This window comes from Mobula hypostoma, chromosome 31 (genome assembly GCF_963921235.1).
Source record: "Mobula hypostoma chromosome 31, sMobHyp1.1, whole genome shotgun sequence".
NCBI classification, from domain to species: Eukaryota; Metazoa; Chordata; class Chondrichthyes; order Myliobatiformes; family Myliobatidae; genus Mobula; species Mobula hypostoma.
Window position 1 is genome coordinate 4,933,021 of NC_086127.1, and position 143,286 is coordinate 5,076,306.

Here is a 143,286-nt window from a genome sequence, read left to right on the forward strand (position 1 = left end):
GTCCTCAGGCATAGTAGGTGGAGACTCGAACCCTCCCATCTTTTGGCCTGCTCCCATTGCCTGTCAACCCCTCCCACTGCAGCAGACTCCCAACGACTGAGGTCAGGGCAAGCAACCTGCTGCTTGGGTGCTGGAGTAAAGATGAGAACCCCTGGGTGTCCACTCACAGACCCTGTCCTACGGCCCCAAGCTGGGGTTCACGGACCCCTCCGTGAAAGGGAGGGGTCCACGTCATTAAAATAAAGGTTGACAACCCACGGTAACGGGGTCTGACGGCGGAGGGAACTTCACCGTCACTGATGTGGAACTGTGTTTAATTACACTGTGTTAATTGCAAATACGGAGGAAGAGCTACAAAGCTTAATTGATATAGTTGTTGAAGAAAGTATAAAATGGGTCTATCTATCAATTGCAAAAAGACAGAATGTATGGTGATATCCAAAAAGAAGGAGAATCCTATCTGCAGGCTGAGGATAAACGGGGAAAACATAAAACAAGTACAGAACTTTTGCTACTTAGGAAGCTGGGTGACATCAGATGGCAGGTGCGACATGGATATCAAAAGAAGAATAGGGATGGCAAAAGACACCTTTATGAGAATGAAGAGTATACTGACCAATACTAAACTAGGCATGACAACCCGCCTCAGAGTACTGAAATGTTACGTTTATCCAGTTATATTATATGGTGCAGAATGTTGGGCAATATCTGGTAACATGAGAAAACGAATTGTAGCAGCAGAGATGTGGCTTTTGAGGAGGATGCAAAGAATATCATGGATGAAACAAATACCTAACGAGGATGTTAATCAGATCATTTGGTATAGGAGTTAGGATGTAATGTTGAAATCGTACAAGGCATTGGTAAGGCCACATTTGGAGTATTGTGTACAGTTCTGGCCACCGAATTATAGAAAAGATGTCAATAAAATTGAGAGAGTACAGAGGAGGTTTACTAAAATGTTGCCTGAATTTCATCTCCTAAGTTACAGAGAAAGGTTGAACAAGTTAGGTCTTTGTTCTTTGGAGCGTAGAAGGTTGAGAGGGGACTTGATAGAGGTGTTTAAAATTATGAGGGGCATTGATAGAGTTGACGTGGATTGGCTTTTTCCATTGAGAATGGGGGAGATTCAAACAAGAGGACATGAGCTGAGAGTTAAAGGGCAAAAGTTTAGGGGTAACATGAGGGGGAAGTTTTTTACTCAGAGAGTGGTAGCTGTGTGGAACGAGCTTCCAGCAGAAGTGGTTGAAGCAGGTTCGATGTTGTCATTTAAAGTTAAATTGGATAGTTATATGAGCAGGAAAGGAATGGAGGGTTATGGACTGAGTGCAGGTCGGTGGGACTTGGTGATAGTAGGAGTTCAGCACGGACTAGAAGGGCTGACATGGCCTGTTTCCGTTCTGTAATTGTTATATGGTTATACGGTGTTATAAACAGAGGAAACACAAAAAGAGAAATAATGTATGAGATCATGAAAAGGCAATGTAACTTCATTGGACATGTGATTAGGAAAGAGGAGTTAGAATGCGTGGGGAAAGATTGAAGGGAAGAAAGCAAGAGGAAGGCAAAGACAAATGATGATGGAGACAGCAGCCAGAGAACTGGAAATGAGTACCAGTGATTTGATCCACTTGACCGGAAACAGGAGTGTGAGGGCCATGGCAGTCAAAGCTCAAACTGGGCTCGGCACCTGATGATGATGAGGAACCCAGCGGGGAGAGGGGAGAGGGGTGAGGGGGGAGGGGTGAGGGGGGAGGGGAGAGGGGGGAGAGGAGAGGGGGGAGAGGGGGGAGGGGGAGAGGGGGAGGGGGAGAGGAGAGGGGGGAGAGGGGGAGAGGGGGAGAGGGGGAGAGGGGGAGAGGGGGGAGAGGGGGGAGAGGGGGAGAGGGGGAGAGGGGGAGAGGGGGAGAGGGGGAGAGGGGGAGAGGGGGAGAGGGGAGAGGGGGAGAGGGGAGAGGGGAGAGGGGAGAGGCGGAAACCCACTCACTCATCCACAGAGAGACGGGGAGCATCAGGAACTTCTCCAAACTTCCAGTAACCCCGCCCCTCCGGCAACAGCCAATGGCTCACCGCCAAGGGTCAGAGAACCCCGCCCACCGCTCCGGCTCCAATCGCTCCACGCCAATGACCAGGGAGACCATTGCTCCAATCCGTAGACATCCGCTCTCCGCCAATGGAAACAGAGCCCGCCCACCGAACCAAAACCAATCACTCTCCGGCTATGATCAGTGCGCCACGCCCACCAGGCCAGGTCCAATGACTCTACGCCAACGGACAGCAAAGCCCGCCCACCAGGACAACACAGGGTGCCGCTCTCCGCCAATGGTCAGGCACCACGCCCGACGAGCAGCGCCAATCTCCGCCAATGGCCAGGAAGCCCGCCCACCGACAGGTAACCAATCACTCTCCGCCAATGGTCAGGGAGCCCCACCCGCTGGGACAGAACCAATGACGCTCCGCCAACGGCCCAAAAACCCGCCTACCGCACGAGCTCCGCCCCGCGAGGACAACTACAGTCACGCCCACCCAGACATAACCAATCACTCTCCGCCGAAAGACAGGGCGCCCCGCCCTCCGAGCTGAAACAGGCCTCCGCTCTACCCCAATGAGCAAGGGGCTGTGCCCAACGATTCACCTCCAATCATGAACCGCCAATGGACAGGCCACCCGCCCACCGAGCCCACCAGCAGCGAGGCTCTCCGCCAATGGACAGACAGCCGGCCCAACGAATCGGAACCCGTCACTCTCCGCTAACCGTCAGGGAGCTCCGCCCACCGGGGAAACAGGCGCTCACCCAACCGCCAACGGTCAGAGAATATCCCGCCCACCGCGCGAGTCTCCACCAATGGCGATCAGTCCGCGCAAGCCCCGACCAATGGCAATCAGTCCGCGCGAGCCTCAACCAATGGCGACCAGTCCGCACGGGCCTCAACCAATGGCGATCAGTCCGCGCGAGCCCCGACCAATGGCGATCAGTGCGGGCGAGCCTCGACCAATGGCGATCAGTCCGCGCGAGCCTCGACCAATGGCGATCAGTCCGCGCGAGCCTCGACCAATGGCGATCAGTCCGCGCGACCCTCGACCAATGGCGATCAGTCCACGCGAGCCTCGACCAATGGCGATCAGTCCGCGCGAGCGATGGTTTAGTGAGGGTCTCGGAGGGAGGGAGAGTGTCTGAGGTGAGGGAGTGTCTGGTGTTTAGTGAGGGTCTCGGGGGAGGGAGAGTGTCTGAGGTGAGGGAGTGTCTGGTATTTAGTGAGGGTCTCGGGGGAGGGAGAGTGTCTGAGGTGAGGGAGTGTCCGGTGTTTAGTGAGGGTCTCGGAGGGAGGGAGAGTGTCTGAGGTGAGGGAGTGTCTGGTGTTTAGTGAGGGTCTCGGGGTTGGGAGAGAGGTCTGAGGTGAGGGAGTGTCTGGAGTTTAGTGAGGGTCTCAGCGAGGAGAGAGGTCTGAGGTGAGGGAGTGTCTGGTATTTAGTAAGGGTCTCGGAGGGAGGGAGAGTGTCTGAGGTGAGGGAGTGTCCGGTGTTTAGTGAGGGTCTCGGGGGAGGTAGAGAGTCTGAGGTGAGGGAGTGTCCGGTGTGTACTGAGGGTCTCGGAGGGAGGGAGAGTGTCTGAGGTGAGGGAGTGTCCGGTGTTTAGTGAGGGTCTCGGGGGAGGTAGAGAGTCTGAGGTGAGGGAGTGTCTGGTGTGTAGTGAGGGTCTCGGAGGGAGGGAGATAGTCTGAGGTGAGGGAGTGTCTGGTGTTTAGTGAGGGTCTCGGGGGAGGGAGATAGTCTGAGGTGAGGGAGTGTCCGGTGTTTAGTGAGGGTCTCGGGGTTGGGAGAGAGGTCTGAGGTGAGGGAGTGTCTGGTGTTTAGTGAGGGTCTCGGGGTTGGGAGAGAGGTCTGAGGTGAGGGAGTGTCTGGTGTTTAGTGAGGGTCTCAGCGTTGGGAGAGAGGTCTGAGGTGAGGGAGTGTCCGGTGTTTAGTGAGGGTCTCGGAGGGAGGGAGAGAGTCTGAGGTGAGGGAGTGTCCGGTGTTTAGTGAGGGTCTCGGATGGAGAGAGTCTGAGGTGAGGGAGTGTCCGGTGTTTAGTGAGGGTCTCAGCGAGGAGAGATGTCTGAGGTGAGGGAGTGTCCGGTGTTTAGTGAGGGTCTCAGCGAGGAGAGAGGTCTGAGGTGAGGGAGTGTCTGGTGTTTAGTGAGGGTCTCAGGGAGGAGAGAGGTCTGAGGTGAGGGAGTGTCCGGTGTGTAGTGAGGGTCTCGGAGGGAGGGAGAGTGTCTGAGGTGAGGGAGTGTCCGGTGTTTAGTGAGGGTCTCGGGGTTGGGAGAGAGTCTGAGGTGAGGGAGTGTCCGGTGTGTAGTGAGGGTCTCGGGGGAGGGAGAGTGTCTGAGGTGAGGGAGTGTCCGGTGTGTAGTGAGGGTCTCGGGGGAGGGAGAGAGTCTGAGGTGAGGGAGTGTCCGGTGTTTAGTGAGGGTCTCGGGGGGATGGAGAGTGTCTGAGGTGAGGGAGTGTCCGGTGTGTAGTGAGGGTCTCGGGGGAGGGAGATAGTCTGAGGTGAGGGAGTGTCCGGTGTGTAGTGAGGGTCTCGGAGGGAGGGAGAGTGTCTGAGGTGAGGGAGTGTCTGGTGTTTAGTGAGGGTCTCGGAGGGAGGGAGAGTGTCTGAGGTGAGGGAGTGTCTGGTGTGTAGTGAGGGTCTCGGGGGAGGGAGAGAGTCTGAGGTGAGGGAGTATCCGGTGTTTAGTGAGGGTCTCGGGGGAGGGAGAGTGTCTGAGGTGAGGGAGTGTCTGGTGTGTAGTGAGGGTCTCGGGGGAGGGAGAGAGTCTGAGGTGAGGGAGTATCCGGTGTTTAGTGAGGGTCTCGGGGGAGGGAGAGAGTCTGAGGTGAGGGAGTGTCTGGTGTTTAGTGAGGGTCTCGGAGGGAGGGAGAGTGTCTGAGGTGAGGGAGTGTCCGGTGTTTAGTGAGGGTCTCGGAGGGAGGGAGAGTGTCTGAGGTGAGGGAGTGTCTGGTGTTTAGTGAGGGTCTCGGAGTGAGGGAGAGTGTCTGAGGTGAGGGAGTGTGTGGTGTTTAGTGAGGGTCTCAGCGAGGAGAGAGGTCTGAGGTGAGGGAGTGTCCGGTGTTTAGTGAGGGTCTCAGAGGGAGGGAAAGAGTCTGAGGTGAGGGAGTGTCCGGTGTTTAGTGAGGGTCTCGGATGGAGAGAGTCTGAGGTGAGGGAGTGTCCGGTGTTTAGTGAGGGTCTCAGCGAGGAGAGAGGTCTGAGGTGAGGGAGTGTCCGGTGTTTAGTGAGGGGCTCAGCGAGGAGAGAGGTCTGAGGTGAGGGAGTGTCTGGTGTTTAGTGAGGGTCTCAGCGAGGAGATAGGTCTGAGGTGAGGGAGTGTCCGGTGTGTAGTGAGGGTCTCGGAGGGAGGGAGAGTGTCTGAGGTGAGGGTGTGTCCGGTGTTTAGTGAGGGTCTCGGGGTTGGTAGAGAGTCTGAGGTGAGGGAGTGTCCGGTGTTTAGTGAGGGTCTCGGGGTTAGGAGAGAGGTCTGAGGTGCGGGAGTGTCTGGTGTTTAGTGAGGGTCTCGGGGGGGAGAGAGGTCTGAGGTGAGGGAGTGTCTGGTGTTTAGTGAGGGTCTCGGGGGAGGGAGAGTGTCTGAGGTGAGGGAGTGTCTGGTGTTTAGTGAGGGTCTCGGGGTTGGGAGAGAGGTCTGAGGTGAGGGAGTGTCCGGTGTTTATTGAGGGTCTCGGAGGGAGGGAGAGTGTCTGAGGTGAGGGAGTGTCTGGTGTTTAGTGAGGGTCTCAGCGAGGAGAGAGGTCTGAGGTGAGGGAGTGTCCGGTGTGTAGTGAGGGTCTCGGAGGAAGGGAGAGAGTCTGAGGTGAGGGAGTGTCCGGTGTGTAGTGAGGGTCTCGGGGGAGGGAGAGAGTCTGAGGTGAGGGAGTGTCCGGTGTGTAGTGAGGGTCTCGGGGGAGGGAGAGAGTCTGAGGTGAGGGAGTGTCCGGTGTTTAGTGAGGGTCTCGGGGGGAGGGAGAGTGTCTGAGGTGAGGGAGTGTCCGGTGTTTAGTGAGGGTCTGGGGGGAGGGAGATAGTCTGAGGTGAGGGAGTGTCCGGTGTGTAGTGAGGGTCTCGGAGGGAGGGAGAGTGTCTGAGGTGAGGGAGTGTCTGGTGTTTAGTGAGGGTCTCGGAGGGAGGGAGAGTGTCTGAGGTGAGGGAGTGTCTGCTGTTTAGTGAGGGTCTCGGAGGGAGGGAGAGTGTCTGAGGTGAGGGAGTGTCCGGTGTTTAGTGAGGGTCTCGGGGGAGGGAGAGAGTCTGAGGTGAGGGAGTATCCGGTGTTTAGTGAGGGTCTCGGGGGAGGGAGAGTGTCTGAGGTGAGGGAGTGTCCGGTGTGTAGTGAGGGTCTTGGGGGAGGGAGAGAGTCTGAGGTGAGGGAGTGTCTGGTGTTTAGTGAGGGTCTCGGAGGGAGGGAGAGTGTCTGAGGTGAGGGAGTGTCCGGTGTTTAGTGAGGGTCTCGGAGGGAGGGAGAGTGTCTGAGGTGAGGGAGTGTCTGGTGTTTAGTGAGGGTCTCGGAGGGAGGGAGAGTGTCTGAGGTGAGGGAGTGTCCGGTGTTTAGTGAGGGTCTCGGTGGAGGGAGAGAATCTGAGGTGAGGGAGTGTCCGGTGTTTAGTGAGGGTCTCGGAGGGAGGGAGAGTGTCTGAGGTGAGGGAGTGTCTGGTGTTTAGTGAGGGTCTCGGAGTGAGGGAGAGTGTCTGAGGTGAGGGAGTGTCTGGTGTTTAGTGATGGTCTCATCGAGGAGAGAGGTCTGAGGTGAGGGAGTGTCCGGTGTTTAGTGAGGGTCTCGGAGGGAGGGAGAGAGTCTGAGGTGAGGGAGTGTCCGGTGTTTAGTGAGGGTCTCGGATGGAGAGAGTCTGAGGTGAGGGAGTGTCCGGTGTTTAGTGAGGGTCTCGGAGGGAGGGAGAGAGTCTGAGGTGAGGGAGTGACTGGTGTTTAGTGAGGGTCTCAGCGAGGAGAGAGGTCTGAGGTGAGGGAGTGTCCGGTGTGTACTGAGGGTCTCGGAGGGAGGGAGAGTGTCTGAGGTGAGGGAGTGTCCGGTGTTTAGTGAGAGTCTCGGGGTTGGGAGAGAGTCTGAGGTGAGGGAGTGTCCGGTGTGTAGTGAGGGTCTCGGGAGAGGGAGAGTGTCTGAGGTGAGGGAGTGTCCGTTGTGTAGTGAGGGTCTCGGGGGAGGGAGAGAGTCTGAGGTGAGGGAGTGTCCGGTGTTTAGTGAGGGTCTCGGGGGGAGGGAGAGTGTCTGAGGTGAGGGAGTGTCCGGTGTTTAGTGAGGGTCTCGGGGGAGGGAGAGAGTCTGAGGTGAGGGAGTGTCCGGTGTTTAGTGAGGGTCTCGGAGGGAGGGAGAGAGTCTGAGGTGAGGGAGTATCCGGTGTTTAGTGAGGGTCTCGGGGGAGGGAGAGTGTCTGAGGTGAGGGAGTGTCCGGTGTGTAGTGAGGGTCTCGGGGGAGGGAGAGAGTCTGAGGTGAGGGAGTGTCTGGTGTTTAGTGAGGGTCTCGGAGGGAGGGAGAGTGTCTGAGGTGAGGGAGTGTCCGGTGTTTAGTGAGGGTCTCGGAGGGAGGGAGAGTGTCTGAGGTTAGGGAGTGTCTGGTGTTTAGTGAGGGTCTCGGAGGGAGGGAGAGTGTCTGAGGTGAGGGAGTGTCCGGTGTTTAGTGAGGGTCTCGGAGGGAGGGAGAGTGTCTGAGGTGAGGGAGTGTCTGGTGTGTAGTGAGGGTCTCGGTAGAGGGAGAGAGTCTGAGGTGAGGGAGTATCCGGTGTTTAGTGAGGGTCTCGGGGGAGGGAGAGTGTCTTAGGTGAGGGAGTGTCCGGTGTGTAGTGAGGGTCTCGGGGGAGGGAGAGAGTCTGAGGTGAGGGAGTGTCTGGTGTTTAGTGAGGGTCTCGGAGGGAGGGAGAGTGTCTGAGGTGAGGGAGTGTCCGGTGTTTAGTGAGGGTCTCGGGGGAGGGAGATAGTCTGAGGTGCGGGAGTGTCTGGTGTTTAGTGAGGGTCTCGGGGTTGGGAGAGAGGTCTGAGGTGAGGGAGTGTCTGGTGTTTAGTGAGGGTCTCGGAGGGAGGGAGAGTGTCTGAGGTGAGGGAGTGTCTGGTGTTTAGTGAGGGTCTCAGCGAGGAGAGAGGTCTGAGGTGAGGGAGTGTCCGGTGCTTATTGAGGGTCTCGGAGGAAGGGAGAGAGTCTGAGGTGAGGGAGTGTCCGGTGTGTAGTGAGGGTCTCGGGGGAGGGAGAGTGTCTGAGGTGAGGGAGTGTCCGGTGTGTAGTGAGGGTCTCGGGGGAGGGAGAGAGTCTGAGGTGAGGGAGTGTCCGGTTTTTAGTGAGGGTCTCGGGGGGGATGCAGAGTGTCTGAGGTGAGGGAGTGTCCGGTGTTTAGTGAGGGTCTCGGGGGAGGGAGATAGTCTGAGGTGAGGGAGTGTCCGGTGTGTAGTGAGGGTCTCGGAGGGAGGGAGAGTGTCTGAGGTGAGGGAGTGTCTGGTGTTTAGTGAGGGTCTCGGAGGGAGGGAGAGTGTCTGAGGTGAGGGAGTGTCTGCTGTTTAGTGAGGGTCTCGGAGGGAGGGAGAGAGTCTGAGGTGAGGGAGTGTCCGGTGTTTAGTGAGGGTCTCGGGGGAGGGAGAGTGTCTGAGGTGAGGGAGTGTCCGGTGTGTAGTGAGGGTCTTGGGGGAGGGAGAGAGTCTGAGGTGAGGGAGTGTCTGGTGTTTAGTGAGGGTCTCGGAGGGAGGGAGAGTGTCTGAGGTGAGGGAGTGTCCGGTGTTTAGTGAGGGTCTCGGTGGAGGGAGAGAATCTGAGGTGAGGGAGTGTCCGGTGTTTAGTGAGGGTCTCGGAGGGAGGGAGAGTGTCTGAGGTGAGGGAGTGTCTGGTGTTTAGTGAGGGTCTCGGAGTGAGGGAGAGTGTCTGAGGTGAGGGAGTGTGTGGTGTTTAGTGAGGGTCTCAGCGAGGAGAGAGGTCTGAGGTGAGGGAGTGTCTGGTGTTTAGTGAGGGTCTCAGAGGGAGGGAAAGAGTCTGAGGTGAGGGAGTGTCCGGTGTTTAGTGAGGGTCTCGGATGGAGAGAGTCTGAGGTGAGGGAGTGTCCGGTGTTTAGTGAGGGTCTCAGCGAGGAGAGAGGTCTGAGGTGAGGGAGTGTCCGGTGTTTAGTGAGGGGCTCAGCGAGGAGAGAGGTCTGAGGTGAGGGAGTGTCTGGTGTTTAGTGAGGGTCTCAGCGAGGAGATAGGTCTGAGGTGAGGGAGTGTCCGGTGTGTAGTGAGGGTCTCGGAGGGAGGGAGAGTGTCTGAGGTGAGGGTGTGTCCGGTGTTTAGTGAGGGTCTCGGGGTTGGTAGAGAGTCTGAGGTGAGGGAGTGTCCGGTGTTTAGTGAGGGTCTCGGGGTTGGGAGAGAGTCTGAGGTGAGGGAGTGTCTGGTGTTTAGTGAGGGTCTCGGAGGGAGGGAGAGTGTCTGAGGTGAGGGAGTGTCTGGTGTTTAGTGAGGGTCTCGGGGTTAGGAGAGAGGTCTGAGGTGCGGGAGTGTCTGGTGTTTAGTGAGGGTCTCGGGGTTGGGAGAGAGGTCTGAGGTGAGGGAGTGTCTGGTGTTTAGTGAGGGTCTCGGAGGGAGGGAGAGTGTCTGAGGTGAGGGAGTGTCTGGTGTTTAGTGAGGGTCTCAGCGAGGAGAGAGGTCTGAGGTGAGGGAGTGTCCGGTGCTTATTGAGGGTCTCGGAGGAAGGGAGAGAGTCTGAGGTGAGGGAGTGTCCGGTGTGTAGTGAGGGTCTCGGGGGAGGGAGAGTGTCTGAGGTGAGGGAGTGTCCGGTGTTTAGTGAGGGTCTCGGGGGAGGGAGATAGTCTGAGGTGCGGGAGTGTCTGGTGTTTAGTGAGGGTCTCGGGGTTGGGAGAGAGGTCTGAGGTGAGGGAGTGTCTGGTGTTTAGTGAGGGTCTCGGAGGGAGGGAGAGTGTCTGAGGTGAGGGAGTGTCTGGTGTTTAGTGAGGGTCTCAGCGAGGAGAGAGGTCTGAGGTGAGGGAGTGTCCGGTGCTTATTGAGGGTCTCGGAGGAAGGGAGAGAGTCTGAGGTGAGGGAGTGTCCGGTGTGTAGTGAGGGTCTCGGGGGAGGGAGAGTGTCTGAGGTGAGGGAGTGTCCGGTGTGTAGTGAGGTCTCGGGGGAGGGAGAGAGTCTGAGGTGAGGGAGTGTCCGGTTTTTAGTGAGGGTCTCGGGGGGGATGGAGAGTGTCTGAGGTGAGGGAGTGTCCGGTGTGTAGTGAGGGTCTCGGGGGAGGGAGATAGTCTGAGGTGAGGGAGTGTCAGGTGTGTAGTGAGGGTCTCGGAGGGAGGGAGAGTGTCTGAGGTGAGGGAGTGTCTGGTGTTTAGTGAGGGTCTCGGAGGGAGGGAGAGTGTCTGAGGTGAGGGAGTGTCTGGTGTTTAGTGAGGGTCTCGGGGGAGGGAGAGAGTCTGAGGTGAGGGAGTGTCCGGTGTTTAGTGAGGGTCTCGGGGGAGGGAGAGTGTCTGAGGTGAGGGAGTGTCCGGTGTGTAGTGAGGGTCTCGGGGGAGGGAGAGAGTCTGAGGTGAGGGAGTGTCTGGTGTTTAGTGAGGGTCTCGGAGGGAGGGAGAGTGTCTGAGGTGAGGGAGTGTCCGGTGTTTAGTGAGGGTCTCGGTGGAGGGAGAGAATCTGAGGTGAGGGAGTGTCCGGTGTTTAGTGAGGGTCTCGGAGGGAGGGAGAGTGTCTGAGGTGAGGGAGTGTCTGGTGTTTAGTGAGGGTCTCGGAGTGAGGGAGAGTGTCTGAGGTGAGGGAGTGTGTGGTGTTTAGTGAGGGTCTCAGCGAGGAGAGAGGTCTGAGGTGAGGGAGTGTCCGGTGTTTAGTGAGGGTCTCGGAGGGAGGGAAAGAGTCTGAGGTGAGGGAGTGTCCGGTGTTTAGTGAGGGTCTCGGATGGAGAGAGTCTGAGGTGAGGGAGTGTCCGGTGTTTAGTGAGGGTCTCAGCGAGGAGAGAGGTCTGAGGTGAGGGAGTGTCCGGTGTTTAGTGAGGGGCTCAGCGAGGAGAGAGGTCTGAGGTGAGGGAGTGTCTGGTGTTTAGTGAGGGTCTCAGCGAGGAGATAGGTCTGAGGTGAGGGAGTGTCCGGTGTGTAGTGAGGGTCTCGGAGGGAGGGAGAGTGTCTGAGGTGAGGGTGTGTCCGGTGTTTAGTGAGGGTCTCGGGGTTGGTAGAGAGTCTGAGGTGAGGGAGTGTCCGGTGTTTAGTCAGGGTCTCGGGGTTGGGAGAGAGTCTGAGGTGAGGGAGTGTCTGGTGTTTAGTGAGGGTCTCGGAGGGAGGGAGAGAGTGTCTGAGGTGAGGGAGTGTCGGTGTTTAGTGAGGGTCTCGGGGGAGGGAGAAGTCTGAGGTGCGGGAGTGTCTGGTGTTTAGTGAGGGTCTCGGGGTTGGGAGAGAGGTCTGAGGTGAGGGAGTGTCTGGTGTTTAGTGAGGGTCTCGGAGGGAGGGAGAGTGTCTGAGGTGAGGGAGTGTCTGGTGTTTAGTGAGGGTCTCAGCGAGGAGAGAGGTCTGAGGTGAGGGAGTGTCCGGTGCTTATTGAGGGTCTCGGAGGTAGGGAGAGAGTCTGAGGTGAGGGAGTGTCCGGTGTGTAGTGAGGGTCTCGGGGGAGGGAGAGTGTCTGAGGTGAGGGAGTGTCCGGTGTGTAGTGAGGGTCTCGGGGGAGGGAGAGAGTCTGAGGTGAGGGAGTGTCCGGTTTTTAGTGAGGGTCTCGGGGGGGATGGAGAGTGTCTGAGGTGAGGGAGTGTCCGGTGTTTAGTGAGGGTCTCGGGGGAGGGAGATAGTCTGAGGTGAGGGAGTGTCCGGTGTGTAGTGAGGGTCTCGGAGGGAGGGAGAGTGTCTGAGGTGAGGGAGTGTCTGGTGTTTAGTGAGGGTCTCGGAGGGAGGGAGAGTGTCTGAGGTGAGGGAGTGTCTGCTGTTTAGTGAGGGTCTCGGAGGGGGAGGGAGAGAGTCTGAGGTGAGGGAGTGTCCGGTGTTTAGTGAGGGTCTCGGGGGAGGGAGAGTGTCTGAGGTGAGGGAGTGTCCGGTGTGTAGTGAGGGTCTTGGGGGAGGGAGAGAGTCTGAGGTGAGGGAGTGTCTGTGTTTAGTGAGGGTCTCGGGGGAGGGAGAGTGTCTGAGGTGAGGGAGTGTCCGGTGTTTAGTGAGGGTCTCGGAGGGAGGGAGAGTGTCTGAGGTGAGGGAGTGTCTGGTGTTTAGTGAGGGTCTCGGAGGGAGGGAGAGTGTCTGAGGTGAGGGAGTGTCTGGTGTTTAGTGAGGGTCTCGGAGGGAGGGAGAGTGTCTGAGGTGAGGGAGTGTCTGGTGTTTAGTGAGGGTCTCGGGGGAGGGAGAGAATCTGAGGTGAGGGAGTGTCCGGTGTTTAGTGAGGGTCTCGGAGGGAGGGAGAGAGTCTGAGGTGAGGGAGTGTCCGGTGTTTAGTGAGGGTCTCGGGGAGGGAGAGAGTCTGAGGTGAGGGAGTGTCCGGTGTTTAGTGAGGGTCTCAGCGAGGAGAGAGGTCTGAGGTGAGGGAGTGTCTGGTGTTTAGTGAGGGTCTCAGGGGAGGGAGAGAGTCTGAGGTGAGGGAGTGTCCGGTGTTTAGTGAGGGTCTCGGAGGGAGGGAGAGTGTCTGAGGTGAGGGAGTGTCCGGTGTTTAGTGAGGGTCTCGGGGGAGGGAGAGAGTCTGAGGTGAGGGAGTGTCCGGTGTGTAGTGAGGGTCTCGGGGGAGGGAGAGTGTCTGAGGTGAGGGAGTGTCCGTTGTGTAGTGAGGGTCTCGGGGGAGGGAGAGAGTCTGAGGTGAGGGAGTGTCCGGTGTTTAGTGAGGGTCTCGGGGGGAGGGAGAGTGTCTGAGGTGAGGGAGTGTCCGGTGTTTAGTGAGGGTCTCGGGGGAGGGAGATAGTCTGAGGTGAGGGAGTGTCCGGTGTTTAGTGAGGGTCTCGGAGGGAGGGAGAGAGTCTGAGGTGAGGGAGTGTCCGGTGTTTAGTGAGGGTCTCGGGGGAGGGAGAGTGTCTGAGGTGAGGGAGTGTCCGGTGTTTAGTGAGGGTCTCGGAGGGAGGGAGAGAGTCTGAGGTGAGGGAGTGTCCGGTGTTTAGTGAGGGTCTCGGAGGGAGGGAGAGTGTCTGAGGTGAGGGAGTGTCCGGTGTTTAGTGAGGGTCTCGGTGGAGGGAGAGAATCTGAGGTGAGGGAGTGTCCGGTGTTTAGTGAGGGTCTCGGAGGGAGGGAGAGTGTCTGAGGTGAGGGAGTGTCTGGTGTTTAGTGAGGGTCTCGGAGTGAGGGAGAGTGTCTGAGGTGAGGGAGTGTGTGGTGTTTAGTGAGGGTCTCAGCGAGGAGAGAGGTCTGAGGTGAGGGAGTGTCCGGTGTTTAGTGAGGGTCTCAGAGGGAGGGAAAGAGTCTGAGGTGAGGGAGTGTCCGGTGTTTAGTGAGGGTCTCGGATGGAGAGAGTCTGAGGTGAGGGAGTGTCCGGTGTTTAGTGAGGGTCTCAGCGAGGAGAGAGGTCTGAGGTGAGGGAGTGTCCGGTGTTTAGTGAGGGGCTCAGCGAGGAGAGAGGTCTGAGGTGAGGGAGTGTCTGGTGTTTAGTGAGGGTCTCAGCGAGGAGATAGGTCTGAGGTGAGGGAGTGTCCGGTGTGTAGTGAGGGTCTCGGAGGGAGGGAGAGTGTCTGAGGTGAGGGTGTGTCCGGTGTTTAGTGAGGGTCTCGGGGTTGGTAGAGAGTCTGAGGTGAGGGAGTGTCCGGTGTTTAGTGAGGGTCTCGGGGTTGGGAGAGAGTCTGAGGTGAGGGAGTGTCTGGTGTTTAGTGAGGGTCTCGGAGGGAGGGAGAGTGTCTGAGGTGAGGGAGTGTCTGGTGTTTAGTGAGGGTCTCGGGGTTAGGAGAGAGGTCTGAGGTGCGGGAGTGTCTGGTGTTTAGTGAGGGTCTCGGGGTTGGGAGAGAGGTCTGAGGTGAGGGAGTGTCTGGTGTTTAGTGAGGGTCTCGGAGGGAGGGAGAGTGTCTGAGGTGAGGGAGTGTCTGGTGTTTAGTGAGGGTCTCAGCGAGGAGAGAGGTCTGAGGTGAGGGAGTGTCCGGTGCTTATTGAGGGTCTCGGAGGAAGGGAGAGAGTCTGAGGTGAGGGAGTGTCCGGTGTGTAGTGAGGGTCTCGGGGGAGGGAGAGTGTCTGAGGTGAGGGAGTGTCCGGTGTTTAGTGAGTGAGGGTCTCGGGAGGAGAGAGTCTGAGGTGAGGGTGTCCGGTGTTATGAGGGTTGGGGAGGGAGAGTGTCTGAGGGAGGGTGTTTAGTGAGGGTCTCGGGGGAGGGAGGTCTGAGGTGCGGGAGTGTCTGGTGAGTGAGGGTCTCGGGGTTGGGAGAGAGGTCTGAGGTGAGGGAGTGTCTGGTGTTTAGTGAGGGTCTCGGAGGGAGGGAGAGTGTCTGAGGTGAGGGAGTGTCTGGTGTTTAGTGAGGGTCTCAGCGAGGAGAGAGGTCTGAGGTGAGGGAGTGTCCGGTGCTTATTGAGGGTCTCGGAGGAAGGGAGAGAGTCTGAGGTGAGGGAGTGTCCGGTGTGTAGTGAGGGTCTCGGGGGAGGGAGAGTGTCTGAGGTGAGGGAGTGTCCGGTGTGTAGTGAGGGTCTCGGGGGAGGGAGAGAGTCTGAGGTGAGGGAGTGTCCGGTTTTTAGTGAGGGTCTCGGGGGGGATGGAGAGTGTCTGAGGTGAGGGAGTGTCCGGTGTTTAGTGAGGGTCTCGGGGGAGGGAGATAGTCTGAGGTGAGGGAGTGTCCGGTGTGTAGTGAGGGTCTCGGAGGGAGGGAGAGTGTCTGAGGTGAGGGAGTGTCTGGTGTTTAGTGAGGGTCTCGGAGGGAGGGAGAGTGTCTGAGGTGAGGGAGTGTCTGCTGTTTAGTGAGGGTCTCGGAGGGAGGGAGAGAGTCTGAGGTGAGGGAGTGTCCGGTGTTTAGTGAGGGTCTCGGGGGAGGGAGAGTGTCTGAGGTGAGGGAGTGTCCGGTGTGTAGTGAGGGTCTTGGGGGAGGGAGAGAGTCTGAGGTGAGGGAGTGTCTGGTGTTTAGTGAGGGTCTCGGAGGGAGGGAGAGTGTCTGAGGTGAGGGAGTGTCCGGTGTTTAGTGAGGGTCTCGGTGGAGGGAGAGAATCTGAGGTGAGGGAGTGTCCGGTGTTTAGTGAGGGTCTCGGAGGGAGGGAGAGTGTCTGAGGTGAGGGAGTGTCTGGTGTTTAGTGAGGGTCTCGGAGTGAGGGAGAGTGTCTGAGGTGAGGGAGTGTGTGGTGTTTAGTGAGGGTCTCAGCGAGGTGAGAGGTCTGAGGTGAGGGAGTGTCCGGTGTTTAGTGAGGGTCTCAGAGGGAGGGAAAGAGTCTGAGGTGAGGGAGTGTCCGGTGTTTAGTGAGGGTCTCGGATGGAGAGAGTCTGAGGTGAGGGAGTGTCCGGTGTTTAGTGAGGGTCTCAGCGAGGAGAGAGGTCTGAGGTGAGGGAGTGTCCGGTGTTTAGTGAGGGGCTCAGCGAGGAGAGAGGTCTGAGGTGAGGGAGTGTCTGGTGTTTAGTGAGGGTCTCAGCGAGGAGATAGGTCTGAGGTGAGGGAGTGTCCGGTGTGTAGTGAGGGTCTCGGAGGGAGGGAGAGTGTCTGAGGTGAGGGTGTGTCCGGTGTTTAGTGAGGGTCTCGGGGTTGGTAGAGAGTCTGAGGTGAGGGAGTGTCCGGTGTTTAGTGAGGGTCTCGGGGTTGGGAGAGAGTCTGAGGTGAGGGAGTGTCTGGTGTTTAGTGAGGGTCTCGGAGGGAGGGAGAGTGTCTGAGGTGAGGGAGTGTCTGGTGTTTAGTGAGGGTCTCGGGGTTAGGAGAGAGGTCTGAGGTGCGGGAGTGTCTGGTGTTTAGTGAGGGTCTCGGGGTTGGGAGAGAGGTCTGAGGTGAGGGAGTGTCTGGTGTTTAGTGAGGGTCTCGGAGGGAGGGAGAGTGTCTGAGGTGAGGGAGTGTCTGGTGTTTAGTGAGGGTCTCAGCGAGGAGAGAGGTCTGAGGTGAGGGAGTGTCCGGTGCTTATTGAGGGTCTCGGAGGAAGGGAGAGAGTCTGAGGTGAGGGAGTGTCCGGTGTGTAGTGAGGGTCTCGGGGGAGGGAGAGTGTCTGAGGTGAGGGAGTGTCCGGTGTGTAGTGAGGGTCTCGGGGGAGGGAGAGAGTCTGAGGTGAGGGAGTGTCCGGTTTTTAGTGAGGGTCTCGGGGGGGATGGAGAGTGTCTGAGGTGAGGGAGTGTCCGGTGTTTAGTGAGGGTCTCGGGGGAGGGAGATAGTCTGAGGTGAGGGAGTGTCCGGTGTGTAGTGAGGGTCTCGGAGGGAGGGAGAGTGTCTGAGGTGAGGGAGTGTCTGGTGTTTAGTGAGGGTCTCGGAGGGAGGGAGAGTGTCTGAGGTGAGGGAGTGTCTGCTGTTTAGTGAGGGTCTCGGAGGGAGGGAGAGAGTCTGAGGTGAGGGAGTGTCCGGTGTTTAGTGAGGGTCTCGGGGGAGGGAGAGTGTCTGAGGTGAGGGAGTGTCCGGTGTGTAGTGAGGGTCTTGGGGGAGGGAGAGAGTCTGAGGTGAGGGAGTGTCTGGTGTTTAGTGAGGGTCTCGGAGGGAGGGAGAGTGTCTGAGGTGAGGGAGTGTCCGGTGTTTAGTGAGGGTCTCGGAGGGAGGGAGAGTGTCTGAGGTGAGGGAGTGTCTGGTGTTTAGTGAGGGTCTCGGAGGGAGGGAGAGTGTCTGAGGTGAGGGAGTGTCTGGTGTTTAGTGAGGGTCTCGGAGTGAGGGAGAGTGTCTGAGGTGAGGGAGTGTCTGGTGTTTAGTGATGGTCTCATCGAGGAGAGAGGTCTGAGGTGAGGGAGTGTCCGGTGTTTAGTGAGGGTCTCGGAGGGAGGGAGAGAGTCTGAGGTGAGGGAGTGTCCGGTGTTTAGTGAGGGTCTCGGATGGAGAGAGTATGAGGTGAGGGAGTGTCCGGTGTTTAGTGAGGGTCTCAGCGAGGAGAGAGGTCTGAGGTGAGGGAGTGACTGGTGTTTAGTGAGGGTCTCAGCGAGGAGAGAGGTCTGAGGTGAGGGAGTGTCCGGTGTGTACTGAGGGTCTCGGAGGGAGGGAGAGTGTCTGAGGTGAGGGAGTGTCCGGTGTTTAGTGAGAGTCTCGGGGTTGGGAGAGAGTCTGAGGTGAGGGAGTGTCCGGTGTGTAGTGAGGGTCTCGGGAGAGGGAGAGTGTCTGAGGTGAGGGAGTGTCCGTTGTGTAGTGAGGGTCTCGGGGGAGGGAGAGAGTCTGAGGTGAGGGAGTGTCCGGTGTTTAGTGAGGGTCTCGGGGGGATGGAGAGTGTCTGAGGTGAGGGAGTGTCCGGTGTTTAGTGAGGGTCTCGGGGGAGGGAGATAGTCTGAGGTGAGGGAGTGTCCGGTGTGTAGTGAGGGTCTCGGAGGGAGGGAGAGAGTCTGAGGTGAGGGAGTATCCGGTGTTTAGTGAGGGTCTCGGGGGAGGGAGAGTGTCTGAGGTGAGGGAGTGTCCGGTGTGTAGTGAGGGTCTCGGAGGGAGGGAGAGAGTCTGAGGTGAGGGAGTGTCCGGTGTTTAGTGAGGGTCTCGGAGGGAGGGAGAGAGTCTGAGGTGAGGGAGTGTCTGGTGTTTAGTGAGGGTCTCGGGGGAGGGAGATAGTCTGAGGTGAGGGAGTGTCCGGTGTGTAGTGAGGGTCTCGGAGGGAGGGAGAGAGTCTGAGGTGAGGGAGTATCCGGTGTTTAGTGAGGGTCTCGGGGGAGGGAGAGTGTCTGAGGTGAGGGAGTGTCCGGTGTGTAGTGAGGGTCTCGGAGGGAGGGAGAGAGTCTGAGGTGAGGGAGTGTCCGGTGTTTAGTGAGGGTCTCGGAGGGAGGGAGAGAGTCTGAGGTGAGGGAGTGTCTGGTGTTTAGTGAGGGTCTCGGAGGGAGGGAGAGTGTCTGAGGTGAGGGAGTGTCCGGTGTTTAGTGAGGGTCTCGGGGGAGGGAGAGAGTCTGAGGTGAGGGAGTGTCCGGTGTTTAGTGAGGGTCTCGGGGGAGGGAGAGAGTCTGAGGTGAGGGAGTGTCTGGTGTTTAGTGAGTGTCTCGGAGGGAGGGAGAGTGTCTGAGGTGAGGGAGTGCCGGTGTTTAGTGAGGGTCTCGGAGGGAGGGAGAGTGTCTGAGGTTAGGGAGTGTCTGGTGTTTAGTGAGGGTCTCGGAGCGAGGGAGAGTGTCTGAGGTGAGGGAGTGTCCGGTGTTTAGTGAGGGTCTCGGTGGAGGGAGAGAATCTGAGGTGAGGGTGTGTCCGGTGTTTAATGAGGGTCTCGGAGGGAGGGAGAGTGTCTGAGGTGAGGGAGTGTCTGGTGTTTAGTGAGGGTCTCGGAGTGAGGGAGAGTGTCTGAGGTGAGGGAGTGTCTGGTGTTTAGTGAGGGTCTCAGCGAGGAGAGAGGTCTGAGGTGAGGGAGTGTCCGGTGTTTAGTGCGGGTCTCGGAGGGAGGGAGAGAGTCTGAGGTGAGGAGTGTCCGGTGTTTAGTGAGGGTCTCGGATGGAGAGAGTCTGAGGTGAGGGAGTGTCCGGTGTTTAGTCAGGGTCTCAGCGAGGAGAGAGGTCTGAGGTGAGGGAGTGTCCGGTGTTTAGTGAGGGTCTCAGCGAGGAGAGAGGTCTGAGGTGAGGGAGTGTCTGGTGTTTAGTGAGGGTCTCAGCGAGGAGAGAGGTCTGAGGTGAGGGAGTGTCCGGTGTGTAGTGAGGGTCTCGGAGGGAGGGAGAGTGTGGAATGAGCTTCGCTGTGTCCGACCCTGGGAGTGTGTAATGGGACAGTGTGAGGGGGATTTCACTCTGTGTCTGACCCTGGGAGTGTGTGATGGGACAGTGTGAGGGGGATTTCACTCTGTGTCCGACCCTGGGAGAGTGTGATGGGACAGTGTGAGGGGGATTTCACTCGGTGTCTGACCCTGGGAGTGTGTGATGGGACAGTGTGAGGGGGATTTCACTCGGTGTCTGACCCTGGGAGAGTGTGATGGGACAGTGTGAGGGGGATTTCACTCGGTGTCTGACCCTGGGAGAGTGTGATGGGACAGTGTGGGGGATTTCACTCGGTGTCTGACCCTGGGAGAGTGTGATGGGACAGTGTGCTGCCCTCTCCCGGACGGAGACACCATCTTAATACAATACAAATTGTTTTGGCAGTGGTACTGGGTGAACCAGCAAAAGGTTTCGAGCTTTGAAGCTTGTTCAAAGTCTGTCCGGGTCAGACCTGTGCAGAGGACAGTCTCGCCCCTTCCCCCCAATTCCTCCACACCCCTGCCTAGACTGTCCCAGTACAGCCACGTCGATGCCATGGCTGGGCAAGCTGACCGGCGCCCCTACTTCCCCCGGTGGCTCAAGAAGAGCCTGTCCTGGGCCCAGCGAGTGAGCATGATGCCCAAGAAAGTGGAGCCACTGCTTTTACTGAGGAGTTTGTGAGGATTCGACGTGACGTCTAAAACTCTGACAAACCAGTGAAGGTGTGTCGTGGAGAGAATCTTGACTGACCGCGTCACATCCTTGAACGGAAAATCCGACAAGATGTCGTGGATACGGCCCAGTCCATCACGGGTAAAGCCCTCCCCCGCCACTGAGCACACCTACCTGAAATGCTGTTGTAGGAAAGCAGTAACCGCCACCTCTCAGGTCTTGCTCTCTCCTTGCTGCTGCCATCCAAAAAATGATATAGGGGCCTCGGGGCCCACACCACCAGGGTCAGGAGTAGTTATTACCACTCAGCCATCAAAGGGGATAACTTCACTGGCCCCATCATTGAAATGTTCCCACAATCTGTGGACACCCTTTCAAGGACTCTTCACCTCATGTTCCCCGTACTTACTGCCTATTTATTTATCATTATTCCTTTTTTATTGTATTTGCACAGTTGGTTGTTTTGCACACTGGCTGAAAGCCCAAATTGGTGCGGTCTTTTATTGATTCTATTAGAGATATTATTCTATATGGACATTGAGTATGCCCACAAGAAAATGAATCTTAGGGTTGCATGTGGTGACGTGTATGTGCTTCATAATAATATATTTGCTCTCAACTTTGAAATCCCACACATCCCCCCTGACCATCGGTAATTTTGACTGGTGCCCCACAGAAGGTATCCTATCCAGATGCGTGCGTTTCGGTGATGGAGTTGAGTGAAGATATTCCCTTTGGTTCAAGAGACTGCAACTGTTCCTGAACGACTCAAATCTGTATTCAGATGGCAGTTCTCCGTTTAAACGGGATCCTTTCCCACAACTATTGAAAAACCGGTAGAATTACGGCCATTGGACCCTAAGCGTCTGCGGGCAGGCTTTTCCACCACTTGGCTGGCCTCATCCCACAGGAGGAGGTCTGGCGTTGCATTCTCTCTGGTCGGTCTCTCTGTGTGTTGGCGGCAGCTATCAGACTCTAAATCAGGTTTGTTATTCCTGACATACAGTGCTGTGCCAATGTCCTAGGCACACAAACATATAGCAAGGATGCCTAAGACTTTGGATAGTATGTATTTGTCGATGTGGAGTGGAGAGTGAGTCTGTAAATCTGGCAGGAGCAAAGGACGTTGGGAATGGCGAGGGGTGGCAGAGAAGCGGTTTCCAGGGCTGGGGGTGGCGTGGTTGCAGTCACACCCAGCCCTGAGGCACCAAGCAAGGTCATCTGAATCCAAGCAATTGGCTTAATGAATATTACAGAATTTCTCTCTGGTGGTCCTGGTCCCGCTCCCCTCCTCTTTTCCTAACCATGACTCTCCTCTCCCTGCCCCCTTCCCACTCTCAGTCTACAACAGAGACCCGTATCAGAATCAGGTTTATCGTCACTCACATGTGTCATGAAATGCGTTGTTTTTTTTTGTGGCAGCAGTACAGTGCGATACGTAAAATTACTGCAGTATTCTGCAAAAATCTTAGGCACCCTAGCTCTGTAAATGTGCCTCAGACTTTGGCGCTCACTCCTGCTCCCTGACACTCACAGACCACTGACACACAGCTAGTGTCTTCCACAGTGAAGACAGATGCAAAGTACCCATTGTGTTTATCTGTCATTTCTTTGTCCCACATTACTACCTCACCAGCATCATTTTCCAGTGCTCCAATATCAACTCTTGCCTCCCTTTTACTCTTTATATAACTGGAATAACTTTTAGTATCCTGCTTTATACTATTGGCTAGTCTGCCCTCATATTTCATCTTTTCTGATAGCTTTTTCAGTTGCCTTTTGTTGGATTTTAAAATCTTCCTAATCATCCAACTTCCCACTTACTTTTTATACTTTATATGCCCTTTCCTGGGCTTTTATGCAGCCCTTGACTTCCCTTGTTAGCCTCTGTTGTCTATCCCTGCCATTTGAGAACAACTTCTTCTGTGGAACATATCTATCCTGCACATTGTGAACTATTCCCAGAAACTTTGGCCATCTCTACTCTGCCGTCATCCCTGCCAGTATCCTCCTCCAATCCACCTGGACAAGCTCCTCTCTCAAGCCTCTGTAATTCCCTTTATTCCATTGTGATACTGATAGATGTGACTTTTGCTTCTCCCTCTCAAATTGCAGTATGAATTCAATCATATTATGATCACTGCCTCCTCAGGATTCCTTTACCTCAAGCTCCCCAATAAAATCCGGATTATTACACAACACCCAACCTACGATAGCGTCTCCCCGAGCACAAGCTGCTCTAAAAAACCATCTCGTAGGCATTCGACAAATTCCGTCTCCTGTGATCCGACACCAACCTGATTTTCCCAATCCTCCTTGTATATTGAAGTCCCCCATTAAAATTGTAACATTACCCTTACTGCATGCCCTTTCCAGCTCCTTTTGCAATCTCAACCCCACGTCTTGGCTACTGTTTGGAGGCCTGTATGTGATTCCCATAATGGCTTGTTTACTCTTTCCAGATCAGTGGCATCATTCCCATTGTGGGGGTGGTGACCAAAACTCTTCACAATATTCCACCAGAGTCTTGAAGAGCTGCAGCACAGCGTCTCAAGTTCTATACTCAGTGCCCTGACTGAGGAAGGCGAGCGTGCCAAATATCACCTTCACCAGCCTGTCTATCTGTAATGCCTCTTTCCAAAAAAAACCCCCACGTACTCCAGATTAGAATCAGCTTTGTTATCACTGAACCTATGTACTGTGAGGGTGGCAAAGACCTCTGCACAGTCCTGTATTTCCCGACGTGGAGAGGAGAGAATCTGGACGTTGTAAATCTGGACATTGGGGAAAGGTGAGGGGTGTGGGGCAGGTGGCGGAGAAGGGGTGCAGACACACTCAGCCCGGACACGACAGGCGAGGTCGAGCAATCGGTTTATTGATCATTACAGAATGTCTCTCTGGTGCTTCCTGCTCCTTTTCCCAGCCATGATTCTCTCTCTCCCTAAATCCTTCCCACTCTCAGTCCACAGCAGAAATCCATATCAAAATCAGGCTTATCGTCACTCACATATGTCACGATATGTTTTTCTTGTGGCAGCAGTAGAGTGCAATACATAAAATTACTACAGTACTGTCCAAAGGTCTGGGGCATCCTGGCTATATATATATGTGGAGATTTGATTCTGGGACCCACTTATCCAGGACAGTCCGATATCCACGGATGTCTTTCGTAACAGGTCCATGTCACTGCCCTTTGAACAGGGAGCAGGTCCGAAACTCCATTCTGATGTCTAACTCCACCTCATCCCTGTCCCTAAATCCCAAAGTGACTCCTGACTCCTGTCTCTGTCCCTATCCCTATGAAATGGGGGGAAAAAAAGCCCATGACTACATCTGAGCCGTGACCTCGATGGAGATCAAAGCTTGGTGCCATCTTGTCTGGGATATGGTCCTGATGCCGGCACATGGGACTAATTTAGTTGGGAAAAGGTCTGTCTGGGGGTGGTGGGCAGAAAGTCCCATTTCTCTACAGAGCCCAGTGCACAATGCGGTTTATTTTGTGGATATTTCACAGCTCCTGTGTATCAGATCCGTGTGGCACAGCCCAGTACCCACTCTTTGTTCATACTGTGTCCTCTCCCTCCTTCCCTCGTACCTACTGCCCATGTCAGTTACAAACACAGGAGATTCTGCAGATGCTGAAAATCTGCGGAAAATGCTAGAGAAACTCCCTAATTCTTGCCTTGGGTTTTATTTGACTCCCTAGTCGGTGTGTGCACTCCTGTCCCGATACACAGAGCCCTTTTCCTGTCCTGAGCTGTTGTCGATGTCGTGTCCATTGAGGAAGTTTGGAAAATGAGAACAATAGACTGTTCATTCCAGGCGGCTCCCTCACTTTGCATGTTCTCCCATATCATATAATCAGCCGTCTCACGAACCAGCCCTGTGTTCTTTCACACCAGCAGCCAGTGTGGAAGGCAGTCGGTGCTAAGGCTGACACTTCTCACGGACTGACTCCACAACTGAGGAGGATACAGGTACTTCCATCTCCCTCCATCTCTCATGCAGACTGTAAACCGTGGTTAGGCTCAGATATCTGTCATCTGTGCTGTTAACGTGTGTGTGTGTGTGATTGTGTGTGTGTGTGTGTGTATTCTGCATGGGGACAGTGTTTGGTGCAGAGGACAGATCTGAAGAGGGAATGGGGTGGACAGGATGCAGGGACATTAAAGTAGATGGAGTTTCCGGAAGGAAAGAGGGAGTTCTCACCTACCTGTATAAGGTCCCAGTGAGAGAGAGAGCGAGGGAGATCTCACCCTTTTCTATGTCGGCTCAGTATGTTGAGGGGGGGCAGAGGGAGAGACACACACAGAGGGAGAGAGAATGAGACAGAGGGTCCTACCCTTCTCACTCTGAGATGAGAGAGAGAGAGATAGATAGATCTCTCTCTCTCTCACTCACTCACTCACCTCTGTCTGTCGGCTCCCAGTGAGAGCATGGTGTACCACACCCACTATTGATGGATCCTCAGTTATGCTCCCAGTTTGCAGTCGGGTCCGTACCCCACTGCCTCGTTTTTCTCTGATTTAAGTTATGTTCAGAATCAGGTGTGTTATCACTGACATATGCCGTGAGATTTGTTGTTTTACAGAAGCAGAACAGTGCAATGAATAAAATTTACTGTAGATTATAATAAATATAGAAATATATTTGTGAGAAAATTAAATTATGTTTTTCCCCTTAGCTGGCAAGATGAGGGTCCCGTGGCTTGTTCTGGCTTTTCTGGGTGAGTAATTTACATCAGCAAGGGGATTTTGTGTGCAAGTTGTGTCCAGGCAAGGATAAATTGTGGACAGTGCAGACAGCCCCGGCAACAAGGGCCTTTAAAGAGCATAGCTCCCATTTTGTTTTACAGAATTATAAAAATTTATTCACGCACAAAATACAGACATCCGTGATTTTTGAGATTGTTAACAATTTCAAGTTAAAATATGGTTACTACTTTCTACAAAACATTCAATTCCCTGGAAGGCCCACCATTCCTGGAAATACCCCCTGTACCCATAGTGACCACATTCTCCCTCTTTACAGACACTTCAGCATGAACGTATCTCCAGCAGAGGGACAGGCATTCAGCCTGGGCAGAGCCCTTGACTGCCTGGACCCACGAATGGCCATCTTGGCCAGGTCCAGGAACAAGCCCACCAGTAGATTCTCTGAGCATCCCAACCCCTCCGTACTGGGTGACCATATATCAGGAGCACAGGGCTGAAGTACAACCACAACGTGAGCAGCAGCCCCTTCAGATACTCAAACAGGGGCTGCAACCTCTCACACTTCATATAAACATTGTACCCTGACTCCTCCCGGCCTCACAAAGGACAGGTGAACCGGGTGTCTGTGAAACGGCTCGAAAATCTATTGCACGGCACAGGGGAAAAGTTCACTCAACTTCACTCACCCTGTCATTGAAATGTTCCCACAGCCTATGGACCCACTTTCAAGGACTCTTCATCTCATGATATTGATATTTATTGCTTATTTATTTATCATTATTATTTCTTTTTGTATTTGCACAGTTTGTTGTCTTCTGCACTCTGGTTGAATGGCCTAACTGGTCAGTCTTTCATTGATTCTGTTGTGGTTATTATTCTATAGATTTATTGAATATGCCCACAAGAAAATGAATCTCAGGGTTGTGTATGGTGACATTTCTGTACTTTGATAATAAATTTACTCTGAACTTTGAAATGCACCTTATGCTAAATGTCAATCTTCTGGAATATGTTTTATAATTTGTTAATTTATTTGTGGTAATATTACGTGATGTGTTGTTGTGAGTTATATGTACTGTGTTGTACACCTTTGTCCGGAGGAAGGTTGTGTTGTTTGGCAGGATATGTGTATACGGTTGAATGATGATAACCTTGAACTTGAGAGTCCATTTAATTAGTGACAGTAGATTTTATGTGTTGAGGAACAAGAGCAACAAATCTCTTCACTACAATTAATGAAAAAGAACAGAATAGATCACAGGAAAGTTACTAATCGAAGTTTGGCATGTTGAGGGCAAGTGTTGCTGAGCAGAGAGATCTTGGGATCCAAGTTCAGAACTCCTTGAAAGTGGCTCAGAGTTCAATACGGTGGTTCAGAAGGCTTATGGAATGCTGATTTTGTTAGTCAACGCATTGAGATCAAAAGTCAAGAGGGTGTGTTGTTGCAACTTTATAAAACTCTGATTAAGCCACATCTGGGGTATTGCAGACATTCTGATCACCCCACTATAGGAAGGATGTTGAGGCTTTGGAGAGGGTGCAGAAGGGGTTTACCAGGATGCTGTCTGGTTTAGAGGGCATGTGCTGTCATGAGAGGCTGGATAAACTTGGGTTGTTTTCTCTGGAGCATCAGAGGCTGAAGGGAGATCAGATAGAGGTTTATAACATCTGAGAGGCAGAGATAGAGTGGACAGAGAGTATCTCTTTCCCAGGGTTGAAATGTCATATACCAGCGTGTAGGCACTGAAGGTGAGAGGGGGTAGGTTCAAGAGGGATGTGAGGGGTAAGTTTTTTCCTCAGAGAGTGGTGGATATTTGAATGTGCTGCCTGGTCTGGTGGTAGATGCAAATACATTCGAGGCTTTTAAGAGACGCTTAGATAGGCGCATGGATGTGAGGAAGATGGAGGGATTGGGACATTGTGTAGGTAGGAGGGAAAAGATCAAAATAAGGTTGAAGTAAACTTTATTTTCAGAGATTCATTTTCCTGCGGGCATACTCAGCAAGTCAAAAGAACAGTAACTTGTAACAGGATCAATGAAAGAAAAAGTAGAGTGCAGAAGGCAAAAAACTATGTAAATGCAAATATAAATAAATAGCAATAAATAACAGGAACATGAAATAACAAGATAAAGTCCTTAAAGTGAGATCGTTGGTTGTGGGAACATCTGAAGGGATTAGTGTTTGGGTGTTTCTAATTTGTTTTTTATCTGGTTCAGCACAACATTGTGGGCCGAAGGGCCTGTTTCTGTGCTGTACTGTTCTATGTTCCATGTACTAGAACACAGAATCAGAATCAGGTTCATTATCACTGACAAATGTCATGAATTTTGTTGTTTTGCAGCAGCAGTACAGAGCAATACACAAGTTACAATAACAAATATATAGAAAATAAATATGTAATGCAGAAAGAGAGCAAAAATAGTGAGGTAATGTTTATGTGTTCACTGTCCGTTCAGAAATCTGATGGTGGAGGGGAAGAAGTTGTTCCTGAAATGTTGAGTGTGTGTCTTCAGGCTCCAGTACCTCCTCTCTGATGGTGGTAATGAGAAGAGGGCATGTCCTGGGTAGTGGGGGTCCTGACTGATGGATACTGCCTTTGTTGATTTCTATTGCATATTTGTTGCTTGTCAGTCTTAGTTTGTTGTAGTTTCTCATTGATTCTGTTGTATTTCTTTGTTCCACTGTGAATGCTGGGAAGAAAACGAATCTCAGGGTATTATATAGTAATGTACAAGTACTTTGATAATTTTACTTTGAACTTTAAAGTTTGACGCATCCCCTTTTGAAAGTGTCCTGGATAGTGTGGAGGATGTTGACCACGATGGATCTGGCTGAGTTTACAACTCTCTGCAGCTTTTTCTGATCCTGTGCAGTGGCCCCTCCACACCAGACAGTGATGCACCCAGTCAGAATCCTCTCCACAGTACATCTGTAGAAACTTGCGAGAGTCTTTGGTAATGTACCAAATCTCCTCAAACTCCTAATGAGATATAGCTGCTGGCGTGCCTTCTTCCTGATTGCTTCAATACGCGGGGCCCAGAATACATCTTCAGAGATGTTGACAGCTTCTCTCTGCCCACCACCTCCCAACCCAATCCACATTATTTACATCCATTAATCAATTTGCATTTGTGAAATGTTTCTTTGTGTCTGTGATAATGAAATATCCTTTGTTCTCTCACGAAAAATTAACCAGTGGGATGTCCTATTGGAATTGTAATGGTTGCAACTGCAAGAGACAATTATGTAGAAGATACTGTACAGGAATCAGCCCAGCAACCCCATGACACTGACTGATGGTGCCCAGGGAGAGTTGAACAATAGAATGTCAAGATGGTGTCTGGGGAGTGTTGTACAATAGATGGTCAAGATGGTGTCTGTGGAGTTTGTACAATAGATGGTCAAGATGGTGCCCAGGGAGAGTTGAACAATAGAATGTCAAGATGGTGTCCGTGGAGTGTTGTACAACAGATGGTCAAGATGGTGTCTGTGGAGTGTTGTACAATAGATGGACAAGATGGTGTCCGTGGAGTGTTGTGCAATAGAAGGTCAAGATGGTGTCTGGGGAGTGTTGTACATTCGATGGTCAAGATGGTGTGTGGGGAGTGTTGTACAATAGATGGTCAAGATGGTGTCTGGGGAGTGTTGTACAATGGATGGTCAAGATGGTGTCTGGGGAATGTTGTACAAAAAATCGTCAAGATGGTGTCTGGGGAGTGTTGCACAAAAGATCGTCAAGATGGTGTCTGGGGAGTGTTGTACAATAGATGGTCAAGATGGTGTCTGAGGAATGTTGTACAATAGATGGTCAAGATGGTGTCTGGGGAGTGTTGCACAAAAGATCGTCAAGATGGTGTCTGGGGAGTGTTGTACAATAGATGGTCAAGATGGTGTCTGGGGAATGTTGTACAATAGATGGTCAAGATGGTGTCTGGGGAATGTTGTACAATAGATGGTCAAGATGGTGTCAGGGGAGTGTTGTACAATAGATGGTCAAGATGGTGTCTGGGGATGTTGTACAATAGATGGTCAAGCTGGTGTCAGTGGAGTGTTGTACAATAGATGGTCAAGATGGTGTGTGGGGAGTGTTGTACAATAGATGGTCAAGATTGTGTCTGGGATTGTTGTACAATAGATGGACAAGATGGTGTCTGTGGAGTGTTGTAGAATAGTTGGTGAAGATCGTGTCTGGCAGTGTTGTGCAATAGATGGTTAAGGTGGTTTCTGGGGAGTCTTGTACAATAGATGGTCATGATGGTGCCCGGGGAATGTTGTACAATTGATGGTAAAAATAGTGCCCGGGTAGTTTTGTACCACAGATGTTCATGATGGTATCCAGGGAGTGTTGTACAATAGATGCTCAACATGGTGTCCGGGGAGTGTTGTGTAATTGATGGGCAAGATGGTTTCCGTTGTGTGTTGTACAATAGATGGTCAAGATGGGCCCTGGGGAGTGTTGTACAATAGATGGTCAGGATGGTGTCCAGGGAGTGTTGTACAATAGACGGTCAAGATGGTGCCTGGGGAGTGTTGTACAATAGACGGTCAAGATGGTGTCTGGGGAGTGTTGTACAATAGACGGTCAAGATGGTGTCTGGGGAGTGTTGTACAATAGACGGTCAAGATGGTGTCTGGGGAGTGTTGTACAATCGATGGTCAAGATGGTGTCTGGGGAGTGTTGTACAATAGATGGTCAAGCTGGTCTCTGGGGAGTGTTGTACAATAGATGGTCAAGATGGTGTGTGGGGAGTGTTGTACAATAGATGGTCAAGATGGTGTGTGGGAGTGTTGTACAATAGATGGTCAAGATGGTGTCTGGGGAGTGTTGTACAGTAGACGGTCAAGATGGTGTCTGGGGAGTGTTGTACAATTGATGGTCAAGATGGTGTCTGGGGAGTGTTGTACAATAGACGATCAAGATGGTGTCTGGGGAGTGTTGTGCAATAGATGGTCAAGATGGTGTCTGGGGAGTGTTGTGCAATAGATGGTCAAGATGGTGTCTGGGGAGTGTTGTACAATAGACGATCAAGATGGTGTCTGGGGAGTGTTGTACAATAGATGGTCAAGATGGTGTCTGGGGAGTGTTGTACAGTGGACGGTCAAGATGGTGTCTGGGGAGTGTTGTACAATAGACGATCAAGATGGTGTCTGGGGAGTGTTGTGCAATAGATGGTCAAGATGGTGTCTGGGGAGTGTTGTACAATAGACGATCAAGATGGTGTCTGGGGAGTGTTGTACAATAGATGGTCAAGATGGTGTCTGGGGAGTGTTGTACAGTAGACGGTCAAGATGGTGTTTGGGGAGTGTTGTACAATTGATGGTTAAGATGGTGTCTGGGGAGTGTTGTACAATAGACGATCAAGATGGTGTCTGGGGAGTGTTGTGCAATAGATGGTCAAGATGGTGTCTGGGGAGTGTTGTACAATAGACGATCAAGATGGTGTCTGGGGAGTGTTGTACAATAGAATGTCACGATGGTGTCTGGGGAGTGTTGTACAATAGATGGTCAAGATGGTGCCCAGCTGAGCTCTCCATCAAGATAGTGCCTCAGATTTAGTTGTTTTTAATAAGTACATGTCTGGTTTGGGGGACAGAGTAGGAAGTGAGGAGTCAGCTTGAGTTTAGGTACAGTGATGTGGACGATTAGAATATTGGAATTACTGTGGCAAGGAGAAGTAGAGACAGACTCTGTTTACCCTTCTTGCTGCCTCAGTAAAGCAGCCGGGATAATCAGAGACCCCACCCCGGACATTCTCTCATCTCCCCCTCCCATCGGGCAGTAGATACAAACATCTGAAAGCACGTACCACCAGGCTCAAGGATAGCTTCTACCCCAACTGTCATCAGACTCTTGAACAGACATCTTGTACGATAAGAGGATGCACAGTGGAGAGTATTTCTGACTGGCTGTATCATGGCCTGCTCTGGAAACACCAATGCCCAAGATCAGAAAAGTAGTGGATACAATCCAGTCCATCACAGGAAAAGCCCTCCCCGCCATTAAACACATCTACAAGCAGCATCCATCATCAAGGTCCCCAACGTCCAGTCCATGCTCTCTTCTCACTGCTGCCATCGGGAAGAGCCTTCAGTTCCACACTACCCTTCAAACAATCAGGCTCCTGAACCAGTGTGGATAACTTCAGTTCCTATCTCAGTGTTTCTTAAATGCCACTAATGTATCTGACTCTACCACCACCCTGACAGGGTGTTTCATGCATCCAGCGCTCTCTGTGTAAAAAAAACCTTACCTCTGACACCACCCTATAATTTCCTCCTATCGCCTTAAAGATCATGCCCCTGGTATTAGCCACGTCCACCCTGGGGAAAAAAATGTCTCTGGCTCTTCACTCGATCTATGCCTCTTACTATCTTGTACACCTCCATCAAGTCACCTCTCATCCTCCTTCACTCCAATGATAAAAGCCTAAACTCACTCATTCGATTATCATAAGGCATTAATCCCAGCAGCATCCTGGTAAATCTCCTCCGCGCACACTCTGAAGTTTCTATATCCTTCTTGTAATGAGGTGACCAGAAACACCTCCACAGTCTGCTCTGCCACACTGAAGATTGTAAAGGGGGTCGGGGGGAGAGGAAGAATGATGGAGAATAGAGGGGTAGTGGGGAAAGACTGGAATGGAGGGAAGAACAAAGGGGAGAGGAAGGAGAGTGGAAAGGAGGTGACAGGGGAAAGGAGCAGCGGGTATCTTTGTGGGTGTCCCCAAACATCAAGGACTGCAGCAGTTCAAGAAGTCAGCTCACCACCATCACCACCTTCTCAAGGGCTCCTCAGGTGGGGCAGTTAAACACTGGCTCAGTCTCTGAAACTCACGTCCCTTTGGTGAAAAAGCAAAATTGTTGGTGCCCAGGGGTTGTTGAGGGTGGAAGTGCAGATGGGGGTTGTGGTTGGCAGGGAAAGAGGATGGGGAACGTGAGCTGTACATTAACACTGAACATCGTTCTGTCCCTCAGTCACAGACTCCACACTCGGTGATCCGTGTGTAAACCACACCGTCCTGGGTCAGCCCTGGAGGAGCACGGATTGTTCCCACACTGAGTGTACCGGTGGACAATGGATGGGTGATGGAAATCTTGAAGTGAGATGGTACAGATTTAACAGGTAAAGTGAGGAGGTAATCACTGAGAAACTGGACACAGAAGAGGAATGTAAACAGGGGAACAAGGGGTGTGTGAATGGGAAATGCAGGGAGACCGGGATCATCAGTGACTACACTGAAATGGGGAGTAAATACAGGGAGAGGAGAGATCCCACATTCTCAGGGTAAAGACAAGGGGGAGGTACAACAGAGAGGGAATTCCCAGGATTGGAGGTTGTTGGCCAGAGACAGGGTACAGACAGGGTGAGTGCAATTTCCCATGCCTCTCTGAGTGACTAAACTCCCTCAGATCAGGGACTGACTCTCTGATTGTTGTTTCAGTTCCGGAGGATGGAAGATTCCCGAGTCTGTCGTTCCACAGGGTCGCTGCTCCGGGGAGACCCCAGGCTGGTTAAACGGTAGGGTCAGAGTTTACATCAGTGGGGCTCGGTTATTTACGGAGAGGGTCAGACTGATGATCCAGATCCCTTCAAATATAAACAGAGAACTCAAACTCCCTGAGAGGACTTTCCACAGTCAATCCAGACCACGCTCCGTCCCTCAATCCTTGTGGAACCCAGTGGAGAAGATCCAGCTTCCTGGAGCTTCCCAGGATTTGGGCTGTGGTTCCATGGATTCAGAGCTGGTGAATTCTCTGAATGTTGGTGAAATTTTTTCAAGTGGCCGAGTCTGGGCTTTGTATCTGAACCCAAGGTTGGGAACGTCATGTGGGGCTTCACCAGCTGTCAGTCGTATCAGGGTATTAGTCTGTCAATCACCTGCTGTCAGTCACAATATGAGGGGCATTTTTGTCACCAGACTAAACCCCTGGGACCCCCAGGAACTGGTAGCTGGTCTCTGGGGCCAGGTGCTGCTGTAGAGAGGGTGGGTTGGGGATTGTGAGGGCAGAAGATCATCGCTGACAGAGACCGTGGGTTGTGAACCACTGATTTACAGTGGGTCCTGGTTCACATTCCCCGCTGTACTGTGGGACTGGGTACATTTTACAGTGTTTATAAATCTCATTCCAGATCCCCATCCCAACGTGGGAGAGAGGGAGGTGACCAGGACCGTCTGCTTCACTGTGGGTGAAGACTCCTGTTACTGGAGCCTGGAGATCAAGGTGAAAAACTGCTCCGGTTACTTTGTGTATCGGCTGAAGCCGACACCCCAACATCAGGGTTTAGCTGTGTACTGTACAGGTAGGTCACCAGTGACAAGAGTATGGGGGGTGGTTGGAAAGAGAGAAAGTCCAATGAATCTGACTCTACCACCACTCTGGGCAGGGTATTTTGTGCACCCACCACTCTCTGTATAAAGATCTTAACCTCTGACATCCATACGATACTTCCCTCCAATCACCCAATAATTTTACCCCCTGATAATAGCCACTTCTGCCCTGGGAAAAAGTCTCTGGCTGTTCATTCGATCTCTGCCTCTTACCATCTTGTACACCTCTTATGAAGTCACCTCTCATCCTCCTTCATTCAGAAGAGATTCACTCTCCCTCACTCAACATTCGCTCATATGACTTACTTCCGAATTCAGGCAGCATCCTGGTAAATCTACTCTGCATCATTTCTGAAGTGTCCACATCCTTCCTATAATGAGGTGACTGGAAACCATCATGACTCCCCTCCCTCCCCCCCACCCCCAATGCCTGATCTGTCCTGTCTTCTCTAGGGACCATGTGAAGATTATAAAATGGGGGAGGGAATGGGGAAGAATGAAGGAGAATGGAGAGGTAGGAGGGGAAAGAATGGGATGGACGAAGTGCGAAATGAGAGAGGAGACGACGAGGGAAAGAGACAACAGAGGTAGACCGGAAGTGGGAATGGGAGAATGATCTGTGTGGAGGATGAAGCAAGGGAAGGAGGAATGTTGAGAGGGAGACATATTTTAGTGGCGGGGAAGTTTCTGCCATGACTTGGAAATGCTTTGCTGTTCATTCAGTGTCACTGGGTCAAAACCCTGAAACTCCCGAACATCATTGTGCGTGTCCCCACACATCAAGGATTGCAGCAGTTCAAGATGTCATCTCATCACCACCACCTTCTCGAGGGCAGTTAAACACTGGCTCAGCCTCTGAAACTCATGTCCCTTCGATTGACAAAAAAAATTACTGGTGCCTAGAGGTTGCTGAGGGTGGAAGTGCAGATGGGGGTTGTGGTTGGCAGAGAAAGAGGATGGGGAACGTGAGCTGTACATTAACACTGAACATCTTCTGTCCCTCAGTCACAGACTCCACACTCGGTGATCCGTGTGTAAACCACACCCTCCTGGATCAGCCCTGGAGGAGCCCGAATTGTTCCAACACTGAGTGTACCGGTGGACAATGGATGGGTGATAGAAATCTTGAAGTGGGATGGTACAGATTTAACAGGTAAAGTGAGGAGATAATCACTGAGAAACTGGACACAGAAGGGGAATGTAAACAGGGGAACAAGGGGTGTGTGAATGGGAAATGCAGGGAGACCGGGATCATCAGTGACTATACTGAGATGGGGAGTAAACACAGGGAGAGGGGCGATCCCACATTCTCGGGTAGAGACAAGGGGGGGGGGGGACTTCCGGTAGCGCTCATGGAGTGAAGTCGCGTTCTTGACTCACTCCATTACCTCTGAGTTTTTCTTCTTATGATCAGCTATATTTTAATTAACCATTAAGGTATCAACTTTTACAATACTTTGAAATAAATTGGGCTCTCCGATAATTGGATGCGTTTAAGGTCTGCTATGTCTAAGAATGGAAAAAACGGGAAGGATGGCAAACCTCCGGTTAGACCGAAAGGTACTGATTTCCCTCCGACTGAACCACCGGTGACTTTGAAAGCTATATCAGAGCTAATTCAAAGGGAAATTTCAACCTCTGTTACGGAGCTGATTCGTGCGGAAATTTCAACTAGTTTCCAGAAAGTTGCCAATTCAATCGAGAAGATACAGATATCTATTACGGAACATCGGTCCGCTATATCTGATCTTTAAAAATCCACGCAACAAAGTGAGCTCAAGATGGAGAAAATCGAAGAAACAATTAATGTAATGAAGAAGAAACTCGACTTTCTGACCTTTAAAAACTCTGACTTAGAATCTAGAATGCGACGGCAGAATCTTCGAATGATTGGGGTGCGTGAAGCTGTTGAATCCGATAACCCTATGAAGTATTTTTCTCAACTTTTAAAAGATGCATTTCCTACTGTATTTCCTGACCAACCACCGTTATTGGATCGTGTTCACAGAGTTCCATCATACTCGCCTAGGTCAGATAAACCTAGACATGTCATTTTACGTTTTCATTACTTTCAAGACAAGGAGAAACTGTTTCGATTCGTTCGATCTAAAGGTTTCATTGATTTTTTGGATCTTAAGTTCCGATTCGTGGAGGATTTCAGTAAACCAATTCGGGATCAGCGGGTTCGTTACAGATCTGTGATGTCGAAACTCTACAAGATGGATTTAAAACCAGCGCTGCTTTACCCTGCACGTCTAAGGATTCACACGTTGGATGGAGCCCTCCGTTTTTTTCAATCTCCATCGGATGCCCAGAGTTATCTGGATCAATTTTCACCTTCAACATCTTAATCGTAATATTTTAACTATCTCCGTTGATCGGAGGCTGTGAATTTGTCGGTCTTAATTTTTTTTTGCCCTATTTGGGCAGAAAAGTTTATTTTTGATTACTTAATATGGTTGCTAAACTTTCTTTTTAACTGCGTCATTTCTTTCTTTTTCCCAGGGGATTCTGGGTGGTTATTTCCTCATCGTCATTTTACGTATTTCCTTTGTGGCCTTAAATTTTGTAGTTTTTTTTAAATCTATTTTGTTTTGTAGGTTTTTATAACTAGTTTATGTTAATAATCTCATTTTTTGTTGTTTTGTTTACTCATGGGTCTGGGGTTTATTGCGTTTTTTTTATATTTTCTGGTTTTTATTCTGTTATGTGTTTATTTTAATTGAGTTATCTTTTTTTATTCTTTTACTGTTTTATAATCAGCTGATATTTTTTATATTTATACTTTTTTTTAGGGAGCGTGTACCGGAAGTCATGGGGGTAGTTTTAGTGCTTGCTTCTTTCGGGCTGGTCTGTGTTAGATTTAGCCTTGAGGTCATGGGGTGGGGGGTGGGTGGGAGGGGCTTCACGTTTTAGTTTCTTTCTTCTTGGGCTATATACATTATTGAAGTATTGGTTGTGTTCTTCTTCCCGGTATCTCTTGTATGTTCTGTTCCCTCTCGGGGTTGTGGGTCGAGCCTATCGTCAATCCTCCTTGTTGCGGGTTGACTTTAGGGTTTATGGAGTCTATTATTAATTTTGTCTCCTGGAATACCAATGGTCTTAATCATCCTATTAAAAGGAAAAAAGTTTTTAAAGTGTTCCAGAGACTTAAAGCACAAATTTTATTTTTACAAGAGACCCATGTGCGGAGGGGGGACAGACTACGTTTTTTTAAGTTCTGGAAGGAACAACAGTTTCATTCGAACTCCAATGCTAAGATTCGAGGCGTCTCTATTTTTATAGACTCCTCAGTTACTTTTATACAACATGATATTATTTCTGATCCGAATGGTAGATTTCTATTGGTTAGTGGTTTACTATTTAATAAAAAAGTAGTTTTGGTTAATGTTTATGCTCCTAATATGGACTGTCCGGAATTTTATAATTCATTATTTAATCAGTTCCCGAATTTGAATGAGTTTTCATTGATTTGGGGTGGAGATCTTAATACCTGTTTGTCTCCAGCTTTGGACCGTTCGGCTCCTCTACGGACCTTACCTAATAAATCTGCAACTTTGATTAATTCATTCCTTTCTGATTCTGGGTCGACAGACATTTGGCGTTTTTTGCATGCTCAGGAAAAAGATTTTTCTTTTTTTTCCACATGTTCATCATTCCTATTCAAGAATTGATTATTTCTTTATTGATTCTCGTCTTATTTCCTCAGTGATTAAATGTGATTATGACTCTATAACCATTTCGGATCATGCTCCACTTAAGCTTTCTATTAAAATTCTGGCCAATATACAAAATAATAGACAATGGCGTTTTAATTCGCTGTTGCTTCAGGACTCGGCCTTCGTTAACTTTATGAATGAACAGATTGATCTTTTTTTTACAATTAACTATACAGAGGATATTTCTGTCAACATTCTTCGGGACATTTTTAAAGCTTATATTCGTGGTCAGATTATCTCGTATTCTGCTGCTTTGAGGAAGAAGCTGAAGCGGGAGGAGTTGGTAATTGTGGACAAGATTAAGGAAATTGATAAGAAATATGTTATAGCTCCTTCTGAGGAGTTATATAAACAAAGAACTGAACTTCAAATGGAACACAGTTTATTACTCTCGTCCTCGATTGTAAACCAATTAAAGAAAACAAGAAGTGAATTTTATGTACACAGTGACAAAATTGGCAAACTGTTGGCTAATCAACTGAAGTCTAATTATGCTAAATCTCAAATTAATCAGATTTATAACCAAAATGATCGACTGATACTTGATCATGTGGGGATTAATCAAACCTTCTGTGATTTTTACTCTTCTTTATATCAATCAGAGTCTCCTTGAGATTCTAAATACATGAATGATTTTTTAGATAATTTAGACTTCCCTGAGATTTCACAGGATATGTCTTCTATGTTAGATACTCCCATTACCATGGATGAGATTAAGAATGTTATTTTCTCTATGAATTTGGGGAAAGCTCCTGGCCCTGATGGGTTTACCGTAGAATTTTATAAATGTTTTGCTCCTTCATTAATCCCTTGGCTCTGTAGGGTTTTTGAGGCTTCATTAAAACTTGGTAAACTTCCTGAATCTTTCAATAGAGCGTCAATTTCTCTCATATTAAAGAAGGATAAAGATCCTGCTCAATGTGCATCTTATAGACCAATATCTTTATTAAATGTTGATCCTAAAGTTTTTTCTAAGTTATTAGCAAATAGATTAGAAAAAGTACTTCCTTCTATTATTTCGGAAGACCAAACGGATTTTATTAAAGGTCGTTACTCTTTTTATAATATTCGCACACTGTTAAATATCGTTTATACTCCCTCACAAAATGTTCCTGAGTGTGTTTTCTCTTTAGATGCTGAGAAAGCTTTTGATAGAGTAGAATGGCCTTATTTATTTAAGGTGCTTGAAATGTTTAATTTTAGCTCGAAATTTATATCCTGGATTAAACTGTTATATCATTCTCCTGTGGCCTCGGTCCGTACTAACTCTTTAAGTTCACCTTTTTTCCCTCTTTTTCGAGGTACTCGACAAGGTTGTCCTCTTAGTCCCTTATTATTTGATATTGCATTTGAACCTCTTGCAATTGCCATTCGAGAATCTTCAAATATTACTGGGATAACTCGGGGCTTAAAGTCCCATAAAATATCACTCTATGCTGATGATTTACTTTTATATATTTCTAATCCTCAAAAATCCATCCCGGCTGTTTTAGAGCTATTAGCACAATTTGGTCTTTTTTCAGGTTATAAATTAAATCTTAGTAAGAGTGAACTCTTTCCGATTAATAAACAATTTCCCTTATATTATAAATTTCCATTTAAATTGATTAATAATTATTTTTCATATCTTGGGATTAAAATTACTTGTAAATACAAAGATTTATTTAAGACTAACTTTTTACCATTAATAGACCATATTATTCAACTTTCATCTAAATGGTTTCCTTTATATTTAACTTTGATTGGTCGTATTAATGCAGTTAAGATGTTTTTTTTTGCCAAAATTTTTATATATATTTCAGGCATTACCAATCTTTGTTCCAAAATCTTTTTTTGACAAAGTTGACTCTAAAATTTCTTCATTTATTTGGCAGAATAAAAACCCGAGACTGGGTAAAATACATTTACAGAAAGCTAAGAGAGATGGAGGCTTAGCATTACCTAACTTTAGATTTTATTATTGGGCAATTAATATTCGACATATGAAATTCTGGTTACTTGACCAGGATATACTATCCATTCCTAAATGGGTAGCATTGGAATTACAATCTGTTCAGGGTTTTACACTTGGCTCTATTTTAGGTTCCTCTCTTCCTTTTGATTTGAAACGCCTTAAACAAGTGTCTAACCCGATAGTTAAATATACCTTACGTATTTGGTTTGAATTCAGAAAATTTTTTGATCTTAATCAATTTGGGTTAGCGTTCCTATTTTAGGTAACATATTTTTTCCTCCCTCTTTTACGGATCGTGCTTTTCAAATTTGGAAGACTAAGGGTATTTCACGGTTTTTGGATTTATTTTTAGATGGTTCCCTTATGTCTTTTGAACAATTATCTAATAAATATAATTTATCAAGAATACATTTTTTTAGATATCTACAAGTTAGAAATTTCCTAAGTACTATACTTTCTTCCTTTCCAATGCTTCCTCCTACATACATTTTAGATACTATAATTAATCTTAATCCATGTCAGAAAGGTGCATCGGCTATGATTTATAATATTATTATGAAACTTAGGAAAGCTCCATTTGATAAGATTAGGGTAGATTGGGAACAGGAATTGGGGTTTACCATTTCTGTGGATGACTGGGGGCAGATTTTACAATTAGTCAATACTTCCTCTATCTGTGCTAAACATTCCCTAATTCAATTTAAAGTTGTTCATAGAGCACATATGTCCAAAGATAAGTTAGCGCGCTTTTATTCTCATATTAATCCTTTTTGTGATAGATGTCCGGGGCAGATAGCCTCTTTAACTCATAAGTTTTGGTCTTGCCCTACTTTGGAAACTTTTTGGAGAGACATTTTTAATATTATCTCCAAGGTATTGAATATAGATATCTCTCCTCACCCTATTACTGCTATCTTTGGACTACCTAAAATTTCCAGTAATCTTTCCCATTCAGCCCGTAGAATGATTGCATTTCTTACTTTAATGGCGAAAAGATGTATCTTACAACATTGGAAAGAGTTTACTGCTCCAACTACCTTTTTTTGGTTTTCTCAGACGATATTATGCTTGAATTTGGAGAAAATTAGAAGCAATTTTTATGACTCCTCATTTAAATTTGAACAGACTTGGAGATCTTTTATTCAATATTTTCATTTAATGTAATATATACCCTTCTTGTTTTTTTTTACTGTTTTTAATGGAGGTCGGGATTGAGGACGTGATTTTAAGTTTAACTCTGTTTGGTTTCAAGTTAGCCCATTGCTTTGCTTTGCTTTTAGTTAGTTGCACGGTGGGTTTTTTTTGGGTTTTTTTTTTCCTTTTCTCTATTGATATATATATATAAAATTAGTACACTATTATGTTACCTTGGTATGTTATGTTTAAATTACATTGTTGGTAGTATTTTTTTGTATTAATATCTTCTGTAATTTTATTATATTCTAACAGTGTATTAGTGTCTATATGGCTTACCTTTTTGTATACTTATTCAATAAAAAGATTTAAAAAGAAAGAAAAGAGACAAGGGGGAGGTACAACAGAGAGGGAATTCCCAGGACTGGTGGGTTATTGACCAGAGACAGGGTGAGTGCAATTTCCCATGTCTCTCTGAGTGAATAAACCCCCTCAGATCAGGGACTGACTCTCTGGTTGTTGTTTCAGTTCCGGAGGATGGAAGATTCCCGAGATGGTCGTTCCACAGTATCGCTGCTCTGGGTACTACCCAGGCTGGTTAAATGGTAGGGTCAGAGTTTACATCAGTGGGGTTTGGTTATTTTTGGGGAGGGTCACAATAACAACCTGAATCTCTTCAGAGGGTCCCAGCATGGACACAGAACCCCATCTCCCTGAGAGGTCTCCCCACAGTCACTCAGACTGCTCTACGGTTCTGTATCGTCATGGAGTCCGGTGGAGGAGTGCCAACTTCCTGGAGTTGGGTTACAGAACTGATCTGCCCACTGACCTATGTTCCTTCTAATCTGTGCGCGTGTGCACGCACACACGTTTTTCAACCAGCGCACAAAGGAAATTAATGTGCGCACACAAGGTTAGTTACCTAAAATAATGCAGTAATTAATAATTATACTTATTGAAAATAATCTTTTAGCTAAATGTTTCTGTTAACTTGTTAGTTGGTTTTTCAAATACCACAATGCACGTCACTAATTTACGTCACCTCACCTTTTCTGTTCCAGTTTGTATAGCTGCATCACGGCGGCAGCCCTGTTTTGCGGATAGTGTTCATATCATAAAGTTTATAAAGATCTCTTTCAAATCCTGTAGATAGCTTACTAAGTTTTTATTGAAAAAAATATTGATTCACTATGTCGAATTCAAAAGAAGTGAAGGGTGTGAAGCGCAAAAGAACTGCAAATTTGTTTAAAGTTGAATGGCTTAACGAAATAGTAGAAACTGCTACACCAAAAGCTCATGAGGTCATGAACGTTCGGCTACGAGAAATATTTATGTATGATTCGGAAACTGGAGTTATCTGTTTGTATTGTCGTGATGCGAAAGTTGCTGGAGAATTTGCTAGTGGAAAGAAGTGGGATGATATTTGGAAACTTGACTTTTTGAAGCGTCATTTGGCTGGTAAATCGCATTTGGACGGTGTACAAAAGCCCAGGCAACAGAACCCGTCATTACCCGTTACAGGAGTGGTACGCATGTTACGTTTGAGTGCAGATGAGTTTTATAAATAGTCTTTGTGTTCATTTAGAAGAAAGGTTTCCTGAAGATGAGGTACAAGAATGGTCAGCTTTTGATTTTTCCGCAATTGCAGATTGTGACTTCACATTTGGCGATGAACAAGTTAATGCCTTATGTCTAAAATATCATGATTTTCTAGCTGAAAATACTGTAATAGACAGTTTAATGATTTCAAATTTTCTGTGCAAGAAAAAATTAAATCCAAACTGATTTCAAACTTTGCTCAACTGGTGGCATTTGTACTTCAAAATGAACAGTTTTGTGACCTTGCACAGTTGATGGACATTGGGGAAACATTTCTTGCGTCTAGTGCGGACTGTGAACGAGGTTTTAGCCTAATGAATCAACTCAAAAGCAAGCTGAGAAACCATTTGGCTGAATGTCATTTGGATATGTTAATGAGAATCAAAAGCTATCAATTGGATGGAAGTCCAGATAGAGTTACAAAGAATGGGTAAATGCCAAAGATAGGAGAGGAGAAAAAAATAACTGAGTAACTTAAATATATATATGTATTTTGTTGTTATTCTGTGCAGTTTTATGTCAAATATTTTGTAAACCTACATAAACTGTGCCATGTGTGCATTCGGTGCGCACATACTTTTATCACAGGAAAAAAATCTGCACAACATAAGATTTTTGTGCGCACTGACTACTAAAAATTAGTGGGAACATTGCCACTGACCCCATTCTGGATACGACCCGGAGGAGTTTCAACGACTCCAGACTCATTTCAGTGGTGGGGCAATCTCCAGGGAGTTGGGGGAGTCTGCAGACATCATCGTTCACCAATTAGTGGGATAAATTAATGGTTTCCATGGTAAGGTAGTGGTTAGCGCGTCACTATTACAGCTCAGGGTGTCGGAGTTCAGAGTTCAATTCCAGTGTTATCTGTAAGGAGTCTCTGTCCGTCCTCCCCATAGAATGCATGGGTTTTCCCCGGGTTCTCCGGTTTCCTCCCACAGTCCAAAGACGTACCGGGTGGGTTCATCGGTCATTGTAAATTGTCCCATGATGACGATCGTGTTTTTCGGGATTGTCGAGGGTTGCAGAGGCAGTGTGGCTCAAAGGGTCAGAAGGCCCTACTCCGTGTTTTATTGCCAGATAGATAAATAAATAAATAAAACAGATATAAACTTTTGTTAAAATGTGGAGAAAATGTTGGGAAACAGGAATAATCCAGGAAACTACAGTGTGGAACGAGCTGCCTGAGCAAGTGGTGGATGCCATTTCGATTTCAATGTCTAAGAGAGGTTTAGTTGGTACACAGATGGGAGAGATGGACGGCTATGGTCCGGGTGCAGGTTGATGGGACAAGGCAGTTTAAATGGTTCAGCATGGACTGGATGGGCCGAAGGGCCTGTTTCTGTGCTGTAGCTTTCTGTGACTCTCTGACCAGTAAGTCTCACGTCAGTGGTAGGGAAGGCAGTGGAGAGGATTCTTATGGATGGGACTTATGAGCATTGGGAACACCGTGGGTGAATGAGGGACAGTCAGTGTCTCTTTCTGCAGGGCACCTCCTGACTTATTGACTCACTTGAGTTTGTTGAGGAATTGATAGAGGTGATTGATGAAGGTAGAGCTGTGGATGTTGTCTTCATGGATGTTAGACCATAAGCTCATCAGACAGAGGTACAGAATGAGGCTATTCAGCCCATTGAGTCTGCAACACCATTCCATCATGGCTGATTTACTATCCCTCCCAGTCCCATTACCATGCCTTCTCCCATAACCTTTTGACACCCTCACAAATCAAAAAACCTCTCAACTGTGCTTTACATTTATAAATGATGTGACCTCCACAGCCGTTTGTGATAATGAATTCCACAGATTCACCACCTTCTGGCTAAAGAAATTCTCCTCACCTCTGTTCTAAAGGGAGGTTTTTGTGTTCTGAGGCTGTGCCCTTTGGTCCCAGGCTCCCCCACTATAGGAAACATCCTCTCCATGTCCACTCTATCCAGGCCTTTCAATATTCGATAGGTTTCAATGAGATTCCCCAGACGTTTGACAAGGTCAGTCATGGGAGGCTCATTCAGAAGATTAAGGTGCTGCTGCGGGGAGGGTGGGGTGGAGAGGGAGAGGGCAGCAGCTCAGTGCTGACTGAGGCCGGACCGGACCGTGGGTTGTGAACCACTGATTTACAGTGGGTCCTGATTCACATTCCCCACTGTACTGTGGGACTGGGTACATTTTACAGTGTTTCTAAATCTCATTCCAGGTTCCCATCCCAACGTGGGAGAGGGGGAGGTGACCAGGACCGTCTGCTTCACTGTGGGTGAACGCAGTTCTTACTCCCGACAGATCAAGGTGAAGAACTGCTCCGGTTACTTTGTGTATTGGCTGCGGCCGACACCCTCGAGTAACACTGTGTACTGTACAGGTAGGTCACCGTTCCCCAGTGACACAGCAGTGTGGTAGTTGTGGGGAAATTCTGGGACGTCCTGAGTCACCAACACACACCAGGGGCTGAGTTTTCCAGTCGGCTGCCCTGCCTGTGGTCTGTGATCACCTTTCCCGTATCCCCCTTCACACCTGGGTCAGAATGAAACTGCCCAGTCTGACCTGAGACAGAGATCATAGAACACAGAACAGTACAGCACAGCACAGGCCCTTCGGCCCACAGTGTTGTGCAGACCTACTCTGAGATCAATCTCACCCTTCCCTCCTACATAACCCTCCATGTTTCTGTCATCCATATAGGTTTGTTAAACACCCCGAATGTATCTGTCTGTACCACCACCCCTTGCAGGGTGTTCCACACACCCACCACTCTCTGTGTAAAGAACTTTACCTCTGACATCCCCCGCATACTTTCCTCCAGTCACCTAAAATTACACCCCTGGTATTAGCCACTTCCTCCCTGGGAAAATGTCTCTGGCTGTCTATTCGATCTATGCCTCTTATCATCTTGTACACCTCTATCAAGTCACCTCTCATCTTCTGTCACTCCAGAGAGAAAAGCCCTCACTCACTCAACCTCTCCTCACAAGACATGCTCTCTCATCCAGACACCGTCCTGCTAAATCTATTCTGCACTCTCTCGAAAGCTTCCACATCCTTCCTACAGTGAGGTGACTTGAGATTCCTCCCCCCGCCCCCCAACCCTGGGCTGCCCAGTCACACACAGGGACCACGTGAAGATCACCGGGGAGGAAGAGGGGAAGGGATATTGAGGAGAAAGGAGGGGTAGAAGGGGAATGACTGGAGTGGAGGGATGTGAGAAAGTGGAGAGGAGGGAGATTATATCTATATATTATATCTATTATTTATTACATATCTATTATTACATATCTATATCTATATATATTCTTTCTCTCTCTCCTTTTTCTCCCTCTGTCCCTCTGACTATACCCCTTGCCCATCCTCTGGGCTTCCCCCCCCCTTTTCTTTCTCCCCTAGGCCTCCTGTCCCATGATCCTCTCATATCCCCTTTGCCAATCACCTGTCCAGCTCTTGGCTCCATCCCTCCCCCTCCTGTCTTCTCCTATCATTTTGGATCTCCCCCTCCCCCTCCCACTTTCAAATCTCTTACTAACTCTTCCTTCAGTTAGTCCTGACGAAGGGTCTCGGCCCGAAACATCGACTGTACCTCTTCCTAGAGATGCTGCCTGGCCTGCTGCGTTCACCAGCAACTTTGATGTGTGTTGTTTATTATCAAAGTACTTATTTGTCACCATATACTATCCTGAGATTCATTTTATTGCAGTCTTTTACAGGGAAATAAATAAATAGAGCATAATTTATGAAAAACTATACAAAAATAAAGACTAACAAGCAACCAACGTGAAGATGAAGGCAAATTGTGCAAATAAAATATTAAATAATACTGAGACGATGAGTTGTAGATTCCTTGAAAGTGAGTCTGTCGGTTGTGGAATCAGTTCAGAGTTGATGTGAGTGAAGTTATCCACGCCGGTCAGGAGTCTGATGGTTGTGGGGTGATAAATGTTCCTGAAGCTGGTGGTGTGGGACCTCCTGCTGGAAATATTACCACTGATCAGGGATGAATATAACTAGAGGACATGGATTTATGGTCAGTGGTAAGAGATTCAGGATCAGGTTTATTATCACTAACGTATCTTGTGAAATCTGTTGTTTTTTGACAGCAGTACAGTGTAAGACATAAAAAATGTTCCTGTACGTTCCAATCAAACATAAAATAAATAAATAGGGCAAAAAGAGGAATAGTGAGGTTGTGTTCATGAGTTCATGGATCATTCAGAAATCTGATGGTGGAGGGGAAGAAACTGTTCCTAAAACGTTGAGTTTGTGTCTACAGGCTCCTGTATTCCCCTCCCTGATGGTAGTAATGAGAGGAGGGTGTGTCCTGATTGGCGAGATTCCTTAATGATGGATGCTGCCTTCTTGGGGCATGGTCTTTCAGAGGCGATTCCAGCAGGGAGACTGGACATCAGAGGACACTCAGCACGTCCTGATATGGGAGAGGATGTTGGTGATTGAGCTTCAGAGTACACTAGATGTTAGTGATGTGAGTAAGTGAGTGCTGGCTCTGGGCATCGGGGGCTCTTGGAGTGTTGGTATTGTAGAGCTATTTAGCAGGGACGACAGATCGCAAGGAGGGTTTAACACACTGCGGTGACCCTATTGCTTTGTTGCAGATCCGAAAACTTCCACATGGGAGCAGCCCAAAGTGTCATTGACTGGAGAGCACACCCAGAAACTGTCCTCTGTCCCAGCGGGAGACACATCCTCAGGTACCAAGTCTCAGTCTGTCTGTGTTCATTCAGTCTCTGTCACTCTGTGAGGTTGAACCTCCCGTGGACCAGTTCACCTACTGGACGTACAGTGCATTGTGGGGAGGGGTGTGAATGATGGAGTCAGTGGTTCCTCTCTCCTGTCTGCTGGGTTGGGTTTGGTGAGTCGTGAGGGATGAGGCTCTGTTGGGGGTTGGAGAGAGTGGGATGGGAGGAATGAACAGAGAGGGGTAGAGGGGTGGAGTGACACAGGAGGGAGGGGAGGAGTGATGTTTGTGAGAGGGGAGGATGGTCACAGAGAGGAAGGGAGGAATGACTGTGAGGAGGGCACATCCTGAGTTGGGTTTGGTGAGTCGTGAGGAATGAGACTCTGTTGGGGGTTGACGAGAGTGGGATGGGAGGAATGAACAGAGAGGGGTAGAGGGGTGGAGTGACACAGGAGGGAGGGGAGGAGTGATGTTTGTGAGAGGGGAGGATGGTCACACAGAGGAAGGGAGGAATGACTGTGAGGAGGGCACATCCTGAGTGATGGGCTGGGGGGAATGTCGAATGATGGATGCTGCTTTTGGGGCATCACCTTTTGGAGGTGTCCTGTCTGCTGGGTTGGGTTTGGTGAGTCATGAGGAATGAGGCTCTGTTGGGGGTTGGAGAGAGTGGGATGGGAGGAATGAACAGAGAGGGGTAGAGGGGTGGAGTGACTGAGAGTGACACAGGAGGGAGGGGAGGAGTGATGTTTGTGAGAGGGGAGGATGGTCACACAGAGGAAGGGAGGAATGACTGTGAGGAGGGCACATCCTGAGTGATGGGCTGGGGGGAATGTCGAATGATGGATGCTGCTTTTGGGGCATCACCTTTTGGAGGTGTCCTGGATGTTGGGGAGGCTCGTGCTCATCTTGGCAATGGCTGAATTGACAACTTACTGCAACTTTTTTCGATCCTGCACAGTGGCCCCTCCGTACCAGACAGTGATGCAAACAGTCAGACGGTTGTGTGTTCCCTCGACTTCCCCTTCCTGAAGTCCATAATCATTTCCTTGCTCACATTGATGTTGAGTACAAGGCCATTGCTGCAACACCACTCAGCCAGCTGGTCTGTCTCACTTCTCCACGGCTCCTCATCGCCAACTGAAATTGTGCCGTTGAGTAGTGGTGTCGTCAGCAGATTTACAGATGGCATTGAGCTGTGGCTAGCCACACAGTCGTGGGTGTAGAGAGAGTGGAACAGCGGGCTGAGTACTCATCCACGAGTTGTGCCAGTGTTGATCATCAGCGAGGAGGACATGTTATTATGGATCTGCCCAGACTGTGGTCTCCCAGTGTGAGGAAAACAAGGATCCAGTTGCGCAGCGAGCTACAGATTTTGGAGCTTCTGGATTGTGTTGAATGCTGAGCTGTAGTGAACAAACAGCAGCCTGAGGTAACTATTACCATTGGCTAAGTGATGCGAGGCTGTGTGAAAAGGCAGGGAGATTGCACCTTCCGTAGACATATTGTGACGATAGGTAAATTGCAGCTGGTCCGGATCAGGAGTTGATTCTAGCCATGAGCTATTAAGTATGTGGACAGAAGAAAGTGAGTAAGAACACTCGGAAGAGACGCAAGGAGAGAGAGAGAGAGGTGGTAGGCTTGACTGGGAGGAATGGGGCAAGTGGAAAGAGAGTGATGACTGTGTGAGGAGAGATGGTCAGTGACGTCAGTGAGAGGGACGCTCCAACTGCAGGGAAGGAAGGAGTGACTGACAGGAGAGTGATTCAGATGGAGTGAACGCTGAGAGAGGGATAAGTGACGAGGCAGATTTGAGAGGCAAGGATTGGAGGTGTTAAAGAGGTAGGAGACAAGGGTGTGGGTATTGTAAAGGGCATATTTGACCAGGAATTGAGCCTCCTGTTCCCAGCCACTGACTTCCTCTCTGATTTGATGTAGGACGTATTTACTATTTTACTTCTTGTTACAGGTTCCCAGTTGGACACAATTAAGAAACCGCAGGGATCAGGGATGGGAGAACCTGGTTCAAGGTTAATCACCAACCAAACAGGATCGGCGAGCTCAGGAACAGATTCCCAATCAGACACAACTCAGGAAACCCACAGATCAGCGACAGGAGGCTCTGAGCCAGGTTTGACTACCATCCCAGGGATGTCTATGAGCTCACGTAGAGATTCCATGTTAGACACAACTAGGAAAGCCCAGGGATCAGCAAGAGGAGAATCTGGTCTGGCTTTATCCACCGCCCCAGCAGGGTCTGCGAGCTCGGGTACAGATTCCAAGTCAAACACAACACGGAAATCCCAGAGGTCAGTGACTGCAGAACATAATCCAGATTTGACCAACAGCTCAGAAGTGTCTGTGAGCTCAGATACACAAACCCAGTCAAAGACAATGTGGGAATCCCAGGGATCAGCGACAGGAGAACATGGTCCAGGTTCGACCGCCACCCCAGCAGGGTCTGTGAGCTCTGGTACAGATTCTCAGTCAGACACAACTCGAGAAACCCAGGGATCAGTGACAGTAGAACATAATCCGGATTTGACCAACAGCTCAGAAGTGTCTGTGAGCTCAGATACACAAACCCAGTCAAAGACAATGTGGGAATCCCAGGGATCAGCGACAGGAGAACATGGTCCAGGTTTGACCACCACCCCAGCAGGGTCTGTGAGCTCAGGTACAGATTCCCAGTCAGGCACAACTCGAGAAACCCAGGGATCAGTGACAGCAGAACATAATCCGGTTTTGACCACCACCCCAGCAGGGTCTGTGAGCTCAGGTGCAGATTCCCAGTCAGACACAACTCAGGAAACCCACAGATCAGTGATGGGAGTGTCTGGGCCTGGTTTGACCTCCCCCACAGCAGGGTCTGTGAGCTCAGGAACAGATTCCCAGTCAGACACAACTCAGGAAACCCACAGATCAGCGATGGGAGTGTCTGGGCCTGGTTTGACCTCCCCCACAGCAGGGTCTTTGAGCTCAGGGGCAGATGCCCAGTCAGACTCAACTCTGGAACCACAGGGATCAGTGAGGGGAGAACCTGGTCCTGGTTTGACCACCACCCAAGCCTGGACAGTGAGCTCGGGTACACATTCCCAGTCGGACACAACTAGGGAACTGCAGGAATCGTCAACGGGAGAAAATGATTCAGGTTTGACCACCAACCCAGCAAAGCCGGCGGGCTCAGGTACAGATTCCCAGTCATACAAAACTGTGGAGGCCCAGGGATCAGCAACTGGAGAACCTGTTCTGGGTTTGACTACCCGCCGAGCTGGGTCCGCGGGCTCAGGTACGGATTCACAGTCATACAAAACTGGGCAGGCCCAGGGATCAGCAACCAGAGAACATGGTCCAGGTTCGACCACCAGCCGAGCTGGGTCTGCGGGCTCAGGAACAGATTCACAGTCACATACCACTCGGTTACCCCAAGGATCAGTGAGTGGGGAACTTGGTCCAGGTTTGACTCCCACCACCAAAGCTGAGTCAGCGACATCAGGCTCAGAATCCCAGTCAGACACAACTCGAGAAACCCAGGGATCAGTGACAGTAGAACATAATCCGGATTTGACCAACAGCCCAGAAGTGTCTGTGAGCTCAGATACACAAACCCAGTCAAAGACAATGTGGGAATCCCAAGGATCAGCAACTGGAGAACATGATCCAGGTTTGACCACCACTCCAGCAGGGTCTGTGAGCTCAGGAACAGATTCCCAATCAGACACAACTCAGGAAACCCACAGATCAGCGATGGGAGTGTCTGGGCCTGGTTTGACCTCCCCCACAGCAGGGTCTTTGAGCTCAGGGGCAGATGCCCAGTCAGACTCAACTCTGGAACCACAGGGATCAGTGAGGGGAGAACCTGGTCCTGGTTTGACCACCACCCAAGCCTGGACAGCGAGCTCGGGTACACATTCCCAGTCGGACACAACTAGGGAACTGCAGGAATCGTCAAGGGGAGAAAATGATTCAGGTTTGACCACCAACCCAGCAAAGCCGGCGGGCTCAGGTACAGATTCCCAGTCATACAAAACTGTGGAGGCCCAGGAATCAGCAACTGCAGAACCTGTTCTGGGTTTGACTACCCGCCGAGCTGGGTCCGCGGGCTCAGGTACGGATTCACAGTCATACAAAACTGGGCAGGCCCAGGGATCAGCAACTGCAGAACCTGTTCTGGGTTTGACTACCCGCCGAGCTGGGTCCGCGGGCTCAGGTACGGATTCACAGTCATACAAAACTGGGCAGGTCCAGGGATCAGCAACCAGAGAACATGGTCCAGGTTCGACCACCAGCCGAGCTGGGTCTGCGGGCTCAGGAACAGATTCACAGTCACATACCACTCGGTTACCCCAAGGATCAGTGAGTGGAGAACTTGGTCCAGGTTTGACTCCCACCACCAAAGCTGAGTCAGCGACATCAGGCTCAGAATCCCAGTCAGACACAACTCGAGAAACCCAGGGATCAGCGACAGGAGAACATGGTCCAGGTTTGACCACCACTCCAGCAGGATCTGTGAGCTCAGGTACAGATTCCCAGTCAGGCACAACTCGAGAAACCCAGGGATCAGTGACAGTAGAACATAATCCGGATTTGACCAACAGCTCAGAAGTGTCTGTGAGCTCAGATACACAAACCCAGTCAAAGACAATGTGGGAATCCCAGGGATCAGCGACAGGAGAACATGGTCCAGGTTCGACCACCACCCCAGCAGGGTCTGTGAGCTCAGGTACAGATTCCCAGTCAGACACAACTCGAGAAACCCAGGGATCGGTGACATTAGAACATAATCCGGATTTGACCAACAGCCCAGAAGTGTCTGTGAGCTCAGATACACAAACCCAGTCAAAGAAAATGTGGGAATCCCAGGGATCAGCAACTGGAGAACATGGTCCAGGTTTGACCACCACCCCAGCAGGGTCTGTGAGCTCAGGTGCAGATTCCCAGTCAGACACAACTCAGGAAACCCACAGATCAGCGATGGGAGTGTCTGGGCCTGGTTTGACCTCCCCCACAGCAGGGTCTTTGAGCTCAGGGACAGATGCCCAGTCAGACTCAACTCTGGAACCACAGGGATCAGTGAGGGGAGAACCTGGTCCTGGTTTGACCACCACCCAAGCCTGGAAAGTGAGCTCGGGTACACATTCCCAGTCGGACACAACTAGGGAGCTGCAGGAATCGTCAACGGGAGAAAATGATTCAGGTTTGACCACCAACCCAGCAAAGCCGGCGGGCTCAGGTAGAGATTCCCAGTCATACAAAACTGTGGAGGCCCAGGGATCAGCAACTGGAGAACCTGTTCTGGGTTTGACTACGCGCCGAGCTGGGTCCGCGGGCTCAGGTACGGATTCACAGTCATACAAAACTGGGCAGGCCCAGGGATCAGCAACCAGAGAACATGGTCCAGGTTCGACCACCAGCCGAGCTGGGTCTGCGGGCTCAGGAACAGATCCACAGTCACATACCACTCGGTTACCCCATGGATCAGTGAGTGGAGAACTTGGTCCAGGTTTGACTCCCACCACCAAAGCCGAGTCAGCGACATCAGGCTCAGAATCCCAGTCAGACACAACTCGAGAAACCCAGGGATCAGTGACAGTAGAACATAATCCGGATTTGACCAACAGCCCAGAAGTGTCTGTGAGCTCAGATACACAAACCCAGTCAAAGACAATGTGGGAATCCCAGGGATCAGCGACAGGAGAACATGGTCCAGGTTCGACCACCACCCCAGCAGGGTCTGTGAGCTCAGGTACAGATTCCCAGTCAGACACAACTCGAGAAACCCAGGGATCGGTGACATTAGAACATAATCCGGATTTGACCAACAGCTCAGAAGTGTCTGTGAGCTCAGATACACAAACCCAGTCAAAGACAATGTGGGAATCCCAGGGATCAGCGACTGGAGAACATGGTCCAGGTTTGACCACCACCCCAGCAGGGTCTGTGAGCTCAGGTGCAGATTCCCAGTCAGACACAACTCAGGAAACCCACAGATCAGTGATGGGAGTGTCTGGGCCTGGTTTGACCTCCCCCACAGCAGGGTCTGTGAGCTCAGGAACAGATTCCCAGTCAGACACAACTCAGGAAACCCACAGATCAGCGATGGGAGTGTCTGGGCCTGGTTTGACCTCCCCCACAGCAGGGTCTTTGAGCTCAGGGGCAGATGCCCAGTCAGACTCAACTCTGGAACCACAGGGATCAGTGAGGGGAGAACCTGGTCCTGGTTTGACCACCACCCAAGCCTGGACAGCGAGCTCGGGTACACATTCCCAGTCGGACACAACTAGGGAACTGCAGGAATCGTCAACGGGAGAAAATGATTCAGGTTTGACCACCAACCCAGCAAAGCCGGCGGGCTCAGGTACAGATTCCCAGTCATACAAAACTGTGGAGGCCCAGGGATCAGCAACTGGAGAACCTGTTCTGGGTTTGACTACCCGCCGAGCTGGGTCCGCGGGCTCAGGTACGGATTCACAGTCATACAAAACTGGGCAGGCCCAGGGATCAGCAACCAGAGAACATGGTCCAGGTTCGACCACCAGCCGAGCTGAGTCTGCGGGCTCAGGAACAGATTCACAGTCACATACCACTCGGTTACCCCAAGGATCAGTGAGTGGAGAACTTGGTCCAGGTTTGACTCCCACCACCAAAGCTGAGTCAGCGACATCAGGCTCAGAATCCCAGTCAGACACAACTCGAGAAACCCAGGGATCAGCGACAGGAGAACATGGTCCAGGTTTGACCACCACTCCAGCAGGATCTGTGAGCTCAGGTACAGATTCCCAGTCAGGCACAACTCGAGAAACCCAGGGATCAGTGACAGTAGAACATAATCCGGATTTGACCAACAGCCCAGAAGTGTCTGTGAGCTCAGATACACAAACCCAGTCAAAGACAATGTGGGAATCCCAGGGATCAGCAACTGGAGAATATGATCCAGGTTTGGCCACCACTCCAGCAGGGTCTGTGAACTCAGGAACAGATTCCCAGTCAGACACAACTCAGGAAACCCACAGATCAGCGATGGGAGTGTCTGGGCCTGGTTTGACCTCCCCCACAGCAGGGTCTTTGAGCTCAGGGGCAGATGCCCAGTCAGACTCAACTCTGGAACCACAGGGATCAGTGAGGGGAGAACCTGGTCCTGGTTTGACCACCACCCAAGCCTGGACAGCGAGCTCGGGTACACATTCCCAGTCGGACACAACTAGGGAACTGCAAGAATCGTCAAGGGGAGAAAATGATTCAGGTTTGACCACCAACCCAGCAAAGCCGGCGGGCTCAGGTACAGATTCCCAGTCATACAAAACTGTGGAGGCCCAGGGATCAGCAACTGGAGATCCTGTTCTGGGTTTGACTACCCGCCGAGCTGGGTCCGCGGGCTCAGGTACGGATTCACAGTCATACAAAACTGGGCAGGCCCAGGGATCAGCAACCAGAGAACATGGTCCAGGTTCGACCACCAGCCGAGCTGGGTCTGCGGGCTCAGGAACAGATCCACAGTCACATACCACTCGGTTACCCCATGGATCAGTGAGTGGAGAACTTGGTCCAGGTTTGACTCCCACCACCAAAGCCGAGTCAGCGACATCAGGCTTAGAATCCCAGTCAGACACAACTCGAGAAACCCAGGGATCAGTGACAGTAGAACATAATCCGGATTTGACCAACAGCCCAGAAGTGTCTGTGAGCTCAGATACACAAACCCAGTCAAAGACAATGTGGGAATCCCAGGGATCAGCGACAGGAGAACATGGTCCAGGTTCGACCACCACCCCAGCAGGGTCTGTGAGCTCAGGTACGGATTCCCAGTCAGACACAACTCGAGAAACCCAGGGATCAGTGACAGTAGAACATAATCCGGATTTGACCAACAGCTCAGAAGTGTCTGTGAGTTCAGATACACAAACCCAGTCAAAGACAATACGGGAATCCCAGGGATCAGCAACTGGAGAACATGGTCCAGGTTTGACCACCACCCCAGCAGGGTCTGTGAGCTCAGGAACAGATTCCCAATCAGACACAACTCAGGAAACCCACAGATCAGCGACAGGAGGCTCTGAGCCGGGTTTGACTACCATCCCAGGGATGTCTATGAGCTCACGTAGAGATTCCATGTTAGACTCAACTAGGAAAGCCCAGGGATCAGCAAGAGGAGAATCTGGTCTGGCTTTATCCACCGCCCCAGCAGGGTCTGCGAGCTCGGGTACAGATTCCAAGTCAAACACAACACGGAAATCCCAGAGGTCAGTGACAGCAGAACATAATCCAGATTTGACCAACAGCTCAGAAGTGTCTGTGAGCTCAGATACACAAACCCAGTCAAAGATAATACGGGAATCCCAGGGATCAGCGACAGGAGAAAATGGTCCAGTTTCGACCACCACCCCAGCAGGGTCTGTGAGGTCAGGTACAGATTCACAATCAGACACAACTCGAGAAACCCAGGGATCAGTGACAGTAGAACATAATCCGGATTTGACCAACAGCCCAGAAGTGTCTGTGAGCTCAGATAAACAAACCCAGTCAAAGACAATGTGGGAATCCCAGGGATCAGCGACAGGAGAACATGGTCCAGGTTTGACCACCACCCCAGCAGGGTCTGTGAGCTCAGAAACAGATTCCCAGTCAGACACAACTCAGGAAACCCACAGATCAGCGATGGGAGTGTCTGGGCCTGGTTTGACCTCCCCCACAGCAGGGTCTTTGAGCTCAGGGGCAGATGCCCAGTCAGACTCAACTCTGGAACCACAGGGATCAGTGAGGGGAGAACCTGGTCCTGGTTTGACCACCACCCAAGCCTGGACAGCGAGCTCGGGTACACATTCCCAGTCGGACACAACTAGGGAACTGCAGGAATCGTCAATGGGAGAAAATGATTCAGGTTTGACCACCAACCCAGCAAAGCCGGCGGGCTCAGGTACAGATTCCCAGTCATACAAAACTGTGGAGGCCCAGGGATCAGCAACTGGAGAACCTGTTCTGGGTTTGACTACCCGCCGAGCTGGGTCTGCGGGCTCAGGTACGGATTCACAGTCAGACAAAACTGGGCAGGCCCAGGGATCAGCAACCAGAGAACATGCTCCAGGTTCGACCACCAGCCGAGCTGGGTCTGCGGGCTCAGGAACAGATTCACAGTCACATACCACTCGGTTACCCCAAGGATCAGTGAGTGGAGAACTTGGTCCAGGTTTGACTCCCACCACCAAAGCTGAGTCAACGACATCAGGCTCAGAATCCCAGTCAGACACAACTCGAGAAACCCAGGGATCAGTGACAGTAGAACATAATCCGGATTTGACCAACAGCCCAGAAGTGTCTGTGAGCTCAGATACACAAACCCAGTCAAAGACAATGTGGGAATCCCAGGGATCAGCGACAGGAGAACATGGTCCAGGTTTGACCACCACTCCAGCAGGGTCTGTGAGCTCAGGTACAGATTCCCAGTCAGGCACAACTCGAGAAACCCAGGGATCAGTGACAGTAGAACATAATCCGGATTTGACCAACAGCCCAGAAGTGTCTGTGAGCTCAGATACACAAACCCAGTCAAAGAAAATGTGGGAATCCCAGGGATCAGCAACTGGAGAACATGATCCAGGTTTGACCACCACTCCAGCAGGGTCTGTGAACTCAGGAACAGATTCCCAGTCAGACACAACTCAGGAAACCCACAGATCAGTGATGGGAGTGTCTGGGCCTGGTTTGACCTCCCCCACAGCAGGGTCTTTGAGCTCAGGGGCAGATGCCCAGTCAGACTCAACTCTGGAACCACAGGGATCAGTGAGGGGAGAACCTGGTCCTGGTTTGACCACCACCCAAGCCTGGACAGCGAGCTCGGGTACACATTCCCAGTCGGACACAACTAGGGAACTGCAGGAATCGTCAACGGGAGAAAATGATTCAGGTTTGACCACCAACCCAGCAAAGCCGTCAGGCTCAGGTACAGATTCCCAGTCATACAAAACTGTGGAGGCCCAGGGATCAGCAACTGGAGAACCTGTTCTGGGTTTGACTACCCGCCGAGCTGGGTCCGCGGGCTCAGGTACGGATTCACAGTCATACAAAACTGGGCAGGCCCAAGGATCAGCAACCAGAGAACATGGTCCAGGTTCGACCACCAGCCGAGCTGGGTCTGCGGGCTCAGGAACAGATTCACAGTCACATACCACTCGGTTACCCCATGGATCAGTGAGTGGAGAACTTGGTCCAGGTTTGACTCCCACCACCAAAGCCGAGTCAGCGACATCAGGCTCAGAATCCCAGTCAGACACAACTCGAGAAACCCAGGGATCAGTGACAGTAGAACATAATCCGGATTTGACCAACAGCCCAGTAGTGTCTGTGAGCTCAGATACACAAACCCAGTCAAAGACAATGTGGGAATCCCAGGGATCAGCGACAGGAGAACATGGTCCAGGTTCGACCACCACCCCAGCAGGGTCTGTGAGCTCAGGTACGGATTCCCAGTCAGACACAACTCGAGAAACCCAGGGATCAGTGACAGTAGAACATAATCCGGATTTGACCAACAGCCCAGAAGTGTCTGTGAGCTCAGATACACAAACCCAGTCAAAGACAATGTGGGAATCCCAGGGATCAGCAACTGGAGAACATGGTCCAGGTTTGACCACCACCCCAGCAGAGACTGCGAGGTCAGGTAGAGATTCCCAGTCAGGCACAACTCGGGAAACCCACAGATCAGCGACGGGAGTGTCTGGTCCAGGTTTGACCACCAGCCGAGCTGGGTCTGCAGGCTCACATACAGATGCCCAGTCAGATAGAACTCGGTTACCCCAGGGATCAGTGAGTGGAGTACTAAGTCCAGGTTTGACCACCAGCCGAGCTGGGTCTGCGGGTTCAGGTACAGATTCGCAGTCACATACCACTCGGTTACCCCAGCGATCAGTGAGTGGAGTACTAAGTCCAGGTTTGACACACACAGTTGCTGGGTCTGTGTCTTCTGGTGCCGATTCCCAGTCGGACACAACTCGGAAAGCCCAGGGATCGGTGACAGGAAAGCCTGGTCTGGGTTTGACCACCACCTCTGCGTGGCCTGCGCTCTCAGATACACATTCCCGGACAAACACAACCCAGAAAGACCAGGGATCTGCGTTGGGAGAACCTAGTGTGGGCTTGACCAAAAACCCAGTGGGGTCTGCGGGTTCAGGCACAGTTTCCCAGTCGGACAGGACGAGGGAACCCCAGGGATCAAGGACAGGAGACCCCCGTTCAGTGTTGACCACCAGCCAAGCCGGGTCTTGGATTTCAGCTGCAGATCCCCAGTCGGACACAACTTGGGAACTCCAGGGATCAGTGATGGGAGAACGTGATGCGGGCTTGACTGCCACCCCCACAGTGTCGGCAAACTCAGGTACAGATTCTGTGTCGGACACAAATCGGAGGGCCCACGGAACAGCGACCAAAGAACATCATCTGGATTTGACCAACAGCCCAGAAGGTGTACATAGCCAGTCAGACACATCGCAGGAAGCCCAGCGATCAGTGATGGGAGAGCCTGGTCTGGGTTTGACCACCACCCTAGCAGGGTCTACGAACTCAGGTACGGATCCCCAGTCAGCCTCAGTGATGGGAGAACATGAACGGGGTTTGACCATCACCCCAGCCGGATCTGTGAGGTCAGGTGCAGACTCTCAGTCGGACACAGCTCAGGAAGCGCAGGAATCAGCAGCAGGAGAATCTGGTCTGGGTTTGACTTCCATCATATCAAGGCCTTCAAGTTCAGATACAGATTCCCAGTCGGACACAACTGTGGAAGTCCACGGATCAATGACAGGAGGAACTGGTGTGAGTTTGACTGCCAGCCCAGCAGGGTCTTCGAGCTCAAGTACACATTCCTGGTTGGATACAACTTGGGAACCCCAGGGAGCAACGACGGGAGAGCCTGGTCCGGATTTGACCACCACCCCAGCGAGGTCCGCGAGCTCAGGTATATATTTCCAGTCTGATACAGGTTGGGAAGCCCAGGGATCAGCAATGGGAGAACCTAGTCTGGGATTGAGGACCACCCCAGCAGGGTCGATGATCTCAGGTACGTGTCCCCAGTCAGACACATTTCGAGAACCCCTGGGATCGGTGACGGGTGAAACTGGTTCCAGGATTGTTCACCACCCAACCAGGGTCTGCGAGCTCAGGTATCCGTGGTGGGGGTCATTGAAGGGAATGATCTTTCCTTCCTTCTGTCCTCAATATTTATCTGGGCTTTGACTGAGAGTAGTGACTGGTCACAGACATTCACAAGGGAGAGTTACTGAACAGGGACTGGGTGGTTTTGCTATCTCTTCAGATCAGAGACCTCCTTTTCAAATTGTTGTCCCAGTAGCTACCCATTTCAATTTGACTTCCCATTCCCATTCCAAAACTGCCAAGGCCCCCTCTACTGACATGATTGGAGGGGCAACATCTCATATTCCGTTTGGGTAGCCTCCAAAAAAGATGGCGTGAACGTTGGGTTCTCCAACTTCCTGTAATTTCTCTCCCCTTCCACTTCTCTCTATTTCCATTCCCATCCTGGCTCCCCTCTTCGCCCTTTTCTTCTCCCCACCTGCTCATCACCTCCCTCTATCCCCCTCCTCCATTCCTTTATTCTCTGGTCCACTGTCCTTTCCAATTGGATTAGTCCTTCAGCCCTTCACCTCTTCCACATATCACCTCCCAGCTTCTCAAATCACCCCCTCCCTCACCCACCCACCTTCCCACTCACCTGGCTTCACCTATCTCCTGCCAGCTGTACTCCTCCCCACCTCTTTATTCTGGCTTCTTCCCTCTTCCTTCCCAGTGCTGATGAAGGGTCTCAGCCCAAAACATTCACTATTTATTCCCCTCCAGAGATACAGCCTGACCTGCTGAGTTCTTCCAGCATTTTGTGTGTGTTGCTCTGGATTTTCAGAATATTCATCTTTGTGAGTTATTGTCCCTGTTGTGTTGTTTAATCTCTGCCCCTCTCCCATGTCTCTGTTACTTGGTTCCAGACCTGAAGGTTTCCACAACGGATCAGCTCAATGAATCATCTACAGGACAACCCACCCCATCACCGTCCTCTGTCTCAGCAGGAGACAGATCCACAGGTATGAGATCTTGTGTCCATGGGGGTTTTTCAGTTTCTCACTCTGACATTAAACCTCTTATTGACTGATTCACCTGCTGGATGTGCGTCCTGGTGAGGTGATAGTGATTGTTCAGCTGATCCTTCTCTCCATCTTGCATCAAATTCCACCAACATCCACACTGTCCCTCCAAAGGTGGTGAGTGTTGTTGTGGTGAACAGTCCATGGGGTTGGTTGCAGTAAGAGGACAGTCAGAGATCTGTCGGGGTGGAGATACATCTCCACCAAAGGAGGTGTGAGGAGCTCCTTCCTTCTGTTTCCCTGCTAGTCAAGTGTGGCAACCCTCCTACCCCCCTCCTGCCCCCCACCCCCGGCCGATCAGGGTCACGTGAAGCCATGGAGCAGGTACTGGATGGTCTTATGAGCAGCTGGTGCATATCACATATACTGGTTCTGCAACCACTGACGCCAGGCAGACCATCTCTGAAGAGTATTGATAATGGCTGGAGTCACCCATCATGTAAAGACACTGCGCAGATGAGGGCAATAGCAAACTGCTTCTGTTATGGTCAATCGAGAACAATCATGGTCATCGATAGATCTTGGTCACCCATGTCATACAACACAACACAACGCGTGATGATGACGATGTCAGAGAACAAGGGCTAAGGGGAGTGGTTTGACGGGTGAGGGGATTTAAGTGGTTGAGAAAGATCGTCATAGGGTGAGGGAGGGTGGGAGGTGGAGGAGTGACGGGTGAGTGGGGGGAAGAGGAGTGAGGGATCAGTGGATGGCAGAGTAGTGAGGGATGAGTAGGGGAAGAGGAGTGAGGGATGAGTAGGGGAAGAGGAGTGAGGGGTGAGTGGGGAAGAGGAGTGAGGGGTGAGTGGGGAAGAGGAGTGAGGGATGAGTAGGGGAAGAGGAGTGAGGGGTGAGTGGAGAAGAGTGAGGGATGAGTAGGGGAAGAGGAGTGAGGGATGAGTGGATGGCAGAGGAGTGAGGGGTGAGTGGAGAAGAGTGAGGGATGAGTAGGGGAAGGGGGAAGAGGAGTGAGGGTGAGTGGAGAAGAGGAGTGAGGGATGTGTGGATGACAGAGTAGTGAGGGATGAGTAGGGGAAGAGGAGTGAGGGGTGAGTGGAGAAGAGTGAGGGATGAGTAGGGGAAGAGGAGTGAGGGGTGAGTGGGGAAGAGGAGCGAGGGATGAGTAGGGGAAGAGGAGTGAGGGATGAGTAGGGGAAGAGGAGTGAGGGGTGAGTGGGGAAGAGGAGTGAGGGATGTGTGGATGGCAGAGTAGTGAGGGATGAGTAGGGGAAGAGGAGTGAGGGGTGAGTGGAGAAGAGTGAGGGATGAGTAGGGGAAGAGGAGTGAGGGATGAGTAGGGGAAGAGGAGTGAGGGGTGAGTGGGGAGGAGGAGTGAGGGGTGAGTGAAGAGGAGTGAGGGATGAGTAGGGGAAGAGGAGTGAGGGATGAGTGGATGGCAGAGGAGTGAGGAATGAGTGAAGGGAAGAGAAGTGAAGAATGGCCACTCATTTGAGAGATTGAGTGAAGGGGGTGGTGCGGATTGCCTGGGAGGATTATGTTGTGTCCTGATCCAGTGGTTTGACCAGTTTCACACTGGTAGATTATAGATGTTTCGGTTCGTGATGACCACTCCATGTCTATGCATCTCATTTACCCTCCCTGCCCTGATCTGCTGCTCGTCTGTCCCCACCCATTCTGTTTCTTTCTTTGCAGGTCCCCAGTCGGACACAACTCAGGAACCCCAGGGATCTGTGACAGGAGGACCTGGTCCGGGTTTGTCCACCACCCCAGCAGGGTCTGCAAGCTCAGGTATCCATGGTTGGGTTCACCAAAGGGAATGATTCTCCTCGGTTTCAGTCCTGGAAATTCCTCCTCACTCCCACTGAGGGGAGTCACATGGAGTGACTGAGGTTTGAGAGAGCGAATTGGTGAAGGGACACCGAATGGTTTTGGTTTCTCCCCTCTGTCCCGGCCTGATCACCAGGTTTGGTGTCTCCTCTCCGTCACCCTCCCACGTCTGTGGTCCTTTATTCCGGTTTATTGGAATTCCACAGAGGAACAAGCCAAAGGGTCGTCTGCTGGTGAACTCAGCTGGGAACTGCCCCCTGTCCCAGCAGGAGATACATCCTCAGGTACCAAGACCTTGTTTCTGTGGGGAATGGACAACCTCTCTCATTGGATGTCCTTGTAGCTCGTGTATAATCTCCCCTGTTGGATGTGGTTTCCCCTGGGGTGGGGATCACCGGTGTCAGTGGCTCGTTCCCTGTCTGGACAATTCTCAGTCGTGCATTGAGGTCCCTCTTACGGAGGTGGGGAGGGAATTGTACACTGAGGTGCTGGTGTTGTGGGAGGGCATTGAAAGGAAGATGCTGTACCTTTCAACAACAAGTCACTGTGGGTGTTTGTGTGGGCAGCTTGTGGGTGGTCTGACGGTCGGGAACAAGGGTTGAGAGCTGGGCTTTGTGAAGGGGGAGAGTTAAGTGACTGACTGGTCATGAGTCAGAGGGTTCATCACGAAGGAATGGGGTCTGAGGTTGGAAATGGGTCCAGGAGACTGAGGTCCCACACCCCCAGGTTCAGGAACACCAACCGTCAGGCTCCTAAACCAGTGTGGGTAACTTTACTCACCTCATCTCTGAACTGATTGCACAACCGACACACTCATTTTCATGGACTCCACAACTCATGTTCTCAGCATTATCTGTCTATCTTTGTTTTATTTGCACAGTTTGTCTTCTGTTGCACTGGTTGTTTGTTTTTATGTCACATTTTTCTATTGTACTTTAAGAAAATTTCCTGTGAATGCCTGCAGGAAAATGATTCTCTGGGTAGTATATGGTGACATCTACGTACTCTGATGATAGAGTTACTTTGACTCTGATCAAAATGAAAGTCATATCTGGTCAACCTCAGCAGGGTTAGGGCTGCCAATGGATATTGTGTGGAAATAAGTAGACAGAGATTTCATGAGGCCGTGAGGTTGGGGTTTGCTGTTCATATTGAGGAGAGGGTGTTGAGTAAATAGAGCCCCATCGGGTGAGTTGGTCTGGACACTGAAGGAGAGATGTGCTGAGGTGCCTGTGTTGTGTGGAGCAGAATGAACACTCGGCATCAGCTGGCACGGGCAGGGTCGGGTCATTGGGGGGATGGAGGGTTGAGGCACCAGAGTGATGGGGGTGGAGAGAGGGACAGGATAGGAGAGACCTTAGAAAGAAAGTCAGGGACACTGAGGTGAATGGAGCAGCGCAATGGAGGTGGGAGGCACCAGCTGGAGAGATGGACACAAAAGACCATCAGACACATGAGCAGAAGTAGGCCATTCGGTCCATCGGTTCTGCTCCACCATTCCATCATATTGCATTTACTATCCCTCTCATCTCCCTTCTGCCTTCTCCTGTAACCTTTGACACCTTTACTAACCAAGAACCCAGTGACTTGGCCTCCACAGCCGCCTGTGGCAATAAATTCCATAGATTCGCCACCCTCTGGTAACAAAATTCCTCCTCACTTGTGTTCTAAAGGAACATCCTTCTATCCTGAGGCAGTGCGCACTCTGGTCCTGGACTCCCCCCACTATGGGAAACATTGTCTCCATGTCGACTCCTTACCGATCTTTCAATATTCGATAGGTTTCAATGAGACCTACCCTCATTCTGTAAACTCCAGTGAGTACAGGCCCAGAGACATCAAACACTCCTCATACAATGAGATCCCCCTCATTCTCTTAACTCCAGCGAGTACAGACCCAGAGACATCAAACACTCCTCATACAATGAGATCCCCCTCATTCTCTAAACTCCAGTGAGTACAGGCCCAGAGACATCAAACACTCCTCATACAATGATATCCCCCTCATTCTCTTAACTCCAGCGAGTACAGACCCAGAGACATCAAACACTTCTCATACAATGAGATCCCCCTCATTCTCTTAACTCCAGCGAGTACAGACCCAGAGACATCAAACACTCCTCATACAATGAGATCCCCCTCATTCTCTAAACTCCAGTGAGTACAGGCCCAGAGACATCAAACACTCCTCATACAATGATATCCCCCTCATTCTCTTAACTCCAGCGAGTACAGACCCAGAGACATCAAACACTCCTCATACAATGAGATCCCCCTCATTCTCTAAACTCCAGTGAGTACAGGCCCAGAGACATCAAACACTCCTCATACAATGATATCCCCCTCATTCTCTTAACTCCAGCGAGTACAGACCCAGAGACATCAAACACTTCTCATACAATGAGATCCCCCTCATTCTCTAAACTCCAGTGAGTACAGGCCCAGAGCCATCAAACACTCCTCATACAATGAGATCCCCCTCATTCTTCTGAACTCCAGTGAGTACAGGCCCAGAGACATCAAACTCTCCTCTTACAATGAGATTCCCCCCTCATTCTTCTGAACTCCAGTGAGTACAGGCCCAAAGCTGTCAAACGCTCCTCATACTTTAATCTTTTCAATCCAGGATCATTCTCATGAACCTCCTCTGGACCATCTGCAATGCCAGCAGATCCTTTCTGAGATACGGGTCCGAAAAATGCTCTTGACCACAAAGCCATCTATTCTGTCATCCATATCATTGACATATAATGTGAAAAGGAGTCGTCGCAGCCAAACCAAACCAAAACAAATTGAAAACAGTTGCTGCTGCCGGTGACCCGAGGTATTTGCTATACTTGCATGATGTGCCCTCACTCCAATAATTTTTGCTCCAAAAGTCGAGGATGTGTATTCAATCCTTTATTAGCAATTAGCAAACATGCAGTCTCGAAGCGATGAAACTTAAGCGTACCCAAGTGTAAGCTCAGTGTCATTGAGCATATTGAGCGATCAGCAAAAGATGCGACATTCGCCACTCCCCATCTGCTACAAACTGCAATGAACAAACCATGAAGACAGAACGTATTCCCTTTGCTTTTACCCCATCCCCACTCATGAGACTAGTTACCATAATAAACGCACAACACAGAATACAATGCAGTTCATCATCACCATCATCAGGTGCCGTACCCAGTTAAGCTTTGACCGCCATGGCCCACACACTCCTGTTTTGGGTCAAGTGGAACAATTCATTGGTACTCATTTCCAGTTCTCTGTCTGCTGTCTCCATCATCATTTGTCTTTGTCTTCCTCTTGCTTTCTTCCCTTCAATCTTTCCCCATGCATTCTAATTCCTCTTTCCTGATCACATGTCCAATGAAGTTACGTTGCCTTTTCATGATCTCATACATTATTTCTCTTTTTGTGTTTACTCTGTTCATGACATCCTCGTTAGATATTCGTTTCGTCCATGATATTCTTTGCATCCTCCTCAAAAGCCACATCTCTGCTGCTACAATGTGTTTCCTCGTGTTACTAGATATTGTCCAACATTCTGAGCCATATAACATTACTGGATAAACGTAACATTTCAGTACTCTGAGGCAGGTTGCCATGCCTAGCTTAGTATTGGTCAGTATAGTCTTCATTCTCGTAAAGGTGTCTTTCGTTATCCCTATTCTCTTTCGATGTCCATGTCACACCTGCCATCTGATGTCACCCAGCTTCCTAAGTAGCAAAAGTTCTGTACTTGTTTTATGTCTTCCCCGTTTATTCTTAGCCTGCAGATAGGATTCTCCTTCTTTTTGGATATCACCATACATTCTGTCTATTTGCAATTGATAGACCCATTTTTACACTTTATTCAACAATTATATCAATTAAGTTTTATAGTTCTTCCTCCATACTTGCAATTAATGCAGACAAGCAGTCTCCTCAGGAATGCAAAGCAGGATCGGACGTACACAGGGAACAGAGGAATCTGGGAATACAGATCCATAACTCTTTGAAAGTGGTGCCACAGATAGATAGGGTCGTAAAGTGAACTTTTGGCACATTGGCCTTCAGAAATAAAAGTATTGACTGCTGGTGTTGAGATACTATGCTGGAGTTGTACAAGATGTTGGTGAGGACTAATTTGGAACTTGCATGCAGTTCTGGTAACCTACCTACAGGAAAGATATCAATAAGATTGGAAGAGAGCAGAGAATAGCCAAGATGGGGTGGAGAGGGTGACGGGGAGAGAGGGAGGGAGAGGGTGACGGTGAGAGATGGAGCGGAGAGGGTGACGGGGAGAGACGGAGGGAGAGGGTGACGGGGAGAGACGGGGCGGAGAGGGTGATGGGGAGAGACGGAGGGAGAGGGTGACAGGGAGAGACGGAGGGAGAGGGTGACGGGGAGAGATGGAGGGAGAGGGTGACGGGGAGAGACGGGGCAGAGAGGGTGATGGGGAGAGACGGGGCAGAGAGGGTGACGAGGAGAGACAGGGTGGAGAGGGTGACGGGAAGAGACGAGGTGAGAGGGTGACGGTGAGAGACGGGGCAGAGAGGGTGACGGGGAGAGATGAGGCGGAGAGGGTGACGGGGAGAGACGGGGCGGAGAGGGTGACGGGGAGACACGGAGGGAGAGGGTGACGGTGAGAGACAGAGGGAGAGGGTGATGGGGAGAGACGGGGCGGAGAGGGTGACGGGGAGAGACGGAGGGAGAGGGTGACGGGGAGACACGGAGTGAGAGGGTGACGGGGAGAGACGGGGCGGGAGGGTGACGGGGAGAGACGGAGGGAGAGGGCGACGGTGAGAGATGGAGGGAGAGGGTGACGGGGAGAGGGAGGGAGAGGGTGACGGTGAGAGACGGAGCGGAGAGGGTGACGGGGAGAGACGGGGCGGAGAGGGTAATGGGGAGAGACGGAGGGAGAGGGTGACAGGGAGAGACGGAGGGAGAGGGTGACGGGGAGAGACGGAGGGAGAGGGTTCTGGGGAGAGACGGGGCAGAGAGGGTGATGGGGAGAGACGGGGCGGAGAGGGTGACGGGGAGAGACAGGGTGGAGAGGGTGACGGGGAGAGACGGAGGGAGAGGGTGACGGTGAGAGACGGAGCGGAGAGGGTGACGGGGAGAGACGGAGGGAGAGGGTGACGGGGAGAGACGGGGCGGAGAGGGTAATGGGGAGAGACGGAGGGAGAGGGTGACAGGGAGAGACGGAGGGAGAGGGTGACGGGGAGAGACGGAGGGAGAGGGTTCTGGGGAGAGACGGGGCAGAGAGGGTGATGGGGAGAGACGGGGCGGAGAGGGTGACGGGGAGAGACAGGGTGGAGAGGGTGACGGGGAGAGACGAGGTGAGAGGGTGACGGGGAGAGACGGGGCAGAGAGGGTGACGGGGAGAGACGGAGGGAGAGGGTGACGGTGAGAGACGGAGTGAGAGGGTGACGGGGAGAGACGAGGCGGAGAGGGTGACGGGGAGAGACGGTGCGGAGAGGGTGACGGGGAGAGACGGAGGGAGAGGGTGACGGGGAGACACGGAGTGAGAGGGTGATGGGGAGAGACGGGGCGGGAGGGTGACGGGGAGAGACGGAGGGAGAGGGTGACGGGGAGAGACGGGGCGGAGAGGGTGACGGGGAGAGACGGGGGGAGAGGGTGACGGGGAGAGACGGGGCGGAGAGGGTGACGGGGAGAGACGGGGGGAGAGGGTGACGGTGAGAGACGGAGGGAGAGGGTGACGGGGAGAGACGGAGGGAGAGGGTGACGGGGAGAGACGGGGCGAGAGGGTGACAGGGAGAGACGGAGGGAGAGGGTGACGGGGAGAGACGGAGGGAGAGGGTTCTGGGGAGAGACGGGGCGAGAGGGTGACGGGGAGAGACGGAGGGAGAGGGTGACGGGGAGAGACGGGGCGGAGAGGGTGATGGGGAGAGACGGGGGGAGAGGGTGACGGGGAGAGACGGGGCGGAGAGGGTGACGGGGAGAGACGGGGGGAGAGTGTGACGGCGAGAGATGGAGGGAGAGGGTAACAGGGGGAGACGGCGCGGAGAGGGTGACGAGAGAGATGGAGGGAGAGGGTAACAGGGGGAAACGGGGCGGAGAGGGTGACGGGAGAGGTGGAGGGAGAGAGTAACGGGGGGGAATGGGGCGGAGAGGGTGACGGGGAGAGACGGGGCGGAGAGTGTGACGGTGCGAGATGGAGGGGGTGACCGTGAGAGACGGAGGGAGAGTGTGACGGGGAGAGACGGAGGGGGAGGGAGTGGGTGACAGGCAGTGGGAGAAGGCAACGGCAAGAGATGGGGAGAGTGGAGAGGGTTACGGTGAGAGATGGCGGGAGAGGGTGACGGCGAGAGACTGAGGTAAGGCGGTAGAGACTGAGGGTAGAGGAACAGTTGGAGAGAACAAGGGAAGTGAGAGGTGCAGATGAACCTAGGGCAGAGAGAGGTTAGGAGGTTGAAGGATGAGTGGGTTCGCGAGAATGAGGGAAGAGTGTGGTCATGAGAGACTGGTCGAGGGGGAGGTTGGAAGAGTCTGAAGGGTGAGGAATGTATGGAGAGGCAAAGGGTGTGGGATGTAGGGAGCGACTGAAGGGAGAGGAAATGAGGAGGAGATTGAGCGGAGAGGGTGAGGGAGAGAACGAGGTGCGAGGGAGGGAGACAGGGGAGACGGAGTTAGGAAGAGACCAAAAGGAGAGAGAGGTAGTGTTACACTGAGGGAGATGGAGGTAGTGAGAGACTGAGAGGAGAGAGAGTTAGGGAGACAGTGAGAGCAGAGGGATGTAGGGAGACACTGAGGGGAGTGGGAAGTAGGGAGAGACTGAGGGAAGAAGGAAGTCAGGCAGAGATCGAGTGGAGAGAGAGAGATGGGCGAGGGATTTAGAGAGAGACTGAGGGGACACGGAGGTCAGCAGCGAATTAAGAGCGAGTGAGTTTGGAAGAGAACGAAGGGGGAGCGAGTTCGGCAGAGGCTGAGGGCAGAGGAAGGTAGGTAGAGACAGGTGTGAGGCAATTACAGAGAGCGAGCGGAGAAGGAGATATTGAGAGAGGTAGATAGGAGGAGTCTGTCAGGTGGAGGGAGTTAATGAGAGTGTTAGGGAGGGTTGAAGTGGAGAGGGAAGTCAAGAAAGACAAGGAGAGGAGAAGGTAGGGAGAGACCGAGTGGTGAGGGTGTCATTGAGGGACCAAGGGGAGAGGGGAGAAGAGGTAGGGAGAGAATGAGGGGTTAGGGAGGTGGGGGGAGACAGAGCGGAGGGGGATGTGGGGAGAGATGGAGGTGAGGGGGAGGTAGGGAGACTCTGAGGGGAGAGTGAGTCAAGGTTCAATTTCTTGCAGGCATACTCAATAAATCCAATACCCCTCGGGGAATCAATGAAAGTCTGCCCCTACTGGAGGTGGGGGGGTGTGGGGGGGAGACAACCAGTGTTTAAAAGAACAAACTGAGCAAGTACAAATAGAAAGAAAAATAATAAATAATAATGATCAATAAATTAAATATTGAGAACACGAGATGAAGAGTCCAGGAAAGTGAGTCCGTAGGTTGTGGGATCAGTTCAGTGATGAACAAGTGAAGTTGAGTGAAGTTATCCACACTGGTTCGAGAGCCTGATGGTTGATGGTAATAACTCTTCCTGAACCTGGTGGTGTGGGTGCTGAGTCTCCAGTACCTCTTTCCTGATGGCAGCAGTGAGAAGAGAGCATGGCCTGGGTAGTGTGGGTCCTTGATGATGGATGCTGCTTTCCTGTGACAGAACAGACCGTGTGGATATGGGGAGAGCTTTACCTGTGATGGACAGGGTCAAACCCACTGCTTTGTGAAGGATTTTCTGTTCAAGGACATTAGTGTTTCCTTTCCAGGCAGTGAAGCAGCCAGTCAATATTCTCTCCACCACACTTGTGTAGAAGTTTGTCAAAGTATCAGATGTCATGCTGAATCTTCACTGAATTCTGAGGAAGTTGAGTTGCTGCCCTGCTTTCTTTGTCATTGCACTGATGTGCTGGGCCCAGGTCAGATCCTCTGAAATGATAACACCGAGGAAGTTAAAGTTGCTGACCCTCTCCACCTCTGATCCCTCGATGAAGACTGGCTCATGGATCTCTGGTTTCCTCCTCCTGAAGTCAATGATCAGCTCCTTGGTCTTGCTGACGTGAAGCTCACCCTGTCCTTGGGTAATGGTATGATTGTCACCCTTTTGAAACAGGTGGGAACCTCCGATTCCAGCAGTCAGAGATTGAAGAATTCCTTGAACACTCCCCACAGTTGGTTGGCATAAGTTTTCAGTTTCCTGCCAGCTACATCATCCAGGCCTAATGTCTTATGAGGTTTCACTCTAATGATGTTCTGATGTCGACTTTCAAGTCCGAGGTCACAGGGTCAACACATGTCACAGGGGCAGTTTTATTCTCCCTTTCCAAGCGTGCATAAAAGGTGTTGAGTTCATCTTTTATGATGAACCATTCTTGATGTTAGGTTTTGCCTTGTAGGAAGTGATGGCCTGCAGACCCCGGCAGAGCTGTATAGGTTAAAATGTCATCACCACACTGTGGGCTGAAGGGCCTGTGCTGTGCTGTAGAGTTCGATGTTCCATCTGTCAGAGCCCGACTGAAGGTCGGGAGAGAGAGTGTAAAAGGAGCAGATTCAGGTCGGACCGGTCATTTTCAGCTGTGCAGGTGTGGTCAGTGTCGGTGTTGGAGGCTGAAACTCAGATTGAAATAAAAGGGAGGGATGGTCAAGCGGAGCGGCCATTGTCGGACTGTGCCAGTGAGAGAGTGGGAAGGTTTTGGCTAAACAGGCTTCAGTGTGAACAGCCAGAGGCGCAGATAGGAAGAGGTGAGCATTTTTTTCAGTACACAGTATTTAGGAAGGAGTGGTCTTCCTGTCAGATGTGGGAATTCAGGTTACCTGACTGTTTCCTGATGACTACATCTATGGGAAATGCACCCAACTTCAGCGCCTGACTGACCGGGTCACGGTGCTGGAGTTGGATGGAATTAGGATCATCCGGGAAGCTGAAGATTTTATAGATGAGATATTTGAAGAGGTGGTCACACCCAGAGTACAGGATTCGCACAGTAGATGCACAGTAGTAAGGGGATGAGGAAGTCAGTGCAGAGTTCCCCTGTGACCATTCCCCTCAGCAACAAGTATATCTCTTTGGATCCTGCTGGAGACGACCCATCGGGGCACGGTAGCAGCAGTAGCCAGGCTGGTGGAACTGTGGCGTCACTGAGAGTCAGCAGGAAATAGTAAAGTCAGACAGTGTGGTAGTTGTAGGAGACTCGAAGATTGGGGGACAGAAAGGAGATTCTGTAGCCACAAAAGAGACACCAGGATGGTGTGTAGACTCCTGGGTGTGAGGGTCCGGGATGTATCGGAGTGGCTGCAGGATATTCTCAAGGGAGAGGTGAAGCGCCTTCAATTAACTCCAAAAGACTGAGGTTGGGTAAAATACTGAAAGGCTTTTATTCGCTGTACAATACGACCTCCATGGTGAGTGTCTGCACCCGGACTGAGGGGAAGGGGCAAGGCGAAACACCTTTATACAGAACCTGTGGGAGGAGCCACAGGGCCAGTCAGCAGAGGGGCATGTCCAGACAGTTAACCCAGTTACAACATACATATGGTTTACCACAGAGGGTGAACAGCCAGCGGTCGTGATGCATATTGGCATGAATGACAGAGGCAGAAAAGGGGAAGAGATCCTATGCAGTGAGTATACAGAGTTTGGAAAGATACCTCCAAGTTAGTGACCTCCGGATTATTCCCAGTGCTACAGGCTAGCGCAGGTAGGAATGGGGTGATAACACAGAGGAATGAGTGGCTGGGGAGATGGTGCAGGGGACAGGGTTCCATGTTCTTGGATCATTGGAACCTTTTCTGGGGAAGGGGTGACCTGTACTGGAGGGGAGACATGGCACGGACTAGAAGGGCCGAGATGGCTTGTTTCCGTGCTGTAATTGTTATATAGTTAATATCCTGGCCGGGAGGGTTGCTGATGCTCCTCGGGGGAGTTTCAACTAGTTTTACACGGGGCTGTGAACCGGAGCACCAGATCAATAAGGAAAACATCGGACCAGAAGGTAGATGTTAAGGAAAGTATTGAAAGGCAGAATCAGAATAACAGGTATGATGGATGGGATAGTTTGAAGTGTTTATATTTTAATGCTTGGAGTATTATGGGTGAAGGTGGTGAACTTAGGGCATGGATCAGTACATGGAACTACGATGATGTGGCCGTTACTACAACTTGGTTGAAAGAGGGGCAGGAATGGGTGATTTATATACCAGGCTCAGAACTCAGGAATAGGAAGGGTGCAATCGCACTGATGGGATTGTACTACAGATGCACCCACGCCCCCCCCAGCCAATAGCCAGCGGGACATTGTAGAACAGATGTATAATCAGATTAAGGAAATGTGTAAAAGTAATAAGGTTGTTGTCATGGGGGTTTCAACTTCCCCAATGTAAACTGGGATTTTCTTCATGCAAGGGGGTGAGATGGGGAAAAATTTGTTAACTGTATCCAGGAGGGTTTCTTAAACCAATACATGGATGGTCCATTGAGAGGAGGGACTGTACTGGACCTGGTGTTGGGAAATCAGCCTGGCCAGGTGACTGACCTTTCAGTGGGTGAGCAGATCGGGAACAGTGACCACAACTCTTTAACTGTCAGGATAGCTATGGATAAAGGTAGGTATGGTCCTAGCGGGAGATATTTAAGTTGGAGTAGGGCAGATTATGTGGGGGTTAGGCAGGAACACCTTTTTTTCTGGCAAGTCCACATCAGACACATGGAGGCTGTTTCGAGATTAACTGGACAGAGTACCGGAAAGATATGTACCTGCTAGGAGGGAGGACAGAGGTGGAAAGACAAGAGAAACTTGGATGACCAAAGTGGTCTATTTTTAGCATGTCGCACCAGGCAGTCAGCCATTCTTGTCTGGCGCGTGGTGTCAGGATTGGTCTCCTTTTTGGATTAATTGGGTCACAATGTGAACGTTCCTGACTCAACCCTTTTTTTTTACGAGGCCAAGTGGCTAGCTCAGCGCTCAACCCAGCACGGATGGAAAGTGTGTTCGGGGGTTGGGGGTGGCCCGACTGGAATTCGAACTCGGGAGCCTTCGCTCCGGAGTCCAGCGCTGATGCCATTGTGCCACCAGAGCGGTGATGAATTTGTCAAGAAGAAAAAGGAAAAGTATGTAAAGCTTCTGAAGTCAGGATCAAATGAAGCACATGAGGAGTATAAAGAAACCAGAAAAGAAATAAAGAAGGGAATTCGGAAAGCCAGGAGGGGCAAAGAAAAGTCCTTGGCAAGTAGGATTAAGGTAAATCTCAAGGCATTCTATACATACCTCAAGCAAGAGGATAACTGGTGAGAGGGTGGGAACACTCAAGGATTCTTTGCTTGGATGCAGAGAATGTGAGTGAGGTACTTAACGAGCACTTTGCTTTAGTATTTACCAAGGAAAGGGATGTGGAGGACCAGGAGATCAGTGCTGAATGTATAAATATGTTAGAGCATTTAGAGGTCAAGGATGAAGAAGTGTTGGGCCTCCTGATGGGTATTAATGTGAATAAATCCCTAGGTCCCAATGGGATTTACCCCAGTTTATTGGAGGAGGCAAGAGACGAGATTACTGGGGCCTTGACCAGTATCTTCATGTCGTCTCTTACCACAGGTGAGATCCCAGAGGACTGGTGAGTAATTAATGTTGCACCTCTGTTTCAGAATGAAACAAGGGAAAATCATGGGAACTATAGACTGGTGAGTCTCACTCTCCTGTCATCAGACTCTTGAACGGACATCTTGTACGATAAGAGAATCTGTCCTGGGACCAGTATGAAAGTGTCATTACAAAGAAGGCATGGCAGCTCCTCTACTTTCTGAGAAGTTTGCACAGATTCAGTCTGTCACCTAAAACTTTGACCAACGTCTATAGATGCACAATGGAGAGTATTTCTGACTGGTTGTATCATGGCCTGGTCTGGAAACACTAATATCCAAGATCAGTACACTGGTGGATACAGCCCAGTCCATTACAGGAAAAGCCCTCCCCACCATGAAATGCGTCTACAAGTAGCATCCATCATCAAGGACCCCATCATCCAGTCCATGCTATCTTCTCTTTTCTTCAGGGAGATGGAAAGGAATGGGGAAGAGTGAAGGAGAATGGAATAATAGAAGAGGAAAGATGGATGGAGGGAAGTGGGAAGGGCAAGAGAAGGAGAGTGGAGTGGAGGCGACAGGGGAAGGGGGAGCAGAAAGAGACCGGAGGTTAGGATGGGAGAAGGGTCTGCTGTGTAAGATGAAGATGGGGGACTGAATGGGAGGAGGGATGCTGAAAGGGAGCTTCCTTGGGGAGGAGGGGATAGAAAAGTTTTTAGAAGTTTCTCTCTAAGACAGACAATCCCCTGACTTGGAAATACATTGCTGTTCCTTCAGTGTCACTGGGTCAAAACCCTGGAACTCCCAAACATCATTGTGGGTGTCCCTGCACATCAAGGACTGCAGTAGTTGAAGAAGTCAGCTCATCATCACCACCACCTTCTCAAGGGCACCTCTGGTGGAGATGTTAAACACTGGCTCAGCCTCTGAAACTCACGTCCCATTGATGAATAAAAAATATTATTGGTGCCCAGGGGTTGCTGAGGGTGGAAGTGCAGATGGGGGTTGTGGTTGGCAGAAAAAGAGGATGGGGAACGTGAGCTGTACATTAACACTGAACATCGTTCTGTCCCTCAGTCACAGACTTCACACTCGGTGATCCGTGTGTAACCCACACCGTCCTGGATCAGACCTGGAGGAGCACGAATTGTTCCCTCAATGAGTGTACCGGTGGACAATGGATGGGTGATGGAAATCTTGAAGTGGGATGGTACAGATTTAACAGGTAAAGTGAGGAGATAATCACTGAGAAACTGGACACAGAAGGGGAATGTAAACAGGGGAACAAGGGGTGTGTGAATGGGAAATGCAGGGAGACCGGGATCATCAGTGACTACACTGAGATGGGGAGTAAATACAGGGAGAGGGGAGATCCCACATTCTTGGGGTAGAGACAAGGGGGAGATACAACAGAGAGGGAATTCCCAGGATTGGTGGGTTATTGACCAGAGACAGAGTTCGGACAGGGTGAGTGTAATTTCCCATGTCTCTCTGAGTGAATAAACTCCCTCAGATCAGGGACTGACTCTCTGATTGTTGTTTCAGTTCTGGAGGATGGAAGATTCCCGAGACGGTCGTTCCACAGGGTCGCTGCTCCGGGGAGACCCCAGGCTGGTTAAATGGTAGGGTCAGAGTTTACATCGGTGGGACTCGGTTATTTTTGGAGAGGGTCAGATTGATAACCCAGATCCCTCCGGATACAAACACAGAACTCCCACAGTTACCCAGACTGCACTCCAGCCCTGGTTCCTTGTGGAATCAATTGGAGGAGTTCGAGCTTCCTGGAGTTTCCCAGGAGTTGAGCTGTGGTTCCATGAATTCAGAGCTGGTGAATTCTCTGAATGTCTACAGTGGCTGAGTCTGGGCTTTGCAACTGAACCCAAGGTTGGTAATATCAGGGGTGGGGCTTCACCAGCTGTCATTCACATCAGGAACAGGAACTCACCAGATGTCCTTCACATCAGGAGCGGGACAGCTGCATCTGCCAGACACAGCTGCATGTGCATCTCTTCAGAGGGCTGGAGCATCACTATTACAGCTCAGGGTGTCGGAGTTCAGAGTTCAATTCCAGCGTCACCTGTAAGGAGTCTCTGTCCGACCTCCCCATGGAATGCATTGGTTTTTCCGGGTTCCCCGATTTCCTCCCACAGTCCAAAGTCGTACCGGGTGGGTTCATCGGTTGTAAGTTGTCCCATGATGAGGTTTGGGTTAATCAGTGTTGTCAATGGTTACTGGGGTGGTGTGGCTCTGAGGATCGGAAGGGCCAGCTCCATGCTTTATCACCAAATAGATGGATAAATTAATTAAATTTACTAAACATTCAGTTCAATTATGAAGAAAAAGTCAGGAAATAGGAATAATATTGGAAACTACAGACCAGTGTGTCTCAGGTCAGTGATGGGGAAGATGGTGGAGATGATTCTTCAGGATTTGACTTATGATCATTTGTAAGGTCGTGGGTGAATTAGGGACAATGAACATTTCTTTGTGTAGGGCAAGTCATGATTTACTGACTTGCTTGATCTTTTTGAGGAGTTGACAGAGGTGATTGATGAGGGTAGAACTGTGGATGTTGTCTTCATGGAATTTACACCATGAGCTCATCAGACAGAGGAGCTGAATTAGGCCGTTTGGCCCTTTGAGTCTGCTCAGCCATTCCATCATGGCTGATTTACTACCCCTCTCAACCCCATTCTTATGCCTTCTCCCGTAACCTTTGAGAGCCCCATGAATCAAGAACCAATCAAACTCAGGTTTAAATATACCTAATGATGTGGCCTCCACAGCCGTTTGTGGCTTTGAAATCCACAGATTCACCGCCCTCTGGCTAAAAATATTCCTCCTCATCTTTGTGCTGAAGGAAGGTTCTTGTGTTGTGAGGCTGTGTCCCCTGGTCCTAGACTCTCCCACAATAGGAAACATCCTCTCCATGTCCACTGTCTACGCCTTTCAATATCTGATGTGTTTCAGTGAGAAACCCCAAACGTTTGACAAGGTCCCTCATGGGAGGCTCATTCAGAAGATTAAGGTGCTGCTGTGGGGAGGGTGGGGTGGAGAGGGAGAGGGCAGCAGCTCAGTGCTGACTGAGGCCGGACCGGACCGTGGGTTGTGAACCACTGATTTACAGTGGGTCCTGATTCACAATCCCCGCTGTACTGTGGGACTGGGTACATTTTACAGTGTTTGTAAATCTCATTCCAGGTCCCCATCCCAACGTGGGAGAGGGGGAGGTGACCAGGACCGTCTGCTTCACTGTGGGTGAAGACTCCTGTTACCAGAGCCGGGAGATCAATGTGAAGAACTGCTCTGGTTACTTTGTGTATCGGCTGAAGCCGACACCCAGGCCACGTGCTGTGTACTGTACAGGTAGGTCACCGTTCCCCAGTGACACAGCAGTGTGGTAGTTATGGGGGAAATTCTGGGATGTCCTGGGTCACCAACACACACCACGGGCTGAGTTTTCCAGTCGGCTGCCCTGCCCGTGGTCTGTGATCACCTTTCCTGTATCCCCCTTCACACCTGGGTCAGAATGAAACTGCCCAGTCTGACCTGAGACAGAGACCATAGAACACAGAACAGTACAGCACAGCACAGGCCCTTCGGCCCACAGTGTTGTGCAGACCTACTCTGAGATCAATCTCACCCTTCCCTCCTACATAAATCTCCATGTTTCTGTCATCCATATAGGTTTGTTAAACACCCCGAATGTATCTGTCTGTTCCACCGCTCCTTGCAGGGTGTTCCACACACCCACCACTCTCTGTGTAAAGAACTTAATCTCTGACATCCCACCAATACTTTCCTCCAGTCACCTTAAAATTACACCCCTGGTATTAGCCACTTCCTCCCTGGGAAAAGGTCTCTGGCTGTCTACTTGATCTGTGCCTCTTACCATCTTGTACACCTCCATCTAGTCCCCTCTCATCCTCCTTCACTCCAAAGAGAAAAGCCCTCACTCACTCAACCTCTCTTCATAAGACATGCTCTCTAATCCAGACATTGTCCTGGTAAATCTATCCTGCACTCTCTCTGAATCTTCCACATCCTTCCTACAATGAGGTGACCTGAGACCCCCTCCCCCCCCGGGGCTGCCCTGTCACACACAGGGACCATGTGAAGATCATCGGGGGGAAGAGGGGAGGGACATTGAGGAGAATGGAGGGGGAGGAGGGGAATGACTGGGGTGGAGGGAAGTGGGAAAGTGGAGAGGAGGGAGAGTGGTGGGGAGATAAAGTGGAGTGAGGAGGAGGGAGGAGAAATGAGGACAATAGAAAGAGATTGTAGGTGGGGATGGGAGAGTTGTCTGGGGTACAAGAGCGGTATGAGAGGGGAGGAGAAGTGTTGAGAAGGGGCAGCAGACAGTCATGGGGGGAGAGACAATGGATGCTGGACGGTCCACAGATCAGGAATTGGTGCTGGGGATCATGAGCTGATTCAGTCGTTATCTGTGTTTCTCAGTGGGATGTGAACGATGGAGTCCGTTCTATCCCCACTGACAATCTCAGGAGTACATGAGGTGATTCACTCATCCGGAATGACCTGCCTTGGACGGAGGCCGGTCTGGAAGACATGTGGAGACGGCTCAGTGACAGAGCAGGGGGGCTGAGACCTGGTGCTCAGGGGTGGAGGAAATGAAAGTGTCCGGTGGGTGAGGTTTGGAGTGACATTCAGGCAGGATATTTTCACTATTTGTTTAATTGTTACCGTCGCTGTCTGTAAGGAGTTTGTACATTCTCCCTGTGACTGTGTCGGTTTCCTCCCACATTACAAAGACGTCTGGGTTAGTAGGTTAATTGGTCACATGGGTGGTGGGGCTCGTTGGGCCGGTTACTGTGCTGTATCTCTGAATAATTGATGGCCCAGTCCATCACAGATAAAGCCCTCTCCACCATTGAGCATATCGACATGGAGCGTTGTCAGCATTCATCATCAGGAACCTCCACCACCCAGGACATGCTCTCTTCATGTTGTTGCCATCAGGAAGAAGGTACAGGAGCCTCAGGACCCACAGCACCAGGGTCAGGGGCAGTTATTACCCCTCAGACATCAGACTCTGGAACCAGAGGGGATAACTTCACTCAACACTCACCCCATTCCTAAACTGTTCCCACAACCTATAGACTCACTTTCAAGGACTTTTCACCTCATGTTCTCGATATTTATTGCTTATTCATATATTACAATAATTTTTTTGTGTTTGCACAGTTTGTCTTTTGCACAAAGTTTGTCCGTGTGGGTGTGATAGGACAGCATGGACTTGTTGGCCTGTTACCCTGCTGTACCTTTCAATAAATGAGTAAATATTTTTAACTAATTTAAAGGAAATTTAAGTTTTGCACTGCACTGCTGCTGTAAAACGACAAATTTCCAGTGATGTTAAATGGTGATAATTAGTCTGATTCTAAGGATATATAAAAATGTGTAGGATTACGAGGGGTACAGACAGGGTCGACTGAGAATCAAAGTAAGATTTATTATCAAAGTACTTATTTGTCACCATATACTACCCTGAGATTCACTTTATTGCAGTCATTTACAGGAAAGTAAAGAAATACAACAGAATTCATGAAAAACTATACTAAAACAAAGACTGACAAACAACCAATGTGCAAAAGAAGGCAAATTGTGCAAATAAAATATTAAATAATAGTGAGATGATGAGTTGTAGATTCCTTGAAAGTGAGTCTGATGGTTGTGGAATCAGTTCAGAGTTGATGTGAGTGAAGTTATCCACGCCGGTCAGGAGTCTGATGGTTGTGGGGTGATAAATGTTCCTGAAGCTGGTGGGGTGAGACCTCCTGCTGGAAATATTACCACTGATCAGGGGTGAATATAACTAGAGGACATAGATTTATGGTCAGTGGTAAGAGATTCAGAATCAGGTTTGTTATCACTAATGTATCTTGTGAAATTTGTTGTTTTTTGGCAGCAGTACAGTGCAAGACATAAAAATATTCCTGTACATTCCAAACAAAGATAAAATAAATAAATAATACGAAAAGAGGAATAGTAAGATTGTGTTCCTGAATTACAGAACCCCAAAAGAATGAACAAAGAAAAACTTTAAAACCCCAAAGCCCCAATCCCCCTCCCATGCATAAGCAGTAGCAAGCATCAAGAAATCAAACTTAACTCCACCCACTGGTCAGAGAGAGGAAAGGAGGAATGACTGTGAGGAATTGCACGGTGACTGATGAGACATAGAAACGACCGGAGTGGGATTTGAGTAACTCAGTACGTAGACAAAAGGAAATGGGTGAAAACACACAGGAGAGAGGGATGGAGAGAGAGGTGGGATGCTGGAGTGGGAGGAATGTGGTGAGTTGAGAGAGTGATGACTGTGTAAGGAGAGTTGTGCGGAGAGATCAGTGAGAATGACACTCCAACCGGAGGGAAGGAAGGTGAGACTGACGAGAGTAATGCAGACAGAGTGAATGCCGAGCGAGGGAGATGTGAGGAGAGGGGTTTGAGAGACAAGGATAGAGGTATTAAAAAGCAAAGGAGAGGAGAGTGTGTGTATTTCAGAGGACAGATTTGACCTGGACTTGAGCCGTTGAGTTCCTTCCTGATCTAACGTAAACCTTGTTTACTGCATTACCATCCTTTGTATATCTTCTTACTACAGATTTCCATTCTGACACAACTTGGAAACCCCTGGGAACACCGACCAGAGAACCTGGTTTGGGTTTGAACACAACCACAGCAGGGTCTTCAAGCTCACGAACAGATCCCCATTCAGACACAACTCAGGAACCCCACGGATCAATGACAGGTAAACCTGGTCTGGGTCTGACCACCACACCAGCTGTGTCTGTGAGCTCAGGTACAGATTCCCTATTGGACACAACTTGTGAACCCCATGGATCAGTGACAGCAGAACTTCCACAATTCAGGAAACCCGGAGTCTGTAAACTGGGGTATTTATGGTGGGGGTCATTGAAGGGAATAATCTTTCCCTCCTTCACTCCTCAGTATTCATCTGGGTTTTGACTGAGAGTAGTGACTGGTCACAGACATTCACGAGGGAGAGTTGCTGAACAGGGACTGGATGGTTTTGGTATCTCTTCAGATCAGAGACCTCCTTTTCAAATTGTCTCAGTGGCTCCCCATTTCAATTCAACTTCCCATTCCCATTTCCACATGTCCGTCCAAGGGCTCCTCTACTGACATGATAAGGCAAAACTCCAAATGGAGGGGGAACACCTCATACTGTGTCTGGGTTGCTTCCAATCTGATGGCATGAACACTGATTTCTCTAACTTCCAGTAATGTCTCCCCCTACCAATTCTCTATTTTTCAATTCCCATTCTGGCTCCCCTCTCTTCTCCTCACCAGCCCATGACCTCCTTCTGGTCCCCCTCCTCCATCTTTTTATTCTGTTCTCTGTGATTGGATTAGTCATCCTTCAGCCCTTTACCTCTTCCATCTGTAACCTCCCAGCTTCTCAAATCACCCCTCCCTCATCCACCCACCTTCCCACTCACCTGGCTTCACCTATCACCTGCCAGCTGTACTCCTCCTCACCTCTTTATTCTGGCTTCTTCCCCCTTCCTTTCCAGTGCTGATGAAGGGTCTCAGCCCAAAACGTTCACTGTTTATTCCCCTCCAGAGATGCAGCCTGACCTGCTGAGTTCTTCCAGCATTTTGTGTGTGTTGCTCTGGATTTTCAGCATATTTCATCTTTGTGAGTTATTGTCCCTGTTTAAGCTCTGCCACTCTCCCACGTCTGTGTTACTTTGTTCCATTGTTGCAGACCGGAAAGTTTCCACATTGGAACCATCTGAAGGATCGCCTACTGGAGAACAGACCCAGAAACCATCCTCTTTCTCAGATACAGAGTCTCAGTCTGTCTGTGTTCATTCGTCTCTGTCACTCTGTGAGGTTGAACCTCCCATGGACCAGTTCACCTACTGGATGTACAGTGCATTGTGGGGAGGGGTGTGAATGATGGAGTCAGTGGTTCCTCTCTCCTGTCTGTTAGGTTGGGTTTGGTGAGCCATGAGAGGTGAGTTTCTGTTGGGAGTTGGAGAGAGTGGGGTGGGAGGAATGAACAGAGAGGAGTGGAGTGACTGAGAGTGACACAGGAGGATGGTCACAAGGAGAGAGGAGTGTGTGTATTTCAGGGGACAGATTTGACCTCGACTTGAGCCTCCTGTTCCTGCCATTGAATTCCTTCCTGATCGAACATAAAGCTTGTTCACTACTTAACCCTTCCTTTGTACATCTTCTTATTGCAGATTCCCAGTCAGACACAACTCGGGAACCCCAGGGATCAGCGACTGGAGACCCTGGTTCAGGTTTGTTCACCACCCCAGCAGGGTCTGTGAACTCAGGTATCAATGGTGGGGTCATGTTTCCCTTCTTCAGTCCCCAATATTCATCTGGGCTTTGACTGAGAGTAGTGACTGGTCACAGACATTCACGAGGGAGAGTTGCTGCACACGGACTGGATGGTTTGGTATCTCTTCTGATCTGAGACCTCCTTTTCAAATTGTTGACCCATTGGCTCCCATTTCAATTCGACTTCCCATTCCCATTCCCACGTGTCTGTCCAAGGCTGCCTCTACTGACACGATGAGGCCAATCTCAGAATGGAAGGGTAACACCTCATATTGTGTCTGGGTAGTGTCCAAACTGATGGCATGAACATTGATTTCTCTAACTTCCAGTAATTTATACCCCTAACAATTCCCTCTCTCTCCATTCTCTTTTCAGCTCACTCTTTAGCCCTTCTCTTATGCTCACCTGCCCATCATCCCTTCTGGTCCTCCTCCTCAATTCCTTTATTCTCTGGTCCACTGTCCTCTCTCTTTGGATTACCCCTGTTCAGCCCTTTACCTCTTCCACATATCACCTCCCAGCTTCTCAAATCACCCCCTCCCTCACCCACCCACCTTCCCACTCACCTGGCTTCACCTATCACCTGCCAGCTGTACTCCTCCCCACCTCTTTATTCTGGCTTCTTCCCCCTTCCTTTCCAGTGCTGATGAAGGGTCTCAAGGGATGAAGGGTTTCTGATGAAGAGTCGTGAGGGATGAGGCTCTGTTGGGGGTTGGAGAGAGTGGGGTGGGTGGAATGAACAGAGAGGAGTGGAGAGACTGAGAGTGACACAGGAGGGAGGTTTAAAGTGGATCAGTTTATTATCAGGGAATGCCCGCAGGCATCCATGCTGGAGAGGGAGGAATGACGTGAGTGAAGAGAGAGTGATGACTGTGTAAGGAGAGTTGGACATGGAGATCAGTGAGAGTGACACTCCAACTGGAGGGAAGGAAGGAGAGACTGACAAGAGAGTGATGCAGACAGAGTGAATGTCCAGAGAGGGAGATGTGAGGAGAGGGATTTGAGAGACAAGGGTCGAGGTATTAAAGAGCAAAGGAGAGGGGAGTGTTGAGCCTCCTGTTCCTGCTATTGAATTCCTTCCTGATCTAATGTGAAACTTGTTTATGACTGGCAGACCACAGTACGTGTGCTTGCAACACTGTGTGTCCGACAGAGTGATCAGCAGCACTGGGGCTCCACAGGGGACTGTCTTGACTCCCTTTCTCTTCACCATTTACACCTCGGACTTAACTACTGCACAGAGTCTTGTCATCTCCAGAAGTTTTCGGATGACTCAGCCGTAGTTGGATGCATCAGCAAGGGGGATGAGGTTGAGTACAGGGCTACGGTAGGAAACTTTGTCACATGGTGTGAGCAGAATTATCTGCAGCTTAATGTGAAAAAGACTAAGGAGCTGGTGGTAGACCTGAGGAGTGCTAAGGTACCGGTGACCCCTGTTTCCATCCAGGGAGTCAGTGTGGACATGGTGGAGGATTACAGATAACTGGGGATACGAATTGACAATAAACTGGACTGGTCAAAGAACACTGCGGCTGTCTACAAGAAGGGTCAGAGCCGTCTCTATTTCCTGAGGAGACTGAGGTCCTTTAACATCTGCCGGATGATGCTGAGGATGTTCTATGAGTCTGTGGTGGCCAGTGCTATCATCTTTGCGTTGTGTGCTGGGGCAGCAGGCTGAGGGTAACAGACACCAACAGAATCAACAAACTCATTCGTTAGGCCAGTGATGTTGTGGGGATGGAACTGGACTCTCTGACGGTGGTGTCTGAAAGGAGGATGCTGTCCAAGTTGCATGCCACCTTGGACAATGTCTCCCGTCCACTACATAATGTACTGGTTGGGCACAGGTGTACATTCAGCCAGAGACTCATTCCACCGAGATGCAGCCCAGAGCGTCATAGGAAGTCATTCCTGCCTGTGGCCATCAAACTTTACAACTCCTCCCTTGGAGGGTCAGACACTATGGGCCAATAGGCTGGCCCTGGACTTATTTCCTGGCATAATTTACATATTACTATTTAACTATTTATGGTTTTATTACTATTTAATTATTTATGGTGCAACTGTAACGAAAACCAATTTCCCCCGGGATCAATAAAGTATAACTATGACTACTTTACCCTTTCTTTGTATGTCTTCTTGGTACAGATTCCCAGTCAGACACAACTCCAGAACCCCAGGGATCAGAGGCAGGTGAACCTGGTCTGGGTTTGACCACCACCCTAGCAGGGTCTGCAAATACAGGTGTATGTGGTGGGGCTCATTGAAAGATATAATCTTTCCCTGCTTCTGTCCTCAATATTCATCTGGGCTTTAACTGAGCCTAGTGACTGGTGACAGACATTCACAGGGGAGAGTTGCTGAACAGGGACTGGATGATTTTGGTATCTCTTCAGATCAGAGACCTCCTTTTCAAATTGTTGTCCCAGTGGCTCCCTATGTCAATTCAACTTACCATTCCCATTCCAACATGTCTGTCCAAGGCAGTCTCCACCAGCTGCCGGTCACCCTTGAGCAAGGTGTAGCATCTGCTTAGAACCCACACCACCCTGCCCACCCCAAATCAGGGTCACAGGAAGGCATAGGAGCAGGTACTGGATGGTCGTATGAGCAGCTGGTGCATATCACATATACTGGTTCTGCAACCACTGACACCAGGCAGACAATATCTAAAGAGTATTGATAATGGCTGGAATCACCCATCCTGCACAGATGAAGGCAATAGGAAACTGCTTCTGTCGAATATTTTCCAAGAGCAATCATGGTGATGGACCGACCTTGATATACACACAAAATGCTGGAGGAACTCAGCAGGCCAGACAGCATCTACGGAAAAGAGTAAAAAGTCAACGTTTCAGGCCACGACCCCTCATCAGGATATCCAGCATCTGCAGATTTTCTCTTATTTGCAATTTAAGTGGTTGTTGAGAATGACGATCGGGTAAGAGATGGGTGGGAGGTGGAGGAGTGAAGGATGGTAGGGGGTCAGAGGAGTGTGGAAAGGGCACTGAGTTAAGAGGACAGGATTGAGTGAAGAAGGAGGGATGGATTGTCTGAGAGGATTATGTTGGGTCCAGATTCAGAGGTTTGACCAGTTTCACACTGGTAGATTCCAGATGTTCCTAGTCATGATGACCACTCCCCATCTCATTTACTCTCTCCACCCTGATCCACTGCTCCCTGTCCCCACTCTCCCTGTTTCTCTCCTTGCAGATTCCCAGTCGGACACAACTCAGGAACCCCAGGGATCTGCGACTGGAGGACCTGGTCCTGGTTTGTCCACCACCCCAGCAGGGTCTGCAAGCTCAGGTATTCATGGTTGGGTTCACCAAAGGGAATGATTCTCCTCCGTTTCAGTCCTGGAAATTCCTCCTCACTCCCCTGTTCAAGCTGGGAATAGAGATTCGTAATTACTTGAAAATGGCATCACAGTTAGGTAAGGTCATGGAGAGCTTTTGCAAGTTTGGCTTTCATAAATCTAAAGTATTGAGCACAGGAGTTGTGGTGTTATGTTGAAATTGTATAGGACATTGCTGAGGCTGAATTTGGAATATTGTGTAAAGTTCTGGTCTCGTACCTACAGGAAAGATATCAATAAGATTGGAAAGAGTGTAAAGAAAATTTACAAAGATATTGCTGGGACTCGACGACCTGTGTTACTGGGAAAGGTTTAGTAGGTTGAGACTTCATTTCCTGGAGTGAAAGAATGAAGGGAGATTGGATGGAGGTATATAAAAAGTTGAGAGATATTGGTAGTTTAAATACAAGCTCTGGTTTTCCACTGACATTGCATAAGTGCAGAACTAGAGGTTATGGGTTTAGGGTGAAAGGTGAAGTAGTTAAGGGTCAACTTGAGGATCAACTTCTTCACTCAGAGGGTACTGAGAGTGTGGAATGAGCTGTCAGTCAAGTGGTGGATGAGGGTTTGAATACAGTGAGTGATAGTGTTCGTTTCTTCACATTCCCAGTCCCTGTTTCGTCAGACTCATGTCTTGCCTCATGTCATCTGTTTCAGTGTTTCCACCCTCCTGTTTTCTGTTCCTTTATTCCAGATTCTGGGACTTCCACAGGGAAACTGTCTGAAGGGTCATCCACTGGATATTTTTCCCAAGAAACATCTTCTGTCCCAGCAGGAGACACAACTTCAGGTAACAAATTTCATGCAAGTGTGTCATTCAGTAAATCTGTAACCTGGAAGCTTTCATGAGCTGATTCAATTTCAAGTTTGTTGTCATTCAAGCAAGTTCATGAAAATAGCTAAACAAAATGTCATTCCTCTTGGGCCAAGATGCAATAGACAGAAATTTTAATGTCGTAATTTTATGTCTTGCAGTTGTTACGTACCCCATAACTGGGTTGCCAAACCAGCAGAAATGGAATGCTCGTTGGAGTCTGTGATTACTAGGAACTAATAAAGTTTTATTAAAGAAATAAGTAATACAGTACCCTAATCGTAAGGATATAAATGTAACAGGTTAGCAATGATAATATACACATATACACAGAACTAGGGTAATAGGAATCAACCAAGCTCTATCGCAGTCTGGGGGTAAAATGATCAGTCTTAAGTGAAGCAGAGTTCAGTTCAGTTTAGTGCAGTTCGAAGTAGTCGCTGTTGTTGTACCGTTGGAGAGAGCGAGAGAGAGAGAGAGAGATACAGTTGGTTTCAGGCAGACCTTTTGATGTCTTCGCAGTTGGTTTCGGGCAGACCTTTTGATGTCTTCGCAGTTGGTTTCAGGCAGACCTTTTGATGTCTTCTAATCCCGCTGTGGTCACCGACTGTGACCCCTCCGTTCCGGATACGATCGTTCTTCCGTGGTGAACCCGGCACCCAGGCAAGGGCGGATACACACCCCTGGTTCCCACCGATCGTACCTTTACACCCTGTGAGCCTCTGATCGGTTCCCGCGAACCGTTCCTCCACACTCCCACCAACTTGTGGGGGCGCACTGCTCTTTCCAGGGGTCTCGTGGTGTGTCGTGCCTTAGCAAACCTGCTCTTTTTATTCCCCTGCTGGGGTATCACCTCTCCATTAAACTTCAAACAGTTCAGGTTCAAAGCAACCGGTCTGTCAATATCTGAATTGTGTTTCTTTCTAGTTAATCTCTCTCTTCTCTCTCATTAGCAATTTGAATGTTTCTCCATTGTCTTCCGTTATCTCTCTCATTAGCATCATCCGTCCGGTAGTTCTGCTTGGTGTCACACATGACACCCCCACCCTTAAAAGGATTTTTACTGGGGTAAAAATTATGGGCATGAATGCACATTATAAGATGCACACTAATATACAGGTAGTCATCAGCTGTTCGGCTAATACAGAGAACTTTAAGTTTTAACACCTTGACAGATAATCAGCAATCACATTGTCCGTTCCTTTTATATGTTTTATCTTAATATCAAATTCCTGTAATACCAGGCTCCAACTTAGTAAGAGTTTGTTTTTATCCTTCATTGTGACCAAAAACACTAATGGATTGTAATCAGTGTAAATTATCAGTGGTTTCCGTGTCGGACAAATATAAACCTCAAAATGTTGTAATGCCAGTATGATTGCCAGTAATTCCTTCTCCACAGTGGAATAATTTTTCTGATGGACACTGAGTTAATCATCCTTTGGAAGGTCCCTGGGGCGTTGTTCATGCCAAAAGGTAAAACATTATACTCGTATAACCCGGATGGAGTTACAAATGCTGAGATTTCTCTAGCCCAGTCGGTTAAAGGAACACACCAGTACCCTTTCTGCACTACCTTGCCCTTCTCCAAGTTCATCCTATAGGGGTGTTGCTTAATAGACTGATCATGCACCGTCCCCTTGCATTGCCTCAGGACATCCAGACATACATCTGCATGCTGGTTAATTAGCTTTATCAGCAGCTCGCTCTGTTCAGGGTTTAAGTGAGAGTCCTTATCAGCAAAGTTGGTCAAAACAATAGAGTTCTCCATTCTGGTCAGCACCATATTTATCTTTTCAAGATGGGTTTTCCCCTTATCATTTGGCACCCCAACCTCATTAATTTTCATGATAACACCAACTAGATCTGCTTTCTGATCGTGGTAAGCTTTTAACATATCAATGTGTACTAATTGGGTTGGCTTACGTCTGTCCGGCGTATCGATAACGTAATTCAAAGAGTCTATCTTTTTAATTACTTTGTATGGACTGTGGAATCTCGCCAGGAGGGGGTTGGTTACCACTGGAAACAGAACTAAGACCCTATCGCCCACTTGAAACACTTGTTCGCGGGCCCGTCCATCATACCACTGTTTCATTTTAGTTTGGGAGTGTCGTAGATTTTCTTTGGCAAGGTCACAGATCCTTTTATGCCTCTCATGAAATTTTAAAACATAATCAATCACATTGACTCGTACTGTCGGACTGGGCCATTGCTCTTTCAGTCAGGTCAGGGGTCCTCTGGGCCAGTGACCGAAGACGAGCTCGAATGGACTGAACCCCAGTGACTCCTGAACCGTGTCCCTTATGGCAAATAACAGGAGAGGAAAGGCGTCATCCCAGTCCCTGGCATTCTCTTGACAATAAATTTTAATCATGGTCTTTAATGTTGCGTGGAATCTTTCCAACGCCCCTTGGGACTCCTGGTGGTACGCAGAGGCCAAAATCTGCTTTGCTCCCATCTCATCTAACATCTGTTGGAATGTGTGAGATGTGAAGACACTCCCCTGATCTGACTGGATTTCCCTGGGCAGCCCCACTGTAGTGAAAAATTTCACAAGCGCCTTTACCACTGTGGGAGACTTGACGCTTGCCAGGGGTACAACCTCCGGAAACCTGGTGTCGGCGAACATCATAGTCATCACATACTCTCGCCCACTTGCAGATCTGGGCAGGGGACCGACAAACTCCACAATCATTCGGGAAAAATGTTCCCCGAAAGCGGGTATCAGTCGAAGGGGCGCTTTAGGCAGGACCTGGTTTGGCTTTCCTACCACCTGACATAAATGACACCGTCTACAATATTCAATAATATCCTTCCTCATGTTCATCCTGTAAAACTCTTTATTAATTTTATCGACTGTTTTCCTCACCCCAATATGTCCACCGAAGGGTATCTTGTGGGCCAGGTTCAAAATCTCGTCCCTATAAATTTTCGGCACTACCACCTGGTGCACCACCCCCGACTCCTCATCTGCGGGCACGGTACTTGGTCTCCACTTCCTCATTAGTACTGCCTCCTTCACATAATAGCCCACTGGTTCCCTTTTTATTTCTGCTTCGGAGAGAGCTGTCTCCGTCAAAACCATTAGCTCCTCGTCTCGTTCCTGTGTCTGTATAAATTCCTTCCTTGCTAATGATAAATCTACCTCAACTCCCTCACTTCCTACCGCTCCACTATGCTCCTTCTTCTCACTTTCTAACCCTTCCTGGTACAAGGCTGGTAAAAACGTCTCAGCTAAATCTACATTCGCTTCAGCAGCCGTTCTTGACATGCGCCGAGTTACTGCGCAAACGGGATAAACCTGTGAGTTCATGGGCGGGTACTCAGTCCTGGCAGGCTTGCTCGTCAGCTTTACTGCTGGGTACACATCTCCATCTGCAAGGTCGTTACCGAGTAAGACCTCCACGTCTTCCATCGGTAATTTGGGCCTCACCCTTATCGTGACCGGTCCGGAGACCAAGTCACTTTTTAGGTGTATCTGGTGCAATGGTACTGCTTCAGTCCCTTTTCCAATGCCTCTTATCACACTGACCTCCCCAGTCTGGGTCTCTGAACTTAAGTCTAACACACTGTTTAAAATCAATGACTGACAAGCCCCAGTGTCTCTCCAGGTCCGTACTGGAACTGGGTTTGACACCTCCCTCACCGACATCAATCTGGCTGAAATAAACTTCTCACGCCCTTCCTGAACTCTATCAGACCTCTACTCCCCTAGTGGTTTGTTTGCCGGCTCAATACAGCCAGTCAGAATCGTCGTTTTTCCTTTCCCCATCTCCTTCTTTGGGGCAAAACACCTGGATGCAATGTGACCGGCTTTCCCACAATTATAGCATACGACCTCAGGAGACTTCCTACGAAACTGCTTCCTGTCTTCCTTATCGTTCTCACTAGTCCTCGGCTTACTTTCCGGCTTTTCTGGCGGACTTTCTCTGCCCTCTCGACTACCCTTCTGGTAGCCTTTACTCGGGGTAAGCTTCGTTTTATGTGTCAACGCGTACTCATCCGCTAACTTAGCAGTTGTGGCTCAGGTTTCTGTCTCTTTCTCATCTAGATAGGGCCTCATACCTTCAGGGACACAACCTTTAAATTGCTCAATCAGTATTGGCTGTAGCAGTCTGTCATAATTCCCAGTGACCCCTTTCGAGGCGGACCAACGCTCACAATACATCTGCATCTCACGGGCAAACTCTAAATACGTGCTTCCTCACATTCCGGAACCTTTGCCGGTATGCCTCCGGGGCAAATTCATAAATCCTGAGTATTGCCTCTTTCACCACATCATACCTCTGGGCATCTTCTGCTGACAATGCTGAGTAAGCTTGCTGAGCCTTCCCCTTAAGCATGCTCTGAAGCAAAACAGCCCACTTATCCCTCGGCCAGTCCTGACTTGCAGCGACTTTTTCAAAATGTAGAAAGTACCGATCAATATCGGCCTCCTCAAATGGGGGAACCAGCCTAACCTCCTGGGTCACCCTGAACCCTCCACCTTGGTTTGGCATGGGGCCCCTCTCTGGCGTCATCCTTAACTTCTCCAGCTCAAACTCCCTTTCCTTCTCTCTCTCTTCCCGTTCTAATTGCTGTACTCTCTCTTCCCGTTCTCACTGCTTTACTTGGAACTCCTGCTCAAGTCTTAATTTTTCCATCTGCAGCTGCACTGCCCCTCCACTAGGTTTGCCCATAGACACCATCTCCAACTCCCTGCGGGGAAACACACCTTTAGATACATAAGGCTCAATGATAGCTCTGTGCATCTCCGCTCTTCTCATTGTCGGCTTCCCCTTAAAAAGATTCAACCATTTTGCAACAGTCGCCAATTCTGATTTCCTGGCATCCTCTAATGCCTCCAAGGTTGGCGCCTTTAGAAATTTCTCAATCTCCATTTCTGCTGTTTTCCCTTTTTTTCTTTCGGGAAATTTAACCCAATCAATTTACCCAGTCCCAATTTTGGCGTTCAAAATCCCGGACGAGATCCCCACTTATATTATGTACCCTGTGACTGGGTTGCCAAACCAGCAGAAATGGAACGCTTGTTGGAGTCTGTGATTACTAGGAACTAATAAAGTTTTATTAAAGAAATAAGAATCAAGTACACTAATCGTAAGGATATAAATGTAACAGGTTAGCAATGATAATACACACATATACACAGAACTAGGGTAATAGGACTTAACCAAGCTCTATCGCAGTCTAGGAGTAAAATGATCAGTCTTAAGAGAAGCAGAGTTCAGTTCAGTTTAGTGCAGTTCGAAGTAGTCGCTGTTGCTGTACCATTAGAGAGAGAGAGAGATGCTGTTGGTTTCAGGCAGACCTTTTGATGTCTTCTAATTCCGCTGTGGTCACTGACTGTGACCCCTCCGTTCCGGATACGATTGTTCTTCCGCGGTGAACCTGGCACCCAGGCAAGGGCGGACACACACCCCAGGTTCCCACCGATCGTACGTTTACACCCTGTGAGGCTCTGATCAGTTCTTGCGAACCGGTCCTCCACACTTCCGCCAACTTGTGGGGGCACGCTGCTCTTTCCTGGGGTCTCGTGGTGTGTCGTGCCTCAGTAAACCTGCTCTTTTTATCCCCCTACTGGGGTATCACTTGTCCATCAAACTTCAAACAGTTCAGGTTCAAAGCAACCGGTCTGTCAATATCTGAATTTTTCTTTCTCGTTAATCTCTCTCTTCTCTCTTATTAGCATTTTAAATGTTTCTCCATTGTCTTCCGTTATCTCTTTCATTAGCATCATCCGTCCGGTAGCTCTGCTTGGCATCACACATGACACAGTGTACTGCTGCCGCGAGAAAAAACATCAAATTTCATGACATATGTGAGCTGTGACAAACCTGACTCTGAGATGGGTCTCCATTGTGGACTGAGAATGGGAAGGCGGCAGTGAGAGGGGAATCATGGTTGGGAAAGAGGGGAGGGAGCTGGAAGCATCAGACAGACATCCCGTAATGATCAATAAACCAATTTTTGGAATGAATTACACTACCTCGTGTTTCAGGGCTAGGTGTGTCTTCAGCCACTCCAACAACCCTGCTTCCCTCCACAGCACTCTTCCTCAGCTACCTCTCCCACGGCTCTCCACCCTCACCATTCACAATATCCTTTGCTTCCCCAGATTTACAGACTCTCTCTCCAGTCCACATTGACAAACATAGTACTGTGCAAAAGTCTGAGGAACCCTGGCTGTGTATATGTGCCCAGGACTTTTGCAGAGATTATAGCCATGCACAGCACACAGAGTTATGATCCAGAAAATGCTGCTGGAAAATAATATTAGTCCAAGTCCCTGAGTGACATGTCCTGAAGGTAGAGAGGTTGACATAAAGTACAAGGTGCATGTTTATGTGAAACACTATATTGTTACTGGCACCATGATATTAGAACAAGCAGCAATATGAATATGTTAAACACCAGCAAGAAAAGATGAAAAGTGACCAGTACAAGATGAGAATGTATCTGTGAAATGGGGAGTGAGGGGATTTGGGGTAACAGGGCATTTAGACAGGGTGTTACATGTGTGCAGGATGAGAATGTATATGTGAATTGGGGAGTGAGGGGATTTGGGGTGACAGGGTATTTAGTCAGGGTGTTACATGTGTGCTGGATGAGAATGTATCTGTGAATTGGGGAGTGAGGGGATTTGGGGTGACAGGGTATTTAGTCAGGGTGTTACATGTGTGCTGGATGAGAATGTATCTCTGAATTGGGGAGTGAGGGGGTTTGGGGTGACAGGGCATTTAGACAGTGTGTTACATGTGTGCTGGATGAGAATGTATCTGTGAATTGGGGAGTGAGGGGGTTTGGGGTGACAGGGCATTTAGACAGGGTGTTACATGTGTGCAGGATGAGAATGTATCTGTGAATTGGGGAGTGAGGGGGTTTGGGGTGACAGGGTGTTACATGTGTGCTGGATTGGAATGCATCTGTGAATTGGGGAGTGAGGGGATTTGGGGTGACAAGGCATTTAGACAGGGTGTTACATGTGTGCTGGATGAGAATGTATCTGTGAATTGGGGAGTGAGGGGGTTTGGGGTGACAGGGCATTTAGACAGAGTGTTACATGTGTGCTGGATGAGAATGTATCTGTGAATTGGGGAGTGAGGGGGTTTGGGGTGACAGGGTGTTACATGTGTGCAGGATGAGAATGTATCTGTGAATTGGGGAGTGAGGGGATTTGGGGTGACCGGGCATTTAGACAGGGAGTTACATGTGTGCTGGATTAGAATGCATCTGTGAATTGGGGAGTGAGGGGATTTGGGGTGACCGGGCATTTAGACAGGGAGTTACATGTGTGCTGGATTAGAATGTATCTGTGAATTGGGGAGTGAGGGGGTTTGGGGTGACAGGGCATTTAGACAGGGTGTTACATGTGTGCTGGGTGAGAATGTATATGTGAATTGGGGAGTGAGGGGGTTTGGGGTGACAGGGCATTTAGACAGGGTGTTACATGTGTGCAGGATGAGAATGTATCTGTGAATTGGGGAGTGAGGGGGTTTGGGGTGACAGGGTGTTACATGTGTGCAGGATGAGAATGTATCTGTGAATTGGGGAGTGAGGGGATTTGGGGTGACCGGACATTTAGACAGGGTGTTACATGTGTGCTGGATTGGAATGCATCTGTGAATTGGGGAGTGAGGGGATTTGGGGTGACAAGGCATTTAGACAGGGTGTTACATGTGTGCTGGATGAGAATGTATCTGTGAATTGGGGAGTGAGGGGGTTTGGGGTGACAGGGCATTTAGACAGAGTGTTACATGTGTGCTGGATGAGAATGTATCTGTGAATTGGGGAGGGTGAGGGGGTTTGGGGTGACAGGGCATTTAGACAGGGTGTTACATGTGTGCAGGATGAGAATGTATCTGTGAATTGGGGAGTGAGGGGGTTTGGGGTGACAGGGTGTTACATGTGTGCAGGATGAGAATGTATCTGTGAATTGGGGAGTGAGGGGATTTGGGGTGACCGGGCATTTAGACAGGGAGTTACATGTGTGCTGGATTAGAATGCATCTGTGAATTGGGGAGTGAGGGGATTTGGGGTGACCGGGCATTTAGACAGGGAGTTACATGTGTGCTGGATTAGAATGTATCTGTGAATTGGGGAGTGAGGGGGTTTGGGGTGACAGGGCATTTAGACAGGGTGTTACATGTGTGCAGGATGAGAATGTATCTGTGAATTGGGGAGTGAGGGGGTTTGGGGTGACAGTGTGTTACATGTGTGGCTGGATGAGAATGTATCTGTGAATTGGGAAGTGAGGGGGTTTGGGGTGACAGGGCATTTAGACAGGGTGTTAGATGTGTGCAGGATGAGAATGTATCTGTGAATTGGGGAGTGAGGAGGTTTGGGGTGACAGGGCATTTAGACAGGGTGTTACATGTGTGCTGGATGAGAATGTATCTGTGAATTGGGGAGTGAGGGGGTTTGGGGTGACAGGGCATTTAGACAGGGTGTTACATGTGTGCTGGATGAGAATGTATCTGTGAATTGGGGAGTGAGGGGGTTTGGGGTGACAGGGCATTTAGACAGGGTGTTACATGTGTGCTGGATGAGAATGTATCTGTGAATTGGGGAGTGAGGGGGTATGGGGTGACAGGGCATTTAGACAGGGTGTTACATGTGTGCTGGATGAGAATGTATCTGTGAATTGGGGAGTGAGGGGGTTTGGGGTGACAGGGCATTTAGACAGGGTGTTACATGTGTGCTGGATGAGAATGTATCTGTGAATTGGGGAGTGAGGGGGTTTGGGGTGACAGGGCATTTAGACAGGGTGTTACATGTGTGCTGGATGAGAATGTATCTGTGAATTGGGGAGTGAGGGGGTATGGGGTGACAGGGCATTTAGACAGGGTGTTACATGTGTGCTGGATGAGAATGTATATGTGAATTGGGGAGTGACGGGGTTTTGGGTGACAGGGCATTTAGACAGGTGGTACATGTGTGCTGGATGGCAGTGGGATGTTAAAAATTCGAACAGCCTGGGGGAAGATGCTGTTTCCCATCCTGATTCACTTGTTAGATGTGCGATACCATGGACGTGAGCAGCGGGGTCAGTTGAAACCCTGCTTTTGATTAGAGTAGTGATCACGTCCTCAAGAATTGGTACACTTCTCCTTTTCTGGAGGCTGGTCCAGTAGGTCCGTGTATTTGCAGCCTCATAGCATATGAAGTTGGATAAATCCCCAGGGGCCTGATCGACTGCAGGCTTCGGCTTTGTGGGAGGGTAGAGAAGAAATAATCAGAAGCCCTTGCAGAGGCATTTGCTTCACCATTGGCCTTGGTGACTGGAAGGGAAGGAGGAATAGTTGGGAAAGATGGTGAGGAGGCAGGGGAGGGTAGGAGAGAGCATGAATCCTCTATCTTCCCACTAATTTTTGCTTTGTCGTATGCGCTCTCTTTTGCTTTTAGTTTACCTTTGACTTCCCTTGTCAGCCATGGTTGTACTATTTTTGTATTTGAGTGTTTCTGTGTTTTTGGAACACGTCTATCCTGCACCAGAGAAAAGGACCTTGGCGATTGTGGGGATGACTTAGATCGGACTGAAATGCTTGGGTGTATAGACATTAAGAAAGAGGCTGTGCTGGAGCTTTTGAAAGGTATTATGTTAGATAAGTTTCCGGGACTGGATGAGGTGTAGCCCAGGCTACTGTGGCAAGCGAGGGAGGAGATTGCTCAGCCTCTGGCGATGATCTTTGCATCATCAACAGGGATGGGAGAGTTTCCAGAGGATTGGAAGTTTGCAAACGTTATTCCTTTGTTCAAGAAGGCTTTGGGCCTTCATGACCAGACTATGTAACAGTTTCTTCCCCCAAGTCATCAGACTCCTCAATACCCAGAGCCTGGACTGACACCAACCTACTGCCCTCTACTGTGCATATTGTCTTGTTTATTATTTATTGCAATGCCTGCACTGTTTTGTGCACTTTATGCAGTCCTGGATAGGTCTGTATTCTTGTGTAGTTTTTTACGTAGTTCAGTGTAGTTTTTGTATTGTTCATGTAGCACCATGGTCCTGAAAAACGTTGTCTCGTTTTTACTGTGTACTGTACCAGCAGTTCTGGTCGAAATGACAATAAAAAGTGACTTGACTTGAAAGAAGACGAAAAGAGAGAACCCAGGAAATTATGGACCAGTGAGTCTGACTTCAGTGGTGGGCAAGTTGTTGGAGAAGATCCTGAGAGGCAGGATTTATGAGCATTTGGAGAGACATAATCTGATTAGGGATAGTCACATGGCTTTTTCAAGGGCGGGTCATGCCTTACGAACCTGATAGAATTCCTTGAGGATGTAACAAAACACATTGATGAAGGTAGAGCAGTAGATGTAGTGTATATGGATTTCAGTAAGGCATTTGATAGGTACCCATGCGAGGCTCATGAAGAAAGTAAGGAGCATGAAATCCAAGGAGACCTTGCTTTGTGGATCCAAATGTTGATCCCTGAACTTTGTCCCAACTCCCACTGAAGGGAATGATCAGGTGTGACTGGGAATTGGGAGAGACAGTGGAGAGACCCTGTGTGATGTTAGTTTCTACACACACCTATTCCACTGTTCCTCTGACTCATGATGATTGCTTCAGTGTCTCCACTCTCTCACTCTCTCTGTTCCTCTATCCTACACACAGGTAGTTCCACAGGGAAACAGACCGATGGATCAGTGTCTGGAGAACACACCCAGAAATCATCCTCTGTCCCAGCAGGAGACACGAGCCCAGGTCTGAATTCTTCTGTCTGTGTGGATTCAATCTCACACTGTAAAATACAGCTTCTCAGGGATCAGTTTACCTGCTGGATGCAGGGGATGGGGTGTGAATGATGGAGTCAGAGGTTCCTCTCTCCTCCCTGTGACAAATTTCAGCACCATCCAGGATCACTACAAGGGAGGGTGTTGCACAATTATAACGTGGGTTTGGGAGGGAGAGTCAATGAAGGGAGACAGATAATGTTGGTTTCTTCACACTCCCAGTCTCCTTTCCCTCAGACTCGTGTCTTGTCTAATGATCTGTTTCAGTGTTTCCACTCTCCTGTTTCTCCATTCCTTTACTCCAGGTCCTGGGTCTTCCACAGGGAAACAGTCTGACGAGTCATCCACTGGAGATTTTTCCCAGGAAACTTCTTCAGTCCCAGCTCGAGATACAGCCTCAGGTACCATGTCCAAACCAATATACTTCCATTCCTCGTCAGGTGGGCATTAAAGCATCATAGTTCCTTCTGAACAACAGAGTCAAGCAGTTCCCCTCTACCACCACTCTCCTCCATCTGGTGGAACTGGTCCTCATCCTCAATAATTTCTCCTTCAGTTCCTCCCACTACCTTCAAACCAAAGGTGTAGCCATGGGCACTCACATGGGTCCCAGCTGTGCCTCCCTTTCTGTCGGCTACATTTAACATTCCTGTTCAAAGTGTACACCGGTATTGCTCCCCAACTCTTCCGACGCTACATCGATGACTGCATTGGTGCTCATTCCTGCACCCAGGCCGAGCAGGTCAACTTCATCAACTGTGCTTCTAACTTCCATCCTGCCCTCAAATTTACCTGGTCCATTTCTGACACCTCCCTCCCCTTTTTCAATCTATCTACTGATATCTTTTATAAACCCACCTGGACTATACCTCATCCCACCCTGTCACTTGTAAAAATGCCATCACCCTTCATTCCAGAACTACTGAGATGTCTTCCTCCTGCAAAAAAAAAAGGGTTTCCCTTCCTCCTCCATCAATGCTGCCCTCACCCGCATCTCTTCCAGTTTGCACACATCTGCCCTCACCCCATCCTCCCGCCGCCATACCAGGGATAGAGTTCCTTTTCCCTCACCTACCACCCCACCTGCTTTCGTATACAGCACATATTTCTACATAACTTCTGCCAGTTCCAACGTGATCCCACCACCAAGTAAATCATTCCCTCCCCCACCCCCTCCCCCCACTTTCCACAGGGATCGCTCCCGACACAACTCCCTGTCCACTCGTCACTTCACATTGACTCTTCTTAGCACTTATCCTTGCAAGCAGAACAAGTGTCACAACTTCTCCTACACCTCCACCCTCACTACCATTCAGGGCCCCAAACAATCCTTCCAGCTGAGCTGACACTTCACCTCTGGGTCTGTTGGGGACTTCCGGTAGCGCTCATGGAGTGAAGTCGCGTTCTTGACTCGCTCCATTACCTCTGAGTTTTTCTTCTCTATGGTCAGCTATACTTTAATTAACCATTAAGGCATCAACTCTTACAATACTTTGAATTAAACTGAATTCTCCGACAATTGGATGATACTTAGATCTGCTATGTCTAAGAACGGGAAAAACGGCAAGGATGGTAAACCTCCGGTTAAACCGAAAGCTACGGATCTCCCTCCGACTGAATCACCGGTGACTTTGAAAGCGATATCGGAGTTAATTCAGAGGGAAATTTCAACCTCTGTTAGGGAGATGATTCGTACGGAAATTGCAGGCTTTGTTAAAGACCTGATTCATACGGAAATCTCAACTAATTTCCAGAAAATTGCCGATTCAATTGATAAGATGCAAACATTTATTGCGGAACATCAGTCGGCTATATCTGATCTTCAAAAATTCGCGCAACAAAGTGAGCTTAAGATGGGGAAAATCGAAGAAACAATTAATGTAATGAAGAAGAAACTTGACTTTTTGACTTTTAAAAACTCTGACTTGGAATCTAGAATGCGACGGCAGAATTTACGAATGATTGGCGTGAGGGAAGCCGTTGAAGCTAACAACCCCATGAAATATTTCTCCCAACTTTTAAAAGATGCATTCCCTACTGTATTTCCTGACCAACCACCGCTACTGGATCGTGTTCACAGAATCCCATCATACTCGTCTAGGTCAGATAGACCTAGGCATGTTATCTTACGTTTTCATTACTTTCAAGACAAGGAGAGACTGTTTCGATTCGCTCGATCTAAAGGTTTCATTGATTTTTCGGATCTTAAGTTCCGATTCGTGGAAGATTTCAGTAAACCAATCTGGGACCAACGGGTCCGTTACAGATCCGTGATGTCGGAATTCTATAAGAGGGATTTAAGACCAGCGCTGCTGTACCCTGCACGTCTAAGGATTCGCATGTCAGATGGAGCCCTTCGTTTTTTTGATTCTCCATCGGATGCCCAGAGTTATCTGGATCAACTTTCATCTCCAACATCTTAATTGCTTTCTTTTTAATTTTCTCCGTCGATCGGAGGCTGTGAATTGGTTGGTTTTAACCTTTCTGTGCCCTATTTGGGCACAAAAGTTTACTTTCGATTTCTTAATATGGCTACTAAACTTTCTTTTTAACTGCGTCATTTCTTTCTTTCCCCAGGGGATTCTGGGTGGTTACTTCCCTTTTGTCATCTTACGTATTTCCTGTGCGGCCTTAAATTTTGTAGTTTTTGTTTAAATTTTATTCTGTTTTGCTTTTTATAATCACTTTATGTTAATAATCCTATTTTTTTTGTTGCTGTGTCTATTCATGAGTTTGAGGTTTATTGTGGTTTTTTTTTAATATATATTTTCCGGCTTTTGTTCTGTTCTGTGTGTATTCTAATTGAGCTAACTTTTTTTTACTTATTTTTTTACTGTTTTACAATTAGCTGATCCTTTTCATATTTATACCTTTTTTTTGGGGAGCGTATACCGGAAGTCATGGGGGTAGTTTTAGCGCTTGCTTCTTTCTGGCGGGTCTGCTTTAGATTTTGCCTTGGGGTCTTGGGCTGGGGGGTGGCGGGAGGGGCTTCACGTTTTAGTTTGTTTTTCTTTGGGCTATATACATTATTGAAGTACTGGTTGCGTCCTTTTCCCCGGTATCTTTTGTATGTTCTGTTTCCTCTCCGGGTTTGTGGGTCGCGCCTATTGTCAATCCTCCTTGTTGTGGGTTGACTTTAGGATTTATGGAGTCTATTATTAATTTTGTCTCCTGGAATACTAATGGTCTTAATCATCCTATTAAAAGAAAAAAAGTTTTTAAAGTGTTCCGGAGACTTAAAGCACAAATTTTATTTTTACAAGAGACCCATGTACGGAGGGGGGACAGACTACGTTTTTTCAAATTCTGGAAGGGCCAACAATTTCATTCGAACTCCAATGCTAAGATTCGAGGCGTCTCTATTTTTATAGATTCCTCAGTTACTTTTATACAACAGGGTATTATCTCTGATCCGAATGGTAGATTTTTATTGGTTAGTGGTTTACTATTTAATAAAAAAGTAGTTTTGGTTAATGTTTATGCTCCTAATATGGATTGTCCGGAATTTTATAAATCATTGTTTGATCAGTTTCCGAATTTGAACGAGTTTTCATTGATTTGGGGCGGAGATCTTAATACCTGTTTATCTCCAGCTTTGGACCGTTTGGCTCCTTTACGGACTTTACCTAATAAATCTGCAAATTTGATTAATTTTTTCCTTTCTGATTCTGGGTCGACAGATATTTGGCGTTTTCTGCATCCTCAGGAAAAAGATTTTTCCTTTTTTTCACATGTTCATCATTCCTATTCAAGAATTGATTATTTTTTTATTGATTCTCGTCTCATTCCTTCAGTGATTAAATGTGATTATGATTCTATAACCATTTCGGATCATGCTCCACTTAAGCTTTCTATTAAAATTATGGCCAATATACCAAACAATAGACAATGGCGTTTTAATTCGCTGTTGCTTCAGGACTCGGACTTTGTTAATTTTATGAATGAACAGATTGAGCTTTTTTTTATAATTAACCATACAGAAGATATTTCGGTTAACACTCTTTGGGACACTTTTAAAGCCTATATTCGGGGTCAGATTATTTCGTATTCCGTTGCTTTGAGGAAGAAACACAAGCAGGAGGAGATGGCAATTGTGGACAAGATTAAAGAAATTGATAAGAAATATGTTATGGCTCCTTCTGAGGAGCTATACAAACAAAGAACTGAACTTCAAATGGAACACAGTTTACTACTCTCGTCCTCGATTGTAAACCAATTAAAGAAAACAAGAAGTGATTTTTATGTTCACAGTGATAAAATTGGCAAGCTGCTGGCTAATCAATTGAAATCTAATTACGTTAAATCTCAAATCAATCAGATTTATAACCAAAATGATCGATTGATATTGGATCATGTGGGGATTAATCAAACCTTTTGTGATTTTTATTCTTCTTTATATCAATCAGAGTCTCCTCGAGATTCTAAATATATGAATGATTTTTTAGATAAGTTAGACTTTCCTCAGATTTCACAGGATATGTCTTCTTTATTAGATACTTCCATTACAATGGATGAGATTAAGAATGTTATTTTTTCTATGAATCTGGGGAAAGCTCCTGGCCCTGATGGGTTTACCGTTGAATTTTATAAATGTTTTGCTTTTTTATTGATTCCTTGGCTCTATAAGGTTTTTGAGGCTTCTTTGAAACTTGGTAAACTTCCGGAATCTTTTAATAGAGCATCAATTTCTTTAATACTAAAGAAGGATAAAGACCCTGCTCAATGTGCATCTTATAGACCAATATCTTTATTAAATGTTGATTCTAAAGTTTTTTCTAAGTTATTAGCAAATAGACTAGAAAAAGTACTTCCTTCTATTATTTCGGAAGACCAAACGGGTTTTATTAAAGGTCGTTACTCTTTTTATAATATTCGTACATTGTTAAATATCGTTTATACTCCCTCACAAAATGTTCCTGAGTGTGTTATTTCTTTAGATGCCGAGAAAGCTTTTGATAGAGTAGAATGGCCTTATTTATTTAAGGTGCTTGAAATGTTTAATTTTAGCCTGAAATTTATATCCTGGATTAAACTGTTATATCACTCCCCTGTAGCCTCGGTTCGTACTAACTCTTTAAACTCACCTTTTTTTTCTCTCTTTCATGGTACTCGACAAGGCTGTCCTCTTAGTCCCCTATTATTTGATATTGCATTAGAACCTCTTGCAATTGCTATTCGAGAATCTTCAAATATTACTGGGATAACTCGGGGATTAAAGTCCCATAAATTATCACTCTATGCTGATGATTTACTTTTATATATTTCTAATCCTGAGAGATCTATTCCTGCTGTTTTAGAGTTATTAGCACAATTTGGTCTTTTCTCAGGTTATAAATTAAATCTTAGTAAGAGTGAACTTTTTCCGATTAATAAACATCTTCCCTTATATTATAAATTTCCATTTAAATTGATTAATAATTACCTTTCATATCTTGGGATTAAAATTACTTGTAAACATAAAGATTTATTTAAGACTAACTTTTTACCATTAATAGACCATATTACTCAACTTTCATCTAAATGGTTTCCTCTATATTTAACTTTGATTGGTCGTATTAATGCAGTTAAGATGTTTTTTTTGCCAAAATTTTTATATGTGTTTCAGGCATTACCAATTTTCGTTCCTAAATCTTTTTTTGATAAAGTCGACTCTAAAATTTCTTCATTTATTTGGCAGAATAAGAATCCGAGACTGGGTAAAATACATTTACAGAAAGCTAAGAGAGATGGAGGTTTAGCATTACCTAACTTTAGATTTTATTATTGGGCTATTAATATTCGACATATGAAATTTTGGTTACTTGACCGGGATATACTATCTATTCCTAAATGGGTAGCATTGGAATTACAATCTGTTCAGGGTTATACACTTGGTTCTATTTTAGGTTCATCTCTTCCTTTTGATTCGAAACGCCTTAAGCAGGTCTCTAACCCGATCGTTAAATATGCTTTGCGTATTTGGTTTCAATTCAGAACATTTTTTGATCTTAATCAATTCGGGTTAGCGATTCCTATTTTAGGTAACATATTTTTTCCTCCCTCTTTTACGGATCGCGCTTTTCAAACTTGGAAGACTAAGGGTATTTTACGGTTTTTGGATTTATTTTTAGATGGTTCCCTTATGTCTTTTGAACAATTATCTAATAAATATAACCTATCAAGAATACATTTTTTTAGATATTTACAAGTTAGAAATTTTCTAAGTACTATACTTCCTTCCTTTCCAATGCTTCCTCCTATATATATTTTAGATTCGATAATTAACCTCAATCCATGTCAGAAAGGTGCATCGGCTATGATTTATAATATTATTATGAAACTCAGGAAAGCTCCATTTGATAAGATTAGGGTAGATTGGGAACAGGAATTGGGGCTTACCATTTCTGTGGATGATTGGGGGCAGATTTTACAATTAGTTAATACTTCCTCTATTTGTGCTAAACATTCCCTAATTCAATTTAAAGTGGTGCATAGAGCACATATGTCCAAAGATAAGTTAGCGCGTAAATGTCTTCAGCACCCTAGCTATGTATATGTGCCTAATTCTATTGTACAGTCCTCTGTATCTATATACAGAACACATAGTTACGATCCAGAGGTTGACATAAAGTGTGAGGTGCATGTTTATGTAAACACTATATTGTTACTGGCACTATAAAATGAGACCCAGTGGCAATGTAAATCTGTTAAACACCAGTAAGAAAAGATGAGAAGTGACCAATGCAGGATGCGAATGTATCTGTGAATTGGAGAGTGCGGCAGGGCATTTTGAGAGCAGGTACATGTGTGCTGGATGGCAGTGGGGTGTTCTGAAGTCTAACAGCCTGGGGGAAGATGCTGTTTCCCAGCCTGACTGAGTTGTTAGATGTGCGGTTCAGTGGACGTGAACGATGGGGTCAGTTCAAACCCTGCTTCTGATTAGAGTAGCATTATGGCGTCAGGAAATTGTGCTCTTTTCCATGGCTGGAGTCTAGCCCAGTAGGTCAGTGTATCTGCAGCCTCATATCCAACTCAATCTGCCATATCCCCAGGGGCCTGATCGAGTGCAGGCCTGGACTCTGTAGGAGACTTGAGAAGAAATAACCAGAAGCCCTTGCGGATGCATTTGCTTTTAGCAATTAGCAAACCACCTCCTTAGTATTCAGCTTCCCGAGCACCATCTCCTTAGAATTAGCAATGACACCCACTTCTGCCCCGTGACACACCCCAATTTCTGGTATATGGCTGGTGTCTTGTATCATAAAGGCTGCCACAAGGATGGGAAGCAGCTTCTTCCCCAGGCTGAAAGACACTGACCTCCCTGCCTCCAGCCAGTTCTCATCACACTTGAAGCATGATACTGTCTACTTTTTAACCTGTGTTGCAAATGCAGCTTACTATTTATTAATCTACAAGTGGTGATATTAATTTGTGTGTGAGTTACATGTATTGCGTCTGGAAGGTGGTTGTTGTGTTTGATGAAGAGACATTTGGATGAGTATAAGGATGGGACTGGTATGGAGAGCTTATGGCACGGTAGTGTAGTGATTCGCACAACATTTACAGTCGAAGGCAACCTGGGTTCATTTCCTGCCACTGCCTGTAAGGAGTTTCTCTGTTCTCTCCATACATGCGTGGATTTCCTCCGGGTGCTACGGTTTCCCCCGACTGACCAAAGATGTACCGGTCAGTGGGATAACTGGTCATTGAAAATTGTTCTGTGATTAGGCTCAGACTGAATTTGTGGATAGCTGGGTGGCAGAGCCCAAAGGGCTGGCAGAGCCCATTCTGAGCTGTATCTCAGTAAATATAGAAGTAAGTGTGGGACGAAGGGAATAGGCATAATAGAAGGTCAGCATGGACTAGATGGGCCGATGGGCCTATTCCTGTGCTGTAGTGCTCTCTGACCCTCTGACTGTATATGCATTACTCACTGCACCAGTGTGTCTCAGTGCTGCCCATCCCTGGAGGAGCTCGTCCTAAAGCAGGGGTGAGGAATTGGGGCCGCACTGTGGACCCTGTCGCTCAACACTGTGTCAGGCCGGGGAATACAGGAACAACGGGAACCCATTACAGTCCCTGTGATGTCCAATGCACATCTCCACAGATCTGAGTGTTTAATTTGTGTGTGATCCCAGGGAGGGATGGAGATGAGTGACGGAGGAGTCAGAGGATGAGGCAGAGTGAAGGGGAGGGGAGGAGGGAGAGTGGAAGAGATTAGTGACAGGGTAGGGGAGGACGGAGGGATCAGAGGATGAGGGAGAGTGAAGTGGAGAGAAGGAGAGAGAGCAAAAGAGATTAGGGACAAGGTAGGGGAGGACGGAGAGAGAAGGGGAAGGGTAGGGTAGGGGACGTGAGAAGGGAGTGGAGGGGAAGGAAGGCTATGGGATGATGAGGAGTGGAGGGGATGTGGTGAAGGGCTGATGGAGGAGTGAAGGACTTATAGTGAGGAAGGAAATGCAGGAGGGAGGGGAGGGAAAGAGGGATATGAAGAGAATGGAGGGGAGAGAGTGACGGAGAAGAGTGGAGAATCGTGGATGGGAAACGGTGACGGTAGACTGTACGGGAGTGAGGATAGTGAGTGCAGAGAGGGGTGAGGGGGTGAAAAAAGAGGGTGGTAGGAAAGAGGGTTGGATGGAGGGAATGACAGATTGGAGAGGAAATTGGGGGCTGCAAAGGGGCCATTGAGTGGAGGGGGTGAGAGGTGGCTGGAGAGGAAGTGACACTGGACGTGTACAGACCCACAGCTGGACAGTGCAGGTCAGGAATCAGTGGTGGGGATCATTGAAGGAAACCTTGATCCCCATGTTGACCCCTGAACTTCATCCCGACTCCCAATGAAGGGAATGATCAGGTGTGACAGGGAATTGGGAGAGACAGTGGAGAGACCCTGTGTGATGTTAGTTTCTACACGCACCTATTCCTCTGTTCCTCTGACTCATGATGATTGCTTCAGTGTCTCCACTCTCTCACTCTCTCTGTTCCTCTATCCTACACACAGGTAGTCCCACAGGGAAACAGACCAATGGATCAGAGTCTGGAGAACACACCCAGAAATTATCCTCTGTCCCAGCAGGAGACACGAGCCCAGGTGTGAATTCTTCTGTCTGTGTGGATTCAATCTCACACTGTAAAATACAGCTTCTCAGGGATCAGTTTACTTGCTGGATGCAGGGGATGAGGTGTGAATGATGGAGTCAGAGGTTCCTCCCTCCTCCCTGTGACAAATTTCAGCACCATCCAGGATCACTACAAGGGAGGGTGTTGCACAATTATAACGTGGGCAGTAATGACCTTGGTCTGAGTCTGGTTCATGGGGCCGGGTGAGGTGGGTTGGTGGACTGAGCAAGAGAACTGAGCCCCTTGGCTTTGCTGAGTGAGGGATGTGAGTGGTCACTGGGGATGTCTGAGTCACCTTCAGGAAGGATCAGGATCTGGGTGAGGGAGTGGACAGGGTCGTCACTGAGGGTGACGACAGGGTTGACAACCAGCGGCAGGGTTACGTGGTCAGTGTCACAAGGGTTTGAAACGTGGGCTTCTGGGATCACTGGCTGTTTCTGGGCTGGTCAAATGAGTAGTGTTAGGATGGGATGGATGAGGGATAGGACAATGGTGGGGGTGGTGGGAAACATTGAGAGGGTCAAGGCCCCAGTGGCCGGGTGGGAATTCACTGGATACCTGGTGAGTCCATGGAGGGTAGTGATATTGGGGAGCACTATGTCAGTGTTCAGGGCAATTTTTGAAAAGTTGGGGCATTAGAGAGCATTGTTGCACTTGGCAACGGAGAAGGTTTGAAGTCGTAGTGTATCTTTGTGTAAAGATTGTCTCGTGGCGTGATGAATAGGGTCAGGATTGGGGTTGGGTTTGGCGGGCTTTGGGGGTGTTGGGTAGGATGAGTTGGGGTGAGTGAGTAAGGAGAATGGATGATGTAGTAGAGAGGTTGAAGCAGAGAAACAAATCCAGGTTTGACCACCCTCCCAGAAGAGTACAAGCTCAGGAATCAGTGAGGGGTTCACTGAAGGGAATCCTCATCACCATGTTTGGTCGCAGAAATTCACCCTGTCTCTGTCTGAAGAAAGAGACCTGGAGTCATTGCGGTTTCGGAGAGAGACAGTGAAGGGAGACATAACGTTCGTTTCTTCACACTCCCCGTCTCCTTTCCCTCAGACTCATGTCTTGTCCAATGATCTGTTTCAGTGTTTCCACTCTCCTGTTTCTCCATTCCTTTATTCCAGATCCTGGGACTTCCACAGAGAAACAGTCTGAAGGGTCGTCCACTGGAGAATTTCCCCAGGAATCATCTTCTGTCCCAGCAGGAGACACAACCTCAGGTACCAAGTCTCGTGAAAGTGTATCATTCCATAACTTTGTAACCTGGAAGCTGTCATGAGCCAATTCAAGTTGAACTTTATTGTTATTCAACCATGCACGTTGATATAGCGAAACGAAACATCATTCCTGTGGGGCCAAGGTGCAAAAACCAGTACTGCGGTAGTTTTAATGACACAATCTTATGTATTCCAATGTACTGCCACAAAAAAAAGCAAATTTCATGACATATTGTGAATGATGATAAACCTGATTCAGGTAACACTCTCTTTTGTGGACTGGGAGAGGGAGGGGGCAGTGAGAGAGGAATCATGATTGCGGAGAAAGGGAACAGACATGGGACAGAACGGGAAGCACCAGAGAGATTTTCTGAGATGATCAATAAACCAATTGTTTGGAATCGAATGACCTTCCCTGATGTTTCAGGTCTGGGTGTGTCTTCACCCACACATCTCCACCCCCACCTCCTCAGCACTCCTCCTGTTCCACCTGTCCCACACCTCTACCATGGCACTCCAACCCCACCATCCTTTGCTCCCGCCAGATTTGCAAACTCACTCTCTGCCTGGCATTGACAAATATGGTACTTTGTAAAAGTCTTGGGCACCCGAGGTATATATCTGTGCCTAATTGTTTTGCACAGTCCTGTATATCCATACACAGTACAAATAGTTACGTTTCAGCTCTGACCCTGAGTTTCATGTCCTGAAGGTAGAGAGGTTGACATGAAGTGTGAGGTGAATGTTTATGTAAAATACTGGCACTCTGCTATTAGATCAATAAGCAATATTAATATGTTAAACACCAGCAGGTAAAGATGAAAAGTGACCAGTACAGGATGAGAATGTATCTGTGAATTGGGGAGTGAGGGGGTTTGGGGTGACAGGGCATTTAGACAGGGTGTTACATGTGTACAGGATGAGAATGTACCTGTGAATTGGGGAGTGAGGGGGTTTGGGGTGACAGGGCATTTAGACAGGGTGTTACATGTGTGCTGGATGAGAATGTACCTGTGAATTGGGGAGTGAGGGGTTTGGGGTGACAGGGCATTTAGACAGGGTGTTACATGTGTGCTGGATGAGAATGTATCTGTGAATTGGGGAGTGAGGGGGTTTGGGGTGACAGGGCATTTAGACAGGGTGTTACATGTGTGCTGGATGAGAATGTATCTGTGAATTGGGGAGTGAGGGGGTTTGGGGTGACAGGGCATTTAGACAGGGTGTTACATGTGTGCTGGATGAGAATGTATCTGTGAATTGGGGAGTGAGGGGGTTTGGGGTGACAGGGCATTTAGACAGGGTGTTACATGTGTGCTGGATGGCAGTGGGGTGTTAACAGGTCTAACAGCCCTGGGGGAAGATGCTGTTTCCCAGCCTGGTTCAATTGTTAGATGTCCAGTACAGTAGATGTGAACGATGGGGTCAGTTCAAACTCTGCTTCTGATCAGGGCCTCAGGAAATCGTGCCATTTTCCTTGTCTGGAGGCTGGTGCAGTAGGTCAGTGTATTTGCAGCCTCATAGCATATTGATGTTGCCCCCGGCCCCCCTCAGGGCCGCTCGGCTCGCTGTCATCTAGGAAACAGCCCTTGGCCCCACCAAACTGGGTAATAGTTTGTGTGGATGCTGTGTGATGTACCCCACCCCGCCAAATAACAGACAATACACCAGATACGATTAAATGATTTACAGTTTATAGATATTACTGGAACTATATAATTAATAGAGAATAAAATATAAAAGGAAAATAAAAGGCTCCACACTTATCAAAGTTCAATCTCTTCATACACCGTTGGAGCTCGGGACCCTTCTTCTTCACCCTGCGACCCCTCGGACCACCTACACCGGCCGCCTGGGACCAACAACGATGGTCGACCAGACGCTCCACACGAGTCCGTCTCTGTCTCCCCTCCCCTCCTCGTTCGGGGTCCGACCTCGTTAGCGGACTCACAGCACCTAGTTCATTCTCTGTCTCTCTCTCCTGCCTTCTCCCCCAAAACGCCATGCATACAAATCTCCCAGATACACCAAAAACATAAGAACTATCCCAATAGGTTAATAGCACCCTGCTGTCTGTATTAACACAAACAAATGTCTAGCCCGAGACTTCCTCAGCATTTAACATAACAAAGAAGCATTCCCGATTATAACATAACAAAGAAGCCATTTTAAATTTAGCATATGAAAAAGAAAGACCCCGTACATTGAATTGGATAAATCCCCGGGGTCCTGATCGACTGCAGGCTTGGACTTTGTAGGAGGGTAGAGAAGAAATAATCGGAGGCCCTGGTGGAGGCATTTGCTTTGTCCCTGGTGATTAGTGGTGACTGGAAGGGAAAGAGGGATAGTTGGGAAGGAAGTGGAGGGCAGGAGAGAGCCTGAACAGGGAAATGGAGCGGAATGTGTCAGGGAGAGGAGGGGTGGAAGGATGGTGAGGAGTGGATGGAAATGGGGAGAGTGAATGGAGAAGTGGGGGGAAGGAGGGCCGATTGGATTGGAAATGCAGACTGGAAGGGATAATGGGGTATGAGAGGGTGCCATCGAGGAGGGAAAGGTGGCCAGAGATGAAGTGATGCTGAAGATTGACAGCTCCGAAGCTGATGGGAATCATTGATGACAGGGATAAGTGGGGGTCCAGGGGATAACTGGGCTGGTCAGATGGGTGGAGTTGGGATGGGATGACTACTGGTCATTGTTTGGGGATCGGATTAGATATCCCAGCTGGAGCGTGGGAATACACTGGACACCTGCTGAATATGAGACGTTGTGTAGAGATTGGGCAGGGCTGTGATGCAGCAGGTTTTTGGGTGGTGTTTGAAGTGCTTGGACATCAGAGGCCGTTGGGGGACTTGGGCATCAGAGGATGGTGGTGGTTTGATGGGTCTTTGTGAGAAGGTTGTATCATGAGTTGATGAATAGGGTCAGGATTGGGACAACACACTCGAAATACTGGAGGAACAGCAGGTCAGGCAGCATCTATGGGAAAGAGTAAACAGTTGATGTTTTGGGCCGGGACCCTTCATCAGGGTTGGGGTTGGGTTTGATGGACTGTAGGTGGGGGGGGGTGGTGGTGTGGTGAGGAACTGTGGCTTGTGGACAGAGTGAGGAGGGATCATTGAGCAGAGAGTGATGAAGTAACTGTCGAAGAGATGTTCTGAGAGAGGTCAGAGAGGAAGACTGACAGATCAGAGGGAAGAGACTGGTGAGGAATGAGAGAGGAGAGGCAGGAACTGTGACAGGATGGAAAGGGAAGGTGGAGGGATGGTGGACCCCAATTGTTGGACAGAGTAATAGAGGAAAGTGGGATGTACTGGGGGAATAGCAGACGGAGACTGAGGAGACAGTGTGGTGGTGTCTGGGAGAGGGAGGGATGGAGTGTCTAACAGGAGAAAGATGCAGTGAATGGTGAGAGTTGTATCTGTGGGGTGAGGGAGATTTGAGGGGAGGAATTTCAGTGTCTCGGATAGGAGGGAGGGATGGGGTGTGAGATGAAAGAAGAGGGTTGACTGAAGAGGGAGGTGTGAATGGCCCGGGGTAGACTGTGTGGGGTTGAGGTTTCACCCATTTGATTCTGGTTGATAGTTTCTGCCTGTATCGTTACCTCCCATCTCCCCATTGGTGTTCCCCACATCACAGTTCTCTGACTGGTTCACATTCATACTGAACTTGTGGGAACCCGGGAAGCAATGACTGGAGAACCTGGGCTGGGTTTGTCCACCACCCGAGCTGGTGTCAGTGGAGGAGATTGTCGAAAGGAGTGTTCCTCTTCCTGTTCAATCCCTGAACTTCATTCTGACCCAGGCTGAGGACAGTGACTGATGTTCAGGAGGGAGAGTGAATGGATGGAGACTGAGTGTGTCAGGGTCATTGAGTTAACCCATCTCCCCCACCTCCTGTCCCAGTCTAACATCCGAATGGATGGAGACTAAGTGTGTCAGGGTCATTGAGTTAACCCATCTCCCCCACCTCCTGTCCCAGTCGGACATCCGAATGGCTGGAGACTGAGTGTGTCAGGGTGATTGAGATAACCCCTCTCCCCCACCTCCTGTCCCAGTCTAACATCTGAATGGAGGGAGACTGAGTGTGTCAGGGTGATTGAGTTAACCCCTCTCCCCCACCTCCTGTCCCAGTCAGACATCCGAATGGATGGAGACTGAGTGTGTCAGGGTGATTGAGTTAACCCCTCTCTCTCCCCCACCTCCTGTCCCAGTCTGACATCCGAATGGATGGAGACTGAGTGTGTCAGGGTGATTGAGTTAACCCCTCTCTCTCCCCACCTCCTGTCCCAGTCTGACATCCGAATGGAGGGAGACTGAGTGTGTCGGGGTGATTGAGTTAACCCCTCTCCCCCACCTCTTGTCCCAGTCTGACATCTGAATGGAGGGAGACTGAGTGTGTCAGGGTGATTGAGTTAACCCCTCTCCCTCCCCCACCTCCTGTACCAGTCTAACATCCGAATGGAGGGAGACTGAGTGTGTCAGGGTGATTGAGTTAACCCCTCTCTCTCCCCCACCTCCTGTCCCAGTCTGACATCTGAATGGAGGGAGACTGAGTGTGTCAGGGTGATTGAGTTAACCCCTCTCTCTCCCCCACCTCCTGTCCCAGTCTGACATCCGAATGGATGGAGACTGAGTGTGTCAGGGTGATTGAGTTAACCCCTCTCTCTCCCCCACCACCTGTCCCAGTCTAACATCTGAATGGATGGAGACTGAGTGTGTCAGGGTGATTGAGTTACCCCCTCTCCCCTACCTCTTGTCCCAGTCTGACATCTGAATTTGACATTTGCACTCTGCTAACCGCTTTCGATTTCTTCATTTATTTTCCAGATCCGCCGAATTCCAAAGGGACCAGCCAGAAGCCGTCCTCTGGCCCAGAGGGAGAGACATGCTCAGGTATCAGGTTTTGTTTGATTGTTGGGAGGGTGGGGGTGTCTTCAGTCCGATTTCGATCCCAGTCACACCCTGTGACACCACCCGCAGTATTCAGGAGCAAATACAATTACAGCGTTCGGAGAGACCTCTTTAAACCCTTCATATAGTTTGTGTAAATCTCTCAGACCCACCTTTGTGTACTGGTGTGTACAGCTTCTCATTCCACACCTACCTCGCTCCACTCCACCTTCCCTCTCTGACCGTCTGTACCTCTCATCTCCGAGGGTCACTGATACTCAGCATTAGACCCAGACAGTCTACGTCCCTGTTCACCCGCCGCCAAAGTCAGCTTGTCCCAGCTCCTCCCCACTCCACTTCATCCCTATCCCCTCTCCCTCACCCGAGGTTTGTGCAGATGTCATGATGTTGCATCCTCTGGAGTAGATCAGCCTGTTTCACCGGCCTCACCCCCACCACCACCCTTCACACTGGGGGTTTGCTGCGTCTGGACCTGCTCCGGCAAAGGTCTGACTGAAGACTTTTCTCAATCTTCCAGTGAAGGGGCTCCCGTCAAAGGACGAGTGTGAGAAGATGATCAACAGTGCCCAAGTGTTGATCCTTGGGCAGAACAACCTGAGAAACTCCAAGGAGCAAGAGGCCTACCTCCGTCAGGTGAGAGATGTCGTCCACATTTATTCCCAGGCTGGAGATTGTGGTTCATTTGGCTTTGGTCGTTCCTGTTCAATGAGCAGTGACTATCCCTTCCCGATAAACGGTGAATGACCCAAACCAGAAACTGTAACACCTGAGTCACCGGCAACTCTCTGTTTTCCATCACCACCCAACGTAAGAAGTGATAAGAGCAGAATTAGGCCTTTGAGCCCATCACGTCTCCCCACTGATTTTTTCCTCAATCCCTTTCTCACACTTTCTCTCCTTAACCCTAACCCTCTTATTGATGAAGAAGCTATCGATCTCTGTCATAAATACACCAAGTGACTTGGCCTCCACCACCAACTGTGGCAAAAAATTCCACAAACTCACCAGCCTTCGGCTCAAGATATCCCTCCTCATCTCAGTTTCAAAGAGACGTCCCTTTACTGAGAGGTGTGCCCTTGGATCTGGGAGTCTCTCACTCACATCAAAACCCTTTACACATCCGCCCCATCCAGGCCTTTCAATATCTGGTAGTATCAGTGAGATTTATCCACTTCACCACCATCTTCTAAACTCCAGCCCAGAGACCTCATACACTCCTCACAAATTTAGCCTTTCAGTCCTGGGATTATTCTCCCCAAACTCCCTGTCACCGCTCCACATTGACAAAGTTTGCTCTTCCCCATTTATCCTTGCTCCATTCCCAGACATCACTGAGTTTCAAAGTTCAAAGTAACTTTATGATCAAAGTACTGTACGTCTTTGTCACCCCTGGGATTCGTTTTCTTGTGGGTATACTCAATAAATCCATGGAATAACAACAGAATCAGTGAAAGACTGCCCAACTAGGGTGTTCAACCAGTGTGCAGAAGACAACAAGCTGCAAATATAAAAAGAAGTAATAACAATAATAAATAAATAAGCAATAAATATCAGGAACATAAGGTGAAGAGTCTTTGAAGGTGAGTCCACTGTTTTTGGGAACATTTCAATGATGGGGCAAGTGAAGTTATCCCCTTTGGTTCACGCGTCTGATGTTTGAGGGGTAATAACTGTTCCTGAACCTGGTGGTGCGAGTCCTGAGGCTCCTGTACCACCTCCCTGATGGCAGCAGCGAGAAGAGAGCATGTTTTGGGTGATGGGGGCCCCAGCGCATTTACAACGAACTGACCATATCTACTCGGCACCAGTTCCAGTGTCGCATCAACCATTTGGGGGTGGGGTGGGGTCATCATTTTTCGATTTCCTGCTGATTGATGGCATCATTTTAGCTGAAGGAAGGTTTTGCACTGATGATAAGTCAAGGACTTCCCCAATTTTGTAAGAAAGTTTACATCCCACTTTGTGTATCAGGGAACAGGATTTCTCTAGTTCGTATGAGGGTGGGGAGGGTGGTGAGATTTGAGTTTCGGGTAATGAGGCAGAAATGCCCAACAGGTCAGTCAGCGCCGTGGAAGGAGAAACAGAGTTAACTTTTCAGCTTGGATACTCTCTGTCAGAACGAGCTGGGGGAGGGAGAAGCAGGAGTGGTTGCAGTTTGAGAAACGGGAATACACTGCACGAGGAAATCGGTTCCACACGGCCATGAGGAGCTGGGTTTATGTGTGGTAGGCAAGGGAATACACCTGGCTTTGGTGGGTGTTGATGGTACTTCCCTGATCTGGGGGATCCCCTGGTCCGAGGAGAATAAGAGGATGCGGTGGGTATCATTTCTCAGATCTAAGGGGAAATCTCAGAGATTTTTGGGGAAGGCGATTTCTCCCAGTGTGGGTTCTGCACGCCCTCCCCTTTCTTTCCCCGGTGTTTAGGTGGAGGAGATACTGTGGGGAGTCCTTTAGTTTGGGAGAGCAGATTCTCTGGTTATCTCGTACAGTAATACAGGACCGATACAAGGCTTTACATGCCAGCCATGCTGTGCACCAGTAAGACCCAGTTCCCCGAGTTCAGCCCATATTCCTCCAAGCCGCACCTTTCCATGTATCTATCCACGTGTTAAAGTGGTCCTATTGTACCTGCCTCAGCGACTTACTCTGGCAGCTTGTTCCATACATTCACCACTGTCTGTGTGAAAAAATCGTCCCTCTAATCCCTTTTAAATCTTTTCCCTCTCACCCTAAATCTATATCTCTAGTTTTGGACTCCGCTACCCTGGGGAAAAAGATCCTTATGTGTACCTCGCATCACTTTAAGCATTAAAAATGTCCTCCCCCACCAAATTTCCTAAACTCCAAGGAAGAGGTACCCTGTCTAACCATTCTCCATAACCAAGACACGCTCATCCTGGCACAATCCTCTTAAATCTTTTCTGCACTATTCTCAGTTTAATCACATCTTTCCTATTGTGGTCACCCTGTAACTGTATATGGTACTCTAAGTGCCCCCTCAACAATGACTTGTATACTGTAAATAAGACCATAAGATATAGGAGCAGAATTAGCCCATTGAGCCTGTTCCACCATTTCACCATTTTCCCTCTCAGCGTCAATCTCCTGCCTTCTCCCGATATTCCTTCATACCCTGACTAATCAAGAATCTATCAACCTCTGTCTTAAATATACCCTATGGCAATAAATTCCACAGATTCACCACTCTCTGGCTAAAGAAATTCCTCCTCATCTCCGTTCGAAAAGGATGCACCTTTATTCCAAGGCAGTGTCCTCTGGTTTTAGTCTTATCCTCTCCACATCCAGTAAATCGAGGCCTTTCAGCGTTCAATAGCTTTCAATGAGCCACCCCTTAATCTTCTGAATTCCAGTGAGTAAAGGCCCAAGTCCATCAAACGCTCCTCATATGAAAAGCCTTTCAACCCCAGAATCATTTTCGTGAACCTTCTTTGAATCCTCTCCAACATCTGCACATCGTTTCTCAGATAAGGTGGATAAGAAGGCTTATGGAAGGCTTTTTCATTCAAGGCATTGGGTTGGAAAGGCAGGAGGTTACATCGCAACTTGATACAGCTTGGCTCGGCCACATCTCGAGTATTGCATTCAGTTCCAGTTGCCCCACTGTAGGAAGGATGTTGAGGATTTGGGGAAGGTGCAGAAGAGGTTTACCAGGATGCTGCCTGGTTTAGAGGGTGTGTGCTAAGAGGAAAGGCTGGATAAACTTCGCTTGTTTTCTCTGGAGCACCGGAGGCTGAGGGGAGATTTGATAGAGGTTTATAAGGTTGTGAGAGGCAAAGATATAGACAGAGTATTTGTTTCCCAGGGTTGAAATGTCTAGTACCAGAGGGCAGGCATTGAAGGTGAGAGAGGGTAGGTTCAAGAGGAATGTAAGGGGTAAGGTTTTTAATCAGAGAGCCGTGGATGCCTGGAATGTGCTGCCTGGTATGGTGGTAGAGGCAAATATACTAGAGGCTGTTGAGAGACATTTGGGTGGGCACGCGGATGTGAGGAGGATGGAGGGATATGCACATGATGTGGGTAGGAGTGATTAGTGTTTGGGTGTTTTCGCTTTGCTTTTTAGCTGGTCCAGCATAACATTGTGGGCCAAATGGCCTGTTCCTGTGCTGTTCTTTTCTATGTTTTATAAGGGATCTAAAACTGCTCTCAATTCTCTGTGACGCCTAGTCCTCTTGAAATGAATGCTAATATCACATTTGCCTTCCTCGCTACCGACTCAATCCACAAATGAACAACCTTTCAGGAATTCTGCATGAGGACTCCCATGTCCCTTTGCACCTCAGATGTTTGAATTTTCTCTCCATTCTGAAAATAGTCTATTCTTTTATTTCTTCTACCAAAGTGCATGACCTTACAATTTTCGATACAATTCCATCTGCCACTTCTTTGCCCATTCTCCTAATCTAAGTCCTTCTCTAACCTCTCTACTTCCTCAAAACTACCTGCCCCTCCACCTATCTTCATATTGTCTGCAAACTTGGCCACAAAGCCATCAATTTCGTCATCCAAGTCATTGACATATAACATAGAAACAATAGTCCCAACACAGACCCCTGTGGAACACCACTGGTCAATGGCAGCCAAGCAGAAAAGACTCCCTGTATTTCCACTCCTTGCCTCCTGCCAGTCAGCCAATGCTTTATCCATGCCAGAATCTTCCTTGTAAAACCATGGGCTCGTAACTTCACATGTGGCACCTTGAAAATCCAAGTGTACAAGATCAACCAACTCTGCTTTATCTGTCCGGCTTGTTATTTCTTCAAGGAATTCCAATGGATTTGGCAGGCAAGGTTTCCCTTAAGGGCAGCCATGATCTACTTTATATATTCTTTCATAATCCAACCTGTTTCCTGTGGGTCAAGATGTAGGCGGCCCTGCTGATCTATACGGGGACCTACTTTCTCACTGGCCTCTCTTTTACTCCTTCAGTGCTAACTGCTACATCCATCTTAGACACACTTTCCCTACTGATGTCCCTATTTAGAGTCCTGACGAAGGGTCTCGGCCTGAAACGTCGACTGCACCTCTTCCTACAGATGCTGCCTGGCCTGCTACGTTCACCAGCAACTTTGATGTGTGTTGCTTGAATTTCCAGCATCTGCAGAATTCCTGTTGTTTCCCTATTTAGAGTATTGTCAATGTTTTTATAGTCTTCAGGGATTCATTCTTCCTTGATCTCCCATATCCAATATCCACCATCAGCCAGGATTTCCCTGAACGTGCCAGGTTTATCCTTTGTCCTGACAGGAACATGTCGGACCTCGACTCCCGACATCTTTCTCTTCCGTTCATTCCTTTCCCTTCAAACAGTCTCATCCTTTTCCGACACTCTTAAAACTAATAGAATTATGCTCACTGGAGCCAAACTACTCCATGACTATCAATTTAGTGACTCACCCTGCCTCGTTCAGTTCTGGTCACCTCATTGCAGGAAGGATGTGGAAGCTTTCGAGAGGATGCGGAGAAGATGTACCAGGGTTCTGCCTGGACTGGAGAGCATGTCATCTGAGTGTAGTCTGAGCGAGCTGGGGCTTTCCTCTCTGGACCCAAGGAGGATGAGAGGTGACTTTCTACAGGTGTACAAGATGATAATAGATATCGATTCAATCAGAGACCTTTTCTCAGGGCGGAAATGGTGATAGGAGGAAAGTATAGGGGGGTGTCAGAGGTAAGATTATTTTGCACAGAGAACGGTGGGTATGTTAGATACTCTACCAGGGGTGGTGGTAGAGGCAGAATCATTGGGGGCATTTAAGATAGGCACATGGATGATAGAACAATGGAGGGCGATGTGAGAGGGAAGGGGAAGATTGGTCTTAGAAGGTCAGCACAACATTGTGGCCGATGGGCCTGTACTGTATTGTACTGCTCTATGATCCCCCAGAGGGGTCCAGTATTGCAGCCTCGGGACACAGACCCTCTATGTATTTACTCAGGAAACTTCCCTGGACACCTTTCACAAACTCTACATCATCCAGACCTCAAACATTTTGGGCGACCCAATCAGTGCTGGGGAAATTAAAATCAGCAACTAATACAACCCAACCAACACACATCAAAGTTGCTGGTGAATGCAGCAGGCTAGGCAGCATCTCGAGGAAGAGGTACAGTCGAAGTTTCAGGCCAAGACCCTTCGTCAGGACGTGTGTTGCTTGAATTTCCAGCATCTGCAGAATTCCTGTTGTTTGCGTTTTTAAAACTAATACAACCCTGTTGTTCTGAGCAATTCCTATGCACACCTGATCCTGAAGTTCCAGCTGACTATTGGGGTGGGGTCTATCATACAGCCCCACTAGAGTGACCTGACCTTTCCCTTCTAGTCCCAACTTCTACCCACGTGACCTCACCTGATGATTCCCAACAATGTCATCTCGAAGCATCTGTGTTACTAACTCCATTATCACAAAGACAAGTCTCCGTCCTTGCCTACCTGTACCTCTGTGTTGCCTTTAGCATCTGTATCCTGGAGCACTGGGCTGTCAGTTCCTGCCCTTCTCTCAGCCATGTCATTTATCTGGGTTTTTAGACGGTGCTGCACATGAGGCCGTGTAACAAGATCAGAGCCCACGGTATTACAGGAAAAGTACGAGCATGGATGGAAGATTGGCTGATTGGCAGGAGGCAAAGAGTGGGAATGAGGGGGGCCTGTTCTGGTTGGCTGCCAGTGACCAGTGGAGTGCTGCAGGGGTCGATGTTGGGACCACTTCTTTTCACGTTATGTATCAATGGTTTGGACGAAGGAATTGATGGTTTCATGACCAAGTTTGCAGACGATACGAAGATATGTGGAGGGGCACAGCCTCAGAATTGAGGTCGTCCATTCAGAACAGCGAAGAGGAATAATGTCTTTAGCCAGAGGAGGGTGAATTTGTGGAATTCATTGCCACTGATGCTGTGGAGGCCAATTCTTTGAGTATATTTAAGGAGGACGTTGATAAGTTCTTGATTAATCAGGGCTTCAAAGGTTACAGAAGGAGGGCATTGGTAAGGGGGTACAGCAGCATTATTACTCGAAAGCCTTTAGGCTCCTGAACCATAAGACATCGGATCAGATTGAGGAATTTTAGTTCCTTGAGTCTGCTGTACCATTCCATCATGGCTGATTTATTATCCCTCTCAACCCCATTCTCCTGCCTTCTCCCCATAGACTTTTTGAAGTCCTTACTAATCAGAAACCTATCAACCTCTCCTTTAAATGTACCCAATGATCCAGCCTCCACAGCCGCCTGTGTCAATGAATTACACAGGTTCACCACCCTCTGGCTAAAGACATTGCTCCTCCTCTCTGTTCGAAAGGGACATCCTTGTATCTGAGGTTATGCTCTCCGGTCTTAGACTTCCCCACTATAGGAAATATCCTCTCTACATCTACTATATCTCGGCTTTTCAATATTCAATAGGTTTCAATGAGAACCTCCCTCATTCTTTTAAACTCCAGAGAGTACAAGCCCAGAAATATCAGAAGTTCCTTGTACATTAACCCTTCCATTCCTGAGATCGTCCTCGTAAACTTCCTCTGGACCTTTTCCAATCCCAGCACTTCCTTTCTGAGATAAGGGGCCCAAACTGCTCACAATACTCCAAGTGCTGTCTGACCATTCCCTTACAAAGCCTCAGCATTACATCCTTGATTTAATAATCTAAACCTCTCGAAATGAATGCAAATGGTTGTCTGACCATTCAAGAATATTCCTCAGCTGCTCAGAGACATCCTTGACCCTGACACCTGGGAGACAACACACCATTCCAGCTTCTCTCCTCTGGTCACAGAATCTCCTGCCTGCTCCCCTCTTCACCACTGAGTCTCCCGTCACTCCCGTCCTGTCTGACTGCAATCTTTCCATCTGAGCCTCAGAGACTTTCACAGTGACAGAGACCCGAATGCTGCTGCCAGTCCCTGCAGGAACATCTCTCGACAGTATCCATAGAGGTGTATCTGTCAGTGAGGGGAATGGCCACAGGGGAACCCTGCACTGACTGCTGACTCCCTTTACTTTTCCCAGTGGTCACGGAAACCTGCACCGTGTGTGTGATCAGGTCAGTGAGCGTCTCACATCTGGTGTTCTCAGCTTCCCGGATGATGCCGAGTATCTCCATTTCCTTGACCTGGTCTGTCAGGAGCTGCAGCTGGGTGCACCTCTTGCCATTGTAGTCATCAGGAAGACCGTGTGGTTCCCTGACCCTTACCCTGTGCAGGAGGAGCACTCCACTGCCCTGACGACCACTTTGCCTCCACCACGTCAGGTACTGAGAGTCAGCGGCAAAAATAAAACCTGACCTGTCCCTCCTCACTGATGCTGATCTAAAGATCTGCCCTCACTCCCAACACCTGGGCCACTCACTCAGCCCCTCATGGCACTACACTGGCCCACTTCACTGTGGCTGCTCCGCCTGACCCTTACCTCTCCTCACTGCTGCCATCGGAAAGGAGGTACCAGAGTGTAGGTCACACACCACCAGGTTCAGGAACAGTTATTACCCTCCAACCGTCAGAGTCCCGAACCAGTGTGGATAACTTCACTCACCTCAACACTGAACTGATTCCACAACGAATGGACTCATTTTCAAGGACTCTTCACAACTCGTGTCTCAGTATTATTTATTTACATTGTTTATTTGCAGATTGTCATTTGCAATTCATTGTCTGTATGTAGTTTTTCATTAATTCGATTGTAGTTTGCTGTTTTACTCTGAATTGCATCAAGAAGATGAATCTCAGGTTTGTATACGGTGACATATACCTACTTTGAGAATAAATTTACTTTGAACGTTGAACTTTTATGCCTTTTGTTGTGGCAACTGAGTCAACCAGAAACAGCTTTTTATTAATCTGCTCCCCTCGTCTGGTCTGGCTGCTGGGGAGGGAGTGAACAGGATTCCACTCGACGTGTTGGGGGAGCGGGTGGGGGCGATTTCCCACACTGTCCAGACAAACCGATTTGCATGTTTGTGAGGAAGAGGGTTCCCCTGGTGTGGGGGAAATGATTCCTGTGGGTGGGGGTGAGGGGGGATGGTTATTTTAGACGAATGGGAATTGTCTGATTTGGAAGGAATGGAGTTTTCCTGGTGTTTACGGAATGTAGTTCTTGGTGTGAAGGAGAAGGGAATCTCCTGGTGGTAAGTGATGGATTCTGTAGATGATGTGGAGAGGGGTCCTCTGCTGTCCTGATCCCCACACAGTGCGGTCTAACTGTGTCTCTTCACCATTGACACCCCTGTCCACAGGTGCGTCAGATGCTGATGGAACAGCTCCCCTGCAAGCACGTCCTGTCCAACAGTAAACACGACAATGAGGGAGGGAAGTGAGGAGGAAGGTGTCAGATTGTGGTCTTCCAGCGTATCACAGGATGATGGATGGTGGTGATGTGTGTGAGGGGTGGACTGGGGCACGAGGAAATCTAAATGTTGGTAAAATATCTGCATTAGCATGTATCTAGTTGTTCTTCTGTCATCTCTGTAGCTTATTAACAAACAAGTTACGCTTCTGTTAGTTACCGATTTGAATTATTTCTCAATTCAATGTAATAATGGCTTTAATCCAAGTAATGAAAGACACATTAGTGTTCCTGTAATGTGGCTCCGATTATTTCTGTATTTCTTATGCATCCAATGATATTGTGTTACTGGAGGATGTACCACTGTTTTACTTCTACACTGATCAGTTATTAAAATTAATACAATAAAGATACAACATTCATGCCCATGTTGCCAGATAACTTGCTGATAAAGGAGACCAACCTGCACAGATTACAGTGATGGTAATGGTGATAGTGAGGGTAGTCTGAGGTTACCAGAAGCCGTACATGCAGAATTAGGCCATTTGACCCATCAGTTCTGCTCTCCCATTGTATCATGTCTGATTTATTATCCCTCTCATCCCCATTCTCCTGCCTTCTCTCCGTAACCTTACTAATCAAGAACCTATCAACCTCCACATTAAATAGACCAATTGACTTGTCCTCCACAGGCGTCTGTAGCAATGAATTCCCCAGATTCACCACCCTCTGGATAAACAAAATCTTCCTCGTATCTGTCGCAAAGAGACATCTGTCTGTTCTGAGGTTGTGGCCTCTGGTCCTAGACCCCCACACCCCCACCCCGCTATAAGAAACATCCTCTCCATGTCCACTCGATCGAGGTCTTTCAATATTCAATTGGTTTTGATTAGATCCCCCCTCATTCTTCTAAACTCCAGCCAGTGAGAGACCAGAGCCATTAAACGCTGCTCGTACGGTATTCCTTTCAGTCCCAAGATTATCTATATCCCAGTGTGTCCTCTGATGGACATCTATATTTTCCACAACTCCACCAATTTTTACATCACATACAAAAATACAAAAATATAGAATATAGAACAGTACAGCAAAGTACAGCCACGTCGTCTCTTCCTTTGCCAACCCTTTAACTTACTCCAGGATCAATCTAACCCTTCCCTCCTACAAGTCCTGCACTGTTCTATCACCCATGTGTCTATCTGAGAGTTTCTTAAATGTCCCTAATGTATTTGCCTCTGCCACCACCCCTGGCAGGGTGTTCCATGCACTGACCACTCTGTGTGTAAAGAAAAACTTACCTTTCCCCCTTATACTTCCCTCCAATCACCTTAAAATTACGCCCCCATGTATTGTCCATTTGATCTGTGCCTCATCTTCTGATCTTATTCACTTTAGCAATTCACCTCTCGTCCGCCTTCGCTCCAGAGAGAAAAGCCCTAGCTCACTCAAACTTTCCTCAGAAGAAATGCTTTCTAATCCAGGAAGCATCCTGGTAAATCTCCTCTGAAATCTGTCTAAAGTTTCCCCATCCTTCCTATTGTAATGCCCTGGTCCACATCTTTACTGTTATGCTGGAGGTATTTCGTTCAGCAGCTCTGTAAGAGCTGTTGTTCTGCTTTCAGCCTGTTTGGGTTATTGTTGAAGATGAGGGGTGATGTGGAATTTGTGCCATCCAATCAGCAGGAGGTTTTCTTGGTGAGGGACAATAAGGTTGGTCTTGGGCTTTTGTTCGAGAGGAGATGAAGAGAGAAGATTCTGCAGAGAACCAGTTATAGCATAGGATCTGTGAGAGACCTGCTTGTTTGAACATAGAAATTTACAGCATATCACAGGCCCTTCGGCCCATAATGTTGTGCCAACCATGTAACCTACTGTAGAGACTGCCTAGAATTTCCCTACCGCATAGCCCTCTATTTTTCTAAGCTCCATGTACCTATCTGAGAGGCTCTTAAAAGACCCTATTGTACCCACCTCCACGACCGTCGCCGGCAGCCCATTCCACGCACTCACCAGTCTCTGTGTGGAAAAACTTAACCCTGACATCCCCTCGGTACCTACTTGCAAGCACCTTAAAACTACACCGCCTCAGATTAGCCATTTCAGCCCTGGGAAAAAGCCTCTGGCTATCCTCACAACCAATTCCCCTCATCATCTTATACAGCTCTACCTGCTCACTTCTCATCCTCTGTCACTCCAAGGAGAAAAGGCCAAGTACACTCAACCTATTCTCATAAGGTACAACCTCCAATCCTTGTAAACCTCCTCTGCACTCTCTCTGTATCGAGCGAGATGGATTGGAGCGACATTGGGAAGGTGGTGTGAGCTTTCTCGTGAACTGAGGACCCAGAGCGTGAGTGACAGAGAAGTTCATGATGAGCTCCAACTTGTGCACATTGGACTGTTTAATTAGAATGGCCCTTTTCTTTTTGTTGTTCTTCACTAACCCTTCAGTTAAGATTCATGAGTATAATTCCTTTAATCGTATGCAGTGTGGTCTGTTATGTTGTGGCATTAATTTGTAACAGGGCAGCCAATGACACAGCATCCACACATACCGAGGTTTGGGGTGGGATCAAACACGCCGCAATCTCATGGATTTGGTGTGCCGGATGTTGTCTTCCCTGGACTTGTGCAGCCAAGGATACCGGGGTGTTTCATTGTGGAGTATCGTCCGGGATCAGTTTCATTGGATGCTGTGTGATTGCCCCGAGGATTAATCCAGTGGGTTGTGTGTTTGTCTGTGTGAAGCTACAGTCCGGTAAAGTGATTATGATACGTGGTTATGGATGCTGCAGGGATGGAGATGAGGTTTGATAAAATGGCGGGAAAACACATTGTTCTAATCCAGATCAGCACTGACGTAACGGCAGTTCAATTGCCTGGTACTACTGGGGTCCCGGGGGAGGGGGCCATAGTGGGGTCCCTTCTTCCCAGGAGGAGGGGAGTGAAGGTAAGTGTGCGGAATCAGACTTTGTTCTAGTCCAGACCAGCACTGACATTGCGGCAGTAGAATTCGGAGAAGGAAGTCTGAGAATCGGAGTGGGAGTGCGGAGGAAGCCACTTTTGAATTTTTCGGGTTTATTTCATTGGTGTTCAGAGCGGCGGGACTGCGCAGGCGTGTGACATCGGGCAGTGAAGCACGGAAGATTTAAAAGGAACAGAGCCTTATACAGTGGGCAGCGTAGTTTGTGGGCGGTGGAGTGAGCTGGGAGCAGAGTGAAGGTTTAAGGGCTTCGGCTCAACGGGCTTAGGCGGAAATGGGCGAGGCGAGGAAGGATTGGTATTCATTTTTTGTTGTTATTTGAGGAGCGGGGAAGTATGAGTGCGAGGGCAGCTTGTTGTTCTTGGTGCCGGATGTGGGAGGTCCTGGAGTCTCCAAGCCTCCCGGACGTCCACATCTGCGCCAGGTGCGCCAAGATGCAGCTCCTAATGGACCGCATTCGGGAACTGGAGCAGCAGCTCGATGACCTTCGTCTGGTCAGGGAGAGTGAGGAGTTGATAGAGAGGAGTTACAGGCAGGTGGTCACACCGGGGCCACGGGAGGCAGACAAGTGGGTCACGGTTAGGAGGGGGAAGAGGAAGAGTCAGGTAATAGAGAGTACTCCGGTGACTGTGCCCCTTAACAATAGGTACTCCTGTTTGAGTACTGTTGGGGGGGGGCAGCTTACCTGGGGGAAGCGACAGTGGCCGTGCCTCCGGCACAGAGTCCAGCCCTGTAGCTCAGAAGGGTAGGGAAAGGAAGAGGACAGCAGTACTAATAGGGGACTCGATAGTAAGGGGGTCAGATAGGCAATTCTGTGGATGAAGTGAGGAGATCCGGATGGTAGTTTGCCTCCCTAGTGCCAGGGTCCGGGATATTTCTGATCGCGTCCAAGATATCCTGAAGTGGGAGGGTGAGGATCCAGAGGTCGTGGTACATATAGGTACCAATGACATAGGTAGGAAAAGTGAAGAGGTCCTGAAAGGAGAATATAGGGAGTTAGGAAGGGAGTTGAGAAAAAGGACCGCAAAGGTAGTAATCTCGGAATTACTGCCTGTGCTATGCGACAGTGAGAGTAGGAATGCAATGAGGTGGAGGATAAATGTGTGGCTGAGGGATTGGAGCAGGGGGTAGGGATTCAAGTTTTTGGATCATTTGGGGCAGGTGTGACCTGTACAAAAAGGACGGGTTACGCTTGAATCCTCGGGGGACCAATATCCTGGCAGGGAGATTTGCAAGGGCTACTGAGGTGACTTTAAACTAGAATGATTGGGGGGTGGGAATCAAACTAAAGAGACTAGGAGAGAGGAGGTTAGTTCGCAAATAGAGAAAGCTGGTAGACAGTGTGTGAGAGAGGATAGGAAGGAGACAGAGACCAGGAGCACTCAGACCAAAGATGTAGGGGACAAGGAAGAAAAAGATAACAAAGTTGTTTGCTCCATTAAATAGAGAGTAAGAGGTGGAGAGTTTTTTAAATGCATCTATTTTAATGCTAGGAGCATTGTAAGAAAGGTGGATGAGCTTAGAGCATGGATTGATACCTGGAAATATGATGATGTAGCTAATAGTGAAACGTAGTTGCAGGAGGGGTGTGATTGGCAACTAAATATTCCAGGATTTTGTTGCTTCAAATTTGTAAGGAGGTAGCAGATATTTGTAGTAAGCACAAGGTTGTGATTGTGGGAGATTTTAATTTTCCACACATAGACTGGGAAGCCCATACTGTAAAAGGGCTGGATGGTTTGGAGTTTGTAAAATGTGTGCAGGATAGTTTTTTGCAGCAATACATAGAGGTTCCAGCTAGAGAAGGGGCAGTGTTGGATCTCCTGTTAGGGAATGAGATAGGTTAGGTGACGGAGGTTTGTGTTGGGGAGCACTTCGGGTCCAGTGATCACAATACCATTAGTTTCAATATAATGATGGAGAAGGATAGGACTGGACCCAGAGTTGAGATTTTTGATTGGAGAAAGGCTAACTTTGAGGAAATGCGAAAGGATTTAGAAGGAGTGGATTGAGACAATTTGTTTTATGGCAAGGATGTAATAGAGAAATGGAGGTCATTAAAAGGTGAAATTTTGAGGTTACAGGATCTTTATGTTCCTGTTAGGTTGAAAGGAAAGGTTAAAAGTTTGAGAGAGCCATCGTTTTCAAGGGATATAGGAAACTTGGTTCGGAACAATAGAGGGATTTACAGTAAATATAGGCAGCTTGGTGTTAATGAGGTGCTCGAGGAATATAAAGAATGTAAAAAGAATCTTAAGAAAGAAATTAGAAAAGCTAAAAGAAGATAGGAGGCAGCTTTAGCAAGTAAGGTGAAAATAAATCCAAAGGGTTTCTACAGTTATATAAATAGCAAAAGGATAGTGAGGGATAAAATTGATCTCTTAGAGAATCAGAGTGGATGGCTATATGCGGAGCCAAAAGAGATGGAGCTTTTAAACAATTTCTTTTCTCCGGTATTCACTGAGGAGAAGGATATTGAATTGTGTAAGGTAAAGGAAACAAGGAGGGTAGTTATGGAAAGTATGACAATTAAAGAAGAGGAAGTACTGGCACTTTTAAGGAATATAAAAGTGGATAAGTCTCTGGGTCTGGACAAGATATTCCCAAGGAGCTTGAGGGAAGATAGTGTGGAAATAGCAGGAGCTCTGACAGAAATATTTCAAATGTCATTAGAAACGGGGATGGTGCCGAAGGATTGGCGTATTGCCCATGTGGTTCCATTGTTTAAAACGGGTTCTAACAGTAAACCTAGCAATCATCGGCCTGTGAGTTTGACATCAGTGGTGGGTAAATTGATGGAAAGTATTCTTGTAGATGGTATATATAATTATCTGGATAGACAGGGTCTGATTAGAAACAGTCAACATGGATTTGTGAGTGGAAGGTCATGTTTGACAAATCTTATTGAATTTTTTGAAGAGGTTTCTTGGAAAGTTGACGAGGGTAAAGCGGTGGATGTTGTCTATATGAACTTCATTAAGGCCTTTGACAAGGTTCCACAGGGAAGGTTAGTTAGGAAGGTTCAATCGTTAGGCATTAATATCGAAGTAGTTAAATGGATTCAGCAGTGGCTGGATGGGAGATGCCAGAGAGTAGTGGTGGATAACTGTGTGTTAGATTGGAGAACGGTGTGTAGCCGTGTGCCTTAGGGATCTGTAGTGGGTCCAATGTTGTTTGTAACATATATTAATGATCTGGATGATGGGGTGGTAAATTGGATTAGTAAGTATGCAGTTGATACTAAGATAGATGGCGTTGAGGATAATGAAGTAGGTTTTCAAAGCTTACAGAGTGATTTAGACCAGTTAGAAGAGTGGGTTGAAAGATGGCAGATGGAGTTTAATGCTGAATGATGTGAGGTGCTACATTTTGGTAGGACTAATCAAAATAGGACATACATGATGAATGCTAGGGCATTGAATAATGCAGTAGAACAGAGGGATCTAGGAATAATGGTGCATAGTTCCCTGAAGGTGGAATCTCATGTGGATAGGGTGGTGAAGAAAGCTTTTGGTATGCTGGCCTTTATAAATCAGAGCATTGAGTATAGGGATGTCATGTTGAAATTGTATAAGGCATTGGTAAGGCCAAATTTGGAGTATTGTGTACAGTTCTGGTCACTAAATTATAGGAAAGATGTCGATAAAATTGAGAGAGTACAGAGGAGGTTTACTAAAATGTTGCCTGGGTTTCATCTCCTAAGTTACAGAGAAAGGTTGAACAAGTTAGGTCTTTATTCTTAGGAGCATAGAAGGTTGAGAGGGGACTTGATAGAGGTGTTTAAAATTATGAGGGGGATAGATAGAGTTGATGTGGATAGACTTTTTCCATTGAGAGTGGGGGAGATTCAAAGAAGAAGACATGAGGTGAGAGTTAAAGGGCAAAAGTTTAGGGGTAACATGAGGGGGAACTTCTTTACTCAGAGAGTTGTGGCTGTGTGGAACGAGCTTCCAGCAGAAGTGGTTGAGGCAGGTTCGATGTTGTCATTTAAAGTTAAATCGGATAGATATATGGACAGGAAAGGAATGGAGGGTTATGGGCTGAGGGCAGGTCGGTGGGACTAGGTGAGAGTAGGAGTTTGGCATGGACTAGAAGGGCCGACATGGCCTTTTTCCGTGCTGTAATTGTTATATATGGTTATAACTGCCTGGTACTATTGAGGCCCGGGAGAGGGGGAGCCGTAGGCTGTCCCTACTTCCCGGGAGGAGAGGAGTGAAGGTGAGTGTGCGGAATCAGACTTGTTCCAGTCCAGACCAGCACTGACGTAACGGCAGTATAACTGCCTGGTACTATTGAGGCCCGGGGGAGGGGGGGCCATAGGCTGTCCCTACTTCCTGGGAGGTGGGGAGTGAAGGCGAGTGTGTGGAATCAGAAGCCAAGTTTTCCGTAGCTGGGGACAGAGACTTTGAAGACAAGTTTGTCTCGTTTCTGCGGAGCGAGGGGAAGGAGTGGTCTGATGTAGAAGGTCCAATGAGTTCTCTAGCGAGGGCTGAGCATTCTGAGTTGGTAGGGGCCCTCACCTCCCTGGCCAATAAATGACAAAATGCCCAGGTTCAAGGTGCCAGCTATCATCGGCTCAGCCTGTTCTGAGGAACGAACCCACCCCTAAAGGTGAAGAGGAGTATGAGAGGCAGTGCCCTGATGATGAAAAAGACAGCAACTGGTTGAAAGTTTGGTGGGGCCGGCTGTTGACGTAGTGAGATATGTGAAGACACAGAACCCCTTTGCGACCTCTGCGGCCGACATACAAACACTAGAAAAGGTGTTTGGCACGATGGGGAGCACATTGGAGATCATGACGGGTTTCAGATCGTGTTTCAGGAGAAGGGGAGAAGCTTTCTGCCTTCATTTTTGGCTCAAGAGGCAGATAAATTGCCTGCGCTGCAGTGGGCCACTCAAACGGCTGAGGTGAGTCAGTTAAGAATGGACCAAGTTTGCCAGACCTGATTGCCTGGGGTCTCCGACTGTCTCGTAAGACCCGCCTCCCCTCCCTCCCTCGCTTGTCGAGCTGACCAGAGAAGTAAGAGAGGAGGAGAATATGATGGAGACGTGTGAGGCCTCTGTCGGCAGGGTACAATCCTCAGTCGTGGTCCCCTTGGCTGAGGTGATCACTGACAGCCCACCCTGGGGAGGTGGTGAAGGAGCTGGTGGCAGAGTTTAGGACTGAGATGTCCCGGTTGTTATCAGTGAGTACACCCCCCCCCCACGTATGATAGAGCTGATAGGGAGACGGACCCCCGAAGGGGACGGACCACGCAGAGGGTTGCTAGTGGCCGGGGTCCCGCAAGAAGGGGAGCGGCTGGTATTGTCTGTTATAACTGTGGTGAAGAGGGACACTTCAGGCGGGAGTGTGAATGATGGGAAACCCCTCGGAGAGTGAGCTCCCAGGTACCTAAGCAGAGAGACCCAGTGAGGGAATGGCCTGGCATCTTGGGAACACGTTCCCAGCAATATATCTGGGAACCTCCCAAGGTAAAAAATCCTAATCCTGAAGGCTTCGTGGGGCCAATCTCCAGTGTATCGCTACGGACAGAGGGTATTTATGCTGGAGCCATACTTGACACCGGGTCTCAGGTTACTCTGCTGTAGCGTTCGTTTTACAACCGGTATTTGACACATTTACCATTGACACCACTCAGTGCGCTAGAGATCAGGGGTCTCAGTACGGATGACTATCTGTACGATGGCTACTTGTCATTGAAGCTGGAGTTTTCAGAGGCAGATGTGGGAGTAGCTGAGGTCCTTGATACATCAGTGCTGGTTTGTCCGGACCAGGTCGAGAGGAACGAAGCTTCAATTCTCGTGGGGACGAAAACTCCTTTTGTGAGGAGGCTGGTGGGAATCTGCAAGGAGACAGTTGGAGAGAGCTTTCTGAAAACATTGTCCACTCACCCTGCGCTCCGAGCTGCTTTTGAGGAAGTACGTGGCCGCACTGGGCTGGATGATGAGCATAAACGAGGGCCTGTGTGGTTCACTCAGCCAAAACCATTTGTGTTACGGCCAGGGGAAGTAGCAACAGTGATGGGAAACAACAACTTTCCAGGAATGCCTGAGGCTAAGGCCTTCTTGGTAGATGCTCTGGAAGACCATGAAGAGGAGTCAGGCTTACCTGCTGGGGTACTGGTGAGGCCCAAAGTGCAGAAGCCCCAGGTTGTTCAGGTGAACAGGATGACAGTGAGTGTCTGGAACACTTCGGAGCGGGAGATCACCCTCAGGTGGGGGACGCCAATGGCGCACCTCTTCCCGGTGACGGTAATGTCTCATGTCCCTGTGAGACCAGCCGGGGAGAAACTCTCTCTGAAAAGAGGAAAGATGACGGCTGAGTCATTCAACTTTGGGGACTCCCCGGTATCCAGAGGTTGGAAGAGGAGGTCGATAGAGAAAATGTTGAAGCTGGAAGATGTCTTTTCCACTGATGAGTTTGATGTGGGTAATCTGGCTGTCCACCATTTTTCTGTTCTTCTGGAGGGTTGCTGTTTCACAGCATTCATTGACCACAAACCCCTCATGCACATGATGGCCAAAATATCAGATCCTTGGTAGGCAAGGCAGTAATGCCAGCTGGCCGACAGATCAGAGTTCACAAGTGATATACAACATTTCAAGGGGAAAAGTAATGCCCTGGCTGATTGCCTCTCATGGCCAGCTGGTGAGGCCGTACACATAGGGATTGACTCTCCTCCATCAGATTCCTTCTCCTTCAGACCCTTCACCTCTTCAACGTATCAGCTCCCAGCTTCTCTCTTCATTCCCCCTCACCTGGTCTCACCCATCACCTGCCTGCTTGTACTCCCTCCTCTCCCCCACTCACACACCCCACGTTATTCTGGCTTCCTCCCCCTTCCTTCCCAGTCCTGATGAAGGGGCTCAGCCCAAAACATTGACTGTTTATTCCCCTCCAATGATGCTGCCTGACTGATGCGTGTGTGTGTGTGTGTGGGTGTGTGTGTGTCTGTGTGTTAGTTATTCCGAATTTCCAGAACCTTCATCCTCTCTTGTCCATAACTCTGCTGCATCCTCCTGTCCTGTGTCTATCAGAATGGACACCGACTGAAAACAAAGGACTTTTCACTCTAAAGGGGCGGGTAAACTCCGTTGTTAGTTCACCGAAGCAAATTATTCTGCAACTCGAAACAAGGAGACAAAGAGAAGGATCATTGGAATGAGGCTGAGAGATAATGGGGGGGGGGGGGGGGAGGCTGAGTTCACATGAACATAATGGACAGAGAGGGTGAGAGAGGGACAATTCACAGGATGAATCCCCTCACACCGTCAATATGTCAGTATCGGACACCGGGCTGAGTTCACGGGAATATAATGGACAGAGAGGGTGAGAGAGGGACAGTTCACAGGATAAATCCCCCCACACCGGCAATATGTCAGTATCGGACACCGGGCTGAGTTCACGGGAATATAATGGACAGAGAGGGTGAGAGGGGGACAGTTCACAGGATAAATCCCCCCACACCGGCAATGTGTCAGTGTCGGACACTGGGCTGAGTTCACGGGAATGTAATGGACAGAGAGGGTGAGAGCGGGACAGTTCACAGGATAAATCCCCCCACACCGGCAATGTGTCGGTGTCGGACACCGGGCTGAGTTCACGGGAATATAATGGACAGAGAGGGTGAGAGAGGGACAGTTCACAGGATAAATCCCCCCCCCCCCCCCACACCGGCAATGTGTCAGTGTCGGACACCGGGCTGAGTTCACGGGAATATAATGGACAGAGAGGGTGAGAGAGGGACAGTTCACAGGATAAATCCCCCCCCCCCCCCACACCGGCAATGTGTCAGTGTCGGACACCGGGCTGAGTTCACGGGAATATAATGGACAGAGAGGGTGAGAGACCGACAGTTCACAGGATAAATCCCCCCACACCGGCAATGTGTCAGTGTCGGACAGCGGGCTGAGTTCACGGGAATATAATGGACAGAGAGGGTGAGAGAGGGACAGTTCACAGGATAAATCCCCCCACACCGGCAATGTGTCGGTGTCGGACACCGGGTTGAGTTCACGGGCATATAATGGACAGAGAGGGTGAGAGAGGGACAGTTCACAGGATAAATCCCCCCACACCGGCAATGTGTCGGTGTCGGACACCGGGCTGAGTTCACGGGAATATAATGGACAGAGAGGGTGAGAGAGGGACAGTTCACAGGATAAATCCCCCCACACCGGCAATGTGTCGGTGTCGGACACCGGGCTGAGGTGACGGGAATATAATGGACAGAGAGGGTGAGAGAGGGACAGTTCACAGGATAAATCCCCCCACACCGGCAATGTGTCGGTGTCGGACACCGGGCTGAGTTCACGGGAATATAATGGACAGAGAGGGTGAGAGAGGGACAGTTCACAGGATAAATCCCCCCACACCGGCAATGTGTCGGTGTCGGACACCGGGCTGAGTTCACGGGAATATAATGGACAGAGAGGGTGAGAGAGGGACAGTTCACGGGATAAATCCCCCCACACCGGCAATGTGTCGGTGTCGGACACCGGGCTGAGTTCACGGGAATATAATGGACAGAGAGGGTGAGAGAGGGACAGTTCACGGGTTAAATCCCCCCACACCGGCAATGTGTCGGTGTCGGACACCGGGCTGAGTTCACGGGAATATAATGGACAGAGAGGGTGAGAGAGGGACAGTTCACAGGATAAATATCCCCACATCGGCAATGTGTCAGTGTCGGACACCGGGCTGAGTTCACGGGAATATAATGGACAGAGAGGGTGAGAGAGGGACAGTTCACAGGATAAATCCCCCCACACCGGCAATGTGTCGGTGTCGGACACCGGGCTGAGTTCACGGGAATATAATGGACAGAGAGGGTGAGAGAGGGACAGTTCACAGGATAAATCCCCCCACATCGGCAATGTGTCAGTGTCGGACACCGGGCTGAGTTCACGGGAATATAATGGACAGAGAGGGTGAGAGAGGGACAGTTCACAGGATAAATCCCCCCACACCGGCAATGTGTCAGTGTCGGACACCGGGCTGAGTTCACGGGAATATAATGGACAGAGAGGGTGAGAGAGGGACAGTTCACAGGATAAATCCCCCCACACCGGCAATGTGTCGGTGTCGGACACCGGGCTGAGGTCACGGGAATATAATGGACAGAGAGGGTGAGAGAGGGACAGTTCACAGGATAAATCCCCCCACACCGGCAATGTGTCGGTGTCGGACACCGGGCTGAGTTCACGGGAATATAATGGACAGAGAGGGTGAGAGAGGGACAGTTCACAGGATAAATCCCCCCACACCGGCAATGTGTCGGTGTCGGACACCGGGCTGAGTTCACGGGAATATAATGGACAGAGAGGGTGAGAGAGGGACAGTTCACAGGATAAATCCCCCCACACCGGCAATGTGTCGGTGTCGGACACCGGGCTGAGTTCACGGGAATATAATGGACAGAGAGGGTGAGAGAGGGACAGTTCACAGGATAAATCCCCCCACACCGGCAATGTGTCGGTGTCGGACACCGGGCTGAGTTCACGGGAATATAATGGACAGAGAGGGTGAAAGAGGGACAGTTCACAGGATAAATCCCCCCACACCGGCAATGTGTCGGTGTCGGACACCGGGCTGAGTTCACAGGTCAGTCCATCTCCCAGCCGCGCGAGCCGCTCCTTCCGTCCTGTCATTGGTCAATTCGCCTGCTTGCCGCCCGCACACGGCTGCGTCAATGCTCAGGTAACCCCGCCCACTCCGCGCACCGTTTTTGTTCAGGTGACACCATCGGCTCGCGAGCTCCTCCCTCCGCATCCGTTTGATTCGTTCGCCCGTAGCGCGAGCCCCACCTTCCCCATTTCTTTATTGGTCAGTCAGTCCGCCAATCCTGATAGCCCCGCCCTCCTCCCTCCGTCATTGGTCGATTAATCTGCCCGAAGCTCGAGCTCCGCCTGAGGGTGTCGGAGTGTCTGTTTGGAGGGTCTGAGGGTGAGGAGGGTCTCGGCGAGGGAGGGTCTGAGGGTGAGGAGGGTCTCGGCGAGGGAGGGTCTGAGGGTGAGGAAGGTCTCGGCGAGGGAGGGTCCGTGGGTGAGGAGGGTCTCGGCGAGGGAGGGTCCGAGGGTGAGGAGGGTCTCGGCGAGGGAGGGTCCGAGGGTGAGGAGGGTCTCGGCGAGGGAGGGTCCGAGGGTGAGGAGGGTCTCGGCGAGGGAGGGTCCGAGGGTGAGGAGGGTCTCGGCGAGGGAGGGTCTGAGGGTGAGGAGAGTCTCGGCGAGGGAGGGTCCGAGGGTGAGGAGGGTCTCGGTGACGGAGGGTCTGAGGGTGAGGTTTCGGTGAGTGAGGGTCGTAGGTAAGGAGAATCTCTGTGACAGAGCTTCTGAGGATGTAGGAGCTTCTGAGGGTGAGGTAGGGTAGTAGGTGAGGAGGTCTGTGAGGGAGGGAATGAGGATAATCAGAGTCTCGGTCGGAGGGTCTGAGGATGTGGAGGGTTTGAAGGTGAGGAATGTTCTTGGCGATTGAGTGTCTGGGGGGAGGGAGAGAAGGATGATAAGGAGGGTCTGAGGATGAGGGTGGGTCTGAAGGTGAGGAATGTTCTCAGAGAGGGAGGGACTGAGGGTGATTGAGTGTCTCAGAGAGGGAGAGTGTGAGTGTGAGGAGGGTCTCATTGAGGGAGGGTGTGAGGGTGAGGAGGGTCTCAGTGAGGGAGGGTCTGAAGGTAGGGAGTGTCTGAGGGTGAGGATGGTCTCAGCGAGCGACTGAGGGTGAGGAGGGTCTCGGGAGGGAGGAACTGAAGCTGGAGTGGGTTATGGATCATGGAGCTCTTTAGACTGAGTGATGATTTGAGTAGCTCCTGAGTTAGTGATGGATGTGAGGTGAGGGAACTCTCTCAGGTGAGGGATGGACTGAGGGAACTCATGAGGTAAGGGGACGGTCTCAGCTGAAGGAGCTCCAGGGATGGGCTGAAGGTTCTTTGGTAGTTTGCCTCCCTGGTGCCAGGGTCCGGGATATTTCTGATCGTGTCCAAGATATCCTGAAGTGGGAGGGTGAGGAGCCAGAGGTTGTGGTACATATAGGTACCAATGACATAGGTAGGAAAAGGGATGAGGTCCTGAAAGGAGAATATAGGGAGTTAGGAAGGGAGTTGAGAAAAAGGACCGCAAAGGTAGTAATCTCGGGATTACTGCCTGTGCCACGCGACAGTGAGAGTAGGAATGCGATGAGGTGGAGGATAAATGCGTGGCTGAGGGATTGGAGCAGGGGGCAGGGATTCAAGTTTTTGGATCATTGGGACCTCTTTTGGCACAGGCGTGACCTGTACAAAAAGGACGGGTTACACTTGAATCCCAGGGGGACCAATATCCTGGTGGGGAGATTAGCGGGGGCTACTGAGGTGACTTTAAACTGGAATGGTTGCGGGGTGGGAATCAAATTACAGCGGCTAGGCGTGAGGAGGTTAGTTCACAACAGAGGGATGGGAACCAGTGCAGAGAGACAGGGGTGTAAAGTGAGCATAGAAGCAAGAAGTACAAAGGAGAAAAGTAAAAGTGGCAGGCTGACAAATCCAGGGCAAGCATTAAAAAGGGCCACTTTTCAACATAATTGTACAAGGGCTAAGAGAGCTGTAAAAGAGCGCCTGAAGGCTTTATGTGTCAATGCAAGGAGCATTCGTAATAAGGTGGATGAATTGAAAGTGCAGATTGTTATTAATGATTATGATATAGTTGGGATCACAGAGACATGGCTCCAGGGTGACCAGGGATGGGAGCTCAACGTTCAGGGATATTCAATATTCAGGAGGGATAGACATGAAGGAAGGGGAGGTGGGGTGGCGTTGCTGGTTAAAGAAGAGATTAACGCAATAGAAAGGAAGGACATAAGCCGGGAAGATGTGGAATCGATATGGGTAGAGCTGCGTAACACTAAGGGGCAGAAGACGCTGGTGGGAGTTGTGTACAGGCCACCTAACAGTAGTAGTTAGGTCGGAGATGGTATTAAACAGGAAATTAGAAATGTGTGCAATAAAGGAACAGCAGTTATAATGGGTGACTTCAATCTACATGTAGACTGGGTGAACCAAATTGGTAAAGGTGCTGAGGAAGAGGATTTCTTGGAATGTATGCGGGATGGTTTTTTGAACCAACATGTCGAGGAACCAACTAGAGAGCAGGCTGTTCTGGACTGGGTTTTGAGCAATGAGGAAGGGTTAATTAGCGATGTTGTCGTGAGAGGCCCCTTGGGTAAGAGTGACCATAATATGGTGGAATTCTTCATTAATATGGAGAGTGACATAGTTAATTCAGAAACAAAGGTTCTGAACTTAAAGAAGGGGAACTTTGAAGGTATGAGACGTGAATTAGCTAAGATAGACTGGCAAATGACACTTAAAGGATTGACGGTGGATATGCAATGGCAAGCATTTATAGGTTGCATGGATGAACTACAACAATTGTTCATCCCAGTTTGGCAAAAGAATAAATCAAGGAAGGTAGTGCACCCGTGGCTGACAAGAGAAATTAGGGATAGTATCAATTCCAAAGAAGTAGCATACAAATTAGCCAGAGAAAGTGGCTCACCTGAGGACTGGGAGAAATTCAGAGTTCAGCAGAGGAGGACAAAGGGCTTAATTAGGAAGGGGAAAAAAGATTATGAGAGAAAACTGGCAGAGAACATAAAAACGGACTGTAAAAGCTTTTATAGATATGTAAAAAGGAAAAGACTGGTAAAGACAAATGTAGGTCCCCTGCAGACAGAAACAGGTGAATTGATTATGGGGAGCAAGGACATGGCAGACCAATTGAATAATTGCTTTGGTTCTGTCTTCACTAAGGAGGACATAAATAATCTTCCAGAAATAGTAAGGGACAGAGGGTCCAGTGAGATGGAGGAACTGAGTGAAATACATGTTAGTAGGGAAGTGGTGTTAGGTAAATTGAAGGGATTGAAGGCAGATAAATCCCCAGGGCCAGATGGTCTGCATCCTAGAGTGCTTAAGGAAGTAGCCCAAGAAATAGTGGATGCATTAGTGATAATTTTTCAAAACTCGTTAGATTCTGGACTAGTTCCTGAGGATTGGAGGGTGGCTAATGTAACCCCAATTTTTAAAAAAGGAGGGAGAGAGAAACCGGGGAATTATAGACCGGTTAGCCTAACGTCGGTGGTGGGGAAACTGCTGGAGTCAGTTATCAAGGATGTGATAACAGCACATTTGGAAAGCGGAGAAATGATCGGACAAAGTCAGCATGGATTTGTGAAAGGAAAATCATGTCTGACGAATCTCATAGAATTTTTTGAGGATGTAACTAGTAGAGTGGATAGGGGAGAACCAGTGGATGTGGTATATTTGGATTTTCAAAGGGCTTTTGACAAGGTCCCACACAGGAGATTAGTGTGCAAACTTAAAGCACACGGTATTGGGGGTAAGGTATTGGTGTGGGTGGAGAATTGGTTAGCAGACAGGAAGCAAAGAGTGGGAATAAACGGGACCTTTTCAGAATGGCAGGCGGTGACTAGTGGGGTACCGCAAGGCTCAGTGCTGGGACCCCAGTTGTTTACAATATATATTAATGACTTGGATGAGGGAATTAAATGCAGCATCTCCAAGTTTGTGGATGACACGAAGCTGGGCGGCAGTGTTAGCAGTGAGGAGGATGCTAAGAGGATGCAGGGTGACTTGGATAGGTTGGGTGAGTGGGCAAACTCATGGCAGATGCAATTTAATGTGGATAAATGTGAAGTTATCCACTTTGGTGGCAAAAATAGGAAAACAGATTATTATCTGAATGGTGGCCGATTAGGAAAAGGGGAGGTGCAACGAGACCTGGGTGTCATTATACACCAGTCATTGAAAGTGGGCATGCAGGTACAGCAGGCGGTGAAAAAGGCGAATGGTATGCTGGCATTTATAGCAAGAGGATTCGAGTACAGGAGCAGGGAGGTACTACTGCAGTTGTACAAGGCCTTGGTGAGACCACACCTGGAGTATTGTGTGCAGTTTTGGTCCCCTAATCTGAGGAAAGACATCTTTGCCATAGAGGGAGTACAAAGAAGGTTCACCAGATTGATTCCTGGGATGGCAGGACTTTCATATGAAGAAAGACTGGATGAACTGGGCTTGTACTCGTTGGAATTTAGAAGATTGGGGGGGATCTGATTGAAACGTATAAGATCCTAAAGGGATTGGACAGGCTAGATGCAGGAAGATTGTTCCCGATGTTGGGGAAGTCCAGAACGAGGGGTCACAGTTTGAGGATAGAGGGGAAGCCTTTTAGGACCGAGATTAGGAAAAACTTCTTCACACAGAGAGTGGTGAATCTGTGGAATTCTCTGCCACAGCAAACAGTTGAGGCCAGTTCATTGGCTATGTTTAAGAGGGAGTTAGATATGGCCCTTGTGGCTACAGGGGTCAGGGGGTATGGAGGGAAGGCTGGGGCGGGGTTCTGAGTTGGATGATCAGCCATGATCATAATAAATGGCGGTGCAGGCTCGAAGGGCCGAATGGCCTACTCCTGCACCTATTTTCTATGTTTCTATGTTCTCCTGAGGTAGACAGGTAGGCTGAGTTGATGGAGCTCCTTAGGGTGAGGAAAAGATTGAGAGAAGCTCCTGAAGTAGTGGGATGGATTGAGGTGAGGGAGCTCCCTAGGGTGAGGGATGGACCCAAGGGAGCTCCCGAGGTAGAGGGACCACCTGACTTGAGGGATCTCCCTACGATGAGAGGTGGCCTGGTTTGAGGAACAGATGAGGGAGCTTCTGAGGTACTGCTACACTCTGATGTGAGGAAGCTCTCTGGGGTGAGGAATGACCCTGAGGTAGAAGGATAGTTGGTGCGAGGGAGCTCCTGAGGGTGAGGGACAGAGCAGTGGTGGCAGGATGGTCTGGTGCGGTGGGGCTCCCTTGGGTGAGGAATGATGTGTTGTGAGGGAGTTCACGAGGGTGAGGGAGAAATCTGAGGGTGTGAGGTGGGCAGAGTTCCAATGGTCAGAGTCCACTGATGATGGGTCTTTTGCAGGAAGGTGTCAGACTGAGAGCGATGGACTCTCCGTGTCAGAGGCAGAGGCAACGTCTGGTGAGGAGCCACAGGGGAACATTGAACAACAGATGGAAACCAGGCTGAGGTGAGAGATGGAGCTGAGACTGGGAGGGTGAACATTTCCTCTGATCTTACTCCCCACTGAGATATCACTGCTGTCCCATCCCTGCCCCTATTATCCTGAATTAATTTCTACAACACTGTCCACCTTGACCCTCTGCTCTAGAATTACCTCCCGAGACCCCTCCACCACTGAGTGTATGTCCCTCATGATTGTCTACACCTCTATAAGATGACCACTCATTCTCCTACACTCCAATGGGGACAAAACAAAAAGTACCAACCTGCTCAACCTCTGTTCATAACTCAGTCCCAGGAGTCCTGGCAAAATCCTGGCAAATCTCCTCTGCACTCCGTCCAGCTTCATGATATTGTTGCTGTAGCAGTGTGACTAAACCTGAACATAGTATTCCAAATCTGGCCTCACCAACACCTTGTACAACGAATAATGTCAGAACATAGAAATAGGAGCAGGAGAAGACTCACAGACATGAGACAATCTGCAGATGCTGGAAATCCAAAGCAACACACACAAAATGCTGGAGGAACTCAGCAGGTGAGGCAGCATTTGTGGAAAAGAGTAAACAGTCGAAGTTTCAGGCTGAGACCCTTCATCAGGATTGAAAAGAAAGAAGCAAAGTCTGATTCAAAAGGTAGGGGGAGTGGAGGAAGAAGTACAAGGTGGCGGGTGATAGGTGAAACCGGGAGAGGGGGAGGAGGTGAAGTAAAGAACTGGGAAGTTTGATGAAAGAGATAAGGGTTGGAGAAGGGGGAATCTGATAGAGGGTAGAAGACCATGGGAGAAAGGGAAGGGGTAGGAGCACCTGAGGCAGTGATGGGCAGGTAAGGAGATAAGATGAAAGAGGGAAAAGGGAATGGGGAAAAGTGAAGGGGGGTGGGGGCACTTACCAGAAGCTTGAGAAATCGATGTTCATGCCAACTGGTTGGATGCTGCCCAGACAGATGTTGCTCCTCCAACCTGAGTGTGGCGAAGCAGTCTGCTAATTTTCATTGGGTCTCTCTGATATACAGGAGGCAACACCAGGAGCACCAGATACAGTAGATGGCCCCAACAGACCCAGAGGTGAAGTGTCAGCTCAGCTGGAAGGATTGTTTGGAGCCCTGAATGGTAGTGAGGGTGGAGGTGTAGGAGAAGTTGTGACACTTGTTCCGCTTGCAAGGATAAGTGCTAAGAAGAGTCAATGTGAAGTGACGAGTGGACAGGGAGTTGTGTCGGGAGCGATCCCTGTGGAAAGTGGGGGCGGGGTGTGTGGGGGAGGGAATGATTTACTTGGTGGTGGGATCACGCTGGAACTGGCAGAAGTTATGTAGAAATATGTGCTGTATATGAAAGCAGGTGGGGTGGTAGGTGAGGGAAAAGGAACTCTATCCCTGGTGTGGCGGCGGGAGGATGGGGTGAGGGCAGATGTGTGCAAAATGGAAGAGATGCGGGTGAGGGCAGCATTGATGGAGGAGAAAGAAGGAAACTTTTTTTTTTGCAGGAGGAAGACATCTCAGTAGTTCCGGAATGAAGGGTGATGGCATTTTTACAAGTGACAGGGTGGGATGAGGTATAGTCCAGGTGGGTTTATAAAAGATATCAGTAGATAGATTGAAAAAGGGGAGGGAGGTGTCAGAAATGGACCAGGTAAATTTGAGGGCAGGATGGAAGTTAGAAGCACAGTTGATGAAGTTGACGTGCTCGGCCTGGGTGCAGGAATCAGCACCAATGCAGTCATCGATGTAGCGTAGGAAGAGTTGGGGAGCAATACTGGTATACGCTCTGAACAGGAATGTTAAATGTAGCCGACAAAAAGGGAGGCACAGCTGGGACCCATGTGAGTGCCCATGGCTACACCTTTGGTTTGAAGGTCGTGGGAGGAACTGAAGGAGAAATTATTGAGGATGAGGACCAGTTCCACCAGATGGAGGAGAGTGGTGGTAGAGGGGAACTGGCTGACTCTGTTGTTCAGAAGAAACTATGATGCTTTAATGCCCACCTGATGAAGAATGGAAGTATATTGGTTTGGACATCCATAGTGAACATGAGACAATCGGGACCAAGGAGCTAAAAGACATTGAAAAGATCGAGAGCGCGTGAAGTGTGACAGATAGGTAGGAAGGGACTGAACGAGGGGGAATAAAACAAACGAGGTATGCAGATATAAGTTCAGTGGGGTGACAGAAGAAAAACTTAATGTCATGGTGGGTGCGAAACTCATGGAGTTGTGGGCACAAGGGGACAAAATTGAGGCCTTACTGAGGACAGAATGTTCTACCTCAGAGAGGGGAAGGTTGGAGGGAATTGTGAAGATTTGGCACAGATGAGAGCTGGGATCAGAGGGGGAAGAGGGTTGGTTGTGCCTGAGGGGAGAGGAGGGTTGGGGTGTCCAGGGAAGGTGGGGTTGGAGGAAGATGGAGGCTCCGTGGACCCAAGAGCTGACGGTGGGGCCTGAGAGACCCGGGATTGCAGAGTGGTGGTGGGGGAAGGGGAGACAGGGGTTTCAGCGGCAGCAATGTGTAAAGTCTCAGCCTGGAGGTGCCGTTGTCAATGTCCAGGCTGGAGTTGGAGTTAGAGGTTGTGCAATTAGCAGTTTGAAGGTGTCCAGGGTCATTGGAACCAGCATTGACGACAGTGGAAACCGGGTTCTGAATCCTCTCGGGATCATTGGAACTGGAGTTGGTGATATTAGTGTCATTGGTACGGAGTTGTCCAAAGCCTTTGGGGCTGGGGATGGATTCAGAGAGATTCGTAATCTGGGGGCATCCAATGGTATCAAGTTCCAAGCGGGCGGCAGCAGGAACTGTGGTCTTGGGGTGTCCAGGACCACCAACATTGCAGATGGTGGGTTCTGCAGCTTGCAGATAGGCCATCGTCCGATCCTTACTGGACATGAGGAAGGCAAAGAACCAGTGATTGAAAGTGTGGATCGAGCTGAGGCTCAAGTGTTGGAGAGGCCCATTGCATGCAGAGGAGAGAGAATCCTGGAGCTGTGGCAGTGACTCGGTCAGGGCCACCAGGTATCTCCTCATGGTGGAAAGGCTGGAGTGTAGAATATGTAGGGAGAAGCAGGAAGAGAAGCCGTCAATTGAATTGATGGGCTCACAGAATGCATCACTGATTACATTAACTTCTGTGTGGACTGCAAGAACTGTTCTTTGTTATTCAAATAACAAGCCATGGGTGACAAAGGACATTAAGGACCTGAATGCTAAAAAGAGGGCGTTTCGAGATGGAAATGGGGAGAAGCTGATGGCAATACAGAGGGACCTGAAAGCCAGGATCAGGGAGGCTAAAGACAGGTACAGGAGGAAGCTTGAGTGAAAACTCCAGCAGAACAACATGAGAGAGGTCTGAAGGGTGATGAGGACCATCACTGGGTTTCGGCAAACTAGCAACAGAGGAGCTGAAGGCAGTGTGGACAGGGCCAATGAACTTAACCTGTTCTTTAACAGATTTGACATTGTGACCCCTGCCCATTCCCCACATGAGCCATCTGTTGTCGGCCCCCAACCAACACATATTCCACTCTCACCTCCTACCCCTGCTCAGTCCCCCACAGTCCCCCACCCTGCTCTCATGACTATACCCCTCCCCCACACGAAACCACCACGGTGGGCTTCACGGCTGAACAGGTGAGAAGACAGCTGAAACGTCTCAACCCAAGCAAGGCTGCAGGACCGGATGTTGACAGTACCAGGGTGATCAAAGCCTGTGCTCCTCAGCTATGTGGAGTACTTCGCCATGTCTTCAACCTGAGCCTGAGGCTCCGGAGGGATCCTGTGCTGTGGAAGACGTCCTGCCTCGTCCCTGTGCTGAAGACACCGCGCCCCAGCAGCCTCAATGACTACAGACCAGTGGCATTGACCTCCCACATCATGAAGACACTGGAGAGACTTGTTCTGGAGCTGCTCCGGCCTATGTTCAGGCCAGACTTAGATCCCCTCCAGTTCACCTACCAGCCCTGACTAGGAGTTGAGGATGCCATCGTCTACCTGCTGAACCGTGTCTACGCCCACCTGGACAAGCTAGCAAACACTGTGAGGGTCATGTTTTTTGACTTCTCCAGTGCGTTCAACACCATCCGCCCTGCTCTGCTGGGGGAGAAGCTGACAGCGATGCAGGTGGATGCTTCCCTGGTGTCATGGATTCTTGATTACCTGACTGGCAGACCACAGTACGTGTGCTTGCTACACTGTGTCTGACAGAGTGATCAGCAGCACTGGGTCTCCACAGGGGACTGTCTTGTCTCCCTTTCATTTCACCATTTACACTTCGGACTTCAACTACTGCACAGAGCCTTGTCATCTTCAGAGGTTTTCAGATGACTCTGCCATAGTTGGATGCATCAGCAAGGGAGATGAGGCTGAGTACAGGGCTACGGTAGGAAACTTTGTCACATGGTGTGAGCAGAATTATCTGCAGCTTAATGTGAAAAAGACTAAGGAGCTGGTGGTAGACCTGAGGAGAGCTAAGGTACTGGTGACCCATGTTTCCATCCAGGGGGTCAGTGTGGACATGGTGGAGGATTACAAATACCTGGGGATATGAATTGACAATAAACTGGATTGGTCTAAGAACACTGAGGCTGTCTACAAGAAGGGTCAGAGCCGTCTCTATCTCCTGAGGAGTCTGAGGTCCTTTAACATCTGCCGGACAATACTGAGGATGATCTACGAGTCTGTGAATGCCAGTGCTATCATGTTTGCTGTTGTGTGCTGGGGCAGCAGGCTGAGGGTAGCAGACACCAACAGAATCAACAAACTCATTCGTAAGGCCAGTGATGTTGTGGGGATGGAACTGGACTCTGACGGTGGTGTCTGAAAAGAGGATGCTGTCCAAGTTGCATGCCATCTTGGACAATGTCTCCCATCCACTACATAATGTACTGGGTGGGCACAGGAGTACATTCAGCCAGAGACTCATCCCACCGAGATGTAGCACAGAGCATCATAGGAAGTCATTCCTGCCTGTGGCCATCAAACTTTACAACTCCTCCCTTGGAGGGTCAGACACCCTGTGCCGATAGGCTGGTCCTGGACTTATTTCAAATTTACTGGCATAATTTACATATTACTATTTAACTATTTATGGTTCTATTCCTATTGATTATTTATGGTGCAACTGTAACAAAAACCGATTTCCCCCGGGGTCAATAAAGTATGACTATGACTATGAATGTGGGGCTGGGGAATGGCTTTCATATGTTCCTGTTAGGTTAGTATAAAGCAGGTCCAGTGTATTTTCACCTCTGGTCCCAAAACCAACATGTTGGTGGAATTTAGGCAGATAACAGGCCCAGATTGCAATCAGTGGGTTAGGGTGACGTTGATCTTTAAATTAAATAATAGGTTCAACATTTCAACAGTTTGGAAGAGTGAGGATGAAGTAAAAGGGAAGGAGAGGGCAGGAGAGGTGACAAAAGTCTCCAGGAAGGGATATCAATTTAACTTCTGGTAACATGGGGGTAAAATTGAAAAGGGTGGTGAACACAGCACTGAAAGTGTTATCTTTTAATGCTCAGGTAT

General features: G+C 49.0%; 1 protein-coding gene across 3 annotated transcripts; it reads left to right on the forward strand.

Annotated features, from left to right (window-relative positions):
• Positions 1–55,943: 55,943 nt before the first annotated feature.
• LOC134339939 (mucin-5AC-like) lies at positions 55,944–120,148 on the forward strand. Of its 3 annotated transcripts, XM_063036728.1 has the most exons (17): positions 55,944–57,369; positions 58,412–58,507; positions 60,221–60,316; positions 73,047–73,194; positions 73,515–73,591; positions 75,171–75,335; positions 78,595–78,741; positions 80,207–80,266; positions 83,523–83,618; positions 84,362–84,457; positions 95,103–95,192; positions 95,527–95,622; positions 104,202–104,291; positions 105,436–105,531; positions 110,352–110,417; positions 110,953–111,068; positions 119,681–120,148. In XM_063036728.1, the coding sequence occupies exons 1-17, from the start codon at positions 56,001–56,003 to the stop codon at positions 119,759–119,761; spliced, it is 2,985 nt and encodes a 994-aa protein (XP_062892798.1). In that variant the 5' UTR covers positions 55,944–56,000; the 3' UTR covers positions 119,762–120,148. The 3 variants fall into 3 exon arrangements, with proteins under 3 accessions (XP_062892798.1, XP_062892799.1, XP_062892800.1); XM_063036729.1 differs by lacking the exon at positions 80,207–80,266; XM_063036730.1 differs by lacking the exons at positions 95,103–95,192; positions 95,527–95,622.
• The last annotated feature ends 23,138 nt before the right edge of the window (positions 120,149–143,286 follow it).

Excerpts from the sequence above, each read along its gene's own strand:
- LOC134339939 (XM_063036728.1), top strand. The coding sequence starts at position 56,001 with ATGTGGGAATCCCAGGGATCAGCAACTGGAGAACATGGTCCAGGTTTG. Across the intron at positions 58,508-60,220 it reads AGCAGGAGACAGATCCACAG|GTCCCCAGTCGGACACAACT; the intron begins GTATGAGATCTT and ends CTTTCTTTGCAG. Across the intron at positions 105,532-110,351 it reads AGCAGGAGACACAACCTCAG|ATCCGCCGAATTCCAAAGGG; the intron begins GTACCAAGTCTC and ends TTTATTTTCCAG.